Source organism: Aquarana catesbeiana, linkage group LG01, assembly GCF_042186555.1.
Source record: "Aquarana catesbeiana isolate 2022-GZ linkage group LG01, ASM4218655v1, whole genome shotgun sequence".
In the NCBI taxonomy this organism is placed as follows: domain Eukaryota; kingdom Metazoa; phylum Chordata; class Amphibia; order Anura; family Ranidae; genus Aquarana; species Aquarana catesbeiana.
Window position 1 is genome coordinate 252,639,768 of NC_133324.1, and position 144,179 is coordinate 252,783,946.

The window sequence follows — 144,179 nt, forward strand, 5'->3', positions numbered from 1 at the left end:
CATCCATAGAGCCCTTCCATTGAAAGACTCCAAGAATACCTGCCACACCCGTAAGTCCTCTCTGTGGTCCTTATTCAAACTCACGAAGTGTGTTGGTGCCCTGATCCCTGCAGTGGCGGCTGACAGCCGCCTGCAGAAAATTCGGCCCATAGGGATAATACGGCAAGCGAGGTTCAGTTTACCTAGCAGAGATTGGAGTTGGCGAAGCTGCAATTTCCTAACTCCAATAGTCCCACGAACCTCATCCTTCAACTTCTGAAGTTTTGTCCTGCGGAATCCTGCATTCCATCCTCCTCGAATCTATCTCAATTCCGAGAAATGTGATAGAAACCGTTGGACCCTCCGTTTTTTCCGGGGCTAGCGGCACCCCAAATCTGTCTGCTAAATGCTGCAAGGTCCCCAAAAGTACTGCACATATGTTAGAACCCGCTGGACCCACACATAAGAAGTCATCCAAATAATGGATGACTGAATTGATACCTGCCACGTCCCGAACTGCCCACTCCAAGAATGAACTGAACATTTCGAAAAGAGCACAGGATATCGAGCATCCCATTGGAAGACAACGGTCTACATAGTAGGCCCCTTCCCATTTACAGCCTAGCCACCTGAAACTGTCAGGATGAACTGGCAAAAGCCGAAAAGCTGATTCGATATCGGACTTGGCCATTAAAGACCCCTGTCCGTACCTCCTAACCCATGCGACCGCAGCATCAAAAGATGTGTACGTAACCGTACACTCTTCTGGGGCTATAGCATCATTCACCGACCCTCCCTTCGGGAAAGAGAGGTGGTGTATGAGTCTGAACTTGTTTGGCTCCCTTTTTGGTACCACACCCAAAGGGGAGACCACTAACCCTTGTAGTGGTCTCTCCCGAAAAGGACCCGCCATGCGTCCCAACGAAACCTCTTTTCCCAATTTTTCGGAGACCACTGCTGCATGCAGCAAGGCCGACCGTAAATTCTTGGCCTCGGGCGGCACCTCCGCCAGGGCGCAAGGTATGTGAAAACCCTCCTTAAAACCAGCCTCCAGCGTGGCGGCCGCTGCCCAGTCAGGGTACCTATTAAGGAAAGGCCGCATCCTTTCCACCTGTACCGGAGTCCTCCCTCTTACCTGAAGTATCTCCGGCGCGTCCCTTACCTTTTCTGAAACATTTTGCCACTGCATGGGCCCCCGCGCAGCCGGAACACAAATGCTTGAAACGACAGTTGGCTCCAAATCTGCAGGTTCCCTCATTAAATTGCCAGCAATATCCCCATTTTTTCTCGGCCGGTTGTCCTGGGGCTGTTGAACCTCCGACCCCCGCCTGAAAAAACTGATTAGGGGCCCTCGCTGCCGTCATCAACCTCATCCACAAGCTGATGTCCTTGTGATCCCAGCGTAGATTCGGTCGCACCGCCATCCTCTGACGAAATTGTTCATCGTAGCGCAGCCACGCCATACCCCTGTATGTTCTATGCGCCTCACTAATTGCCTCTAGGTACACAAAAAGCGCTGAACAATGTTCTGGCGCTTTCTCGCCGACCACACTCGCCAAAATGGCAAACGCTTGTAGCCAGTTTGAGAATGTTCGTGGGATCAAGCGATACCTACGCTTCTCCTCATCTTCCTTTTTTCCTTCCACCGGTTTTAACCTATCCAGATTAAATTTCTCCAGCGGCAGTAACGTGAAAATCTCCACGTATTCGCCCTTCCATATTTTTTCCTTTATCTCTGCTTTTAAATGAGCCCCCAACGGGCCCTCAAAGCAGACATATATCTCGCTCCTTGCCACATTTGCTAACCTAACTGAATCAGCTCCTTTTTCAGTTGACTTCATCTGGTCCCCCGAAGTCGTCGCCACTGCTGCGGTATGTGGGGGCCCCCCAACCGCTGGAACAGCCACCCTTGGCAAAGCCGGGACTTCTCCCGTAGGAGGCGTGGTGGTCCCCACCTGCGTGGTATTCCTCTCCGTCGTCCACGCAGACGCCGGACCCCCCCCTACCCCTGATTCCACCCGTGCTACTAGCTCTTTTAGGCCAGTTAGCAACTCCCGCAAACCCTCATTCCCTGTTTGGGGCGCTGATACTGGCAGTGGAGCCGATACGTTCCCCGCCCCCCCTTTCCTGGCTAAACCCCCCGACCGTGAACCATCCCCATGCACATTGTGCCCTAACAGATTATGTAAGAGAATAGTAACAGGGTTAGTAGAATCGCACTCACCGGGCTGCCCTGGACTGGGCCCAACAGCCGCCACTCCTGGAACCAACGATGCTTGACGTCCTTGATCGTCACCTCCGTCAGACCCGGACAGCTCTCCTTCCGACCGAGCGTCGTGCTCGTCCATCCTGTCGACTTCTTGTTGCACCCCACTTGCGGTCGCAGTGGTTGCCGAGGGCCTGCGGTGCTGGGCTCGGCCTCTCCTCCCCTGACTACCGCTAGGCCCGCTGGATGCCCCTGGTGACGGACTCCTGCGTCTGCTGCTGCGCGGGGTATGTGCTGACCGTCCTTTACCACCCTTCACGTTGGCCCTGGCGTCTCTCTCTGACCCACTGTCGCCCTGCGGCGGACTGTTAGCCGTTTCTGTCGCCCGTGCCCGTCCTCTACTGGCCGCGGTGCGTTCTCGAGCGTCCCGAGCCCTCCGTCCCTCTCCTGCTGACCTCTCCGGGGGCTGCAAGCATCTGCGCCTTGCTGGAGGGGAAGAGCCGCGTGCATTGCTGGGCACCCTTCCCCCGCTCCCTCCAACTTTTCTCCGATTCCCACGTGGCTCCCCTCGTCCGTCCCTCTGCCCGACCTGCATGGTGGGTGTCTGGTCTTCCCCCGCTGTTCTCTCGCTCGGCACCGCTCCGGATGGGCCCAGGCCAGCCTCAGGGCTGTATCTCTCCAGCGGCCGTGACCGCCGCACTCTGGGAGTTGGTGGCCCCCCCGCTCACCGTCGCCCCGCCGTCCACGATCGCCCGCAACTGTTGCTGTAGCCAGTCCACGCCGTTAGCGGCAACCGCCGCTCTTAGCTGCTCCAAAAATCCCTCCATCGCCGCCATGCTGTGTTCTAGAGGGGGAAGATGAATAGCGGTGAGGTGCGCCTCTAATCTCGTCCACCACCGCTCTTCGACTGACGTCACTTCCCTTCCTGCATCTCCTCACTTTCCTCCTGCAGCCCCTCCCTTTCTCTAAAAGGAGAACTGTCCCCTAATAATGCGTGCATATGTGCAGTCCAGCACTGTCATGCCGTCCCTGCGCTTAGGGTCCCCCTTTGGCTCCGTGACTCTCTTTCAAGCCTGAAACGTACATCATTAGTATGTAATCAGGGGCAGCACTGCTGGCCACAGATTGTTAATATTTACATGTCCCTTCATCTATACCAAACCCTTATCCTAGATGAGGGTCTGGTATAGATGTTAATGGGGGTCGCACACACAAAAAAAGAACTTGGGGTTTTCTAATAAAATATCTTTGATGAGGGTCTGGTATAGATCTCAAGGGGCAAAAAAAAAAAACAGCATAGGTTCCTGCTAAATTCCATACCAAACTGTTATGCAACGTACACATGGTCGGAAATTGATCAAACATTCCGACAACAAAATCCTAGGATTTTTTCCGACGGATGTTGGCTCAAACTTGTCTTGCATACACACAGTCACACAAAGTTGTCGGAAAATCCGATCAGTCTGAACGCGGTGACGTAAAACACGTACGTCGGGACTATAAACGTGGCAGTAGCCAATAGCTTGAGCTCTGAGCATGCGTGGCACTTTGTGCGTCGGATTTGTGTACACACGATCGAAAATTCAGACAACGGATTTTGTTGTCGCAAAATTTTATAGCCTGCTCTCAAGTTTTGTGTGTCGGAAAATCCGATGGAAAATGTGTGATGGAGCCTACACACGGTTGGAATTTCTGACAACAAGGTCCTATCACACATTTTCTGTCGGAAAAACCGAGCATGTGTATGGGGCATTAGGGTCCTGTATAAATGTTAAGGGGGAACTCCAAGCCAAGAAAAGAGGAAAAAGTCTATAGCAGACCCTTTTCCAAGCATGCTGTCTGGCTAGCCAGGAAAGGAGAGATGAATGTGTGACCCTCCTCCTGAACCATACCATAATCAATCACAATGAACGATGCTTGCCGACCTGCTGTCAAAAAATCCATCTGCTGATACAATCCACTCCTGACAACTGCTCATAAACAAAGGGATGGGATCTCTAGGGTGACATCATTGACCAAACATTCTGGTACAGGATTTGGGTGAGGCAGGCTCTACGCTTTTTTTAAATTTTTGCCCGGGGTCCCATTTGAAACCCATACCCGACCTAAAGGGCCTTGTATGAATTAATGGGGGAGACCCCATCCTGTTTTTTTTTACACTATTACCACCCATTTGTTTACATTAATCTGTCAGGTGGAAAACCCTGGCTCTTTTAGTCTGTCAGAGATTGTTGGGGGAGCCATTCAGACTGTACAAAGATTCATGTGGATAGCAAATCTTCAGAAATCAGTGCAGATACTTTCTCATCGCTAGGAGTATCTTGGCCTGGTCTTAGTCATGGGCCTATCCAAGGTTTTCCTCCTTCTAGAGAAACTCCAGTCTCCTCATCCCCATGTTTGGATACTGCAGTCCAGGAGGCAACAGGCCATATGTTTTTTGCATGAGGATATGGATCGTAAAAGAGACCCCATAAAAATGAGGTGGGGTCCCCCCCCCAATTATGCAAATCCATCATAAATCACATCATCAAGCAATACAGATCCACATCAAGCAAGACGAACAAAGGCCACCAAACAGGCAAAAAGATAAAACACGCCTACATGTCCATATCTGGTAAATTATGTCATTGGTATACATTATCCCTATTTGTATATTCTGCTGCCAGCTAGGGAGCTGTCATTCACAACAACCAGTCTTTGAGAGTGGATCATGTCAAAGGCTGTTGTGTTTTTTTTTCCTATGGTGGGGACAGTAGGTGTCATATCATAAATGACATGGATCTACATTGAAAATAAAGAAGATTTAATGATGAGTATTTTTAATTACCTTTTAAAAAGTCAGTTTTAGAAAGTAAATACATTATGAAGCTGAGTATTTTTCATTTTAACTAGAAAAAATTAACAAAAACTGTACAAAACAAATAAAGTTTAGAAATAAACAGTAGAAAAAATAAAAATAAAACATCAGCAAATAAATAAATAAATAAATAAATAAATAAATAAAAGCTATGGGAGAGGGGTAGGAACAAAATTATAGGGGATTAAATGACATATTTTAAACACTTGCAGGTTTGCTGGCACTGACATTCTATGCATATCTCATTACAATTCCTTGATAAGTACTAAAGCACTAAGCAAAATGCATTGTCTGTTGTACCACTGCAACAATTTATTTATGAATGCAGCCTATTTGTTGGCTCCACTTATACAAGAGCCAGTGCTGAAACAAAGAGATAGATCCAGATGTCAAACAGTCAGGTCCTGCAATTATATCAGGAAGAATAGGCAAAGCAGCAGGAGAGGCCCGGATTGCAATGCAGAATGCCCACACTGTAAATAAAAATTTAGAGATCTGGGCAGTGGATATAAAACAAAAGTTTGACGGCTGGCAACCTTAGTTGTGCATGGCAAACATATGATATAATCTATGATATAATCTAATCAATTATTCTAACTGTAAGAAAACTTTTAATCGCAAACTTCTCAACATTTTATAAATTTTTCTGTTGAACTTCTCTCTCTCTATCTGAAAGCAAAGCGAGTAAACGATTGAGAATAAATTGTAGCCAGGGTCGTGTTTTTAATGTGCTATCATTTGGCAAAAATGTCTGTTATTCACCAAAATAACAATGAACTGTGTGTTTTTAAAGACTTAAGACACCAAGTTTTGTTATCAGTGTTATCATCTTTTGCAAGGACTACATGATTGCAGACAAATATTTGATTTCCTTATGCAACTTGTTTCTATACAATCTAAGCATTATATGTGAGAAAACTGTGACAGATGAATTGTAAGCAGGTGCTTGTGGGGTATCATTGAATGTATTTCTGTTGTTATATTCATTCAGACAGTTACAGGCTGCCCAGGATGGGAAGGGGTTAACTATGTCTAGACTCCTTCCCAGCCTTTCTGAGTCCTGCCCCCTGCAGCAAGCCACATAAATACCAGGGGAAGTTTCAGAGCCCCTCTCTCTTCCACATGGGATTTACAAAGGAAGAATTGCTGCAACATGTAGTACTACTGGAGCACATGGCCCCCTTCTGGGTCACCCTGATGGGATTCTTCATGGACTAGGGACATACTGCTAGGCCCTGGGCTCCACTTTTAAAACCAGGTGGCCAGACGATTTTTGCAATTATTACATTGCTTTTATATTTTTCCCTTACAACTTTCAGAGTTTGTAAAAGACCCACTAAAACATATATTTTCTGAAAGCACATGATCAGTAGAATAAAAAGAAGGTGCTACTAATTTTTGTAAAGCCCTGTGATATTTGCGGAAATGTTTATCAAAACGATAATTTCAGTACAAACACACTAAAATCATTATTAGCAGATACAAACAAAGCAAATTTGACAAAATTCCTGCTAAATTCCTACTAAATATCAAAGCCTCACCTGTATTGAGTTAATAAATAACATATTTTTGTAAATTTTAAATTGCACCTTTTTGCAAAATGGTGAAAATCAAACGTACGCAAAAATGTAAATAACCAAACTTCTCAAAAAATCTGGAGGTTTTCATTTTTCACTTACAGCTTTCAGAGTTTGTAAAAGACCCCCCAAACCATAAATTTTCTAAAAGCACATGACCAGTAGAATAAAAAGAAGGTGCTACTGATTTTTAAAGCTCCACAATATTTGCACAAAAGTTTATCAAAACAATATTTTCACTACAAATACACTAAAATCATTATTAGCAGATACAAACACAAAAAATTTTACAAAATTCCTGCTAAATTTCTACTAAGTATAAAAGCTTAAAATGTATTGAGTTAATAAACAACAATTTTTTGTCAATTTTAAATTGTGATTTTTTTGCAAAATGATGAAAATTGAACGTATACAAAAATGTGCATAACCACATTTCTCGAATAATCTGGAGGCTTGCATTTTTCCCTTACAGCTTCCAGAGTTTGTAAAAGACCCTTCAAACCATATATTTTCTGAAAGCACATGGCGAGTAGGATAAAAAGAAGGTGCTACTGACTTTTTAGGCCCCGCAATATTTGCACAAATGTTTATCAAATTCCTAGTTTCACAAAAAAAAAGCCTTATTTGCACAAAAAAACACAACATAATTTTCCTACTAAATTCCTACTAAGGCCTCATTCAATAAGATGTTCTAAAGCATACACCCATGAAGGGCCGTGTTTACCCATACACGGCTGCAAAGATATTCTGTTCATTCCTGTGCAAGTAGTCCTATTCATGTCAACTGGGACGCAGCAGCTGCAAAGACAGATCTGACATCTGTGTAGGTGTAGGTGCATGGCCCCAAATGCAGACAGTGTGGACATACATCCAAAAAGATATCAAGTTGGGAGCAGTGGCTGTCTCGATGCAGCCACTGCGTACCAATTGCATAGGGATGCACAAAACACTTGTGCAGCTAAACATGGCCTCACTGTAGTATGCCCCACGTGGACGAGGCCTTAGGCCTTGTTTAGACTTGCAGTTGAGCTGCATTTTTGCTGCCTGCCCCCGTTAAGCTGCAATAGGTAGTGGACAGAGTGCTGATGCTGTGATGCTTCGAGCCTGTGGCAAAGTTGTCCCAACTTGTAGCAATACTGTCCACCGAACACACCACATTCATGTCAACAGGGAAGCACTGCAAGCGCCCCACAACCTTGCGCAATGCACGCAGTTGCAACACACATGTTGGTAAAATGGGGTTAAAGCAGGAGGTGAAGAGGCCACATTGCTTACTCACCATCTATCAGTAGCCACTGGAGCACGATTTGAACATGAATTTGGCTTCAGAGGTAAGAGAGATTCAGGCGCAGGGGGGGGGGGGGGGCTTTTGAGAGACATCAGGGCTCTAAACAGACCTCTAATGTCTCTTTTTTGAAACACAGAAATGGACTGAAGACAGTCCCTTTCTCTGCAGCCTGAGCTACACTTTATATGAATGAATAGGAGTCTGTTTTTTTTTGTTTAAAGATAAAAATCATATTATACTTACCTGCTCTGTGCAGTGGTTTTGCACAGAGCAGCCATGCTCTTCCTCTTCTCGTGTCCCTCGCTGGCTCTCCTGGAGTCTCCATCCTGCTGAGTGCCTCCACAGCAAGCAGCTTGCTATGGGGGCACCTGAGCCGAGCTGCTGCTCTGTGTGTCACATGGAGCCTTGGCATTCTATGCATTAAGGTGAAAAACCTCCTGTCATGCAGCAGCCCCCCTGAGCCCCTCTTTTACTTACCTGAGCCCTGTAATTCCTGCAACTGGAATGAGCACACCAACTCTGGCCATAGACTGATATCAGCGCAGTCATTGGCTCCCACTGCTCTCAGTCAAATCCAATGACATGGGCACCTGAGCTGAGTCCTGCTGTCTGTGTCGATAGACGCAGCAGCAGGGCTCGGGACCACGCCTGCACGGGTGTCCTGAAGGAGAGCGCTTCTCTGACAAGGCACTCAAGAAGAGGAGAAGCCACCAGCGCCGCTGGGGGACCCCAGAAGAGGAGGATCGGGCCACTCTGTGCAGAACCCACTCCACAGAGGAGGTAAGTATGATATGTTTGTTATTTAAAAAAAAAAAACAAGGGTTTAGTAACCCTTTAAGGACCCCAGCTACCGCTGGCATTAAATTACTGCAAGCTTTCACTACTAAACTACTGCATCACTTCATAAAATAGATGGAGGTTGGACCAACTGGGCTGTGGACTGGCTGTTGTGGACTGGCTGCCTTCCAGGGTACATAGTTATAGTTAGTCTGATTGAAAAAAGACACCAATCCAAAGCGAGGTTGGCATTCCAACACACAGGACATCAGCGCAGTACATGTCCCTGGCCAAGGCTTAGTGACTGATCTGATGCTGCTCTGCACTGGCTGGGTACTTACCGCCTGTGATGTACCATGTTTGTGAGCACATTATACATTTTATTTAATAAAGTGTATATTCATTATCTTACTGCACTTTGCTTGTTTGTCTTTGGTACACAGTTGGAGATGCCCCTCCTCAGTTTCAGTTACATTTTTTGGCCACATCTGATGTTTTTTGTTCTTTTTATTATTTTTTCCGTTGCCTTTTATTTGCAATGATTAGACATGAGAGTGATGAGGGAGGGATAGGCCTGAGTGAGCACTGTGGCATCTCAGCGTTTTTTTTTTAAGCAAGGGTCTTTTTGCACTATGTCTGCCTTTGTTTCTCAATAAATAACTTATCATACCTTTTTCTGCATTGTGTTTTTGTGTGGAGACAGCCATTTTGGTAGAGGGACATGACTTCCTCATGTAAAAGCTGCCCTTGGAGACTGGTGATCTGATGACTATTGTAAGAGAAATCAATAAGCTGCACAGATCCACAGAATGAATCAAGCAAAAGCAGAGAGATGCAGGCTCTGCATGTCCTCAGTACTGTTCTCCTTGACGGAGAGAAAGCACTAAGACACCACTACATGTCACTTCAACACACGTGACACTAGCAGTTACAGGCAAAGTGGATTTGGTTTACTAAAGACAAAAAGACTGTTCACTTAGCAAGGGAAATTGCACTTTGCAGAGGATTTTGCTTAGTGAATAAGGTGAAGGTCTGATGACTACCATTATCCAATAATGTGCCGGCAAAAATTCAGTTTTTTCTATTATTATTTTCTTTGCATTTGATTGGGTATTCTTTGCAAAGCGAAACTTCATTGCATTCACTAAGCTCTGGGGCAAATTCCCTTGTAAAGTGAACAGCCTATTTTCATTTTAGTAAATCAACCACGGTGTTTTAGATCCATCTATAAGGCTGTAGGCACAGCAATTGCACTGCAATCATTCAGGAAGAATTCCTAGCAAAATGTACTGTACTTTACAGGGTAAGCAAAATTTCATATTTCTTAATGTTCTTTTTAACATAGACAATCTTTACTTTTTTAGTTTATGTCCACTTTAGAGAATGAATACATGTCTAGTTGGAGAAATTGTGACAAACACACAGACCGTTGCCAAATAATTGTTACTCTTTGGTTAATATAGTTTACAATGTGTTTGCTTCATAAATATTAGCATTGCTGTTGCTTTTATACAATACAGTAAGTTGTATCAGTGAAACTGAGTGCTGTTCACTTAATAAGAAAATCTTTTTGCTCTCTGTAAAGGTTCATAAACACTGTTTGAGGTGTAACTTTTGATGAGGGTTTAAATATATATTGTTCATAAATGTCCTTATGAGTGAATGCAGCATTGTTAACTGTGATATAGTGATGTATAATTCAGCTTTTGGCCCCATAAAAAAAAGTATCACAACCCACAGAGAATCCAATTTCTCCAAGATTAATACGGTTGCTAAAACTCAATACTGTTTTCTTCTTCCAATCATGTCTAGAAATAAAATATCTGAGACACCAACTGATTGAAATGAGGATAATTTGACCCTGGTGGGAGTTGCAATTTGTGTTCCAGTTTTATGAGCCTGTAACACTTAAAGTGAAATTTAATACTTACAGTTTCAGAAAGACCTAGATTGATTATCCTCTACCGACCTTTATGGAGTTTACGGAATGGCCAAAGGATCCTATGCAGCATAATTACTTAAGAAATATGTTACTATTGCTTTTATCACTACAAATAACCTATATTAGGGTATCAATTTTTAACTGTACTGTAATTGAGGCTTTTTTTGTAACAGCTACTGAAGTTAATAGAATTTTATTGTGATATGTTTTGTTTCTTCACGTGGAAAATCTACATAACCATTAATTTTATGAGTGCAACAGGTAAGTAGAAATAATATAATGTTTATGATGCATAGGAACCAGTTCATTGTACTAAGAATGATATTTGTGTATGACTCAAATGAAAAAGCATGCAGCAAGGTCAATGCAGTAATTTGTAATTCAAATTGCCATATGGCATGTCGCTGATTTATATTTTACAAAGCAATGAAAACAATACAAGAGAAAACACTAATATCAAGCAACAAGACTTCAGCCTATGTTTATACATGGCGTGATTAGGAATAGAGGTGCTGTAGAGATGGTTTTGCAGACTAGAAGATCACCCAGAGAAACAGGACAGGTCACCTGATTATGTCACCTATAACGTCAAATGACCTACAAGCAATTGATGGGGACGGAGTCATGGCTCTCTTCTTCAGTCCTATAACTTCCCTGCTCTGCTCAGGAGAATTATCTTACAGAATCTCTAAGCTTAGTATACTATACACTAATTGCATGTTATCGCGGGGCATTGGAGGGTCCTACACTGCCCCAGTAAGGTGGACAGTTAAAAGAGAAGTGCTGGATTTTACACATGCATATATCACATTTATTCACAACACATATATCATATTCTTTTTCACTTTTACATAGTTTTATATTTTTTTCACACACATTATCATTGTTATTTTTTTATTGCAAAAAGTGTTTTTACACACATAAGCTATATAGTCAACCCACATATCTAGACATTTATAATGTATTGTATGTTTGTACATTATGATGTGTTAGAATTGTGAGTTTTTGATCTATCACTTTAGAACAAAAAAAAATCCTCCTGAAGAAGACCACGACTATATGGGTTGAAACACATTGGGATATTAATATGGATGGCAATTTTGTAATGTAACGATTTGTTCCTCTTTATGATTTTTGCCATGTATGATAGAATATGTGCTTTAAGCTTGTAACCAGAGCTCATATTTTAAACCATTTGAATTCTAAGTTGGCATAATAAAAAAGAAGATTTTATCAAATCACGAATTTTTGACCAAATTACTTTGCTGCTAAAAAAACCCTGGAGGAATCATCTCATGTTGCAATTTCTTGGGGTGTGCAGCCTCATCTTCTCTCATATATGTGTTTTTCTAATTTTAACTAAGTGCACTTCTTTGACCCACAGGAGAAGTAGGGCCAAAATAGCTTTGCTATCACGGGGGGGGGGGGTAGCAACCCCTTATGTGATAGTATTGGTCAGATGACAGGTTACGGAGATATCAAGGACGTCTATTAGACCCCTTATGCTTCCCCTGCTCTATCCAAACACAGATTGTGCTTTTTTGGTTGTGCAACCAGCTTTCTAGCTTGGGTTTCAGACAGCTATGAAATTTAGAGCTGTGCGCTTCTGGGTTCACACTACTCAGAGGTGACCAGGGAATGATTGTTCTCTGAGATGCTCCCACTCATCATTTTGATAGTATTAGTTTTGGTCCTGAGCTCCAAGGAGGAGTGGGGGAGTCCAGGAACCACAGAGACACCCAGATAACTTTAAGTCAAGAATTCCTATACCATTGCATATTATGCACACAGAGGAAAACATCTAAAAAAACGTTTTGGCTTCATCAACATTTTCATCTAATACCACTGCCTGGGGAGGAGATTTCCACATTTTCACTGCTGTAAAAGTAAGGACCCCTTTACACAATTTAAGAATTAAACCTCTTTCCTCCAATCTCAAATTGTGGCTGCATTCTACTTCAGGGACCATAGAAAAAAAACAGTTTATTACTGTTACTATAATCACATTTAATATATTTGTACATTGTGATCACATCTCATCTTAAACACCCCTTGTCCAGAGTGAATAAGTGTAGTTGTTCCTTATAGCTGAGTATCTCTCCCCCCCTATTATTTTTTTGCCCATCTCTGAATTCTTTTTAGTTAAGGGACATCCTTCTTGTGGATTTTGCTGTGAGCTGCGAAAGACCTCCATTTCTGCCCCACTATTCAGGACTGTTTCGATGCTTCTGGAGCAGTCCCCACAGTTTACTGACAACCTTAAGTGTATGATCAGCCTAAAAGTTTCTTTGTTTCTTTTTGGATACAGTGGAGAAGTATTAGAACCCTTGTTGTGATTTACTTCTATCTGGAACCTCATTAGAGAGACCAAACAAGAAGTGAAGGGAATTTTCCAGAAACAAAGACATGAAACATGTAGTAGAAAAGTTAGAACCCTTCTCAACGTCTTTATTTCTGTTTGTGTCCCTGTTGCTGGTTCATATCACTTCCTTCCTGCTAAAATAGTTTTCACCACACCAGTAGGGGGAAATCTTCCTACTGGAACCCAGCACAGCAGTAAAAAACCAACAGGGATTCTGATCCTTCATAATTCTATCCAAAATGAAAAACAAAATGTTTTGGCTTGAATGTAAAACAAAGTTCATAATAATATATTATTAATGTATAACGCACATGTTTATTTCTCTGAGGTCATCAATCTTATATCCGCTGCTACAACCCTCAAGGTATCAACATACAAAATAATACATTTTTCTTTGCAAGGTCTTTTTTATCAGTCCACTGAAAAGTACTTTCCCTATTACTTGTAATTTAAGACAACCCTGTACTATTGCTAAAATTACACTTGCATGTCATTTGATATTGCAGGGGTGTGCAAAAACCTGTGGTGTACTACTCTACAAACAAACCATAACTTATTTGGGTCAGATCTTGAATCCAGTGGCTTGGTCACACCTTTACTTAGGACATTCTGTAAAAATACCCATTCAAAGCAAAGTGATGATGTTTCTTTAAAGCCCACCCCTGACCCACCCTGTTCCTCTGTACTCCTAACCCTGTGTATCTTTTGTGTTTGATTTTGTTGAAGATTACATGCAATACGTTCTACCAGATTTATAAGCTCTGGGGTATTTGTATAAAATATTCACTGTACGAATGTGACAAAGATTTATATAGTCAAAATGAAGAATCTGCTTACTTTATGTAATATATGTAGTTCCTAAATTGTCAGCGCCATCTACTGACCACAATCAGTTTTCTTTTTCAAAAATACCTTATCATGAAAAAACTAATTATGCCCACTAGATGGCCATCTTACAGAAAATACTGGGATTTTTCATTCTGACTGTGTGGATATTTGTCACATTCATATACATTTGGTGAACATTTTATACATACTGTAGACCATTTAGCATCATTTTAAACAGGTTAACTTACAGAATAAAATGTATACCTTTTCTAAACCTTCATACTGGTCAAAAATGAAAAAAAGTGCATTTATTTAGTTTTGCTACTTTTTTTTTGCAAGCCCTCACATAAATCATATTTGCAAGACAATATCACAAAAAAAGCCTTGTCTTGCTTTGTTATCTTAACCATTTGAGTTACAAGCCTTGTTTTAAATCAGCAATGCGATAGTGGCTCTTTGTATAATGCCATATCATAATGCAATTGTAAAATAGTAGGGATCAGTAGCTTTTTGTGGATTCCAGTGGAGTATGTGTTGGACCTGGTGGCTGCCACAGACCGTGTTAAGCCCAGGAGCTGAAATGCTCAGTTCCTGGGATTCTTATGCTTTCACAGAGCATTGCATATGGAGCCTAGAATAGTATTACCAACACCCCCAAGTGACCAACCCATAACCACTTTTAAATTTATAATATTCCTAACCTGGCACAATAAGGTTCAGTATGGACATATAGTGGTCAAATGTTGGTTATGGTTATGGCCACAACTCTACATGCTTTGTTAATTGCTTTTTCAGGACTGAGGTGCTGTAAAGACCAGAGCAATAAATCGTGTATACCATACAGCATAAACATTAAAAAGTGTATCAACTCATATGCTTGAGAACATGGAGCATGGATCAATTCACAAAGCCTGTGATAGTATTACTGTCATGTAATGCTGCCCATAAAATGGTGATGCAGAGAACCCATAGAGCCCCAAAAGTTGGGAATGGCCGGAGTAAAAAAATGGAACCAGCAGAAAGCATCAAAAATCCTCAAAATAATTTGCTAGATATCATCATGGAATCGTAATCAAAATCAAAGTTAATCACCCATTAGAGCCAAATACTAACTTGCAAACAGAAGTAAATGCAACCTACCATTTTATGAAGGTGCTCACAGCAAAAATATTTTAGAGGCGATTGTCATCAAGTGTTTTATATTGTTTAGATGCTACAAATAGGTCACTGAGTCCAATTACCATCCACTGCTGTGCCCCTTCTCTGTTTATGTATATGTAGTGCTACCCCTGTGGGAGCCGCTTGAAAATGTTTGACACCGAGGATTGCCCTGACCTTGCAAGTCTCCCGACACCGCTGGCACCCTGGTTTTTGTCACCTTTAAATTATAAATGCAATTGTACAGACACCTAAGAGCAGTAGATTAATCAAGTGTTATTTTACTTATGATTCTTAAAGAGAAAGTAAACCCTAATGGGTTTTACTTTCTCCCTTTGCCCCTGCAAAGTAAAAGCATAATGTGCTAATATGGGGGCGTTTCTTCACAGTGCATGCGCCGATGACATAATTGGTGCAAAAAACAGTAAATATCTCCTACACGGCGCACGTGTAGGAGATATTTTCTGTACCTATAGGTAAGCCTTATTCTAGGCTTACTTATAGGTACAACTTCCACAGATAGGTTTACAACCTCTTTGAGACAGATAATGCAGCAATGACCTAGGCAAAATATTGTTATAAGCTTAAATTCTCACACACTGGAACAGGAATGCAATGTAAAGAGGATTGCAATAAATTTAGCAGCAGCAGTATCAGACTCTTTAAGAACCTATGAACCCAGGCATAAAAGGGAGACTAATGACCTTTCTCTCTGTCAGATAGCTCCCTTCAACTCCTGGTGTCACAAGCCCAGAACTTTTGAAAAATAAATGTCAACAATTTAACATCAGTGCTATAACCTTCAACTTCCCGAGGGAAAAGATTTCCCCTTTTTGAATATTATGCACAAAGTCCTTTGCGGTGGGGGGAGAATAAGAGAATGGTAAAGAAGTACTGATGATGTAAGAATCCGGTGTCTTCAGCTAGCTTAATAAGGGCCTAGAGAGAATCTCTGTGTACAAGTATCCAATAGTGTGAATAGAATGTGCCAAATATCTCCTAGTAAACTTTGATGCAACAGGGTGAAAATAGGTGTCTGCATGCAGTATCTTTTAAGGTGTATAGATGATGGGCTTTCGCCCGATCACCAATTCAAACGATACCAGGCTCTCAGGAATAGAGGGTCTCAGGAGAGGTCCCTACATGACTCTGTCACCAGCAAAAAAGGTTTTATGCCACACATCTTGCGTCAAGGGTGTTCCGCAGGATCTGTGTGTAGGGTGATAAAGGGGACCTCCCCTAGGATCTTGCAGCCATCAGGAAGCTGGAAATGGTGTTCTGCTGGCATAGGCAGAGTGTTCTCCACAATAGGCCATGCCACCTCTCGCAGCTCTCTGAGCATCCGAGTTCCACTCCCAGACAAAGTCGATGTCCCAAGAGAGTGGCTCCTACCCAATCCAGCCTATTTATCTCCTCTCCCAGCATTCTGTTCTTTACTTCCAGCCAGCTGGAACTTGTAGTTTGTGATGATCCACTCCCTGTCTCAACTTGGCTCCCTGGACTACATGTCCCAAGTAGGGATGAGCTCGATGTTTGAATCAAACTCAAGTTTGACTCGAACATCGGGTGCTCGCCTGTTCGCCGAAAAGCGAATATTATGGGGCGTTTGCGGGAAATTTGAGTGCAGCGGAGTGCCCCATAATGCACTGTGAGATCACAGTGCATTGCTGTATGATGATTGGGCAAAATATGCACCTGACCTGCATGCTTTGGCCAATCACAGCCCGCTCTGCTGAGAGAGCCATAATTGGCCAAAGGCAGGGTGCCTTTGGTCAATTATGGCCCAGAGGGATTAAGTCCAAGCCCCACACTGTATAAGGTTGCTTACATAGCGGCCGTGTATTGTGTTTGGATGGAGATAGATTGAGCTAGATTAGGCAGGCAGGTTAGTTTTATATATATATATATATATATATATATATATATATATATATATATATATTTATATAACACAGTGTATTGAAGTGGTTAAGGGGAACCCTGTGCCAAAATGTAAAACAAAATGGCGTGGGGGACCCCCCAAAATCCATACTAGGCCCTTATCTGAGCATGCAACCTGGCAGGCTGCAGGAAAAGGGGAGGTGAGAGATTGCCCTCCTCCTGAACCATATCAGGCCACATGCCCTCAACATGGGGAGGGTGCTTTGGGGTCCCTCCCAAAGCACCTTGTCCCCATGTTGATGGGGACAAGGGCCTCATCCCCACAATCCTTGCCCAGTGGTTGTGGGGGTCTGCGGGTGGGGGGCTTATCGGAATCTGAAAACCCCCTTTAACATTGCCCACTTATGTGAATGGGTATCGGGTATATTTAACCCCTACCCAGTCGTCAAAAAAGTGTCAAAAAAGTAAAAATGACAGGAGACAATTTTTGATGATTCCTTTATTAAAAAATGTTAAAAAAAAAAGTGTCCGGCGATGTAAATCCATCATCAATCACATAAGTAAGCCTTCCATATTCTGATAAGCCTCCCGCCCGCAGACCCCCACAACCACCGGGCACGGGTTGTGCGGATGAAGCCCTTGTCCCCATCAACATGGGGACAAGGTGCTTTAGGGGGACCCCAAAGCATCCTCCCCATGTTGAGGACATGTGGCCTGGTATGGTCCAGGAGGGGGGGTGCTCTCTCATCCCCCCTTTTTCTGCAGCCTGCCAGGATGCATGCTCAGATAAGAGTTTGGTATGGATTTTGGGGGGACCCCCACGCCATTTTGTTTTACATTTTGGCGCAGGGTTCCCCTTAAAATTTATACCAGACCTGAAGGGCCTGGTATGGAATTTGGGGGGACCTCCATGACATTTTTATTTTTTATTTTGGCGTAGGGTACCCTGTAGAGACGAAGTAGAGAGTTGAAGGTAGAGAAGAATTGACGGGGACAGGATGATAAGTTGCGAATGAGAGTGATAAAATGATTGTGGGGATTTCAGAAGAAAGAAAGTAGGGTAGCCAGGCAGAGAAGTCATCAAGAAAGGTTGCTACTGGTCCAGCTATCCTTAGAGAAACTGGAGAGAAAAGATGAATGCAGTGTGCTTCGAAAGAGGAGAGTGACAGAGAGGGAGATGGTTGAAGTACCTGGAAGGTGCTATGTGGGGCTAGAAGGATTTCGACACCTCCTCCCTTACGTTCACTGGATCTGGGGGAGTGAGTCCAGAGAAGACCACAATGGGATAGGGCAGCAGAAGACACAGTGTCAGATTCGTGGAGCCAGGTTTTGGTAATGGCAAGTAGATTAAATGAGTTGGTGATAAAGAGGTCATGGAGAGAGGTGAGTTTGTAACAGACGGAGCGGGAATTTCAAAGGGCACAAGAGAAAGGGAGTCTGGTCATGGGGAGAATAGAAATGGGAACTAAATTGTGTTGATTGCAGCTGCTGCCTGAGGGTTCAGGGTGATGGGTGCATGGAGTACAGTTAAATGATGGAGGCCCAGGGTTTGGGGATATATCTCCAGAGGTTAGGAGAGGCAGGAGGGTGAGGGAGGTAATATGGGAGTGGGATTTATAGGAAGGGACATGCCCCAGGTTCCAGGAGATTTTTTGTATGTGTGGATTTAGAATTAGCAGGAGTTGGTTGGTGCAGTAATAAGGAGAGGACAGAAGTGAGGGTGATATATATATGCTGTTGGGGGGGAGAAGAGGGGTGAATGACAGATAGTTTAAGGACAGAGCTGTCAAATGGAGTGGCAGAGAGTGCATGTTACAAGGAGAAAGAGCTAAAGGGGTAAACAATGTCACCTGATGTCTTTGCGGTGTTTTTCAAAGTATTTTCTTGTGTTCATTTGCTTTGTGCATTTGCTGAAGTGCAGTCAGAAGTGCTCCCACTTATAGAAATAGCCTCACTTTGAGAAAGAGCCCCAGTTGCAAATGTGCCCCCTGCAAATTCTTCCCCCAAAAGAAGCTTATTTTTATACTGATAGGGATGGGGGATGGATGCATTTCAATCAGCAATCAGGAGGTAATAAAGGTTGGCTGGTTAACAGGGCAAAATTCTTACTTCAGAAACAGACTAGCAAGAGGGCACTAAAGTTAACGGGCCATAATTTTGGGTAAGACAAGGGAGATAATAAAGCATTGTAATGTGGACAGGTCTACAGACAGTTAAGCAAAAATAACATACCAGCAATTATTAAATAGACATAAGCAAAGCAGATAGCAGTGTTTCAGTTTTTGGGTGGAGATGTTTCAATGGCACATACCAGCATAGTATGAAGTTATATTAAAACTTCATTGTTTAAAAGTAAAATACTGTTTAAATCCTGTGATATCATGTCTTCCACTGAATAAGAGTATCTATGGCCCAGAACCCAGAGGAGGAATAAAACAAGTGGTGCTGTTTTTAGAAAGTACAATTCTTATAGTTAAGTGGGCCCTGTGTTTCTTCTGTTTATGATAGTGGATGGGTTTGTTCAAGAGTCTGAGACCCCCAGTCCTCCAATAGGGATGAGCTGAACACCCCCCTGTTCGGTTCGCACCAGAACATGCGAACAGGAAAAAAGTTTGTTCGAACGCGCGAACACCGTAAGTCTATGGGACACGAACATGAATAATTAAAAGTGCTAGTTTTAAAGGCTTATATGCAAGTTATTGTCATAAAAAGTGTTTGGGGACCTGGGTCCTGCCCCAGGGGACATGGATCAATGCAAAAAAAAGTTTTAAAAACGGCCGTTTTTTCAGGAGCAGTGATTTTAATAATGCTTAAAGTCAAACAATAAAAGTGTAATATCCCTTTAAATTTCGTAGCTGGGGGGTGTCTATAGTATGCCTGTAAAGGGGCGCATGTTTCCCGTGTTTAGAACAGTCTTACAGCAAAATGACATTTCGAAGGAAAAAAGCCATTTAAAACTACTCGCGGCTATTGCATTGCCGACAATACACATAGAAGTTCATTGATAAAAACAGCATGGGAATTCCCCACAGGGGAACCCCGAACCAAAATTAAAAAAAAATAATGACGTGGGGGGTCCCCCTAAATTCCATATCAGGCCCTTCAGGTCTGGTATGGATATTAAGGGGAACCCCGGCCAAAATTTAAAAAAAAAATGATGTGGGGGTCCCCCTAAATTCCATACCAGACCCTTCAGGTCTGGTATGGATTTTAAGAGGAACCCCGCGCCAAAAAAAAAAAAAAAACGGCGTAGGGTCCCCCCAAAAATCCATACCAGACCCTTATCCGAGCACGCAACCTGGCAGGCCGCAGGAAAAGAGGGGGGACGAGAGTGCGGCCCCCCTCCTGAACCGTACCAGGCCACATGCCCTCAACATTGGGAGGGTGCTTAGGGGTAGCCCCCAAAACACCTTGTCCCCATGTTGATGAGGACAAGGGCCTCATCCCCACAACCCTGGCCGGTGGTTGTGGGGGTCTGCGGGCGGGGGGCTTATCGGAATCTGGAAGCCCCCTTTAACAAGGGGACCCCCTCCCACCCCCCCCCTGTGTGAAATGGTAAGGGGGTACTTACCCCTACCATTTCACTAAAAAATTGTCAAAAATGTTAAAAATGACAAGAGACAGTTTTTGACAATTCCTTTATTTAAATGCTTCTTCTTTCTTCTATCTTCCTTCATCTTCTTCTTCTGGTTCTTCTGGCTCTTCTGGTTCTTCCTCCGGCGTTCTGGTCCAGCATCTCCTCCGCGGCGTCTTCTATGTTCTTCTCCTCGGGCCGCTCCACACCCATGGCATGGGGGGAGGCTCCTGCTCTTCTCTTCTTCCTTCTTCTCTTCTTCTCTTCTTCTCTTCTTCATTTTCTTCTCCGGGCCGCTCCGCATCCATGCTGGCATGGAGGAAGGCTCCCACTGTGTGACGGCGTCTCCTCATCTGACGGTTCTGACGCACGGTGACTTGACGGGACTTTCCTGTGACATCACGGGGAATGCCACAGGGAAGTCCCGTCATGTCCCGTGCATCAGAGGGGGGCGGGGTCACCGGGTGGCCTCGGCCCCCGTTATTTAAGAACCGTCAGACGAGGAGACGCCGTCACACAGCAGGAGCCTCCCTCCATGCCAGCATGGGTGCGGAGCGGCCCGGAGAAGAAAATGAAGAAGAGAAGAAGAGAAGAAGAGAAGAAGGAAGAAGAGAACAAAACGAAGAGAAGAGCGGTAGCCTCCCCCCGTGCCATGGGTGCGGAGCGGCCCGAGGAGAAGAAGATAGAAGACGCCGCGGAGGAGATGCTGGACGAGAACGCCGGAGGAAGAACCAGAAGAACCAGAAGAAGAAGAAGATGAAGGAAGATAGAAGAAAGAAGAAGCATTTAAATAAAGGCATTGTCAAAAACTGTCTCTTGTCATTTTTAACATTTTTGACAGTTTTTTAGTGAAATGGTAGGGGTAAGTACCCCCTTACCATTTCACACAGGGGGGGGGGCCGGGATCTGGGGGTCCCCTTGTTAAAGGGGGCTTCCAGATTCCAATAAGCCCCCCGCCCGCAGACCCCCACAACCACCAGCCAAGGTTGTGGGGATGAGGCCCTTGTCCTCATCAACATGGGGAAAAGGTATTTTGGGGGGCTACCCCAAAGCACCCTCCCAATGTTGAGGGCATGTGGATTGGTACGGTTCAGGAGGGGGGGCGCACTCTCGTCCCCCCCTCTTTTCCTGCAGCCTGCCAGGTTGCATGCTCGGATAAGGGTCTGGTATGGATTTTTGGGGGACCCCACGCTGTTTTTTTTTTGGCGCGGGGTTCCCCTTAAAATCCATACCAGACCTGAAGGGTCTGGTATGGAATTTAGGGGGAACCCCACATCATTTTTTTTTTACATTTTGGCCGGGGTTCCCCTTAATATCCATACCAGACCTGAAGGGCCTGGTATGGAATTTAGGGGGACTCCCACGTCATTTTTTTTTTTTTAATTTTGGTTCGGGGTTCCCCTGTGGGGAATTCCCATGCCGTTTTTATCAATGAACTTCTATGTGTATTGTCGGCAATGCAATAGCCACGAGTAGGTTTAAATGGCTTTTTTCCTTCGAAATGTAATTTTGCTGTCAGACTGTTCTAAACATGGGAAACATGCGCCCCTTTACAGGCATACTATAGACACCCCCCAGCTACGAAATTTAAAGGAATATTACACTTTTATTGTTTGACTTTAAGCATTATTAAAATCACTGCTCCTGAAAAAACGTCCGTTTTTAAAACTTTTTTTTGCATTGATCCATGTCCCCTGGGGCAGGACCTGGGTCCCCAAACACTTTTTATGACAATAACTTGCATATAAGCCTTTAAAACTAGCACTTTTGATTTCTCCCATAGACTTTTTAAAGGGTGTTCCGCGGCATTCGAATTTGCCGCGAACACCCCAAATTATTTGCTGTTCGGGGAACTTGCGAACAGCCAATGTTCGAGTCGAACATGAGTTTGACTCGAACTCGAAGCTCATCCCTATCCTCCAACTACAGTGACCAGCAAGGTAAGTGCCGCTCACTGAAAATAGTACTATACAGAGGATGTTACGAGACCAGTGGCTGGGGTCATAGCAAGTATAGCAGCCACCAGAAAGTGGACAGACCCTTTATATGACTTCCAGTAGTGTTAAACCAATTGGGGTATCTCTGTATTTGAAAGCAGGGAGTAATTGCTCAAAGGTAAGAAATTAATTTTTTAGCAATGCAAACACTAGTCTGCCTTGAATTCAGCTTTCAAGAGATTTTGCAAGTCTCAGCTTGCTGCCAGAGGCTTTTTTGAGTTTTTTGCACATGTGCTTAAAAAATCATTTTAGTCCTGAAGATTAGGCAAAACCCCCAAACATAATATATTTTCTGAAAACAAACACCCTGGAGAATAAAATGGTGGCAGTTTCAATTTTTTTTATGTCACACAGTGTTTGTGCAACCATTTATCATGTTAATTTTAGAGCATGCAGCATAATGTATTACCCAATATTTTAGTAAAATGTTCAAGACGAAGTTTAGGTTGAGAAGGCTGAGTAAATGGATACTCAATATGTAAAGCTTTGAAATTTGCATGCACACACCAAATGATGATGAACTTCACTACTTTATATTTTCCATAGGAGATACTTTGAAAGCCCCTACAGGTCATCAATTTAAAGTTAAATATGAATAATGGGCCTAGAATTTTTACTCTCACTCCGATGTGCATGGTGATATGTAACTGTCAGAACCCAGATCTGAATCCGCAACCCCTCCTGTGTCTGGCAGTATCTCTTCTTGCTTAGCCACCTGAGATGCTTGACATCTCCCTCTAAAATTCCTTGGACAATCTTGCCTTGAACCTTGTTTCTAGTGAACCTTGAACTCTTTGCTCCTCCCATGAACTTCCTATTTAAGCTATGCCTTTGCACTTCCTGTTTGCCAGATTATTTTCCTCTTCTCTAGCCAATATCTTGCTTTTGTCACTCCTGCTTCTGTCCGTATTTCCACTACCACTTGTTACCAACCTCTGACTTATTCCTTGACTACACTTCTGCTTAATCCCTACCTGCTATATCTGCTACTGAATCCTGGTTTCTCCTAGTGGGGTGATCCTGAGGACCTTGACCTGGTACTCACATGCAGCAAAACCCATCTCCACCACCAGGAGCTCTGGTGAATACAGGTTAGTGCTTAGACCCCGCACCTTGGGTAAGCCCATGTCATGCCATGTCAGTGGGAGCCTCTCTACTTCTAAAGCTACTGGTCTCTGAGTCTGACCATTGACCGTCCCATGACATGTATCGCAAGCAATGTTTTCATACATAGGTGCCCCTGACTGGTGTGTTTACCGTAGTTCGTAGGGTTGGCTAAACAAATTTTTGGGGGGTTTAGGTGCTTGGGTGTAACTTTATTTTTTTACTTTTTTTTTTTTTACTTTCACTAAAACTGAGAGAAAGTCCTCTATGTGATATATATCTTAAATTATATCTCACCTGCCTTTCATTGAAGCCAAGTGACACCTGAAACTGGAAGTGATGTTTTGCATGTCGCTTCTGAGTTCATTCTAGCTTGGGAGGATCAGCAAACATATGTTTGCTAATCTCCCTCCTCTCCACCCAGGGACACTCACCATGAGGGTGCCATGCCCGCAAGTAGGAGGAAGCATGATGGAGGAGGGGGTTTCCATGGGCTTTCTAGCAGCTGTACAAGCACAAGATCACTTTCATTAGAAAACCAACAGTCGGATTGGGAAGTGTACACATACTCCCAGTGGCTGCTGCAGAACATATGCTCCTAGTGGCAGCTGGGAAGAAGCCTAATAGCACAGAGCTTATCCAGAAAACTTGACTATTTTGGATAGCCCCTCCCTAATTGCTACCAGAATACTCCAGTTGCCATGGGGTGGTCCTTGGATCCCTCCAGCTGTTCACCCATGTTACAAGAGCTACCTTGGACTAAACTGAGATGGATATTGTTTATAGTGATAATCACAATCAGCTGTTTGTGGTTTCTTTATGTTCTGTTTTACTGAAGTAATAATTCTATACTAGTCTCTCTCTATTATTATAGAGTCTTATTGAGACTATGCTATGTAGCCACGTGTTACCATGATCGAGCCGCAGAGACTTTGCAATCAAGTTCATGGTTTTGCGTTTTTGTTATTATCTGTTTTGTATTATTTGTCAGTGTATGCATGCTCTTTGCCATTCCAAACCTGTTTTGTGTTATGAACTATAACTTTGCACATTTTTAGTAAACATAAAGTTAAAGTTGCTTCATGTCTGGCTGAATACCTGCTCTGCTAAACATTTAGTGGCATAAAAGGATATGCTTGATGGGCAGGCAATTTAATTCCTGATTAGCTAATAAATTTATCCTGGTTTAAAGCCCATTTGTAGACACATATAGGCTCCATGCACACTGAAGCTCATAAACGGACGTGTTTTGGAGTTTGGGCATTTTTTTTTAACAGCCCATAAACTCTACTCTATGTTATCCTATGTGTCCATTTTTAGCTTTTATCAGCAGTGGAGTTTATGGGCTGTTCTCTGAATGCCATAAAATCTCGTTCAAAGTGCAGTTTTTCTGACCACAAAAAAAATGCTAAAAAACAGCAAATGCCGGTAAACGCGCATAAATGCTCATAACAGTGCAGAAAACGCACGTAAATTAGAGGTCTGCTTTCTTTTTTTTCAATGCATTGTGGGAGTTTTTCAATTGCATTGTGGGATTTTTGGAGTGTCTTTTGTGTATTTTTATTAAAAACGCCCATAAACACTAATGCCCCGTACACACGGTCGGATTTTCCGATGGAAAATGTCCGATCGGAGCGTATTGTCGGAAATTCCGACTGTGTGTGGGCTCCATCGGACATTTTCCATTGGATTTTCGGTCACACAAAGTTGGAGAGCAGGAGATAAAATTTTCCGACAACAAAGTCCGATCGCGTCAATTCCGACCGTGTGTGGCCTGTTCCAACGCACAAAGTGCCACGCATGCTCAGAAGAAATTCCGACATGGAACAGCTCGGTCTGGTAAAATTAGCGTTCGCAATGGATACAGCACTTTCGTCACGCTGCAATGTTAAAAATGGTTTAATACAGCGCACTCTCTTCTTCTTTATAATGTGACAAGAAATAAGTAGTTTTGCTGCTCATATTCACACACACTTCTCACAAACTTATTTCTTTACTATTTATCGGGATTCCCTCAATATATTTTGATTTGTCACATCTGACAACATTATTTTGTGTTTTTTTTTTTTTTTGTACTCCTGAAAATTTTTGTGTGTGTTTTTTGTGTCAAGTTACCACAACACCATTGATATGTTGTTCTATTTAATCTGTAGAAGATTGTTTGGTGGTGTTGTCCCTTGTTAATTTCACATTTTATGTTAGAAATGTACCTGAATCGTCACCAACAAACTGTCCTTTTTGGATGAAAACACACATAGGAGTGGATAATTTTCCAAAAAATTACTTTTAATAAGGGCTCACAACTAAACAAAGAGGGAGGCAACGGTGGAGAAACTGCAGAAATGGGTGAAGCCTTGGACCCCCAGGGCAGACATCAACTATTTTCAAGGAAAATTGGTGGCCTGAGGAGTCCTTATCTAAGGGAGGGCAGTCTGGTCCAGAAGTCCCAGAGATCCGGAAAGCAGCAGATGACATCTGTGTCCCCAGGCTGTGGTCATACAAGAGACTGCAGCTTTTGTCAGACCAGACTGAACCCAGGGCCATCACTCTCTGGTCTTCCTTCCACGCTTCCTTCCACGCGGTGGCTCTGGTGGTGGAGTTGTGGCAGCAGGAGGAGGATGGTCCAACTCAATCACGTCGGTCTTGGGTGTTAGTTCCCCACTCACCCCCTTACTTAGGACTTCATAAAGAAGGTCCTCACACAGCTTGCGTTGACCCTCCTGCATGCCCTGCAGTTTGGTGGCAGCCATGCAGGCAAAGTCCTCTTCAGGAGTGGGTAAGGCTCAGAGGGACGCAGAAGCCTCCTGAATGAGCACGAGCGCTGAATCCTGCATGGGAGTCATCTTCCTCGCTCTTTTATATGGAAGGCGGAGGGGAGGAACCTGCGATTCGGTCAGGCTGCGACTTGTCCCAGGTTTCTCTTGGCTGCCACTTAGCCCCGCCTCCTCCTGGCTGCCACTAATCCCCACCTCCTCCTGGCTGCCACATTCCACAACCTCCTCCTGGCTGAGGTCTTCCTGTGTATGAAAAAGGGACATAGTTTTAGTATTTTTTTCATCAATCACACACAATTTTCATCTCATGACTATTGCAAATTGAATGTTAACAAATATAACAGACTATCCTTCTGAGCCCAGCAGTTTTCTTTCTTGTCCCAATTTTGGGTGCCCACTACTGTCTATTGTTATGTAAAACAATTTTTTCAATCTGCAATTAGTGATCAATAATAACATCTAGTAAAGATCATTTCTTTATTGACCAGAAATCTGTAGAAGAATGCCTTACCTGACTCCAGCTGGGCTCCTCCACTTCTTCCTGGCTGGAAGGCCCAGGTTGGACATCGGAAGCCTCAGCTGGGGTGGAAGTAAGAGTGGAAGGAAGAGTAGAGAGGGATTCCCTGACTTCAGTGTGGTCTGACAGAAATCGCAGTCTCTCATAGTACCACAGCCTGGGGACATAAATGTCATCTGCTGCAGCTCCGGACCTCTGGGAATCTGTGACCTTCTTGCACTCCCTAAGATAAGTGCTCCTCAGGCCACCAATTTTGGCTTTTAAAAAGGGGATGGTTGCTGTGGGGACCACCGGCTTCACCAACTCCAGCAGTGTCTCCAGCGCTGCCTGCCTCTTTTGTTTATGGTTATAATGGGGATGTCTCACCTGCCACAGACAGGGCAGCTCCCTGTATTTGTCTATGAACAGGGGGAGGAAGTTGTGGTCATTGAAGCCATCCATTTTCTCTGCAAGACACAACACAAGACAAACCCTAAGGTCAGGCCAAACTCTCCTAATCTTGTTACAATATAGGCTTCTATTTTGAAGCAGTATAGGCCCAAGTTTAGATCTTACCTTCGTTATCACGATCGGCGCTTTCAATGCTCCTTCCTCCGCTCACAGATCGTGTGTAATACGCACGCGTGTTACGCTTTATACACACTGCACATGCATATAACTCCGCCTGCCCCTGACGTTCTTTCTAGTCTATTCCCCGCCCCTTTTCGTTCGGCGCAGTGGGGGAAGAGCACATGGCGGATACACAGCAGGTGCGTGCTAATTATAGCAACGAGGAGGAGGAGGAAAGCCCGGAGGCAGAAACGTCCCGATCCAGAAGGAGATTTAAGGCCTCAAATATGTCCTTTGGGGAGATGTTGGATATGGTCGACATCCTGAAGAGGGCCAACTATGAGGGGAAGTATGGACCTTACCCCAACCCCAATGGTCGAAAGGCCAAGATCATGGCGAAAGTGGTCAGGAGTCTGCACCGGCATTTCGGGGTACAACGATCGAAAGATCAGCTCAAGAAACGCTGGTTGGACCTGAAATTACGAGAACATGAGAAGTACAGAAAGATCCGGAGAGTGCTGCAAAAAAGTAAGTAGTTGTCCTGTGTTCCTATTCTTTATGTTTATTACGTTTGTGCTGCTCCATGTGCGTTTCTTACAAGTCTACATTTTTACATGGCAAATTTCATGTTCATGGGTACATTATTCGTTCGTATCAAACATTTTTCTTTCGGCCTATAAAACACCATTGTTTAGGCCATATGCATTTGGCCACAATTTTTACGCCCTACTTGTCATAAACTATTTTGGTTGTGTAGATGGCTTTGTTACTAGAATGAAATGCAAAATAGATTCTGTGTAAGGAGAGGACACTCAGCAGCTGTTTTCACATCTGGACACTGGAGCACTAGTGTGGGACACAAGAACACCATTTTTATTAGGGGGGCCACACAGGTGATCCAGTGTATACTATAGGGGGGGGCTACATCTGTGAAGCTTGTACCAAACAGGTCAAGTATTGAAGCTTGACAAAGGACACTGAAAATGCCACATTTTGGAACTCTGCCAAAATAGACAATTGTACCCCACTTCCAAGCAATGTTTCCTATTTATAGTTCTGCCATCAAATCACTGTGTGCTAAGTATAGCATTTTTTTTTTACATAGGGGAGAAAAGACTCGGAGGACACCCCTCATCCGAGGAGAACACAGACCCCCCACCTCTGGAAGAAGGGGAAATCCCACCATCCCGAGAAGAATAGGAGGAGGAAGAAGACGTGGTGGAACTAGTCACCACAACAGGTGAGTGTCTGCGACCACAGGCTCAGGTAAGAGATGTATGACGGCATATTTTTGATACCTTTTTTTTTTGTTTTTCTCTCTTTTCAGGTGATCGTGATGTTGTGGCTCCAGATCCTTTTACATCAGAAAGTGCCCAGATCCTGATCGGGGAGATCATGGGGTGTAATTTAGAATTGGAAAACCTCAATAAAAACATCAATGATGTTATTCAAAAAAATAAAATCATCATTGATGTTTTGGGGCGAATTTAAAACCCCTCACAATCCCTTTGTTTTTTTGTGTGCTCCAATGTTCACAATGTTTGAAAGATTTTTCGAAAAGCCTAATTTGGAGGATGCACACAGTGTGCCAACATGTGCTATCTGCCATCACGGGAGATCAATGGACGTGTTTTGGGAGTGCAACCCCTTCCTCAATAATAAAGTAGCTGAGAGGAAGGGGTTGTTCCCCAAAACACGTCCATTGATCCCCCGTGATGGCAGCTAGCACATGTTGACATTGTGAAATTTGTGTGCATCTTCCAAATTAGGCTTTTCCTGGGGTGACTTCACCCCATCTGAACGCAATATTAAACACAGTTCCTAAATACTCATGTCTGATATTGCCTTCAAGTTCAAAAAAATGTGAACTTTGTAAGTTCAAGATTTGTGTCTTTCTTGTTGGTTTTACACATGCCTGTTTTATCTTAAATGGACATTTATCTTTTTTATAATGCTACCACAAAAATTGTTATACAACAAACATGTTGGTTTGTTTTAAAAACCTTTTCTAAATGCACATGTGATTGTGCAAGTATTAAAAAGATTGTTCATCAAGAATGTGTGGATTATTGTGTTAACGCTACAACACTTTGTTTGTTGGTGATGTCATTGCTGTTTTCTGTGAAAATGGGTGTTATTTCCTAAGGGCAAATCCTCTTTGCACTACAAGTGCAGTTTCAGTGCAGTTTCAGTGCACTTGTAGTGCAAATTGTCTTTGCCTTTAGTAAATAACACCCAACAGTGCTTTGTATAAGGTTACACAATCACGCCATTTTCGGGACTCAACACATTTCTGTCAGGGTCAGCTAAAACAAACACAAGCAGTAAATGTCCACAAAGATTTTTTTTTTTTGCTTTTTTATTTGATAAAGGCTTCACAAATTGTCTGGCATATTGATGGCCCCCCTACCCGCAAAGAACTCCAGGTATCGTAACCGTACATCACGGGCACTCAGGGAGGGCAAGCCAGGATGGCCACTTTCAAGCGCCGTCAGTGTTGTTTCATGGATCATTCCGGCCTCAGGCCCAACTGAGCCAGCATAGTTGGCGGAATGTTTGCGTAAAAAGTTATGGAGAATACAGCACGCCAGGATTATATGATTAGGTTTATACTCCGCCATATGGATGGGTGTCAGAAATAGGCGGAACCGGCTGGCCAGGATTCCAAATGTGTTCTCCACCACTCTTCGGGCTCTGGCCAGCCGGTAATTAAAAACCCTCTGTTCCGGGGTGAGGGTCCTCATAGGGAATGGCCGCATAAGATGGTCCCCCAGCGCAAACGCTTCATCAGCAACGAACACAAATGGGAGTCCTTCCACATTGTCCTCTGGAGGTGGCAAGTCCAAGCTGCCATTCTGGAGACGCCTGTAGAACTCCGTCTGGGCGATGACTCCACCATCGGACATCCGGCCATTTTTCCCCACGTCCACATACAAAAAGTCGTAATTAGCCGACACCACCGCCAACATCACAATACTATTGAACCCCTTATAGTTGAAATAGTACGACCCCGAGTTGGGTGGTGGGACGATGTGGACGTGTTTCCCATCAATTGCCCCTCCACAGTTAGGAAAGTCCCATCGCTCGGCAAAGTGGGAGGCCACAGTCTGCCATTTCTGTGGCGTGGACGGAAACTGTTGAGGAAAACAAAAATAAATTAATATTTTTGCACATAAACATGGCAAGCAGATTAGACACAAACATTCTTGGCCAACCTCCAGATAGCATTTATTAAGGGAAATTTAACAACACCAAAGTATAAGGTACACCTATCATATCCCCCCCCCCTCATGGGCCATTTCTAACATTATGGGGGGTGGGGAAATCTTGGACAGGTAACCCTCTCCACTTCATTGAGAGATGAATGCCTAAATACAGGGTATTACTTGGAACAGCCCCTCCTTAGTTACACTATTGGCAGCCCACTGGACAGGTAAGAAGTGTCATAATACAAAGATATAAATACATACTGTACACATTTGAGCACATTTGGACATTCTGCTATTACCTATCAAGATAATAATAGGATCTAACAAGTTTAAACAGTACCATTTGAAAGTATACAGGCAGGCCCTTGCACTACATGCTTTGGGTAATTCATCCATAAATCTGAGCACAAAAGAGATGGGTATAGTGTGTATGGGTTTGGCAAAGTCAGCAGATAGATTGAGGATAGATAAAGAATTGGGATCAGCTGACTTAGCAGATGGGGGAGGGAGGGTTACTAAAAATGATTTGGGTACAGCACAAAAAAAGGCCTCTGGCACTCTGCCTGAATTTAAAGCACAAATCACATTTCAAAACATTTTAGTGGGTGTTTGGGGTAAAGCACTACTATGGAGCTGATAAAATACATTGTTAAGTGACTACATGAGGTGAATATAGGGCCCGTAGAGCATGCTGGGGAGGTTAGTGAAGGACAATCTGTATGAATGACCTAAAAAATTAATTGCATAAAAATCCAGCATGCATGAGAACAAAGGGGACATTCACAGCATATTACAATCATGGTAATTAGGGAATGAGGAAAGAAATACAAGATATTATCAAACATTCAATACAATAAAATGTGATATTAAAGGATAAAAATCTTACCTTCATATACTCCTTCTGCAGGACCTGGATGATGGCAGAACAGGTCTCTGGGATAATGATCCCCAGAGCCTGGGGGAAGATGCCTGTCGAGAACTTCAAGTCCTGCAGACTTCTCCCTGTCTCCAAGTACCGCAGAGTAGCGACGAGCCTCTGTTCCGGAGTGATGGCTTGCCTCATGCAGGTATCCTGCCTGCTAATATAAGGGGTGAGCGAAGCCAGCAGACGGTGAAATACGGGGTCCGTCATCCTGAGAAAGTTCCTGAAATCATCAGGATTATTCTCGCGGATCTCACGGAGCAAAGGCATATGAGAGAACTGGTCACGCTGAAGCAACCAATTCTTGGTCCATGAACTCCTCCCCACCCTGTTCATGGACTGGACTTGTGTCAAGGTCAGGACCCCAACACCAAGCACAGCACAAACTCTACGAGGAGTACGCATACGCAACATGGCTAGAAAACGGTCAGCTGCTCAGAACGAAGTAACAGAACGCACTGAAGAACAATAAGGCCTGTGAAGAGCGACCTGAAAAACAGTAACGAACGCACAAGAACACACTAACAAGTCAATGGTACTTGCTTGCACGCACTGAAGAGCAGATACAAACCCACAAGCACAAACTGAACGGCAGAAAACGATCTGAAAGCCACGAGTCTGAAAAAGCGCGAATCGTCTCTCACCAAACTTTTACTAACATGAAATTAGCAAAAGGAGCACAAAGGGTGCAGCGCTTGGTTCTGAACTGGCCTTTTCTTGTCTCGTCATACGTGGTGTACGTGACCGCGTAGTTGGCGATCGGAAATTCTGACAACTTTGTACGACCGTGTGTACGCAAAACAAGTTTGAGCCAACATCCATCAGAAAAAATCCTAGGATTTTGTTGTCGGAATGTCCGAACAAAGTCCGACCGTGTGTACGGGGCATAACGCTAAAAAACGCGCATAAACGCTAGTACAAAACGCTGTTAAAAGCGCATTTTTCAACCAGCATTTTTTGCCAGCAATCTGGCGACCAGAAGAAGCTTTTTTGAACTCCAGTGTGCATGGAGCCATAAACCTCCTAAATACTTTTTCACCTCCTCCCCATCCATTTACAAATGTTTTGCATTTTTACATTATTTTCTAGAACCTTTGTTAAAAATCTAATTGTTATCATTGCAACATTTTGTATGTCTCATCTTTTAACCATGTGCATTGTTTTATTTTAAAATGTATTCTATATCTGTTGAATCACATTCTTTGTAACAGAAAAAAATAAATAAAAACACTTTTAGCTTACTTGTATCTGTGGTTGTGTAACCCTAGCTGGCATCTAACCCAGTGATCCAGGATCATAGTCTATGCCTGCTACTAGCCAGTCTCTTAGTCATGATGTCATCAGGCCATGCTGTGTTTTGGAGCCTAAGAGTCACTGGATAGCCAATGATAGGTGTCCATTCACATAGGCAGCATTGTGGGCATCCAAAAAGTAACTTCCCATTGTGCAGTCAGCCAAACAGTAGAACACTAGGAACATGGAACATCACATGCTCATGAATTTAGATGAATATCTGGGGTATTTATATATATATTTTTGCAGCTGTGTTTACTTAAATGAGGTGAGATATACAATATATTGTATGTGTGCATGTGGGGGGGGGGATTTCTGGAGCAGGGCTTTGAAATAATTATTGTACAGTACCATCAAGATTGTAATTCTCAGTTTCTCCAACCTGTGAAACCATCACATCTGGCTGCATATATTCCACTTTACACATCAAACACATTTTACTCTTCAGTCTTTTTCATTACAAGCCTAAGTAACTGATATACTCTGCCTTCACCTTCACCTTAGAAGAGTATCTGTATTATAATTGGTCCCTTTGAACTGATGTGTGTTTTTTGTTTTGATACAAGTTGTAAGCAGGACTGTTTTTAGTTATTTCTTCATTTTGTTTTGCTTTTTGTATACATAGCTAAAAACAGGCGTTTCCAATACTCTGACATAGACAACACACTTTAACCAATAAAAGTAACTATAAGTAAATCTCACTTTATGTTTAGGAAAAAATCTTATCTTAGACATAAGAATGCACGGGAAGATATTGCTAAATTAGAAACTCAAGATAAATTAAATATATAACATTTTTAATTAAAATGAATTAATAACATCATCAGTAATTACATAACATTGGGTTGTGTGCAATGGAAATGTATTTATTTTTAATTACAGTCATCCTTTATGCTGCCACCAGCTTTATCTAAGCAAAATCTGTCCCAGATGTGAACGTACCTGAATCATTTGATCATGGCTTGTAGGAATCTTTGGAGCCTCTGGCTAAAATCTTCTGCCACCTGGCCACTCCTGAGCCATAAAAGTTCATAGACTTTTATGGGAATGTCTCCGGAGCAGCTACTGTATCGGTATATGCAGAAATCTATAGGGTTCCACTGTGCATGTGCAGCTAGGCAGAGGATTCCTGTGGGCCACAGTCATTGTTTTCATGTAACTATAAACCTGAATTTGGGGGTGGGATGATTTTAGGTTAGTGGAGAGAATAACTGTACTTTTTCTGACGTGATGTTTCCCTAACTTCCTACCTATGTTACACAAGGACAAAAAATAGGGAAATCAGTGGCACAGGGACAGGAAAGCAGCAATAATAAACTGAGAGTTCTAATGCCCTGTACACACTTTTGGACTTTCCGACGGAATATATCCGATCAGAGCTTGTTGTCGGAAATTCCAACCGTGTGTGGGCTCCATCCGACTTTTTCCATCAGAATTCCCGACACACAAAGTTTGAGAGCATGATATAAAATTTTCCGACAACAAAATCTAATCCTTTAAATTCTGATCGTGTGTAGACAAATCCGACGGACAAAGTGCCACGCATGCTCAGATTAAATTAAGAGATGAAAGCAATTGGCTATTGCCCCATTTATAGTCCCGACGTACGTGTTTTACGTCACCGCGTTCAGAGCGATCAGATTTTCCGACAACTTTGTGCGACCGTGTGTATGCAAGACAAGTTTGAGCCAACATCCGTCGGAAAAAATCCATGGATTTTGTTGTCGGAAAGTCCGATCAATGTCCGACCGTGTGTACAGGGCATTACTCTTTTTCTAACACTGCAAAAAAAAAAAAGTTATTGCTGTCGTTTTCCCTTTTGGAGAAATTTCTCACCACTTCAGGTCCATCTGACACACTGTCATTGAGGCAGAAAATAAGGGAACATCTCCCCAATGGAAGATTCATAAAGACAGCCACAATCCAACTGGGAGACCGATCATCTCCGGTAGAGGGTCCATCAGTGAAAACGCAAGCCGTTTAATTTATTAACATCTCAAACCTCACGTCACAAGTTTACGATCTTTTGTGAAAGATACCATACATTTTCTCAAAATTATTGAAAATCTTATAATACCAGAAAATGCATATCTGGTAACAATTGACGTTGAGGCCTTATACAGCTCCATTCCCCATGCTGGGGGGCTGAGAGCTGTTAAGAAGGCTATATACCAGAGACGGGATGGAGACTGGGCCTATAATGAGTTTATCCTACAGTTGTTGGAATATATCCTGTATCATAATATTTTTACTTTTGATGGTTCCCACTTCCTCCAGGTACAGGGTGTGGCGATGGGGACTTGCTGTGCCCCATCATACGCGAACCTGTACCTGGGGGAGTGGGAAACCACATTCCTCAGTGATGAAAACTTGTCGATGTATATGAACCACTTTTTATTATGGTTCAGATACATCTACGACATTTTCACCATCTGGGACGGTCCCATAGAGCTCTTGCAGTCATGCCTAGAGAGCATGAACAAGAATTGCTTCAATTTGAATTTTACCATGTCATCAAGTCGCAGTGAGATTGCATTTCTGGATGTCATGGTCTATAGGGGTCAGGATGGTGGACTCAGCAGTGGCCTCTATCGTAAGGCCACTGCTGGGAACACCATCTTACATGCCTCCAGTTTCCATCCACCTAGTCTCATTAGGTCTATACCATGCAGCCAGTACCTAAGGGTGCGCAGAAATTGCACTGACGAGGCGACCTTTAAAACTGAAGCAAATAAGTTGCGTTCAAGACTCCTTGAGAGAGGTTATTCACATACCTCCCTCAAAAAGGCCTTTAGGCGGGCCACCACACATACTAGACAGGCTTTGATTTACTCGCAAAAGAACAAAAAACAGGATAACCATCTGCGCATTATTACCAAATACTGCAATCAACATGCTGAAGTTAAAAGAATTGTGTCCAAGTTCTGGCACATTCTTACCATGGACCCAAATTTGAATAGACTCCTCCCCGAGAGTCCGCTCTTTACTTTCAGGAGGGCTACTTCCTTATCCTCCAGATTGGTGAGGAGCGAATTCAAAGATGAACATTTTGCCCAGCACTGTAAATATAGGGGCACATTTATGTGTGGGGCCTGTGGGTACTGTAAGTATATGTATACTACCAAAAATCCCACCTTACCCGATGGCAGTACCTTCAGGCCAAAACACTTTGCAAATTGCAAGACTAAGGGAGTGGTGTACATGCTATGGTGTGATTGCGGATGCTTTTATGTTGGGAAAACCAAGTTGGAATTCTGGCATAGGGCATACTGCCACATCAGAAGCATGCAGACCTGTGACCACGATCTACCACTGGGGAGACACACTGCCCTGGTACATCAGGGACTGTTTCCAAGAATCAAATTTTTGATTTTGGATCGAGTCCACCCAAGTTCGAGGGGGGGAGATTGGAATAAGGATCTCCTCCAGCTCGAACTGAGGTGGATCTACAACTTGCGGGCGACTAGGCCCCCCGGACTTAATGACACTACATGTTTCAAACCGTTCCTGGAGGGCTTTGACTCCGGGGGTATGGAGAGGTAGTGTTACCTCTCAGTACCTTCCGGTGAGCACCCCAGGTGACACTGTCGATTGTAGGAGGCTCATACTTAATTCTGGCTCCCATATCTATCCCTGTGGCTCAGTGGTAGAATTTTCGTCTGTCATGCGGGAGGCCTGGGTTCGTTTCCCGGCCAATGCACCTTTACCTGCCCCTTTATTTTTTGAATTTTTGTTCCTGCTGGTACATTAGATATCATGCAGGACACTAATACAAGGTTTATATAATTTCTAAGGGGCCAGTTGAAATCTTATGCCTCTGCATCCAATGGGGACTGTGGCATCTATGGGATCAGACTCCAGGATTGGGATTTGAGCATGTTTTAAAACTCATTTGTGCATTTTGTGGCTGCTATACAGTTTTTTCCTCTCCGTGTGACAGCTTCATAATAGTCTCCCATGCAGTGATTGCATTTGCCCTTAATTCATATGCCATTCTGACTGAATGGTGCTTGATGCAAGAATAATGCATTACACTGTTACTGTTTTCCCATCGCGGACTGTCATTACATTTTTTCCTTTTTTTTTTTTTTTCCCTTTTCATTATGAATGGCATGGAGTCCCTGAGTCTGTTGGTTGCTGTTTCTGTAGTGCGCGGACCCGGCACGGCAAGGATGTCCCCTTTGTGGGACATACTGAGGGGATCATCCTCGGATGCTCCTCCATCCCTGATCTGGTTCAGCATGGCTGTTTCCAGCTCAGGCTTGCCGTGCCAGTGGGGGTGGACGGTGGCGCGCAGCTCCGGGGCGCGGCTGTGATGTCCGCCGCTATCCTGCGTTCCAGCTTGGCTGGCGCACGTGGGCGGTACAGACTCGGGGCCGGCGCTTGCGGGGAGGCGTGGCGCGGTCCACGCCCAGGGGGCCCATCGACAGGACTTGACGTAGGGTGTATCCCTTCAGGCTGACAATGAGTCAGCTGTTGGGAGGTGGGAGGAATTAACATAGGGGAATTAACAAATTGACGTAGGGTGTATCCCTTCAGGTTGACAATGAGTCAGCTGGTGGGAGGAATTAACATAGGGGATGGATCTTGGCTTCAGCTGTTCGGCATTGTAATCAGCCGACAGCGTGAGGTGTGTGTTATAAATACCGAGTTCATTCACTCTGATCTTGTGATCGGAGGAGGATGCCTCGTTGATACTATGCTGTTGGACTGATTATACAGGTAACCTCAGCAACCTGGATTGCTGTTATCTCCACTTTTTTGCATACCTTAAGTGGTGTCTGGTCTTTACCATTTAAATATGTTTACCCATATTAGAACCTTGTTTCCCTTTTTTTAATTAGATCCCTCTCTCTCCTTTACTATCTGCAGCTTTATGGTTGTCAGCCCGGACCCCGAGTCCTCCTCCTTCCCCCTACATCACAACCTGTAGGTCTCCCCCGTTTGGATCTAGCTTACAGGTATGTTTCCTGTGGCTAGTCCCCACATCTGCTCATGTTTTTTACACACCCTGGGATTTGATATATTTTCAATCCCAGGAGATATGATTGTCTATATTGATTATCAAAATCATCATTTTTTATGGGGTCTTGTCCTTGTTTTCAGGTCCGGTTAATTTTTGGACCCCAGCCCGCGGGGATTGCATTATATGCACCAGTCATTACAATTTCACTCTACATGGTCTGCGATCTGGCTCTCTTTGTATGCACATGGCCTGGGAGACCGTTGTGAAGCTGATTTTATGCCTTGGATACTTCTATAGCACATGTATTTTGGAAGTGAGTATGACTCTCACACATACCTTCACTGGATGTGGGGGGAATGTTATCTGTTTTTTGTGTGTGATGTTAATGTTTCTTTTTAATTTTGTAATTTCTTAGATGGTAACTCTCACTTAATGAACCCTGATGAAGGATTCCCCGAAACGCGTCGGTTCAGTGAGACTTATTACATTTCCACTTTTGGTTTTCCTCTCAATGTGATGCAGTTGTGTCCAAATTACATGTCCTTGCTTTTTGATGTATCCCATTGTATATATTGTTTGTGTTTGATTTGTATTTTTGTATATATTTTTTGTTGTACTTTTGAATTTTGTAATAAAATTATATATTTTTTACTTACATTGCATCATTGATGGTAGTGCCTCAAAAGTCCCACCCTAGGGGAATGTTTTGGTCTTTTCCGACGGAATATATCCGATCAGAGCTTGTTGTCGGAAATTCCGACCGTGTGTGGGCTCCATCCGACTTTTTCCATCAGAATTTCCGACACACAAAGTTTGAGAGCATGATATAAAATTTTCCGACAACAAAATCTGATCCTTTAAATTCTGATCGTGTGCAGACAAATCCGACGGACAAAGTGCCACGCATGCTCAGATTAAATTAAGAGATGAAAGCAATTGGCTATTGCCCCATTTATAGTCCCGACGTACGTGTTTTACGTCACTGCGTTCAGAGCGATCGGATTTTCCGACAACTTTGTGCGACCGTGTGTATGCAAGACAAGTTTGAGCCAACATCCGTCGGAAAAAATCCATGGATTTTGTTGTCGGAAAGTCCGATCAATGTCCGACCGTGTGTACAGGGCATTACTCTTTTTCTAACACTGCAAAAAAAAAAAAAGTTATTGCTGTCGTTTTCCCTTTTGGAGAAATTTCTCACCACTTCAGGTCCATCTGACACACTGTCATTGAGGCAGAAAATAAGGGAACATCTCCCCAATGGAAGCACAGCAAAAAAAAAAAAAAAAAAAACTCACCAAATTTCCATCCCTTCTCTATTCTATCCAAAACTAAAGATTTTTTTTTTCTGGAGTTGGACTTCAAACCAAAAATTTAGATATAGATAAACAGCCATATCTTATTTTTGTCAATTGTTTGTGTTTTGCCTGTGTATCCCTTTTAACCACTTCACCTTTGGAATATTTTTTACTTTCTGCTCTAAAACACATCCAAAAAGAAAATGTAAAAAATCTAATTTCTTCATCAATTTAGGCCAATTCTGCTACATATTTTTTGGTAAAGAAAAAACCCAATAAGCATATATTGATTGGGTTTGTACAAACGTTATAGTGTAAACAAAGTGTGGGATATACAGTACCTCACAAAATAGAGTACACCCCTCACATTTTTGTAAATATTTTATTATATCTTTTCATGTGACAACACTGGAGAAATTACACTTTGCTACAATGTAAAGTAGTGAGTGTACAGCTTGTATAACAGTGTAAATTTGCTGTCCCCTCAAAATAACTCAACACACAGCCATTAATGTCTAAACCGTTGGCAACAAAAGTGAGTACACCCCTAAGTGAAAATGTCCACTTGGGCCCAATTAGCCATTTTCCCTCCCCGGTGTCAGGTGACTCGTTAGTGTTACAAGGTCTCAGGTGTGAATGGGGAGCAGGTATGATAAATTTGGTGTTATCGCTCTCACTCTCTCATACCGGTCACTGGAATTCAACATGATACTTCATCACAAAGAACACTCACTACTTTACATTGTAGCAAAGTGTCATTTCTTCAGTATTGTCAAATTAAAAGGTATAATAAGGGGTGTACTCAGTATTGTGAGATACTGTATATATATATTTTTTTTTTACTAGTAATGGCAGCAATCAGCAACTTATAGCAGGACAGCAATTATTGTAGTGGACATTTGGACACCTAACTGACACTTTTGACACTTTTTTGGGAACCAGTGACAATAATACAGTGATCAGTGCTAAAAATATGCACTGTCACTGTACTAATGACACTGGCAGGGAAGGGGTTAACATCAGGGGTGTTCAAAGGGTTAAATGTGTGCCTTGCTAATGTTTCAGTGGGTGTAGTGGGGGAGGTGCTTTTACTACTGGAAGGCATTGATCCATGTTCCTGATTTTCAGAAACACAGGGACCACGCCTTCTGTACTGACAGAATGGCAATTTGCCTTGTTTACATAGGTAGACCGTTGTTCCATCTGTGTACAGAACGATCAGCAGGTGCCAGCGGACATCGGGACCACTGATCAGCTCCGACTGTGTAAAATCACAGTGAGAGCGAGCCGCCGGCAGCGTGCCGATAACTAGGAACGCACAGAATAACATATATATATATATATGTGATCCTGCGCAGAGCAGCTGCCCTGTAGCAGTAAATCTGCTATGGGGCAGTCGGCAAGTGGTTAAATACCTTTGGAAAGCATAAATGTTACTCAAACCTAATATAGTGTATGTCTTTCAATCTATCTTAATACATAATACTATATTGACTTGATAAAATAATACTTTATAATATGGCCAAATAAATCATTTCTCTCTTTCAAACACATTCTGATACAGTAAGTTAAGGGCCTCCAATAGTACAGAGATGTTAATAAGATATTAAGGTGTATGCTGCTTCAATTTTTACTATTCTAGCGAGACTGTCCATTAAGTGGGAACATTCTGAGAGTAGTTCTGTAAAGATCATTTTCACTAACCTTTAATAGAATCCAATCAATTAGTAAAAATAGAGAAATCATTAAATGTGGAATCATAGCTATGATAAGTCACACTTACAACCAGAAAGGTCATATGCTCATGCTAATTAGAGTACTTAAACAGTTTTATGTCCCTAGGTAGCAAAGTAACAGCTTTGTCACTGTAGGACTTCATCTGTCCTCATTTGACACTTGGATCTTCTATGTTTTTTGTGACATCAAATGAAAAACTTTGATCTCATGGAAAACAGTTGTTGAATTGAAATAATAAAAGCTTTAATGACAGTATGTGTAAGCAGCATGCACATATCACAAAGGACATTTTACCCATCGGCATTTGTGCTTGTCACACTTCTCTATAAAAAACATAGCTGTACACTTTTCAGGGTTTGCATGATCCACAGAATTATTTGAGCTCATACTTATTCTTTCTACTAAGTGCATATTATAATATTGATAACAATAATAATAATGATAATACAGTATGTGACTTTAGGTTTATGTTGACCCTGCAAGAAATCTGCTAAGGTAAAAAATTCCCACCTATCACTGTTCACTCGGTCTCTGCTGCTTGTTATCACCATGTTCCAAGCTTTTTCGTGGACTACAGAACACCTTCTCTTCTCCTCACCTCCAAAACATACAATAGGTTGGAGATGTTCTGCAGTGTACAGTTAACAGTTAGCATTAGTCCTTAAACATGTCCTTAAACATGACCTATCCTAGGGTGACAATTGCCAAACCCTATTAAAATCAATGGAAGATGAATCTGTAAAATGAAATAAAATATAATGGGGGTGGGCACTGCCCTGGGGAACATGTACCAACAATAAATTTTAAAAACTCAATTTGGCAGTGATTTTATAAATGAAATAGGAAGAATATCCAATTCCTTTAAAGAGTAAAAAAACATTCTCCTCTGGGTGTTTAATGTACATTACAGGGATTTTAACAAACTTTGTTGCAGATTCCTACCTTTTTTTTCTAAAGAAATCCCTGTGTGATTGTCTGTGTCCATGTGGTAAGTGAATCTAATGGGAGTGGTTTTATAATTATCAGTCAGCTGCTGCACTTGCAGGGCACTAATGAGGAAAGCTGCTGGGCCTGCATCCCATTAGATATGATTTCCTGTTGGGAGTATCTCACCAAAAATTAATTTTTTATTGCAGAAGATGCCTGAATTCTTAGTGCAGACTTCTGGGAAAATCACACAAGCAGAAAATTGTGTTTCTGGGGGTGTCCTGTACACATTCTGTGTACAGAACTCCTCCAGGCAGCCATATTGCATTGCATTTTACAGAAAATGACAGAGCTGCAGATTGAAAAGGAAAGGTCATTTTTAATAACATTCAATTACAATATGACTTGCATCACAATTGTATACACTATATTATTTTTTTCTGTGTTTGCTATTTTTTCCCCCCCAAAAGTGGCGTTACCCTTTAAATAGCATGCCTGTTATTTTAAAGGTGCTAAAATAACAATAATATTTAATAATAATAATAATTGACAGCTTCTTTTAAAACAGCCCACTAATATGCAATGTACAGTATACTGGGGGACCTTTGGCGGAGTCTGTGTGTTGTTTTTTTTTTTCTAAAAAATTGGCTGGTAATGACCTGTATCATTGTCACTTTTGCTGTAGCACATCCTACAGCAAGAATAAAAAAAATAAATAAATTGCGCACTACCACTTGGATTAAAACTGAAAAATTAAGATAAGTTGACCAGTGATACCAATGGTAAAATAAATGTTGTGCCTGAAGCTAAGCATGCATTAGTGCAGAGATAACCATGATTTTTACATTGCAAGTTTTGGAATGTTCACCCAGCATTCACTCTGGCATATGTTCATCACTAATGTTCACCCAGCATACACTGACCATATACGGTGTATGCACAATGGGTAAGAGAGAGAGATTAAACTGACTGGCCAGTTATTCCTAACATTATATGCATAGATTGGAACATCAATGATTACTGCTACAGGAAAAATTCTAATATTAAATAATCTTACCCTGCTGTATTTATATCCAAATCTCCTGCCAGATGTCAGTGGCTCTGTTCGCTTGTACTGTTTTCTCTGAGTATAGAAATAGGAAAATGATTGGAGAGACTTTGAGACATTCAACTGCACTGTTTTAGAGGGAAATGCTAATGGCTCATACAGTTGATAGTTCCCCTCTGCTTTACACATGATTGTTCATGATTAGAGGGGAGTGAGAGAGTGTGTAAAGAGAAATCCTAACAGCTGTTCTTCTTTTGCAACATGCTCTTTTAAGTGCAAATGTTGTTCCAATGTGGAGCAGGTTTTTGATTGCCTTACCTTCTAACATTTGTAATATGCTGTTGTGAAGCCTAAATTATAATGACAGGGTTCCTAAGTATACTAGCAGAAAAGAATGACGGAACACCTTGAGGCTGTATAAACAATGACTGCAAAGATACCTAGATTACCTGTCACTTGCAAACAGCATCATTTATGTCTATTGATTGTGTTTCTGGTATTGCAATAGTTACAAATTGCAGAAAATTTAAGGTTAGCTTACCCAAACTTAAAAGTAGATTCCAGCCACAAACTAATGTGAAAAAAAATAGGAAAATAAAGATAAATTACAGACAGAAAATATATTTTGTTTTGCACAGAATAAGATAAGGTTAGAGCCCCTGGCAGTTTTTTTTTTTTTTTTTTTTTATTATTATTGCCGGTGTCTACATTGGGCGTGATTTGCCATCTATTCCTGCCAGGACAGGAGGTGATTGGAAATCTTTTCAACAGGGATACTGCTGAAAATAATGAGGAATAATGTATGGTGAAGTTACAAGCTAGATCACCGTAAAAGGATTTTTTTCTCTGTGTTGGAAAGTACACCTTAATATACCTTAATATATATGTGTATATTTGTATTTTTTTCCAAATCTTCTGCCACATGCTGATAATACAGGAGGAGCAGTAACTTTTTGTTAGGAAAATTTAAGAACTGGCTAAGGTGCAAGGTCTAAGAAATTACCCAGTGTTCACCAGAGCACCCTGCAAAATATGATGGACTTGAAGGCAGAAATGAAGCTAGGTACAAAACAAGCAGGCAGGTGAATAAAAAAGATTGTCAAGAAACAGGCAAAAGATCAGGAAAGAAGGCCTACATTTTGTTCTACATTTTTCTTCCTTGCACCTTCTCGAAACCCACCCAGCTGAGTTTCAAAGTTTCAAGATTTTTACATTGACTATTCACCATTCCTTCAAAGGAGATAGTTATGAACACTGAGTACAAATGACTTGTTCAGAAGTTTCTCACTATGTACGGGGATAAGGTATAAAATCCTGGTGATCACCTGCAGGCAATATGTGAAGTTGGCACCACCTTGACAGCAGAGAGATGCATAAAACCTTTACACATGTTGCTACTAGATACCTAGCTGTCCATGACATGCCAAGTGGTTTGGATCCCTGGATACACAACTGAGGAGTTGAGTTGCTGTTTCTGCGGTAAAGGAGTGACCAAGAACTACAGCTTGTCAGGGCTGGGCTCAGCCCTTGATTCTCAGAGCTGGCCACTTAGCTGTAGGCTAATTGCTCCTATCTTTCCACAGTTACTCAGCTGTTGATGATCTCCTGCTCCTCTGTCCTGCCTACTTAAGCTGTCCAGTCCAGAGGATCTCTGCCTTCGCCTTGGTCAACATCATAGTGGCTATTGCCTGCATTCCTGTTAAAAGACTTGCTTGGCTGACATTCCTTCTGGCTCCAGATCCTGCTTGCTGTTTTACTACACTCATCTCCAGCTCCCTGACGTTTGGCTTGTCTGACTATCCGTTCCTGAACTCTGGCTATGTTTTGACTAGGTTTGTTCTATTTACTTTTATTATTATACAAGTGTGATTTAACTGTACTTCTGTCTCGGTCTGATTTCATGGTTTCTGACACAGCTACACTTTGGGGATGAGTGATACACTAGTGATCAAATAGGGAATATGGCAGATATAACTAACATCTCCTAACTACAGTGCATGGTCAAGTGTAGTGCTAAGGACTATGGCTGCAAGTTTGCCTAGCTGTTGGAGGATTTTATAAATATAGTGGATAAAAAAAAATATAAACAAAAAGTTGTGACATTAAGAGGATGTTTGTGAATATTTGGGATTGTCTAAATCCTTTAGGTCCACTAAGAGTTTTCTGGTTTAAGTCCATAGGTTTAGTAGCTGCACGACCACCTGGAGCTGTGGTTGCAATCATGCTGTGATTTAAGAGAAGCCAGGTTGGCTGGAGTTTGCATATTAATGCATTGTGAAGGTCCCCAATTGTCAGTATCAGAAGTAAATCTTGACATAGGAACTAAGCATCCTGGGAGGAGGTAATGATGTTCATTATTCTTTCTCATTGTACAGAGTTGTACTTAATCATGATCTGAAATCGTTTATTGTCTCCAAGCAAGTTACTGTACTGTATATGCTACAATTATGCCTGTACAGTTCAGAATTGGCTGTAGCACAAGTGGTACCTGACAAATGTTAATATCTTATAAAGCTTCAATGGGTAAGAAATAAAAATTCTTAGGACCAGTAATTTTTTTTTACATCAGGTTGTCTGTATGTGAGAGACAGCCTCTTGTACATCAGCCTGATATACTGGTGTAGCTCCCTCCACTATTTAGACTAAATTTAGTTTTTTCTTCCCTGTAGTGAGTGAAGCAGTGATCTCTTGGTTTTGTCTGTTATGGGTTTCCTGAGCTGGGTATTTGATTTCTCACACCTGCTTCTGGAAGAAGCTTCCATAATAAAGGGCAGGGAGATTCAAATAGGCAGCATTAATATTCGTCATGCTCCAGACAATCCCTGGAAGAAGTCATCCAGATAGTGGCTGGAGAGGTGATAAATGAATGGGAGTCTGGAGTAGAGTATTCTTTCTTCTCCAGGGAGGGTTCCAGTTCTCTTGAGGCTGCTGCCCCTAGAAGAGCTATTGAGACAATAAATTGCAGTCTGGGCCTCAGCAGGAACTGGACTGAGGAACTGGACAAGGTTGCTAATGGATTTTTCTGGAGGGCACTGCCCTAAAGTCCTGGTGTGGAGAAAGATCTTTTACTTCCCTCATTAGGGTTTTACTTGTGGATGCTGGGTGGCAGACAGTTCCTGGGACAATGTGAGTAAGACCTGATTTTTTACTAGTATGTGTACCTGTTCCTGAAAGGATTTTCCATTAAAGGAGAAGTATAGCCAAAGCTCGTTTGGCTGTACGTCTCCTATGGATCAAAGGAGTGCAATTTGTTTTGCCCCCCTGTGACCCATTTTCAGTAGAGAGCGGACTGAAGTACTCACTTTGGATGCCTCCAGTTGCCATTGTGCTCTTGCTTGGTGTCCATTGTGTCCATGTGCCTTTAAGGAGTGGGCTCCTTCCAGGCAAACCTTCCCCTAATTTATCCACTGCACTGCTCCAATTTGGAGAATCTCAAAAATATAATGTGAAGACATATAGACAGTATACAGAGGAGCTTTGACATGGACACTGCAGCTTCCACATATATTTGCAAATGTGTGCAATGAAACCTGTTTTTAATGTGAATTGTTAGGGTCAATTTGGTTTGTTTGCAGGCTAGCTGCTAAGTGTGCTGGCAATTCTTTGTTTGTTTGTAATAAAAATGTGTACCTAATTGTTCCCTGTAACCAATACCTCCACTTTGGCATAAGTTCTCAGGAAATAGCACCAATACATTTATAATAACCTTACAAGACAGTTGAGGTATATCTCATTATGTTCCTCTGATTCCATGTTTGCTGTGAATGATTACATAATATTTAATGTATCTGTGTAGTGCTACCCCCTGCAAGAGCCGCTGGTTACTGGCTCCCCACGCAACACACATTTCCAACGTACAGTCCATGGGCACGTTTTTGTTGTTTTATTGGGGAAAACAACTTAGATAGGATATAGGGATTATGTGATGCCCAACTTGACTTGAAGAAACATCAGATGAGGACATCTTCCTTCTCTATGTGCAAAAAATAAGATCCTGGACTGTACTTCCACAGGATTAAATGCAGTCTCCGTGACTAGATCCTTTATGGACCAGGAGCTCTTGGTCCCCTTCAGTGAAATAGCACAAAGTTGCAAACTGTATGCAGAAGTATCTTGTCTTTTCTGTAGAACTTGCAGATACTACCAGACCACTCGGCTGCTTGACTATCAGTCCACCTGGCTGCTCTTAAGAACACCCCAGGACAAAGGATCAGGATTTAGGACAACACTGTCCTTAGAAAGTATGCTAAATCTGCCAGTCTTTCCCCTTGTATGCTCCTGGGTGTGCTGAGGTACTCACACTGTCCTTTGTTCCCTGCTGCACTGAGCAAGACTCCTGTTAAGGCCTCCAACTGATTAGATCTTCTCTCTTAGGCTTCCTCTCCTTCCTTTACTCAGCTACATCCTGGAGGAACAGCCCCCAGCTCGGAGTCCCCTCCCAGGTCACATGAAAACAACTTCAGTACTCCATCTTTCACCCGACTCCACTGCTGGCCAGGCTCCACCATATTTAAAGGCTGACCCAGCCACCCTGCCAGGCCCTCTGCCTGGGGATTGGCTAGATTCCCTCAAGTATGCCTCTGCCCACTAACTTCCAGAAGCTTCTCCAAGCTTCTAGATCCAAGAGTAGAGCCATGCAGCCTGACCTGCAGTAACTGACCTAATTACAGACTCAGACAGCTACCATGAGTCATACTAAATAAATGTACCTACAATAGTTGTACACTAGAGTGTGCTACATCTGAAACAGAAATTATGTTACTTCACATGCAGGGAAGGACTAGCATTGGTGGCATAATAGGAAGGGATATATAGCTGATCTCTATGGCAGTAACCAAGCATTGCATTTTCATATTTACAGTATGAATACCCTGTGTTCATGCCTGGGACTTCCTAGTACCTGGGCTCTGGACATATTACAGTTAGGGATGAGCTTCGAGTTCGAGTCAAACTCATATTCGACTCAAACATTGGCTGTTCGCCCGTTCGCCGAACAGCGAACAATTTGGGATGTTCGCGGCAAATTCAAAAGCCGCGGAACACCCTTTAAAAGTCTATGAGAGAATTTAAAAGTGCTAATTTTAAAGGCTTATATGCATGGTATTGTCATAAAAAGTGTTTGGGGACCTGGGTCCTGCCCCAGGGGACAAGGATCAATGTAAAAATAGTTTTAAAAACATCCGTTTTTTCAGGAGCAGCGATTTTAATAATGCTTAAAGTGAAACAATAAAAGTGTAATATTCCTTTAAATTTCGTACCTGGGGGGTGTCTATAGTATGCCTGTAAAGGGGCACATGTTTCTCGTGTTTAGAACAGTCTGATAGCAAAATGACATTTCAAAGGAAAAAAGTAATTTGAAAATACTATTGCCAGTCCAACAATACACATAACAGTTCAGTGATAAAAACAGCATGGGAATTCCCCACAGGGGAACCCCTAACCAAAATAAAAGAAAAAATGACGTGAGGGGTCCCCCTAAATTCCATACCAGGCCCTTCAGGTCTGGTATGGATATTAAGGGGAACCCCGGCCAAAACTTTAAAAAAAAATGGCGTGGGGTCCCCCTCAAAATCAATGACAAACCCTTCAGGTCTGGTATGGATTTTAAGGGGAACCTCGCACCAAAATTTAAAAAAAAATGGCGTGGAGTCCCCCCAAAAATCCATACCAGACCCTTATCCGAGCATGCAACCTGGCATGTCGCAGGAAAAGAGGGGGGACGAGAGAGCGCCCCCCTCCTGAACTGTACCAGGCCACATGCCCTCAACATTGGGAGGGTGCTTTGGGATAGCCCCCCAAAACACCTTGTCCCCATGTTGATGGGGACAAGGGCCTCATCCCCACAACCCTTGCCTGGTGGTTGTGAGGGTCTGCGGGTGGGGGAGCTTATCGGAATCTGGAAGCCCCCTTTAACAAGGGGACCCCCAGATCCCAGCCCTCCCCCCTGTGTGAAATGGTAAGGGGGTACAAAAGTATCCCCAACCATTTCACAAAAAAACTGTCAAAATGTTAAAAATGACAAGAGACAGTTTTTGACAATTCCTTTATTTAAATGCTTCTTCTTTCTTCTATCTTCTGTCTTCTATCTTCTATCTCCCTTCAGTTTCTTCCTCCATCTTCTTCTTCTGGTTCTTCTGGTTCTTCCTCCGCGGCATCCTCTTCCCTTCTTGATTGCCTTGACTGAAATATGCGGTATATTGTTTAAAGACAATCTGCTTATAAACTGTGTGAAAAAGTGATTTCTACACTGAAATATGTTTAAAAGTCTGAGAAGAAATAAATTCCCTGTCTCTGTACAACTAGGTGCCAATACAACTGAGCTTGCTCAGACCTGCAAATAGCTCTTATTTTAGCTCCAATGTCTTTTTCACAGGGCGCTATAGTAAATACCAAAATGAGCACTGTGTTAAAGAATGTTTTTTGGGAGTGAAAATATGCGCTATTTTAGTCCATTGCAAGTTTTAGCCATTGATTCTAATGGTAAAATTGTAACTTCCCCAAATAATCCTTTCTCTGAAATAAATTTTCCTTGCAACATTGTTGCTTCTGCTTAATCTATTTTGTTTTTAAGAATGCTAGAATGTGGAATGGTTTGATGTTTTGGTAAAATATATTTTTCTCTGTCACCTTCACTTGTTACTCTCCATCTCACAACAATCTTTACCCAAACTCACACAGGTGTCTTTACAAACCACAAACAATACCATTGCTGATGCAAATGTAAAACGAGTCACAATATTTTGTGCTTTTTATCATTCCCAAATAATCACAATTTGAGCCCAAAAAATGTGATATGTGTACCAAAATCAGAAATCAAAATGTAATTCCCAAAAATTTGAGTGTAATATCACTATTCTACACTCACCCACAAAGAACCACCTAATATCACAGAATAAATCAAGATGAATATCTCTTGAGTAATGTAATTCCACCAACTGTATGTCCAAAAAAATGCAATATTTATGTGTATTTATGTGTAGGAGGTTTTCACATGTGGCAGCTCTGTGACCTAGAGGTTAGAACTTTTGCTTAGCATCCCTGAGCGCCTGGGTTTGAATCCCAAACATGCCGCTTCATGTAGAGAAGTTGTCTCATCTCCCAGGTCCTAAAACTGTGACTAAACATAGTATTTGTGTGTAGGAGGGTTCCACCACTATTGTAAATCTTACCAGATACACTATCTAGCTAAAAGTATTTGGACGACTGCCTTTACACACACATGAACTTTAATTGCAGCCCAGTCTTAGTCCATAGGGTTAACATTTGATTTGGCCCACCCTTTGCAGCTAGAACAGCTTCTGGGAAGGCTGGAAAGGCTGTCCACAAGGTTTAGTGTTTCTATGGAAATGATTGACCATTATTCCAGAAGTGCATTTGTGAGGCCAGGCACTGATGTTGGATGAGAAGGTCTGGCTCGCAGTCTCTGCTCTAATTCAGCCAAAATGTGTTCTATCTGGTTGAGGTCAGGACTCTGTGCAAAATTACAAAATTACAAAAAGAAGGTGCAGCGCTAAATAAATAAATAAAACTCCCAGGGACAAGATACGAAGATAGCAATATAACATAACATATAGTCCTTCTGTAAAAAAGTAAAAAAGAGCAGTAATAATTTCCAAGCTATTCTGTGAGGATTCCACCAAACGTGACAGCATGCCAGTAAAAGTGATTGATGAGTGTGCCCTTCACCGATAAACTGAGTGGCCTCTCACCTGATGGCCAGGACCCTTTGTTACAGAGGGTCAGTAAAGCATTCCCATAAGGGTCAAACAAATGAAGGTCCAATTCAGATGTCATGAATTCCGTCAGATAGCACTGGGCTGTAGGTCAGGATAACTCTCATATGGCATATGCAATAGAAGAGGGACAAATATAGTGCTCTCCGTATGATCCAAATTTTAATAAAAGATAAAAATTGCACTTACATATAAGGCACTTCACAAGTGCCAGGACGAAAACAACACAAGATGTGATACAAGATGCAGCCGTGTATGAACACGGGATGGAGCATGCGCGGTAGCAGCGGGTGACGTCACGCCATTACGTTCTGGACGCGTTGCGTCCCAGTGGGTGGGGACTTCTTCAGCAGAAGGCCAGTCAAGTTCCTCCAACCCAAACTCACTCATCCATGTCTTTATCGACCTTGTTTTGTGCACTGGTGTGCAGTCATGTTGGAACAGGAAGGGGCCATCCCCAAACTGTTCCCACAAAGTTGGGAGCATAAAATTGTCCAAAATGTCTTCAAATGCTGATGCTTTAAGAGTTCCCTTCACTGGAACTAAGAGGCCAGGCCCAACCCCTGAAAAACAACCCCACATCCTAATACCCCCCTCCACCAAATGATTTGGACCAGTGCACAAAGCAATGTCCATAAAGAAATGGATGAGTGAGTTTGGGGGGATGAATTCGAGCGGAGACTGTAAGCCAGGCCTTCTCATCCAACATCAGTGTCTGACCTCACAAATGCACTTATGGAAGAATGGTCAAACATTCCCATAGACACACTCTGAAACCTTGGGGACAGCCTTCCCAGAAGAGTTGAAGCTGTTATATCTGCAAAGGGTGGGCCAAATAAATTTTGAACCCTACGGACTAAGACTGGGATGCCATTACAGTTCATGTGCGTATAAAGGCAGGCGTCCCAGTACTTAGGACAATATATTGTATATTGCTTGTGACACTGAGCGTGGCTATAGACTTAGGGCTGGTTCACACCACAGAGATGCGGACAACATTTGTGAGGCTAAATGTTTAGCAATTCCGTCTAGCAGCACTGGGGTTGGGGTCAATTCCCCAACATCCTAATGCTTGTGTTGAAGTTTATATGTTCTCCCTCTGTGGGTTTCTTACCACAATCCAAAGACATGCTGGCATTTTATTTGTCTCCTATCAAAATAGTCTCTAATGTAAGAAAGTTTTTGACTTTAAATTGGAAGCTCATTGCACCCATGAACTGATGTTAATGTTTGTTAGCACTAATCATGCCCAGGGACTTGGCCTTTTAAAATTGTAGGGTTTACACTGCACAGGTACATATGCTTAGAAAACTGTTGCTTTGTTTATGTGCATGCAAATGGACTACGATCTTTGGCCTGTAGTTGGAGATTTGATGCACATAGCCAAGGGCTAACAGTTGCAAATAGTATTATGTGTTCCCGTTCATTAGGTGCAATCACTTTAGACATACATGAAGAGGCAGATTGAAAGATACTGGTGGGCGTGTACTTCTATTGGGTGTGTGTCAGTGTGCTAATAATACAACTTATATCTTGTATAAAGAACTGCAGTAGGGGGGGGGGGTTCGTTTGGCCTGTGCAGAGGCCAAGTTTTTTGCTGTAATTTGTGGGGGAGAAGGAATGATATTGTGAATATTGAGAAACATCCAACTAGGGCTGTTTGCTGAAATTCTTGTCCATTTTTTCCATCAAAAGTGGGTTTATGTTGCCATGCTGTCAATGTTGTATGTGTATTGTTCCTGTCTGACCATGCTTTCATGGTTTGGGAGCATCTGCTGACCTTCTACTCTTTGATCTCATTGCTTAAACATGTATGCAGAAATGCAGCTTCCAGCAGAACATACTCACCAATGTATGTATGTGTGTGGATTGTGGGGTGGTGGGTGTTATAGTTTAAATATGAGCCTTTTTAAATATTATGTTGGAGGGGGGCGTGTCCGGACACACAGCAGAGAAGATGTGTTTGTGCTGAGCTCTGCACATCCAGCAATCATCCATCACCATCCTCCCTTTGTTCCACCTTGGTGAACACCCAAATCTTCGGCATACCTTTCAGGACATTGTGCCCTTCAACCACAGCTGCGGATCTGCCCGGTGGAGTGTATCACAGCCTAGCTTTCTGATTCCTGCACCCGATGCCCGCCGCCATCTTGAGGCCTGCGGGCCCCTCTCTCCTGCACACCGTGATCCAGGGGCTCGGCGAACGTCTCATTCCTGCCCGCTGACTACTCATCCCTGAGGGATAGTACACAGACCTGCAGCGGAGGTGGGACGCCTAACGATTCCCTGGCCATGCACTCCAACATCGCGCCGCTGGCCACCATTCTAAAGCCTCCAGCCTACTGTTCCGGCTCTGTCCTCCTCCTCCTGCGGCCACAGTGAGTAAAGGGCCATCTGCCCCTTCCCCCACATAGACAGTATCCCTACCGGGGACTACTCGTTACCACGCCGATAGACTTTAGTGGGAGATTCCTGGGCCTAAGCGAGGTGGGAGCTACGCAGCCGGCAGCTGCTCTTAGGAAAGTCCGCGGTTGTGGCCTACACACGGAAGTCGCGGCCATCTTGGGACTCCAGCTACACCCGGCCTGTGATCCAAGCTTACATCCACTGAACGGGGTACATCACTGGGATTTGTTATCCCCGTTCACCACAACTCAATTGCTTAACATTACAACAGGCAGAGGTAATTACATGAAAGCCACTTCACCAAGTCTCTTAAGTGAGCTTGGAATCTCGCCTGCTACCCGAGACCTCCGTCATGCTTTCTTAACCACTAATAGCTACGGAGGTAAGCATGACCATCAATCATACTCCCTGATCATCTCATGGGCAAAGTTGGCCAGCAACAACAAAATTATAAACCGCTGTTTAGGTCACGTGAGGACTCTAGCATGGAACGTTACATTACCAGGCCTCAACCTATGACCTCAAACTATTCCTCAGACCCTCATGCGGCAATGGATACTTCCACAAGAATGGAGAATGCTACGATCACTTCACCCATTATCACTCAAGGTTCGGAACCTGCTTCATCCTCTCTCCATGAGATCCTCACCCCAGATATATTAAATGCCAAGTTAGATGCTACGCTTCAGCTTTTACTTCAACAAATAACGAACAACGTTTCAACAGAGGTGAGCAAGCTAGCTGCAGAACTGAGAGGTGAAATAGACCAAATTGGAGAACGTACAGATACCCTTGAAAACAAATTTGATGAAATGGTAAACTATGTACAGGCAATTGAAGAAGATAACCATAACCTACGCCTTTCAAGCTCCCACTACAATTACAGCAGGAGGACTTGGAAAATAGAGAAAGGAGGCAGAACTTACGCTTCAGAGGTATTCCCGAAACTGTGGGAGACCCTGACTTACGTGTTTATCTTCTGGGTCTCTTCAACACCTTGGCTCCTTCGGTGGTGGATATTGACTGGCGCCTAAATAGGGCACACCGTTCTCTTGGCCCCAAACCTCCGGCTGGAGCTAGACCCATAGATGTCATAGTGAGGTTCCATTTCTTTGAAAGCAAGGAAGCACTCATTGTAGCCACACGAAACAAATCTCAACTTGTGTATAAGGGGTCAAAACTCCAGATCTTTAGTGATCTTTCCCCCATTACCCTTGCTAAACGTAGAAATCTCACCCAATCACCTCATACCGGCAACATCACAAGATTCCATACTATTGGGGTTTTCCCTTCCGCCTCACTGTTTCCAAAGATGGAGTACAACACACTCTACATGAATTAATAGAAAGTGAGGCATTCCTAAAAAGTCTTGGTCTACCTCCTATCCCAGAAGAAGATTTGATTCCTCCCAACAATCAGATTCGTCCACCTCCACACACGCCCAGCCGTATCTGGACCCCCGTGAGAGACAAATCCAGGAAACGTTTCTCTAGGACCCATTCAGGCATTACTGCTTAAAATAATTTCTGACTCTCCATGATTTGAGAGAAATGTAAATTGCTGTTCTGGTCTTAAATATCTTTTTTCCACATCCCATGAGACCAACAGGCCTCAGTTGATAGTTTGTCCTTAATTATTTGTTGACGTTTTCTTTTTTATTGTTAACTGTCCTTCTATTGATGGTTCTATTTTAGCCGATATCGAGCTCATAAGGCGAGCAGCCGGTGCTTCCTGGCTCATTACCCTGAGTCTCCTAATGGAAGTCCATACACACCCCTACCTGGCCTTGGAGTATTACCTGGGCCTTCTGAGATGCGGGCGCCTCTCAGGTCTTCAAAAATTTCAGTTTTTCTTTTTTCTTTTTTTTAAGATGTTTTTTGTTTTTTGCTATGTCCATGGACATCACTCAGCTCTGTAGGTTGATAATGTTCTTTTTGTATTTTTCTAACCAAATGCAATTTTATTATAAGATATATTTACTACTGTTTCGGTACTATGAGATTGCGGTTGTGGTCATTGTATATCATTCTATCTGCATTTCTTTTGTTTTCTATGTTTTATTATTCTTTGGATTCATTGCCTTTACACAAGCCTATTTGGATGATCTACACACATGGCTTTAAAGATCATGTCATACAACGTGAAGGGTCTTGGCTCCATTCACAAGCGCTAGATGGCCCTGAAGGACTTCAGGGCCTCAGGAGCAGATGTGGTGTTGATCCAGGACACTCACTTTAGGTCAGAGGGCATGTTTAAATTTGCCTCGAGGTTCTTTCCCACCTCCTTCCTTGCCTCGGACTCCTCGGGCAAGGCGGAAGTTGCGATTCTGATTAAGAAGAAGTGCCCTATTAAGGTTAAAAAATCTCATGCGGACCCACACGGCAGGTTTCTCATTTTAGACTGTGAATATTTGACCTCCTCTTTCACTCTCTATGCCCCTAATACAGGCCATATTGATTTTCTTAACAAACTCTTTGACTCCCCTAAGTATTCCTGACAACCTTTTATGGTCATTGGAGGGGATTTTTATTTGGTAATGTCACCCACTAGAGATAGACAAACTCTCCTTAATAATACACCCTCTAAAAAGATTATATCCCAAGCCAATTCCTTTCGCAAATGTATAAGGTCTCATCAACTCTTCGACTCATGGAGGATCAAACATCCCTCCACTAATCAGTTCACTTTTTACTCTTCGGCTCATAATCATTTTTTTTTTCGTCTAGTTCATTTTTTAATTTCAGCTCCACTCATCCCATATGTGATAGAGTCCGACATATCGCCTATTACATGGGCTGATCATGCTCCCATCATGATAGACCTTATGCTCTCTCGAGCTTACACTAAATCTTGTCACTGGCGTTTAAATTATCACCTCCTACAATCTGAAGTCTCACGTACTATCTTAGCAAAGAATCTAGAAGAGTATTTTCAATAGAACCTCGGGTCTGTCTCTGACTTTTCTACGCTGTGGGAGGCACACAAGACTGTTTTCCGAGGTGCTTGCATAGCTGAAAGCTCTCGCTTAAAAAAAGATAGAAATGGACTTATATGGTCTCTTACATCCGCTTTGGTTACTGAGGAGCAAAGGCTACTGTGTGGCCCCACAGTGTCGAAACTACATAAGGTCATCTCTCTCAGAGAACAAATCAAACTAGTACACCTTGGCAAGGCAGCTGGGTCTTTACTGTGGACAAAACAAAAATTCTACGAATACTTGAATAAACCCCATAGAATACTGGTCAACAAATTACACCCACGCCCATTTAATTCATTCCCTGATTTCCTCCAACAGGCAGATGGTTCTAGAACACACTGTCCCTGTGCAATGTCAAGTATTTTTGGCAAATTTTATCATAATTTGTACAACTGTCTAACCCCAGAGAAACATTTCAAATTCACTCAGGAGAAATTTTTCTTCTGAGAAAAATTCTTCAGAAGACTTAGTCTTAGTCTGAATATAGCTATTACAGCTGGGGAACTCTTGGCCATAGTTAAGAAACTTCCACTACATAAATCACCTGGTCCTAACAGGCTGCCCTATTTCTACTACCAATCCTTCTTTCACATTCTGTCACCACATATGCTGACTCTTTACTATACCCTGCTTAAGGGTAAGTCTCCTCACTCACAATTCTCCCACTCTTACATATCTGTCATCCCAAAACCTGGCAAGGACCCCTCTATCCCAGATAATTACAGACCTATAACTCTTTTAAATTCAGACTATAAAATATTTACTAAAATCCTGGCAACTAGACTATCTAAACTTATCCCCAAACTGATTCACAGAAACCAGGTGGGTTTTGTCCCTGGTAGGCATGCAGGGGACAATACTCTTCGTACAATTGACTTAATAAACCTTTTGGACAGAACTTCTCGGCAGGCATTGATGTTAAGTTTGGATGCACAAAAGGCCTTTGATAGATTGAGTTGGCCTTACGTGTTCACTGTTTTAAAGACGTATGGTTTTAGGGATCCTTTTCTAAAAGCTATAGAAGCTCTTTACTCAACAGTTACAGCCCAAGTGCAAATGCCATCCTTCCTGTTGCCTAGCTTCTCCATGACAAATGGAACTCGACAGGGATGTCCTCTAGCACCATTACTTTTTATTTTATGTCTAGAACCCCTGGCCGAGTCCATCCATAATCACCCGGATATTTGTGAGGTGGTGATGCGACAGGGGGAATACAAATTGTCACTTTTTGCAGATGATATCTTGCTCACTATAACTAATCCATTGATATCTCTCCCCTCACTACATAAAATTCTGACTTCTTTTGGGGCCATCTCAGGTTATAAGGTTAACACTTCTAAAACCGAAGCCCTACCCATACACATCCCATTACCCTTATTATCACAACTCAAGGAATCATATCCTTATAGGTGGTGCGAATCCTCCCTCAAATACCTAGGTGTTCTTCTTACCCATAATGTATATACAATATTTCTGCGCTACCTAAAGGGAGGAATAGAAAGCAGCTAACACAACCAACAAGTGTAGAAAACAGACAAGAAAACAAAATAAGTGTAGCGCTAAGGTAGGGGATAAGAAATATGGCCTAAGAACTGGCAGTTCAAAGTTCAAATGCTGACAAGAACATCCTTGGAGGGAAGATGGAATATAAAGTCCTCTGGAACAAATTTCAACCACGGTATAGATCCTCTGTAGAGGGAGCCCACACACCACCAATGATAATAAAGAGGCTTACCAGACTTGGTGGACCCAACAGGGCGTACGCCAGGTGGGGTCAATCAGGCTTAGGTGGTGCTGGGCTGGAACAAGTGCAGAAGAGCAGGGATGGTGGAATGACTTCCCCGTGGCTGTGTTCCTACGATGTGGTCCGGCTCAGAGGTCGTGTCACTCGAATCCGTGTTGGAATGAATGGAGGAAAAGAAGGAGGGGCCAAATAGTGTAAATCCGTTTAAATGAAAATTTATTAAAATATAATATACACTCACATGGAAAGTGTCTAAAAAACAGCGCTGTGCAAAGAAGTGGTGACAGTGGGGTCCTACACGACGAGTTTCGTCTGCATGGACGTCATCCCCCCAGATGACGTCTATGCAGACGAAACGCATCGGGTAGGACCCCACTGTCGCCACTTCTTCACACAGCGCTGTTTTTTAGACACTTTCCATGTGAGTGTATATTATATTTTAATAAATTTTCATTTAAACGGATTTACACTATTTGGCCCCTCCTTCTTTTCCTCCATTCATTCCAACACGGATTCGAGTGACACGACCTCTGAGCCGGACCACATCGTAGGAACACAGCCACGGGGAAGTCATTCCACCATCCCTGCTCTTCTGCACTTGTTCCAGCCCAGCACCACCTAAGCCTGATTGACCCCACCTGGCGTACGCCCTGTTGGGTCCACCAAGTCTGGTAAGCCTCTTTATTATCATTGGTGGTGTGTGGGCTCCCTCTACAGAGGATCTATACCGTGGTTGAAATTTGTTCCAGAGGACTTTATATTCCATCTTCCCTCCAAGGATGTTCTTGTCAGCATTTGAACTTTGAACTGCCAGTTCTTAGGCCATATTTCTTATCCCCTACCTTAGCGCTACACTTATTTTGTTTTCTTGTCTGTTCTTCTTACCCATGCCTACTCTTCTCTCTAATCAGCTAACTTCCCGCCTCTAGTTACAGACATCAATAGATCTCTATCAGCTTGAACAAAATATCCCCTAACTCTGTTGGGCAGGTTTAATGTTTTAAAAATGTCCATTCTACCTAAACTATTATATCACTTTGAAACATTACCAATTGCTATACCCTCCTCTCAGTTAAAAGCACTCCAGAGAAGTTTTCTTCAGTTCATATGGTTTTTGCAAGATCTGTGGTTTTTGCTCCAAGATCCAGGGGGTGTTTGGGAGCTCTGGACATTCTTAAATACTACTATGCTTCACATTTGAGGGTTATTGCTTTATGGTCTTCTTTGTTCGCACCAAATCAGTGGGCAGCCATTGAAAAGGGAGTGTTGTACCCGGTTCATCCGAATTCCCTGTTTGGGACACCCCCCAATCCTTAGACTCCACTCTCACACGTCAATGTACTGCTCCAATGATTTTCACCTTATCCATTTGGCGTAAATGCCTCAGGGATTACCACCTTGCTTCACCTTGCTCTCCCCTGGTAAATATATTGTTCAAGCCACTCATACCAGATAGTAGGGTTCTCCCATGGCTCAATATCCCCCTTTTCCAACTCTGAAATCTAGTACATCCCATCACACGAAAACTACATACCTCTGATACCTTACGTGAGAAATTTGATATTCCCCCTCAACTCTTCCACTTCTATCTGCAGGTTAGACATTTCTTCCACTCCAAATCCCCAACCTTAACTCTTGACAAACCATCCTCCTTTGAATACCTTTGTGCTCAAGGACCTCATCAATTGCATTTAATATCCTCCATTCATCGCAACCTCCATGAGTCGACACCCCTTACCGAGACCACACACCACTATATGAAGAGGTTGTCTGATTTAATAGGTAGACCTATTTCGGTCCAAGTGTGGGATAAGATTTGGTCCTCTATCTCCAAATCCTCCAAATGTGTAACCCAAAGGGAGACGTCTGTGAAAATCCTCATATTTTGGTATAAAACCCCTGATGTAATTTTCAAATATGATCCCTCAGTCTCACCATGTTGTTGGCATTGCGGGATAGACACGGGCTCCTTGTTTCATATTTTCTGGCAATGTTCAATGATCCAAACTTTTTGGCATGAGGTTTGGCTCCTAATGCAGAAAGTGATGGATGTATCCCTTCCGCTCGATTCCTTGAACTATTTAGTTGGTCTCCCTTTCCCTGGCATAACCAAAAAAGCCAATAAGCTTCTTTCTTATAGTCTACTGGCTGCTAAAAGGCTTATCCCTATGTGTTGGCTTTCCGACACACCTCCTCCTTGGTCCAAATTTCTGCATCTAGTGGCTGAAATTCGGTGGATGGAATATCTAACAGCCTCAGTACATGATGCTATCCCCCAATTTGATAAATTGTGGGAACCTTGGGATTGGTCGGAATTTGGGACCACTATGTCAACTATCACATCTTAAATTATATTGCTACTGTGTTACACGTCCTGCAGGATACCTCTGTCTCTTCTCCCATATGATTGTTCTCTGATTCTGAATCTTAAATTACCTACCTATGAGCTGTTTAACTCGTGTTTTCTTGACTTGATGTACAGAACACCCCTGTGCTCTGCACCCATGGACTTTGTTTGTCTGTTCCTTATGCTTAATTGTTTTTGTTCTTTTCTGACACCAACGTATTTTCAATATCTATGTAATATACATTATGCAACAATTCTGTATTTGTTTGCTTAAAAAATATAAAAGTTTAATAAAAACATAATTTTGCAAAAAAAAAAAAAAATTATTACGTTGGAATGCTTTGTAAGAATAATGACTGTTAACCACTTCAGCCCCGGAAGGATTTACCCCCTTCCTGACCAGAGCACTTTTTACAATTCGGCACTGCGTCACTTTAACTGCTAATTGCGCGGTCATGCAATGCTGTACCCAAACGAAATTTGCGTCCTTTTCTTCCCACAAATAGAGCTCTCTTTTGATGGTATTTAATCACCTCTGCTATTTTTATTTTTTGCGCTATAAATGGAAAAAGACCGAAAATTTTGAAAAAAAATGATATTTTCTACTTTTTGTTATAAAAAATCCAATAAACTCAGTCATACATTTAGGCCAAAATGTATTCGGCCACATGTCTTTGGTAAAAAAAATGTCAATAAGCGTATATTTATTGGTTTGCGCAAAAGTTATAGCGTCTACAAACTAGGGTACATTTTCTGGAATTTACACAGCTTTTAGTTTATGACTGCCTATGTAATTTCTTGAGGTGCTAAAATGACAGGGCAGTACAAAACCCCCCCAAATGACCCCATTTTGGAAAGTAGACACCCCAAGGAAATTGCTGAGAGGCATGTTGAGCCCATTGAATATTTTTTTTTTTTGTCCCAAGTGATTGAATAATGACAAAAAAAAAAATTTACAAAAAGTTGTCACTAAATGATATATTGCTCACACAGGCCATGGGCATATGTGGAATTGCACCCCAAAATACATTCGGCTGCTTCTCCTGAGTACGGGGATACCACATGTGTGGGACTTTTTGGGAGCCTAGCCGCGTACGGGGCCCCGAAAACCAAGCACCGCCTTCAGGATTTCTAAGGGCATAAATTTTTGATTTCACTCCTCACTACCTATCACAGTTTTGAAGGCCATAAAATGCCAAGATGGCACAAACCCCCCCCCAAATGACCCCATTTTGGAAAGTAGACACCCCAAGCTATTTGCTGAGAGGCATGGTGAGTATTTTGCAGCTCTCATTTGTTTTTGAAAATGAAGAAAGTCGAGGGGGGCAGGAGGCGGAGCCTAGTGGAGCAGACATGCATTGTTAGAGCTCCACACCGCTGAGGAGAGAAGAGAAGGACAAAGTGGAGCCTGCAGGCTCAAAAGGTATCCATTTGAACCTTTTTGCCCCAGGGAACAAACTGTGAAAGTTTGGCCAGGAAATATGGTACTGGGAGGAAACCGTGGCAGAAATAAAAATCACCTCACAAAGAGCTCACAGGCACTCACTGCAGCTGAAGCAGCTCCAGTCACCTCACAAGATACAGCATCAGGGCGCTCTCACAGACAGAAAATGTCACAGCAAGACTCTCCATTTGAGTCAGATACAGAACAAATCCTCTCACAAACTTCTCCACAAGCCTCCTCAGTATCCCCAGTAATATTATTACAATTTGAAAAGATGCTTCATAAGGCTTTAAAACAAACCTCAGACCAAATAACAAAAAGCCTAACCAAAGAAATAAGAGAGCTGGGAAACCGCACCGCAGCCTTAGAAATAAAAATGGATGAAATTTAAATGACAACCCAAGAAAATATAACAGAATTGGAACAATTAAAAAAAGAGAATTTAATACTTCAAACTAAGCTAGAAGATTACGAAAATAGAGCCAGACGTTCAAACTTGCGCATAAGGGGAATACCTGAAACTGTGACAGACCTGCAATCTACTATTACTGCTCTATTACAAGAACTAAAGCCAGATATCCCTATTGAACGTTTAGAACTGGACAGAGTACACAGAGCCCTCACAGCCAAAAAGAAAGATGGACCCCCACGTGATATAATCACAAAATGTCATTATTACAGAACGAAAGAACAAATACTAATTGCTGCAAGAGAAAAAAAGGAACTTAATTTTCAAGGACACAATTATCAAATTTTTGCTGACCTATCCCAACTTACTATTACTAAAAGACGATCCATGAAACCCCAACTAATGGAACTGCAACGCCACAACATTATGTATCAATGGTGCTTCCCCTTTTCAGTCAGATTTAACTACCAAGGTACAATTTACAGAAGCAGATCAGCAGATGAACTACAACAAACCCTTTTAAAATTAAATCTGACAGAACCCACAAGCAGCAACACTCCCAAACGCAGAAGAATGGCATCATCTTCACCTTCAGGCAGCACCCAGAAAATTTCAGAACAAAATGGGAATCATCATTCTCACAAAAGAGGCCGTTATGCCACATCATCCATGGACCAAGAAGATTCAATGGACTGACATCCTAATTCCTGATATCTCTTCATTTATTATACTAAGAGATGGTTCTCTATAAAAAACCTATATTTATAACTGAATGTAACTGCATTCTGATAGTCACACACTGTGTGGGATCATGTTACATTCCAGTTATATTTCTTATTACTTCTGATTCATATAGCCTTAGAATATATAAGTGAAATAAGGAAATTCTTGTTCAGTTATATATTATCAGGTAATAACAATAGATTTATTACTTTTTAGGACAAATATGTTCAATAATCTAGAAGTAATGGAAGCTTTTTCTTTCTTTTCTTAAAACAAATATATTATTACCTAACTAGTTCCTAGAATTATGTTTTTGTTTATTCTAATCTGAAGCAATACAACCTCAATTTTATGAGTTAACATATCTAAACAGTTACATATGAATAAAATATTTAATTGTTTACTCTAAAAGGGTTAAAATCCCAAAATGATTCAAACTATCTTCATCAATACCAAAGTTATTAACAGTACCTTTCTAACTGAATTATTTAGCCTAGGGCAAGACTAACCATATACAACCACCCTGGAATAAATAATTTCAACAAAAACTATATTCTGCACTCCAATTAATGAAACATCATTTTGATGTCTTTTGACATAGCACTTCTCTCCTGTAAGCGGAAGATCCGTGTACCCCCATTAGCCCTCCTCATTCTCCCAACCATATTATGTGGGAGTGTGACGAAGGCACTTATTCCCCTGAGAGAGATATTTATTCTCTTTCACGGGTAAATTGTGATTACTTGCAAAAAATAATTTATACAATGTATCATCTAATCTCATATGTTTTTTGTTTACTCTTTACTCCAGAATTCACTGGTTTCTTTTCTATCTATTCATCTCTTCAGTCCACACAGGTTGATCTGCGCAGTCAGCTCTGCATAACAAAAAGTAAGTCAAAACTATTTGATCTATTGCCATGGCACCACTGAATATACTTTCCCTGAATGTTCAGGGAATAAATGTCCCTCAAAAAAGGACCAAAGCCTTCCGTACTTTCCATAACAAGAAGGCTCACATAGTATGCCTCCAAGAAACACACTTCACCAAAGATTCTACTCCAAAATATATTTCTCCTTTTTATCAACAAATTTACACGGCTTCTGCCTGTACCAAGCAAAGGGGAACTCTAATTGCATTTCACCGATCCACACCATTCACCTTATCATCAGAAATTAAAGACCCAGAAGGTAGATACCTGATACTCATGGGTTATATAATGGATACAGCAATCACGGTGATTTCCCACTACGCTCCTAACAAACAACCTACACCAATCCTCTCACATATATTACAAGTGATTAATACACACAAAATAGGAACAGTGATAATGTGCGGGGATTCGAACCAGGTCCTCCTCCCATTTCTAGATAAATCACCTTTTACACCATCCAAAATAACCTCTAGATTACCTTTTTCTCAACTTCTTTCCAAATACAATCTGGTAGATTTGTGGAGAGAAAGTAACCCAATGAAAAAGAAATTCACTTATTTCTCGCACCCTCATCAAACCTTCACCAGAATAGATCATATTTTTCTAACAATAGGAATGATACCAGAAATTATTGCATCAGATATAATTCCGATTCCGTGGTCTGACCATAATGCAGTATACACTACTATAGCCTCAGCCATACCAAAAGCACATGACCCAACGTGGTACTTACCGGACATAATGCTCAAACACCCACTACATCAGATGGCCATTGAACAAGCTTTAAAGGAATACATATCAATTAATAATACAACAGACATCTCCCCAATAACACTGTGGGAAGCTCATAAGCCTGTCTTGCGTGGTACAATACAAAGACAAATGGCACTATTTAAACGGGAACGCAAAAATCTAGCAAAAAAACTAGAACTCAATTTTAATGCAGCCTACATATCATTTCAAGATAATCCATCTCAGAGTACAAAATCTCATCTGGAAAAATCTAGATTGGAATACGATCTATTTCTCACTGAGTCAGTTGATAAATCCCTCAAACGCTCCAAACACAATTTCTACATGAATACAAACAAACCAGGTACATATTTGGCTCAGGCATTAAATTCAACTAACAAATCTTTTAAACCAATACGTTTGAAATTATCAAAAAATGTTTACACTTGTAATCCAGTTAAAATAGTCCATAAATTTCACTCACATCTCGCAACTTTATACAAGACAAACAATGAATTTAATCCTACAGAGGCTGAATCCTTCTTCTCAAAAATAACCTTACCTGAGTTATCTCAGAATCAAAAAAGCAGTTTGGATGAGCCTATAACTATAGATGAAGTTGCTAACGCCATAAAAGACCTAAAACTTAACAAAAGACCAGGCCCAGACGGCTACTCGGCTTTATACTATAAAACATTCTCAGAAATACTCTCTCCCATTCTCACTGAAACTTTTAACAAACTTCTAGATGGACATTCTTTTCGGCAAGAAACACTAATGGCAATTGTTTGTATGATCCCAAAACCCTTTTCTGATGATACTTCCTGTGTGAATTATCGGCCTATCTCTCTGTTAAACCTCGATATTAAATTATTAGCAAAAATATTAGCAAAACGCCTCAATAGCATTATAGGAAAATTAATACATAGAGATCAAGTAGGCTTCATGCCAAATAGACAGGCAGGCGATAATATACGCAGGGCAGTGTTATTGGCACATATTGCTAAAAAACGGAAAATCCCTTTATGTTTTCTATCTCTCGATATTAAGAGGGCATTTGACACAGTATCCTGGCAATATATGCAATATTCATTACAAAAATGGGGTTTTGGACCCCACTTTTTAACATGGATCAAAGCATTATATAATAAACCCAAAGCCTATATAAAATATGCTGGATACAAATCTGAAGCCTTTAATATTGAAAGAGGTACCCGACAGGGTTGCCCATTATCTCCCTTATTATTTGCCCTTATACTCGAACCCATGGCCCAATACATCAGAACAAACCAAACTATAACTGGCATTGAAGTAGGAGGTATTACACACAAATTATGTATATTTGCAGATGATATATTACTTTTTCTATCATCACCACAGGTCTCTGGTCCTAACTTAATACCAGCTCTTGATGAATTTGCAGCCCTATCCGGCCTTATGATTAATCCTAAGAAATGCCTAGTGCTTAATATTTCACTCACAAACATGGAATTGTTCCCGGCTAGGGCTGCACTCCCATTCACATGGGCAGAAAAATCAATCCCATATCTTGGAATTCATTTAACAGCATCTCATTCTGACTTATTCTCAAACAATTATCCTCCTGTATTAAGACAGATCACAAATCTAATAAAACAATGGTCGCAACTTCCTTTATCCTGGATAGGGAAGATTAATGCAATCAAAATGACTATTCTACCCAAATTGCTTTATCTATTCAGAGTCCTCCCTATTCCAATTCCTTCCCATTTTTTGAGAATAGTACAAAAAAGAGCAACTTCGTTTATATGGGGCTCTTCTAAACCACGTATACCTATACACACACTACATCTTCCCAAAAATAAAGGAGGCCTGGGATACCCTAATTTTACTAACTACTACAGAGCAGCACATTTGGCCAGTCTGTCCAAATACCATGCAAAACAGAAAATCCCATTATGGGTATTTATAGAGGATTCAGAAAATGACCCTCTATTAATATCAAATTTATTATGGCTTGATCCTAAAGACCGCTTTAAAATTCATAATCCCATAACTAAACACTTCCTATCTCTCTGGGATAAACTAAAAACCAAATATCAGTTACAATCTCCACACAATCCTCTCCTTTCTTTTATCAGAAATCCGGCCTTTTATCCGGCATGGATCTACCCAAATTCTTTTAAAGCTTGGACAACATCAGGCATTCAGACACTAAATGACTTCAAAGCATCTAAATCATTCCTTTCATTCCCATCGCTTAGAGAAAAATATGATCTACCAAACTCTGAGATATTTAGATATCTCCAAATCAAAAATTTCTATACACCATTCCTAAAGGGGGATACACCATTATCCCAATTATCCATTTTTGAATCAATCTGTACAAAAGATCCATTTGCTAAAGGTACAATTTCATCACTTTATAATCAATTATATGGAGTAGCAAATCTTAATAGACCCTCTTACGTTCAGCGGTGGGAGGAGGACCTGGGACGAACTTTAGAAGACACGGACTGGTCTAACATATGGCTCACATCTAAGTCATCTTCACCCAACATCTTAGCACTGGAGACAAATTATAAAGTCCTAACTCGCTGGTACCTTGTACCCGCTAGAGTGGCAAAATATTCACCTAATACCTCAGCTCTTTGTTTTCGAGGATGCCCAGAAATAGGCACATATTTACACATATGGTGGACGTGCCCAGTAATCCAAACCTTCTGGAAGGAAGTCTTCGTGATTGCATCTAAAATATTTAAAAAAATAATACAACCAGATCCATATTTAACTTTACTTAATCTAAAACCAGAATGGTTAACACTCTCTCAATTCAAACTTATGATCCAACTAATAACAGCTGCAAAACAAACAGTGGCCAAGGCATGGAAATCTCCTACATTGGTACTAGCAGAAACAATTCACAGAATGAATAATACAATGTCCCATGCTAAGATGGTAGCCATCGATCAAAATCAAATTCCAAAATTTGAAAAACTTTGGCATCCTTGGATAAAACAACAGTTCCTGTCAAACTTCAATGACTCTGTCCTGTTGCCATGGTAACAGATTAAATGACTTACAGAGACACCCATTCTAAGGCTTCAAAGAGAACTAAAAAGAATAATAAACCGACGAGCGGGACAACCTTGTGGACCATACCTCTACCTTTCAACCCTTTTTCTTCTTTCTCTTTCCTTTCCTCCACCTTACGATTAAAGCTCATTATCAGAATTTATTTGACCTATATACACTCTACTTGTAAACAATATGTATAGTAGGTATAAATCATTTAAATACCTACAAAAGTAACTAAGGAAATGATATATATCTTTAATTTAGGTTTACGTGAACCCAATGTTTAATATTTGAAATTTCATGATATTTACCTATATAAACCCTACTGTAAAACAATGAGCTTACTTTATAGATCCTTGTAAACTTGCTTTATGTATCTTTATAACATTGTATACTCAATAAACTTCTTTTGACAAGGAAAATGAAGAAAGTCCAGAAAATTTTTTTTTTCTTTTTTCAATTTTCAAAACTTTGTGACAAAAAGTGAGGTCTGCAAAATACTCACTATACCTCTCAGCAAATAGCTTGGGGTGTCTACTTTCCAAAATGGGGTCATTTGGGGGGGTTCTGTGCCACCTGGGCATTTCATGGCCTCCGAAACTGTGATAGGCAGTGAAGAGTGAAATCAAAAATTTACGCCCTTAGAAAGCCTGAAGGCGGTGCTTGGTTTTCGGGGTCCTGTGCGCGGCTAGGCTCCCAAAAAGTCCCACACATGTGGTATTCCCATACTCAGGAGAAGCAACAGAATGTATTTTGGGGTGTAATTTCACATATTCCCATGGCATGTTTGAGCAATATATCATTTAGTGACAACTTTGTGCAAAAAAAAAAAAAAAATGTCTCTTTCCCGCAACTTGTGTCACAATATAAAATATTCCATGGACTCGATATGCCTCTCAGCAAATAAGTTGGGGTGTCTACTTTCCAAAATGGGGTCATTTGGGGGGGTCTTGGCATTTTATGCACAACATTTAGAAGCTTATGTCACACATCACCCACTCTTCTAACCACTTGAAGACAAAGCCCTTTCTGACACTTTTTGATTACATGAAAAAATTATTTTTTTTGGCAAGAAAATTACTTTGAACCCCCAAACATTATATATTTTTTTAAAGCAAATGCCCTACAGATTAAAATGGTGGGTGTTTCATTTTTTTTTTTCACACAGTATTTGCGCAGCGATTTTTCAAACGCATTTTTTGTGGAAAAAACACACTTTTTTAAATTTTAATGCACTAAAACACACTACATTGCCCAAATGTTTGATGAAATAAAAAAGATGATCTTAGGCCGAGTACATGGATACCAAACATGACATGCTTTAAAATTGCGCACAAACGTGCAGTGGCAACAAAATTAATACATTTTTAAAAGCCTTTACATGTTACCACTTTAGATTTACAGAGGAGGTCTACTGCTAAAATTACTGCCCTCGATCTGACCTTCGTGTTGATACCTCACATGCATGGTGCAATTGCTGTTTACATTTGACGCCAGACCGACGCTTGCGCGAGAGCAGGGGGGACAGGGGTGCTTTTTTTTTTTTTTTTTTTTTATTATTTTTTTGCTTTTTTATCTTATTTTTAAACTGTTCCTTTCATTTTTTTTCACACAGTATTTGCGCAATTTTTGTTTCAGCTGGCAAAATAAAAGTACATTATTGAGCTTGTTTATTGTTTGTTTCTCTTTTCTTTCTTCTTTTTAATTAGCTTTGGGGGTGGTGGTTTTGGGGAAGTGCAATATCTTTCTTTTATATCGTATAATTTCTATATGTATTTGTGCACCAAAAAAACAAATCTCTTAAGCACACCTGCAAGTAAATGATAAAGGTGGAATCTTTATATATACACACAGCCTTTATTGTCTAAACCACTGGCAACAAAAGTGATTACACCCTAAGTGAAAATGTCCAAATTGGGCCCAAAGTGTCAATATTTTGTGTGGCCACCATTATTTTCCAGCACTACCATAAACCTCTTGGGCATTGAGTTCACCAGAGCTTCACAGGTTGCCACTGGAGTGCTCTTTCACTCCTCTATGATGACATCACAGAGCTGGTGGATGTTAGACACCATCCACCTTCCATTTGAGGATGCCCCACAGACGCTCAATAAGGTTTAGGTCTGGAAACATACATGCCCAGTCCATCGCCTTTACCCTCAGCTTCTTTAGCAAGGCAGTGGTCGTCTTGGAGGTGTGTTTATGGTCATTAACATGTTGGAACACTACCCTGCAGCCCAGTCTCCAAAGGGAGGGGATCATGCTCAGCTTCAGTATGCCACAGTACATGTTGGCATTCATGGTTCCCTCAATGAATGTAAGCTCCCCAGTGCCGGCAGCACTCATGCAGCCCCAGACCATGACACTCCCACCACCATGCTTGACCGTAGGCAAGACACACTTGTCTTTGTACTCCTCACCTGGTTGCTGCCACACAAGCTTGACACGACCTGAACCAAATAAGTTTAGCATCAGACCACAGGCCATGGTTCCAGTAATCCATGTCCTTAGTCTGCTTGTCTTCAGCAAACTGTTTGCGGGATTTCTTGTGCATCATCTTTAGAAGAGGCTTCCTTCTGGGATGACAGCCATGCAGACCAATTTGATGCAGTGTGCGGCGTATGGTCTGAGCGCTGACAGGCTGACCCCCCACCCCCTCAACCTCTGCAGCAATGCTGGCAGCACTCATACGTCTATTTCCCCAAAGACAACCTCTGAATATGACGCTGAGCAAGTGCACTCAACTTCTTTGGTCGACTATGGCAAGGTCTGTTCTGAGTGGAACCTGTCCTGTCAAACTGCTGTATGGTCTTGGCCACCGTGCTGCAGCTCAGTTTCAGGGTCTTGGCAATCTTCTTATAGCCTAGGCCATCTTTATGTAGAGCAACAATTCTTTTTTCAGATCCTCAGAGAGTTCTTCGCCATGAGGTGCCATGCTGAGCTTCCAGTGACCAATATGAGAGAGTGAGAGCAATAACACCCAATTTAACATATCTGCTCCCCATTAACACCTGAGACCTTGTAACACTAATGAGTCACATGACACTAGGGAGGGAAAATGGCTAATTGGGCCCAATTTGGTCATTTTCACTTAGGAGTGTACTCACTTTTGTTGCCAGCGGTTTAGACGTTAATAGCTGTGTGTTGAGTTGTTTTGAAAGGACAGCATATTTACACTGTTATACAAGCTGTACACTCACTACTTTACATTGTAGCAAAGTGTCATTTCTTCAGTGTTGTCACATGAAAAGATATAATAAAATATTTACAAAATGTGAGGGGTGTACTCACTTTTGTGAGATACTGTATAACAGCTTTGGAGAATTGCAGGTATTGAATTCAGCTGGTGGATAGGTAGTGTTGTATATGTCAGCCCTTTTTCACATTGGTGTGATTTGATATGCCAAATCGGTGGCAATTGCACTGTTATAATCAGTGTGGTGCTGCATTTCCAAAAGTAGTTTCTGTACTACTTTTTGGTGACTTCAGGGTGCAATTTTTATTGACATCAGTGCAGAAACCTGCACAGATGTCTCTGAAATCCCTCCCACAGTTGGGACTGACATGTGGGAATGAAATCGTGTGAGCTCAGCTGAACTCGCACAATTTCGACCCGCTGTCAGTGTGAACCAGGGCTCAAACAGGGCTTTTGTCTTTGTAATTCACCTGCTACTATCGAACTCCCTTAAGTTTACCTTCAAATATCATTATATATAGAAATACAGATTTGCATATCTGAAAATAAATGAAAATAAAAAAAATTCTAATTGTGGTTGTGAAAAAGAGCGTGGTTTCACCTTCTGACCTGGAAATGAGTCATTGTAACCACCTGGAAGTTCCTGTGCTGGTCAGGATCTCCATCTAGGTGGACATGGCGAGGTCCATCTTTAGCAAAGAGGAGGTGCTGCTCATTTGCCGGGTAAGTGTAGGATATGTACTTGTGCTTACTCAGTGTGGGGATGGATGTGGTAGTTAGATTTGGTGTGGTTCATTGATTTGTTTGGCATCACCACACATTTGCTTCTGGCCCATGAGTACACATCACTTCCTGCATTTGTTCTGCTGATGGAAATCAGTAAGGACTAGGGATGAGCTGCTTGTTCGAGTCGAACCCATGTTCGTGTCGTTCGTGTGTTCAGCCATTCACCGAATTGCGAACGATATGGACAGTTCGTGCCAAATTCGAGTGGCGCGTCACGGCCCATAATTCACTGCGGCATCGCAGTGCATTGCTGGCTGATGATTGGCCAAGCATGCACTATGACCCGCATGCTTGGCCAATCACAGCGCCGTCTGTACAGACAGCTGAAATTGGTCAAAGCCAGGGTGGCTTTGGCCAATTATGGCTCAGGGGGTTTAGTACACGCCCCATACTATATAAGGCTGCCTGCACATCGGCCCTGTGTAGTGTGTTCCAGCGTTGAGAGACAGAGACAGAGAGACAGACAGTGTCATTTGATTTAAGTTAGGTAGATTAGGTGGGACAGCCAGTCAGTTAGCTGCACTTACAGTGTATTGTGTATATATATGCATCCCAGGTGTTGTATATATATATATATACACTGTATTCAGTTTAGCTAGATCCGTTCCTGTTATTATCTTCCTACTGACAGGCAGACAGGTGTTGTTACAGTATTTACAGCTACCTGAAGAAAATTGCTGGTGTTCTTCTGATCCTATTAGTACCACAGTCAGGCAGCTACAGTATTTACAGTTAGTGCAGTGCGACCTCTGCACAGTGTTCAGCTAAAGCTACAAGTTAGTGTAGTGCGACCTCTGCACAGTGTTCAGCTAAAGCTACAAGTTAGTGTAGTGCGACCTCTGCACAGTGTTCAGCTAAAGCTACAAGTTAGTGTAGTGCGACCTCTGCACAGTGTTCAGCTAAAGCTACCTGTAGAAGGTTGGTGGTGTTTTCCTGATCCTATCACTACCGCAGGCAGCTACATTATTTAAACGTTAGTGTAGTGCATCCTCTGCACAGTGTTCAGCTAAAGCTACAAGTTACTGTAGTGCGACCTCTGCACAGTGTTCAGCTAAAGCTACAAGTTAGTGTAGTGTGACCTCTGCACAGTGTTCAGCTAAAGCTACCTGTAGAAGGTTGGTGTTGTTTTCCTGATCCTATCACTACTGCAGGCAGCTACATTATTTACACGTTAGTGTAGTGCGACCTCTGCAGAGTGTTCAGCTAAAGCTACCTGTAGAAGGTTGGTGGTGTTTTCCTGATCCTATCACTACCGCAGGCAGCTACATTATTTACACGTTAGTGTAGTGCGACCTCTGCCTAGTGTTCAGCTAAAGCTACATGTAGAAGGTTGGTGTTGTTTTCCTGATCCTATCACTACCGCGGGCAGCTACATTATTTAAACGTTAGTGTAGTGCGTCCTCTGCACAGTGTTCAGCTAAAGCTACAAGTTAGTGTAGTGCGACCTCTGCACAGTGTTTAGCTAAAGCTACCTGTAGAAGGTTTGTGTTGTTTTCCTGATCCTATCACTAACGCAGGCAGCTACATTATTTACACGTTAGTGTAGTGCGACTTCTGCACAGTGTTCAGCTAAAGCTACCTGTAGAAGGTTGGTGTTGTTTTCCTGATCCTATCACTACCGCAGTCAGCTACATTATTTACACGTTAGTGTAGTGCGAACTCTGCACAGTGTTCAGCTAAAGCTATCTGTAGAAGGTTGATGTTGTTTTCCTGATCCTATCACTACCGCAGGCAGCTACATTATTTACACGTTAGTGTAGTGCGACCTCTGCACAGTGTTCAGCTAAAGCTACCTGTAGAAGGTTGGTGTTGTTTTTCTGATTCTATCACTACTGCAGGTAGCTACATTATTTACACGTTAGTGTAGTGAGACCTCTACCCAGTGTTCAGCTAAAGCTACATGTAGAAGGTTGGTGGTGTTTTCCTGATCCTATCACAACCGCAGGCAGCTACATTATTTAAACGTTAGTGTAGTGCATCCTCTGCACAGTGTTCAGCTAAAGCTACAAGTTGGTGTAGTGCAACCTCTGCACAGTGTTCAGCGAAAGCTACCTGTAGAAGATTGGTGGTGTTCTCATACTAATGCTACTACAGGCAGGCAGTTGATTTTGCTAGCTGCAGTATCAGTATATATATATATATCCCAGCTTAGTGCAGCTACATCTCACTGCAGGACATTAGTATGTCTGGACGGCCAACAAGGAGAGGCAGACAGTCATAAGCCAATAAAAGAGGGCAAGCAGGCTCTGTGTCTAGAGGCAACAGTGCTGTCTCGTGGACATGGTGCATCCTCATCAGCACGTGGCCGTGGGACACGCTTGGTCTTTTTTTCGGCAGCTGGCCGTGTGGAGCCACAACATGTGGAAGGCTTCGAGTGCATGACCAAGCCGTCCTCATCCTCCTCATCCTCTCTCACCCATCCTCAGGGTACTTTGTCTGGCAAAGCAGCTGCCAACACGGCCTCTTCCCTCGGCTCAATGGCATCAGTGACTCCTTCCCTACCTTCCCTACCCTTCCCCACCATGTCCTCCTGAGGAGTCCTCGAACTGTTTGACCACAGTGTTGGGTACATGCTCCAGGAGGATGCCCAGCGTTTAGAAGGCTCTGATGATGATACTGAGCTAGATGAAGCCAGTAACGTGAGCACGGACAGAGAGGGTGCCCAAGAAGGACAGCAATCTGGCAGTCATGTTCCCCCTGCTGCAGCATACTGCCAGGTTTGCTCCAGTGATGAGGAGAGAGGGAATGATGAGGTCACTGACTCAATGTGGGTGCCTGATAGGAGAGAGGAGGAGGAGGCACATCACCAACGAGGCAGGATGCCCTCCAGGGGCCAGCCTAAGGGCAGCACACTGACTGCATCACACCTCAGAGCTCCGCATGTGCAGGGTGCTGCTTTCTCTGCGTATTATTCCAAAAGTTCTTTGGTGTGGGCCTTTTTTGAGTGCATCAGATGGCACCGCTGCTATTTTCAACATATGTCTCAAGCGTATCTCGCGTGGCCAAAACATCTCCCGCTTGGGCACCACATGCTTGACCAGACATATGTTGACCTGTCATGCAGTTCGTTGGCAAGTGTACCTAAAAGATCCACACCAAAAAACAAAGAGGACCTCTCCTTACTCCTCATCAGTAACCCAGAGGACTCCGGACCGAATGCCTGAGCAAACCTATGCTGCATGGCCTCCCTGATCCTGCAAAGCCAGCGGAAGGATCCTCGTATTCGTGGTATCAAGGAGAAGAAACAATACTGGCTGGCAACCCTCCTTCATCCATGTTACAAGGGTAAGGTTGCGGACCTTATCTTGCCGCTGCAGAGGGAGCAGACATCTTCGGGAGGCCTTACAGAAAGGTCTGTGCAGCGCGTTCCCAGAGACTGGGAGGTTGCAAACTCTGGACAACGTGTTGCTGAGGCTTCGGTCAGTCAAGAGTGGTGGAGAAGGTGGCCATCTGACTGATGCGTTCAGACAAATTTTTAATCAGCAGCCCCAGGGTATGATCGGTTCCAGCAACCATCGCCAGCGTCTGTTTTACATGGTGCAGGAATATCTAGGGGCAAGATCTGACTTGGACACCTTTCCCACTGAAAATCCTCTGGGTTACTGGGTCTTGAGGATGGTTCACTGGCCAGCGCTTGCACAGTATGCAATTGAGCTACTGGCCTGTCCTGCATCCAGCATTCTTTCGGAACGCACATTCAGTGCTGCTGGAGGCTTTGTAACCGATCACAGGGTGCGCCTGTCTACCGACTCGGTTGATCGACTGACCTTCATAAAAATGAATTATATCATGTGGGATATGTCGACACCCGTCTCATAACTTATGTGATAAAGCATATATAAAAATGTGTAACTTAATACATTGATATAACTCTAATGTATTCCAAGTGTGGGGTGTGAAACTGAAACAATATAACTCTAAAATTAGTGAGCAATTAAGTGGAAAAATTAAATAATATGTGATACAATATAACTCTGAAATTAGTAAAATAAAATGTATCTATTAGCACCAACAAAACATAAGTCTCATGGATAATAGTCCCAATTTATAGTTGGAAAAAAAACAGTCACAGATCTTCAACACTTGAAAAAACGTATCAATGTTCTTCCTGCTTAAGCATATATATATAAAAGGGCCGCTTACCGGATATGTTGGATCTCAAATTATAGAGATCGTATACGCCTGATGCCTTAGCCTGCCAGCAGCGCTGGTTCCCACTCACACTCTGATCCAAGGGGAGACATATCCTCATCCGATCCCCGACCAGAAAGTGAATGTTCTTTAACTCAGCAAGTTGGATCCACAGGTGAAGGAAATATGTTGCCTTCAATTAAGGTTTTTTCTTTCCACAGACCTTCTTGGAGTTAACCCCTCAGTAAAATAAGAAGGGAGGGAGACTTCATAGTGCAGATATGTTTCCAAAAGTTTTATTAAAAAAATGTCACTTCTTAATTCACAGCAATAAATCACAGCAACTTTATCAAATCACGCTGAACAAACTGTAAACTGCACACTTAAAAATCCAAACCACACGGCAAATGTATAGGGAAAAGGTAGCGGATAAAAAACTAGCACACAGCCAGCTTCCCACAGCACAGGATCGAACCAGATGAATGCACAGGAAAAGAAGGTAAAAAACGTGATGGCGTCACAGCCACTTGCTCCAACCGACGCTTTTACCCTCAATAGGCTTCGACTGGGAACGGAGGCGCTATATATTGGGACTATTATCCATGAGACTTATGTTTTGTTGGTGCTAATAGATACATTTTAATTTACTAATTTCAGAGTTATATTGTATCACATATTGTTTCATTTTTCCACTTAATTGCTCACTAATTTTAGAGTTATATTGTTTCAATTTCACACCCCACACTTGGAATACATTAGAGTTATATCAATGTATTAAGTTACACATTTTTATATATGCTTTATCACATAAGTTATGAGATGGGTGTCGACATATCCCACATGATCTAATATATTTTTGTGAATTTTTTGATAACACCTTCTTCATATTTAATAATTTTTAATACATGTAGAAATCCACTGTGGATGCGCGCTTGTTTGAATTTATGACACATTTGGGTCTTTGGTATTTTTGGGCTTACACGAGCAGCTGCACCCCCTTTTTCATTTCTGTGTATGGTTAGCGCAATACACTTTTATCTTTTTTATTTCATAAAAATGAATCAGTCTTGGATCACCACCAGCTACCAAGCACCTGATGCTGATGTAACCGAATAACTTTTTTTGAAATGTCAGATCCCTTCAAAGACTGCCTATGCTGATGCTGAGTGACTATTCTGTTATGCTGAGTAATTGTCCTCTTCCTCCTCAATGATCATGTTGATAGCTTGTAAGAACATTTTTGGTTCTGGGCGCCGCCACCAGTACCTAAGGCCCAATTTTTCAGCCCCTGTTTAACAGGGGCATGTAATTACAATTTTTGATGCAATTCTTTGCAGCAGGGCTAGTCCCTGCGCTCCAACTAGAGGATCTGTGAGGGGTTGCAGTGTTGTGGCACCAGCACCAGTGCCTAAGGCCCAATTTTTCAGCCCCTGTTCAACAGGGACATGTAATTAGAATTCTTGATCTAATATTTCGCAGCAGGGCCCGTTTCTGCGCCCACCAAGAGTAACTGTGAGGACTTACAGTGTTGTGGCACCACCACCACCACCACCACCACCAAAGGCCTGATTTTTCTACCCCTGTTCAATAGGGGCATGTAATTACAATTCTTGATCTAATATTTCACAGCAGGGCCCTGTGAGGGCTTACAGTGTTGTGGTCACAACAACACCTAAGGCCCAAATTTATGCTGAATATATAGGGCAGGCCCCTACTTTCAAACATCCAACTTACAAACGACTCCTACTTGCAAACGGAAGGAGACAACAGGAAGTGAGATGAAATCCCCCCCTAGGAAGGGAAATTCTCTCCTGTAAAAGTTAATATGGGAAAAACTTTTCTCCTTTACACTGATGGTTTATCACCAATCCTTGTTTCACTAAAAACCGCAAATTTTAAAAAAACATTTGTCATTGGGACAAAATGTGAGGTGAAATCTTCTGAAGAGGAGCAAAGACAGCAAAACAAATGTCACAGGGGTGATAACCCTTCCCTATGTTTTCCAAAAAGCTTAAAATAGATTTTTTACCTGGAGCTAAACACATTAAAAATGTACCAGTTCAAAATTACAAACAGATTTTACTTAACAAAAAAACCTACAGTCCCTGTCTTGTTTGCACCGCCTGTATACTGCTGTACAGAGTATATATGGCCTGGGGTCCCCACACCTTTCCTTTTTTGATTTGGGTGCGGGGTTCCCCTTAATACCCATACAAGACCCAAAGGGCCTGGTAATGGACTGGGGTGTACCCATGCCGTTTGTCTCACTGATTTTCATCCATATTGCCAGGACCCGACATTACATTAAAGCCGCAAGCAGTTTTAGATGACTTTTATTCTTTTAAAAATTTCATTTTGTGCAGGGACTGTTCTAAACACGCTCCACTTTACAGGCATGCTATAGACACCCCCCAGGTACGATATTTAAAGGAATATTTCACTTTTTTTTACTTTAAGCATCATTAAAATCACTGCTCCCGAAAAAAACGGCCGTTTTTAAAAGTTTTTTTTGCAATAATACATGTCCCATGGGGCAGGACCCGGGTCCCCTTTTTAGGACAATACCATGCAAATTTGCCTTTAAAATGAGCACTTTTGATTTTGAATGTTTGAGTCCCATAGACGTCAATGGGGTTCTAACGTTCGTGCGAATTTTCAGTCCGTTCGCAGGTTCTGGTGCGAACCGGGGGGGTGTTCGGCTCATCCCTAGTAAGGACTATGCAAATATAAATGAGAGCTCCTTTCTATTAAAATATATATGACTTGGGTGACTTTTCCAGCAAATTTTGACTTCCGAGTTGCATGACAAGTTGTACCCCATGATTCTCAATGATAACAATTCATATCTGTGCTACTTCAAGTTCAAAACAACTTCAAAATAGTCCCTGTACTACTTTGTTGTGACTTTCATGTGACTTGAGGTACATAGGGCGCAATATTTCACAGGCATTCCCAGAAGTTGGGGCCAAGTTGCAGCAGCAAAGTGGCAGCAAAATAGTTTGGTTTTCAGGTCACAGCAGTGTGAATGATATTCCTGGATAATACCTTTTGAATTAGGCCCTAGTCTCACTTGTGCATCCTGCAAGTGGGTCAAATTCGTCCCTGCACTACGTTGGTTAGTTTGGTTGGTTTGGGACTAATTCAAAGGTATTATCAATGAATCTCATTAGGTTCCTTTCACACTTGGCCGACTTACACTTGGCCGACTTTCCATACAACTTGATGTCCATAATGCCGCATACACACGACTGGACTTCATGGCATACTTGGTTCGGCGGACCGGAGTCCGTCAGACAATTTGATCATGTGTGGGCTCCAGCGGACTTTTTTCCCCAGAAGTTCGATGGACCTAGAAATTAAACATGTTTCAAATCTTTTTGACTGACTCGAGTCCGGTCGAAAAGTCCGCTCTTCTGTATGCTAGTCCGACGGACAAAAACCAACGCTAGGGCAGCTATTGGCTACTGGCTATGAACTTCCTTGTTTTAGTTTGGTTGTACGTCATCACGTACAAATCCGTCGCACTTTGGTTGATCCTGTGTAGGGCAAGCCCGTTCATTCGGAAAGTCCATCGTAAGGTCTGTCGAAAAGTCCGCAGGACAAAGTCTGCCGTAAAGTCCGCTCGTGTGTATGCGGCATTAGGCCCTTTTCACACTTGTTCGACTTGAAAGTCCCGTGATTTTGCAGCACTTTTTGCTGCAAATTTGATGTGATTTGAAACAATGCCAGTGTAATCTTGAGGTCTATGGACGCAGGAGTCGCAGGACAAGTTGCACAAGTATGAAAGGGGCCTTAGGGCCGGTTCACATTGCTGTGCTGTCCGACATCGGATGTGATTTGCCCCGCACTGCAAATCACATGTGATGTCTGTGTGAAGCAAACTCAGTCATACAGATTGTATGGTTGAATTTGCATCGCATTCGAACCAAACTCACACAGGACCCTTTTTTTGGTCTGCAGCAGAATCGGATCGCATGGGTGTTGTCTGAATTTGCAGTTCGCTCTGCGACCCAGGTCCCCATACACTTTTTATGGCAATAACTTAATTGCATATAAACTGAGCACTTTTGATTATTCATGTTCTGTCCCATAGACTTTAACAGTGTTCGTGTTTTTGCACAAATTTTTTGCCTTTTCGCAAGTTCTGGTGTGAACCAAACCGGGGGTGTTCGGCTCATTCCTACCCAATAGTCAATGGCACATGAGCATGGTTGGTACCATAATATTATGCCTCAAATGCAAAACATTATTGTATAGAATGAAAAGAATCAAACATTAATAATAGTATTTTCTATGTATGATTGTGCTGGGTTTGAATCCCACCAATGGCATCAACTCCTAAAAACATACATTATACTCAGCAGCATAATTAGCAAATTCACATCTGTAAGGTTTATTCCATCATTTTAACTCTTCAAATGCATGCAATGCTATGTAATTATTCAATAATATTATAGTGTGGAATTCCAAAAATCCAGCTATTCAAAAATCAAGAAAAAAAATGGCGTAGGGTCCCCCCCAGTGAATACCAGGCCCTTTGGATCCGGTATGGACTTCAAGGGGAACCCCACGCCAAAATTAAAAAAAATTGACATGGGGTCTCTCCAAAATCCATACCAGGCCCTTCATGTCTGGTATGGATTTTAAGAGGAGCCCCGCATCAAAATGTAAAAAAAAAATGGCGCAGGAGTCCCCCTAAATCCATTCCAGACCCTTATCCAAGCAAGCAGCCATGGCAGGCCAGGAAAGGGGGGATGAGTGAGCGGCCCCCCTCATGAACCATACCAGGCCGCTTGCCCTCAACATGGGGAGGGTGCTTTGGGGTTCCCCCAAAGCACCTTGTCCCCATGTTGATGGGGACAAGGGTCTCATCCCACAAACCTTGCCCGGTGGTTGTGGGGGTTTACAAAGGGGCCCCCAGATCCCACCCCACCATGTGAATGGGTAGGGGTACAATGTACCCCTACCCATTCACCCAAAAAAAAGCTGTGAAATGTGACAAAAGACAATAGCCAGTTTTTGACAATTCCTTTATTAAAAATGTCTTCTTCTTTCCCCCGCTTCTTCCTCTGGTCTTCCTTTGGTCTTCTCCTTCTTCCTCCGGCTTCTTCTTTCCTCCGCTTCTTCCTCCATCTTCCTCCGGTCTTCTCCATCTTCCTCTGGCTTCTTCTTTCCCTGCTTCATCCTCCAGTCTTTCTCTTCCGCCACTCCTGCCACGACCCGCTGAACATGAAAACAATGAACCTCCTCTGACGCTGCGGACAGCTGATCTCTTCGCTTGCATAGTGCACATTTCACATATAACTATGGGGTGTGGCTGCCGAGTGACATTAGCCGAGACCCCACCCCCTTTTGACATCATTGACCCATCATGCCCCGGGTGGTGAAGTCACAAGGGGTGGGGTCTTGGAGTGACATCATCCGTGCATCGCAGCATCAGAGGAGGTTAATTTTTTGAATGTTCAGCAGGAGCAGCAGCAGGAGTGGCGGTGGCAGTGGAGAGAGACCGGAGGACAAGGCGGGGGAAGAAGAAGCTGGATGAAGATGGAGAAGACCAGAGGAAGAAGCGGAGGAAGAAGCGAGGGAAGAAGAAGGAGAAAACCGAAGGAAGACCGGAGGATGATAGAGGAAGAAGCAGGGGAAAAATAAGACATTTTTAATAAAGGAATTGTCAAAAACTGGCTATTGTCTTTTGTCACATTTTACTGCTTTTTTTGGTGAATGGGTAGGGGTACAATGTACCTGATACCCATTCGCATGGGGGGCGGGATCTGGGGGCCCCCTTGTTAAAGGGCACTTCTAGTTTCTGATAAGGTTTGTGGGGATGAGGCCGATAATGGTTGTGGGGATAAGGCCCTTGTCCCGATCAACATGGGGACAAGGTGCTTTGGGGGACCATGTTGAGAGCATGTGGCCTGGTATGGTTCAGGGCGGGCGCTCACTCATCCCCCGCCTGCCAGGTTGCATACTCGGATAAGGGTCTGGTATAGATTTTGGGGGGACCCGCATGCAATTATTTTTTTCAATTTTGGCGTGGAGTTCCCCTTAATATCCATACCAGACTCAAAGGACCTGGTATGGACTGGACCTACGCTGTTTTTTTCTTAGATTTTTACTCTATATTGCCGGGAAGCACCAATACATTACAACTGCGAACAATTTTAAATTACATTTTTTCCTTTAGAAATGTCATTTTGCTGCGGTACAGTAATAAACACAGGAAAGATGCGCTACTTTACAGGCATACTAAGGACACCCCCAGGCACGATATTTTTCATTTTTATTGTTTCACTTTAAGCATTATTAAAATCACTGCTCCTGAAACACGGCCATTTTAAAAACATTTTTTCCAATTAATACATGTCCCCTGAGGCAGGGCCCAGGTCCCCATACACTTTTTTTGGCAAAGAACTTGCATAAAAGCCTTCAGTGAGAACATTGGATTTTGCAGGTTCGAGCCCCATTAACTTCCACTATTCCCACATATGTGATCTGACTGGCATGTTTGCCGGCAATAGCTCTGTTGATACCTAACATGTCACACTAAAATTGTGCGGGCTTGTGGAATTGCGACAAACTGCGGTACTTAAAAATCTCCATAGTCGATGTAGTGGTATAACCAAAGCAATGTGACTCCATCTTGCCCTCAGAGGGTCATATAGCTTTAATTTAGTCTCAGACTTAATATTCTAGCCTATTCTGTCATTCCAGCTTTTAACTGCATTTTGCAAGAACACACAACAAAACCACTTGCCCAAGCATTCAAAGTCTATATATAATTGTGGTCTAGTCTGGCTTTCCTGTTCCTTGTTCTTTAGGCCATGGGACAGGATGCATGACTTATGACTCATGGCCAGATGGCCTATTCACTTTTTGTAACCTTATGTTGACTATGTTTTTAGGGGTTATAAACCTGTATAACCATATATTGCTGACTTGTTTATTAAATACATGATATTAATATATTCCTTTACTACCCACTCCCCCCTCCCCTATTGTGATTGGTAAGCTGAACCAAATACAAGGTGTATACATGCCCAATAAAGTAGGCATTTTCTTTGAACTTACTCCTTGTATCTTGTGTTCATTGAAGTGTCTCACGGTACCGGGGATCTTCGGTAGTCTGCAATATTAACCCTTGGGTGGTCTGTCACGTACCTTAAGTACATAAAACCCCTTACAATGGAGGCGCTGCTGAGATAAGGTGATCAACTGTGGTAAATCATTTTTTGTCTTATTTTGAGGAGTTGTTTTCTTGCCACAGCTCTGATAAAACCTTAGTCTCTTAAATTTAGTTAAGAAGGGAGACAGACCATGCCTTATAAGTGGCCTTAGGGAGGCCCGTCCTTTGGTAGGACTGTTAAGAAGTTTTAATAAGTAGTACTACACTCCTTTTGGGAAGGAGAAGTGTTGGTGTTAATATTGGCACATCGTGTTAATAAGGCAATTACCACTGGGCCAGAAAACTCTGTGTTGCTCTATCTTGCTTTTCTTGTCTATCGCATTGCATAGAGTATAAGATTATCTGTTGTGTGAAACACGGACTGTAAGGTAAGGCAGTTCAACTTTCACTGTGATAATGGGTCAGTCACAGGGAAAGTTTCCTCCTCCCCCTAATCTTGGAGATTATTGTAGAGATTATGTGGCCAGAGTATGCGGAACTCATTATGAGTTTGTGAATCCCTAGGTGTCTAGTTTTGCTGGATGGACAGAGAATATGTACAGTAGCGATCAATTCCCTCGGGAGGGGGATAATAGTGAATTTCACATGGACATGGTGAAGGGTTTGTGTCTGGGTGATAAGAAAGCTTTCCCATGGTATTGCGATGACCCTCAGTGGGACATGGAGTATATGAGGAAGGGAGGTGAGATTTGGTTGAAATATGCCCTTATTGGTTTCAAAGAAATAATAAGAAATAGAAGAAATCCATCACTAAACCAAGTGATGAGGATACTAGAAGAAAACATAAGGCTGAGGCAGATAAAAAGAGATCAGATCCAACCGCTCTTCCCTTCCTGTTTAACACTAATCCTCCACCTTATGCTACACAGATCAATCTGAGTCTTACAATGGAAGGTATAGATCTGTTGGCAGGGCACCATGACACACATCGAGGACAAGCACAGGCATTTGCTTCAGAGCCACGGGCTGTGCAGGCTGCTGCTTCACAGGCAGTGCAGGCTCCTGTCCATCAACAAGCACAAGTACATCGGGGGGAACTGATTCCCAGGTGGCTATGGGACATTGTACCTCTAGTGCACTGGACATATCTGATGCAGGGGATGAGGACTGTGAGACCAAGGCTTTGGGGGAAGTACCCACACCTGCTCGTACAAGAAAAAGAGCCCAACATAAATAAAAAAAAGAGAAATCCGTTAAGGAAATTAAAACTCCTGATGTGAGCACCCCACCCCGTACCAAGAGCGGAACAATATATAACAAACCACAGAAAGCTCCGGAAACACAAGCAGCCCCCACTATAGCAAAATCGGTAGCAGAGTCATCCCCTCATTGTTCGTCTGATGAATCTGACACAGAGACGGGTGAACGGTGGGCCTTTGAGGAGGTCCTCCTCACACCCACAGAATTTGACAGCAGATGAAGGAGGCTAGGAAATTATACCAGAAATCTAAACAGATTGTTACTGTGCTTGTTAAAACTCCACGTAGTGCGAGTTTCACTTTCATGACCATAGAAGATGATATGTTAAAGAAACCGATAGACATAGACGAGATGAAAAAAATAATTAAACATTGCCCCAAACCAGGTGTTTCAATCGGAGGCACATTAGCATACTTGAAAAAGGATTGTAAAGGCAGGAATTACACACAAGAGGACATTAATTAATTAATTAATTAATTATTGACATCATAGTGGGACACACTACAGCATGGGATTGGGCTAAGGTATCCTCCATTGCAATAATTTCTGCCTTGAATGTAAAGTCTGGTGAGTAAAAACCCTTAAACAAGGAAGATGGAAGAGAAAAAATGTGGGCAGAAGTTGAAGCTGAGGTAAAAAGGGTTTTTCAAAATAAATCTTCCCTCCCCACTGCAATAGCATGTAAGCAAAAGTCAAGTGAGTCAGCGTTGGAGTTTTGGAAGAGGTTCATCGAGGTTTGGACACAGAAGGCAGGACTGTCGCTTCGGGATGATATGATAATTTTGATGATTCAGACTTACTTATCCAACCTTAAGCCACAGATGGGTCTAATGGTTAAACAGATGATCTCTGATTGACCTACTAGCACCCTGGAGGAGTTTCAGAGAAAATTAACAGAGAAAGATGCAGCAGGTTGTTTTGAAGTGAAAGAGAAAGTAGTAAGTGTTCATTTCCAAGGGGGGCCACAAGATGGCCCGCCCCAGAAGAATGATAGACAGTGGGGAGGAAGGGGACTAAGGAGAGGATGGGGAAGAGCTAGGGGTAAGGGCAGATGTTTCGCACATTTCCCCCCGGCAACCTCATTAGAGGTCTCGCACATTTCCCCCCAGGTAACATCAGATCTCACTGTTTCAATTGTGGAGCAGAGGATCATTGGAGAAACCAATGTCCCTATGAGTCGAAGGGCCAACCCTACCAGCCCTTACCATCCACACAAAATAGCTTCCAACAGCAATCAAACCAGCCAGCACAAGGACCTAAATACCCCATTCACTGGCCAAGCCAACAGCAGCAATGAAACTGCCCTAAAGGTGGTATCCTGGCATTCCCTCTTATCTCTCATTCCTATGAGGAACAACTGATCATGACATTATATGTCCGCGAGAAATTGATTCCATTCTTACCTGATAGTGGTGCTACAAAGTTTACCTTGAGTGAGGATTTTTATAGGGAGAAATGACGAATGTTGAGCCTTCGGTGGGAATTAACGGGATGGTCACTAAAACTTTAAAAACCTTGCCGATCTCAGTGTACCAAGATGCTGATGGATGGATACTGTGCCGCCATGAGTTTTGGATAATTCCAAACTGCCCTGTGAATCTCCTTGGAAGGGACTTAATGGGAAGATTAGGCATTAAACTAGAAATGACAAAAGAGGGGGGCTTTATTGCATATTCAAAGAAGTTCCCAATCTGCCCTGTAATGCTAAATATAGAAGTTGAAGTAGATCTTGAGAGAGTGTGGTCAGAAAGCACACTCGATGTGGGACTCATCTCCTGCACCCCCTACAAAGCCACTCTAAAAGAGGGGACAAAGCCTGTCTATCACAAACAATATCCCCTGTCAAAAGAGAAAGAGAAAGGAATTTCACCGATGGTGGAGCACTTTCTTAAAAAGGGAATTCTGAAAGAGACAGTCTCGCTCTTTAACACAACTATAAATCTAGTGAAAAAGCCAGATGGCAGTTATGGGTTTGTACAGGATCTTAGGGCTGTAAAAAACTTGCTTGTGCTCATTGCACCTATAGTGCCTGATGTGCCATCATTCCTAACCTCCATTCCATCCAATGCTGAATATTTTTGTGTGATTGATTTAACGAATGCATATTTTTCTGTCCTGGTGGACCAGGATACACAGCCACTACTCGCATTTTGTTTTAGAAATCGCCAAATGACATGGTGTAGATTGCCCCAGGGTTATGTGGACTCCCCAGTAGTCTACTCGGTGGTCCTCCAGGAAACCTTGCGGTCCTGGACTCCCCACTAGGGATGGGCCGAACACCCTCCCATTTGGTTCGCACCAGAACATGTGAACAGGCAAAAAATTTGTTTGAACACACGGACACCGTTAAAGTCTACAGGACACGAACATGAAAAATCAAAAGTGCTAATTTTAAAGGCTTATATGCATGGTATTATCTTAAAAAGTGTTTGGGGACCTGGGTCCTGCCCCAGGGGACATGTATCAATGCAAAAAAAAGTTTTAAAAACAGCCATTTTTTCGGGAGCAGTGATTTTAATAATGCCTAAAGTGAAACAATAAAAGTGTAATATTCCTTTAAATTTCATACCTGGGAGGTGTCTGTAGTATGCCTGTAAAGTGGCGCATGTTTCTCGTATTTAGAACAGTCTGACAGCAAAATGACATTTCTAAAGGAAAAAAAAGTTCATTTAAAAGTACTCGCGGCTATAATCAATTGTCGGACTGGCAATACGCATAAAGGTTCATTGATAAAAACATCATGAGGGGGGCGTTGTCACCCATTTATGTAAATGGGTGACCCCGCCCCCCTCTGAAACCAGGGGGAAAGCCATAGAGAAGTCGCCGTGCGTCAGAGGGGGCGGGGTCACCGGGTGTCACCTGAACAGAAGCGTCACACAGCAGGAGACTCCCATTGAGGCGGATCATCCGGAGGATGAAGCGGAGAAGAAGCCGCCGGAGGAAGATGCTGGACAAGAAGACCAGAGGAAGATACAGAGGAAGATAGAGGAAGAAGCGGGGGAAGAACAAGATGGAGGAAGAAAAAGAACACCGAAGGAAGACCAGAAGAAGATGGAAGAAGAAGTGGGGAAAGAAGAAGACATTAATAAAGGAATTGTCAGAAACTGTCTATTTTCTTTTTAAAACATTTTTGACACTTTTTTTGTGAAATGGTAGGGGTACATTTGTACCCCATTACCAATTCACACGGTGGGGGGGCCGGGATCTGGGAGTCCCCTTGTTAAAGGGGCCTTCCAGATTCCGATAAGCCCCGTGCCCGCAGACCCCCACAACCACCGCAAAGGATGTGGGGATGAGGCCCTTCTCCCCATCAACATGTGGACAAGGTGCTTTGGGGGCTACCCAAAGTTGAGGGCATGTGGCCTGGTACGGTTCAGGAAGGGGGGGGCGCTCTCTCATCCCCCCTCTTTTCCTGCGGCCTGCCAGGTTGCATGCTCTGATAAGGGTCTTGTATGGATTTTGAGGGGGACCCTGACGCCATTTTTAAAAAAATTTTGGCGCGGGGTTCCCCTTAATATCCATAACAGACTTGAAGGGCCTGGTATGGAATTTGGGGTGACCTCCACGCATTTGAGGGGGAATCCCATGCCATTTTTATCAATGAACTTTAGATGTATTGCCGTGACCGTCAATTCATTATAGCCGCGAGTAGCTTTAAATAACTTTTTTTCCTTTAGAAATGTCATTTTGCTGTCAGACTGTTCTAAACATGTGAAACATGCGCCACTTTACAGGCATACTATAGACACCCCCCAGGTATGAAATGTAAAGGAATATTAGACTTTTATTGTTTCACTTTAAGCATTATTAAAATCACTGCTCCCGAAAAAACGGCCCTTTTTAAAACTTTTTTTTGCATTGATACATGTCCCCTGGGGCAGGGCCCAGGTCCCCAAACACTTTTTTGACAATAACTTGCATATTAACCTTTAAAATTAGCACTTTTGATTTTTAAAGACTTTTAAAGGGTGTTCTGCAGCTTTCTAATTTGCCGCAAACACCCTAAAATGTTCGCTATTCGGCGAACGGGCAAACAACCAATGTTCGAGTCAAACTCATGTTCGACCCGAACATAAAGCCCATCCCTACTCCCCACCATGGTTCAGTCTTGTTACAGTGAGTTGATGATTTATTATTGTGTAGTCCAAGCCAGGTTGCATGCAAAGAGAATGGTGTAGATCTGTTACATTGGTTAGCAGATAATGGTCACAAGGTCTCTAAGAAAGCTACAATGGTGTCAGGAAACTGTAGAGTACCTTGGCTTTGTGCTCACCAAAGGAGAGAGGAAAATTAGTCACAAGAGAGCTACGGCTCTAGTGGGTCTGCCCCGCCCACTTACTAAGAAAGATATGTTGTTTTTTCTTGGTATGATTGGTTACTTCTGCCAATGGATATCTGATTGTTCCTAGTATGGTAACCTCCTGAGACAAGCCACAAATGTTGACATGCCAGACTGTATAAAATGGAATGATGAAATGTGTAATGCTTTTGTGTACCTTAAAACTGCAATGGTTACTGCCCCTGGACTTGGATTACCTGAGTATGGAAAAATGTTTCATTTATTTGCAAGAGACAATTGTAAAATAATGGCAGGAGTCCTAGCGCAAGAGCATGGGGGTAAACTTCACCTTATTGCATTTTTCGCAAGGGTTGTGCCTATGCTGGTACAGGGCATACCGGCGTCCTGTGCAATGGTTATGGAAATGGCTACTTCATTCACTCTAGGTCATGCAACTACATTACACACTACCCACAATGTTTCCATTCTACTAAAGAATATTCACACTCAACACATGTCAGCTCAAAGGCTGAGCGGCTATGAGGTGATTTTGTTGTCCAACCCAAAACTTGAGATAAAATATGAATCACCCAACTCCGGTCCCGCTCCTATCCTGAATGCCTTACTAGGGCTGAAAGGTGAAGAGGATGAGGTAGTGCCTCAGCATGAGTGCATGAACCTCATACACCAAGACACATCTCCCAGATCTGACGTCTTCAATCGCTCTCCCTAACACACAAGATGTATTTGTAGACGGTTCTTGTTCAAGATCAAATGATACCACATATCATGCAGGCTATGCAGTAGTTCAGCTGCCCGATGTAATATTAGAAGCAAACCCAGTTCCTTTTCAGTCAGCCCAAGCAGCAGAACTGATCGCGCTCACAAGAGCTTGTCAGCTCTCTGCAGAACGAGATGTGAACATATTCACTGATTCCAAATATGCATTCGGTGCTGCACACAATTTTATTACAAGTTTTTTGGCAAAGGAGGGGTTACATAGCAGCCGATGGTAAATCCATCTCACATTCTACATTGGTTACAGGTCTTTTAGAGGCAATACAACTTCTAAAATCAATAGCCATCCTACATTGCAGAGCACACACAGGACAGCAGGATGACATTGCAAGGGGAAATGCACTGGCAGATAAAATAGCTAAGGAAGTAGCTAACAGGCAGGTAGCCACAATACAGATGCCCTCCCTGGCTCCAGAGATGCCCCTTCCAGACCAAACCTTATCTGACCTCCAGGTACATGCCACCCCACAGGACATTAAACAATGGAACATATCATGAGTGCAGAAGAGCCCTGAATAAGGACTCATCTGCCATGAGGGGAAGCCATGCATACCTGTAGCTAGCGCACCTTTATTTATCTTACAATATCATGGGGTGGGACACAGAGGCTGGCAGATGACATGTGAATTACTAGACAAAGTTTTTTTCATTCCAGGACCTCCTTCATTAGTGAAATCATTTGTTTCAAGGTGCATTACATGCTTTAGGAATAATCCATAGAATCCACACAAAGTGAAACATGAACACCTCATTTACCCGTCCACACCGTTCACTCATCTTCAGATTGATTTTACATACATGCCCAAACTAGGCAAGAGACAGGAAAATGTACTTGTGATAGTAGACATGTTCTCACGATGGCCGGAATTATTAGTTACCGCAAGATGTACAGACAGTGGTCAGAATCCTTGCACAAGAGGTAATCCCAAAGTGGAGTTGCCTTCTGCGAATGAAGTCAGACAATGGTCCTGCCTTCATAGCCAAAGTGTGTCAAGATTTAGTGAAAACACTGAAGATTGACTGAAAGTTTCACATCCCATACCACCCCCAGAGTTCAGGCATAGTAGAAAGAATGAATAGGACTCTAATGCCATGTACACACGGGCGGACTTTTCGTCCAGACTGGTCCGATGGACCGAATCTGGCGGACAATCCGACCGTGTGTGGGCTCCATCGGACCTGCAGCGGACTTTTTTGGTCAAAAATCTGACGGACTGTAGATTTGAAACATGTTTCAGATCTTTCCGACGGACTCGAGTCCAGTCGAAAAATCTGCTCGCCTGTATGCTAGACCGACAGATGAAAACCCATGCTAGGGCAGCTATTGGCTACCGGCTATCAACTTCCTTATTTTAGTCTGGTCGTACGTCATCACATACGAATCCATCGGACTTTGGTGTGATCATGTGTAGGCAAGTCCGTTCATTCAAAAGTCCGTCAGAAGTCCATCAAAAGTCCGTCGCACCAGTCCGATCAAAAAGTCTGCCCGTGTGTACGCGGCATTAAAGATAAAATCAGGAAGGCCACAGGGGGAACTTTCAATGAATGGAAAAAGGTACTGCCTGCAGTCCTTGCAGAGGTAAGAATGACTCCCTGTAGAGCCAGGGGTTTCTATCTATTTGAAGTCTTGATGAGTAGGCCTTTCCCCATCCCATGGGCCAGACAGCACCTAATGTTAGAAAGAGGGGATCTTGATCTCATACAGGAAGAGTGTGTTAAGAAATTGATCGAAACCTTGGACAGAGTTGAAAAACATGTCGCTCACATCTCTCCTTTTTCTTCACAGGAACAAACTCACCCGTTCCAGGTGGGAGACATCGTGGTGGTCCAGTCCTTGAATCATACCAAGGAGCAAGAGTACCCGTTTGGACCTCCAACTACAGTGATCGCTGTGACCCAAACAGCCATCTTGGTAGAGGGACAGCAGGCTTGGATCCATGCCAGTCATGTGAAGAAGGTGAACCAAACACCTAAGAAGCAAGACAAAGTACAGAGAGGCGAAGCAAGTGATACAAGTCCTCGAATAGTGAGTGAAGCAGGTGATCGAGTCTAAAAATATGACCTTGCTTATTTCACCACAGACTTCTGGGAAGGTCTTGGGCCTCCTGGTCATACTGACTTTAATGGTGTTCCTACCAACATGGATCATAACTCACTGTATTTATCATCCTGAATATCTGGGGGCCCTTAAGGTCATATGTGGCCCACCCAATAACACCACTAATAACACACGCTAGACATAGAAGGAATGTGTATTCAGAGTCTGAGGGAACTAAAACTGATAATCTCACAGAAGACATATCGTTACTTAAATTTAAATATAGCTATGCTCAGAAATCAGGATGTGACAAATGTTGGATATGTAGTAAACTGCAGCCTAGTACAGCCCGTATTGCCCTTATGGCCGCACCCCTGAATATTACCCCTTATCTAAACGGAACACCCCCCTTTACTGTCACCAGAGTGCAGATTTCACTAAGAAACAGTCCTGTCACCTTCCAAGCAATGGGAAGGAGTCATTTCCCTGATTGGTGTTTTAGATTGGGTAACTCATCAAAAGGTAGGGGAGCATGCAATCACACTAGAATCAACTTCTCTATGTCCTCAGATCACTCCACAGTTTTTGACACCTCAGATTGTGCCCTAAATCACAACATATATACCCTCATAAGTACCTCTGAACCCCATACTGAGATTGCAAACCTACTCTCACAGCTTGCCTTTGCAGGATTCTCTGAAGGTACCCAACAAGTCTTTAGCAGACAGCCACTAGCCTTGGGCAACAGCACATACACTTCTTGCTGAAGGACATGCCATCCATGGATTCCTAGTGATCCCCAGGGATGGTGTTACTTAGCCTCATTAGTTCCGATAATGGGAATTCTCGGAGACAATGAGGGAAGTCACTTGTTCAAGGCTGGTGTTCATCCTAGATACCCCCTTGAACACCGTTATGCCAGGTCTTAGTTTTTGGAAAAGGACATGGCCTGGGCATGGTTCCCCTCGGGAACCGGATGGGGTATTGACATGATAAAAAGCCTAAATAATTACTCTGGGATTTTGGATGAGATGCTAGATAAAAATTCTGCTGACATTACCAACCTTAACTTAGAAACTAGGGCAATGAGAAAGCAGCTAGAGCTTCATAACTTGGCCATTGAAAGCATGAGCGCTGCACTTACAGGGTTATGTGAGGTAATAAAGGATTATGAGTGTTGCACCTGGATACACAATACCAGTATGGGGGTGCCCGATTATTTTGACATAATTGCTCAGCACAGGAAGGAGGCTGACAAATTACAGGTTGAAGCAAGGGACCTTGCTAAGACTTGGAGCCCCCTGGGTAACGTGGGAGGGTTTGGTTTCAGTGGAGTTTTTTCCTGGATCAAAGATATTGCTATGTTTGTTGTACTGATTCTGCTTATGGCATTACTTCTGTATGCCTGCTTCAATTTGTTGTGTGCATGATTTCCAGAGGTACTCGACCTCCCAACCCAGCTGCTGCTAATACGATGTACCAAAACTCTTATTATGGTCACCAAAATGATATTTTTATACTGGTCCTAAATTTTTTTAATCACTTTTATTCCTATTACAAGGAATGTTACCTTGTAATAGAAATAAAGATGCCATGTCCTCTTTGTGAAGAGATCTTTATGGAGAGATCTGCGGTCAAAAAGACCCCAAATCTCTCCTTTACCTTTAAAAGCAAAAAATCAAAAAATGAAGTCACTCCAGTCCTCCAAGGCTAAAGAGGCAATCACAAATGATCTAGTCTCTCATTTCTTCTGTGACGAGCCGGCCGCACCATCAGATCATTTATCGGGCACACCTGTGAAAACGTCCAAGAAACACCGGCGAGCGGCGGGAGGTTTTTTTTCGGAAAGCGATCCTGTGGCTAATGAGCCAATCAGATTGCTTTCATGAGAAAGCCAGCTGCCATTTGAAGAAAAAGAAACCGGGGTTATGGCTGATGACATAATCCCAGGAAAACCACTTGCAAACCGCAATGTATATATACGTATTGACTTGACCTTATGGATATGGGTTGGTGGTCTGCATAGATTTTCTCTTCTTGCTTTCTCTGTCTATAATAACAAGTCACTTTGCAAAAGGTGTTAGATAAAGGAGATCTACAAACATCATTTGCAATCTGCAGCATGTAAACTAAGCTTTAATTATGAAATATAAACCCTGTCAACATAGAAGACAAGTGCAGACACAACCGTTAGATGCCAAAAGCAATGTGTTTAATCAAGTTGCCAACACAGAACTAACAATTGTTTTAGCATTGTTTGCATGTCACATTAAGCTTGCAGGAATAAGAAGGCATCTTTAGTTATCTAAGCTGTTTTTGTTTTTCAGCTGTATGCTTTAAAGTACTGCTGTGGCATATTGCATGACTAGGTGATGCTATGAGTACTCAACAACATTATTGCAAATTTCTCTGAAGGAAATGTATGCATTCAGTTTTAAAATTGATAATTAGTAGGTGCATTTAAATGATTTATGAAAAACTTGCATTTTAACTGATTCAGCAAATAAAGTTTACCTCTTAAATTACTCTAATTTTCATCCTGTAATTCATCTTCTATATCTGGATGCCCAGCAATCTAATCTCCATGGCTGCTGCTAACCTTTCCTAGATAGCTTGAATCTGAATCTAAAAAAATGCAGCCCAATGTGTTTTCTGGTTCTGAGAAGTTGTTTTCAGGTAGGGAATTTGATGTCCACCCTGATACCCTGACACATTAAATGTGGCTGCATTAAAACCCTGAGTGAGCTTTTCAATTGTAACATAGCTGCGGTGTTTCCTTGGCAGAAATAACAGTGGACTACTTGGTTTTATTTGGTTTTCATGCCTGAATTTCAGAAGGTTAACACACGACTCTAGGCAGAGAAAAACCAAATAGCTCAATCATATATAACTTTAAAATCATTCAGCCTGGGTTCACACTTGTGCGGTGCGAATTGAAGCTCAGGTTTCACTGAGAACATAAAAATTAGTTGTTCAAAGGCTTCTCTGCATTGTAGCTGCGGATCAGTGAGCAGGGAGACTGGGGGGGGGGTGTAGTGAGGAGAAGGAGAAAATCCTTGTGCAGAACGCAATGCATCTGCGAATCAGATGACTTCTCATAGGAGATAATGCTCTAGTAATTCGCACCGCAATGCCCAAAACTGTACCAGGCCATATGCCCTCAACATGGGGAGGATGCTTTGGGGTCCCCTCCAAAACACCTTGTCCCCATGTTGATGGGGACAAGGGCCTCATCCCCACAACCTTTGACTGGTGGTTATGGGGGTCTGCGGGCGAGGGGTTATCGGAATCTGAAAGCCCCCTTTAACAAGGGGACCCCCAGATCCCACCCCCCCATGTGAATGGGTATCAAATGTACCCGATTTTTCATTTTGCTGTGGCACTATTATAAACATGGAAAAAATGTGCTACTTTGCAGGCATACTAAGGACACCCCCAGGCACGATATTTAAAGGAATTTTTCATTATTACTGTTTCACTTTAACCGATTGCTGATCAGCCGCCGTCATTTTACTGCGGCAGGGTGGCACTATCCCACGAGCCTTCATAGCTATACGTCGACTTGCGGGATCGAGATAGCAGGCGCGCACGTGCCCACTGCAATGCGGAGGTGCTGATGCTCATGGCCAACGGTCGCGATAACCGCCGGCCATGAGCAATCGCGGGCATGAGAGGCAGAACAGGGATGTGTGTAAACACACACATCCCTGTTCTGTGAGGAGTGACAGATCGTGAGTTCCTAATAGCTAGGAACCACGGTCTGTCATTTCCTCTAGGCCAGTCCCCTCCCCCTACAGTTAGAAACATACACAGGTAACACAGTTAACCCCTTGATCGCCCCCTAGTGTTAACCCCTTCCCTGCCAGTGACATTTTTACAGTAATCAGTGCATTTTTCTAGCACTGATTGCTGTATAAATGCCAATGGTCCAAAAAAAGTGCCAAAGTTGTCTGCCATAATGTCGCAGTCCCGATAAAAATCGCAGATCACCACTATTACCAGTAAAAAAAATAATAATAATAAAAATGCTATAAATCTATCCCCCATTTTGTAGATGCTATAACTTTTGCACAAACCAATCAATATACGCTTATTGCAATTTTTTTACCAAAAATATGTAGAAGAATGCATATTGGTAGGGATGAGCTTCGAGTTCGAGTCGAACTCATGTTCGACTCGAACATTGGCTGTTCGCAAGTTCGCCGAACAGCGAACAATTTGGGGTGTTCGCGGCAAATTTGAATGCCGCAGAACACCCTTTAAAAGTCTATGGGAGAAATCAAAAGTGCTAATTTTAAAGGCTTATATGCAAGTTATTGTCATAAAAAGTGTTTGGGGATCTGGGTCCTGCCCCAGGGGACATGGATCAATGCAAAAAAAAGTTTTAAAAATGGCCGTTTTTTCAGGAGCAGTGATTTTAATAATGCTTAAAGTCAAACAATAAAAGTGTAATATCCCTTTAAATTTCGTAGCTGGGAGGTGTCTATATTATGCCTGAAAAGGGGCGCATGTTTCCCATGGTTAGAACAGTCTGACAGCAAAATGACATTTCAAAGGAAAAAAGCCATTTAAAACTACTCGCGGCTATTGCATTGCCAGTCCGACAATACACATAGAAGTTCATTGATAAAAACGGCATGGGAATTCCCCACAAGGGGAACCCCGAACCAAAATTAAAAAAAAAAAAAATTACGTGGGGGTCCCCCTAAATTCCATACCAGGCCCTTCAGGTCTGGTATGGATTTTAAGGGGAACCCCGCGCCAAAAAAAAAAAAAACGGCATGGGGTCCCCCCAAAAATCCATACCAGACCCTTATCCAAGCACGCAACCTGGCAGGCTGCAGGAAAAGAGGGGGGGGACGAGAGAGCGCCCCCCCTCCTGAACCGTACCAGGCCACATGCCCTCAACATTGGGAGGGTGCTTTGGGGTAGCCCCCCAAAACACCTTGTCCCCATGTTGATGAGGACAAGGGTCTCATCCCCACAAACGGTTCTTAAATAATGGGGGCGAGGGCCACCCGGTGACCCTGCCCCCCTCTGACACATGGGACATGACGGGACTTCCCTGTGGCATTCCCCGTGACATTACAGGGAAGTCCCGTCAAGTCACCGTGCGTCAGAGGGGGGCGGGGTCACCGGGTGGCCCCGCCCCCCTCTGACGCACGGGACATGACGGGACTTCCCTGTGGCATTCCCCGTGACATTACAGGGAAGTCCCGTCAAGTCACTGTGCGTCAGAGGGGGGCGGGGTCACCGGGTGGCCCCACCCCCTGTTATTTAAGAACCGTCAGACGAGGAGACGCCGTCACACAGCGGGAGCCTCCCTCCATGCCAGCATGGATGCGGAGCGGCCTGGAGAAGAAAATGAAGAAGAGAAGAAGAGAAGAAGATGAAGCAGAGAAGAAGATGAAGAAGAAGATGAAGAAGAGAAGAAGATGAAGAGAAGAGCGGGAGCCTCCCCCCATGCCATGGGTGCGGAGCGTCCCAAGGAGAAGAAGATAGAAGACGATGCGGAGGAGATGCTGGATGAGAACGCTGGATGAAGAACCAGAAGAGCCAGAAGAACCAGAAGAAGAAGAAGAAGATGAAGGAAGATAGAAGAAAGAAGAAGAAGCATTTAAATAAAGGAATTGTCAAAAAGTGTCTCTTTTCATTTTTAACATTTTTGACAATTTTTTAGTGAAATGGTAGGGGTAAAGTACCCCCTTACCATTTCACACAGGGGGGGGCGGGATCTGGGGGTCCCCTTGTTAAAGGGGGCTTCCAGATTCCGATAAGCCCTCTGCCCGCAGACCCCCACAACCACCGGCCAGGGTTGTGGGGATGAGGCCCTTGTCCTCATCAACATGGGGACAAGGTGTTTTGGGGGGCTACCCCAAAGCACCCTCCCAATGTTGAGGGCATGTGGCCTGGTACGGTTCAGGAGGGGGGGCTCTCTCGTCCCCCCCTCTTTTCCTGCGGCCTGCCAGGTTGCGTGTTCGGATAAGGGTCTGGTATGGATTTTTGGGGGGACCCCACGCTGTTTTTTTTTTGGCGCGAGGTTCCCCTTAAAATTCATACCAGACCTGAAGGGTCTGGTATGGAATTTAGGGGGACCCCACATCATTTTTTTTTTATATTTTGGCCGGGGTTCCCCTTAATATCTATACCAGACCTGAAGGGCCTGGTATGAAATTTAGGGGGACCCCCACGTCATTTTTTTTTTAAATTTTGGTTCGGGGTTCCCTTGTGGGGAATTCCCATGCCATTTTTATCAATGAACTTCTATGTGTATTGTCGGACCGGCAATGCAATAGCCGCGAGTAGTTTTAAATGGCTTTTTTCCTATGAAATGTCATTTTGCTGTCAGACTGTTCTAAACACGGGAAACATGCGCCCCTTTACAGGCATACTATAGACACCCCCCAGCTACAAAATTTAAAGGGATATTACACTTTTATTGTTTGACTTTAAGCATTATTAAAATCACTGCTCCTGAAAAAAACATGCATTTTTAAAAGTTTTTTTTGCATTGATCCATGTCCCCTGGGGCAGGACTTTTTTCCTGTTCGCATGTTCTAGTGGGAACCGAACAGGGGGGTGTTCGGCTCATCCCTACATATCGGCCTAAACTGAGAAAACAAAAAAATGGGGATATTTATTATAGCAAAAAGTACAAAATATTGTGTTTTTTTCAAAATTGTCACTATGTTTTGTTTATAGCGCAAAAAATAAAAACTGCAGAGGTGATCAAATACCACCAAAAGAAAGCTCTATTTGTGGGAAAAAAGGACATCAATTTTGCTTGGGTGCAGCGTTGCATTACCGTGCAATTGTCAGTAAAAGCGACGCAGTGCCGAATCGCAAAAAATGGCCCAGTCATTCGGCAGTCAAATCTTCCAGGGCTGAAGTGGTTAAGCATTATTAAAATCACTACTCCCGAAAAAACAGCAGTCTTAAAAACATTTTTTCCAATTGATACATGTCCCCTGGGGCAGTACCCGGGTCCCCAAACACTTTTTATGGCAATAACTTGCAAATAAGCCTTTAACATTTTTCATGTTCATGTCCCATAGACTTTAACGGTGTTCGAGTGTTCATACAAATTTTTTGCCTGTTCATAAGTTCTGGTGTGAACCGTGTTCGGCTCATCCCTACTATTGATATACACATTGTTACATGGGAATCTGAACAAAAAGGAGCCACCCTAAAACAGGAAACCTGGTGCAGCAGTCATGGCATCAGCTTAAATAGGAATATAGGCAAGGATTAAAAGATACATTACTTTCAGCAATATTCAGCAAGTGATTAAATCAGCCGCTGAAAGTGCATAAAAACTGAGGGTTTAATATCAGTGGAACTATTTATTTTTCAATTAATAAGGCAGCATAGACAACAGTGGAAATGTGCAGTCCAGTAATGGATGTGTAAAACCCTTTGCAACTAATCAGATTTCTTCTTCTACTGAAGTCAAATTGATAAAATACATTCTTATTTGTTTCTTCAAGTTTATGCACATTACATATTGGACCTTAACTTATTAGCTAAAACGCTTGAGTCATATATGGTATAACTAATCCTGGCAACTTTTGGTATAACAATATTATCTAATAATTCTTGGCATTTCCACAAATTTTTTTATAAACTAATAAAATAAGTATAATAAATATAGATCTGTATAAAGACTCTTCATTAGAATAAAAGGTAAAGAACACATTGTTTACGCCCTTTATACCCACACCCGTGATGGCACCCAATGACAGTAGCAGACAGCTCTGAGGAAGAGGGTATACCCTTGAAATGTGTTACATAGGTGCTATCTGTGTCTGCACAGGGCCACAGGCTGTGGCTACGATTGAAATTCCTTCTGTTTTATGTTATGAGCCTAGCACTCAGCTGTGTTTGTGAGTATATTGGTCTGATACTTTTAATAATAAATGGTGCCATTGGTAATGCACTAGGCTGGTGTGCCCTTTTTGCATTTTCTGATTTAGTGTTCTGGATTTCACTGTCTGAAGAGAGCTGCAAGGCCTAGGAAGCCCCATGTGACCTGTGAAAACCTAAGCCAATTGGAGGACCACATATGAATATTAGAGCATGACTTACATCCACCTTTTCCACAACACCTGAGTGCAGAAAAGGTTTTTGGCTTATATCCGACTTAAGTCATACATTCTCTAAATAGTCAAAGGTATTGGGGTAAAAACCCTTGAGTTACTACCAAGCATATGCCATGCCATCCTAGGAAAATTCTGGTCATCCTAAACCATACCTTCATACCACTTGGGGCACAAAAGAGGCATTCACAATATAAACCCACACACAGTCAAATACAATCTTTGCAGAACACATTTCATTTGATATTTTTTTGAGATTTTGATCACATAGGAAAACTTGCTTAACCCCCATGCACACCAGTAACTAAACACATTTTGTTCTACAATAAACTAACTGAGCTGTGTATTGCTAACCTTAGACCCCTTTCACACCAAGGCGCTTCAAAAACGCCCTTAAACGCTTTAGCGTTATTACAGAGTTTTAGGGGCGTTAGTGTTAAAATTAACGCAACGCTGAACGCGTTTTAACAGCGTTTTTCAAGCGTTATTGAAGCATGTGTTATTGATGCTATCTTTCTGCTTGCATGTTTATCCTTTGTGATATCATGTAAAATAAGCAGTGTCTTGTAAAGTAACAAGCAGTGTCTTGTTTTACTTCAAATCTTCATTTTTCTGGGATTAATTCTTTTTTTATGGCACTTTAATTTTGTTTTTTTGGCACTTTGATGGTCTGTTTATTCATTCTGACCTTCCCACAAGTTCATTCCTGTTGTTGTAGATGCTCTCTTTTCTGCTTGCATGTTTAGGCCCCTTTCAAACTGGGGCGGTGGGGGCGTCGGCGGTAAAACGGTGCTATTTTTAGCGCCGCTTTACCGTCGTTTTAGCGGCGGTATTTGGCTGCTAGTGGTGCGGTTTTAACCCCTGCTGGCGACCGAAAAAGGGTTAAAACCGCTCGCATAGCGCCACTACAGCGGCGGTATAGCCGCGGTATAGCCACGCTGCCCCATTGATTTCAGGAACGGCTCCAAAGTTGCTGTTTGCAGGAGTTTTTTTTTCTCTCCTGCCAGCGCACCGCTGCAGTGTGAAAGCCCTCAGGCTTTCACACTGGAAAAACAGTAGCGGCAGTTTTAGGTCGGTTTGCAGGCGCTATTTTTAGCGCAATAACGCCTGCAAACTGCCCCAGTGTGAAAGGGGCCTTATAGTGTGACATGGAACATTAACATTTTATTGTAACCCAAAAATATTGTAATTCATTTGTTAAAGAGTCTTATTTAAATCCATGTTTCTATTCAATTAAGGAAACAAAAATGCCTTAAATGCTCATAAGGCAAGCTCTGGCGTGTTGTTTAAAGATCTTTTTAAGTGATACTTTGCTTTTCTTTTAAACAAATGCAGTCAGAAAACAACAAACCTTGTTTCCCTTAAACAGCACAAATGGATCAAGGCATAAATAATTTAAAAGCTAATTAATGGAAATAGAAGTATTTTAATTACCAGTTACACAGTTTAAGAAAAAAAATACAAAAAAAATACTTGGCTCTTTTTAAAAAAAACAGCTGGTAGAAAAATTCAATGTTAATCAGTACGTGTCTCACAATTTTAAAACTACTTGGAAAAATATACCATCAAACTGCTTTGAAGTTCAATTTTAATTTACATGCAAAGTATCTAAAAGCATGATGGTATAAAAAAGCTTCTGGCGCCTGATAATTGCAATGCAACAGTGTTGTCAGATTTGATTAGAATGTCATTTCAGTCACTTGTTTTCAGACATTCTAGCTCAGAACTCGCAAGCTTTCAAACTCCCCCTTACTGGGAATTTATAAATACATAGAGATTTGACTTATTGAAATTATTATTTCCTTATGTAACATTGGTCATACAGTACATCAACAAATTGGTTATCCAAGTATAGATGGTACACATGTTAAACTGTATTTCTTTTATTGATTTCCATTATTGTTTCTATTTTTCCTATGAGATAATACATAATATAAGTAAAGCAATGTTGCTAATTTTAATTATGGGTGGATGCTTGTGGACAACCAATATCTTATTATATATCTCAAGTAATGCAGCAAAGATATGTCTAATCTAATGAAACATATGTGTATTTGACCGCCTCGTGGTAATATTTTCTGGTAAGCCCCCAAATTGCTTTACAGGTAGGCATGCTTTCCTGTTTGGGATATCTGGATGGGTCTGAATTTTTACTATGTTTATGTTTACAGCTAGTAGTTCATGCTGCACGTTCATGCTGCACATTTAAGGAAATGTCTGCAATAGAGATTGAAAAAAGCACAATCCACAGCATTTCAGAAAATTCCAAACATTATCTTGAAACATATACAATTGCAATTTATCTTATCAGTTCCTGTCCTCGCCCCTCCAATAGCAAAAAAGACACAAAAGGAAAAAGGTAGAGAAAAAAAAAGAAAAAGAAGAAAAAAAAGAGGGAAAAAAAGAAAAAGAAGGGGGAGGTTGAGGGGACCTATGACAAATGTAAATATAGAACTATCGGGGAGGTACAGAAACTATAAGGTTAATCAATATTAATAAGTCATACTCTAAATTACCATCAGGGTCTGATATTATTTTATAATATAGTTTAGTTTCCTTAAATTCAAACCATTTGCCCATGTCTTATTATATTTCCTGGTCAGCCCTTTATTTCTACAGGTTATTTCTTCCATTAGATGGAGCTTGTCAACCCTTCGTAGCCACTGTGAGATAGTAGGTATTAAACTTTTTCCCCAGTATAGTGGAATCAAAGATTTACAAGCATTTAACAAATATGAGGTCATAGACATCTTGCATTGCTTTGTTTTTTAGTTCGTACAATGAAGTAAAAACGTTAATGGCTCAGGTTTAATTGACCTTGCGATCATATTTTCTGGTAAGCCCCCAAATTGCTTCACAGGGTGGCATGCTTTCCTATTTGGGATATCTGGATGGGTTTGAATTTTTCCTTTTGGCACTTCTATACTGAGAGACTTTTTTCCTATATAATATACATTTAAGCATATTGCCTCAAGAGACTCATCATTTCTTGCATTAATTAATTAATTTTTATTTGCATATTTACTTATCTGTCACTTTACAGTTATTTGTGTTTTTACCCACTTAATATTACAATTGATATATTTATGTTTACAGCTAGTATTGCATGCTGCATGTTTGTATCATTTAAATGTCTGCAATAGAGATTGAAACAAGCACAACCCACACTGATATCGAGCTTAGAGTAGATGTAAACGCAGTTACTAAAATATAACACTTAAACATCTAAATGCAATTTTAAAAAGCTGTTAAATCTACATCTCTCATTAAAGCCTAATTAAACTTACAGTTTAAATTAGGTAAACAAATTCCAAGTGCATCAGAACAAAACACGTTAAAAGTTTTACTGTTGGTTTTCTTCAAAAAGTAGACACTGTCTGAATAGAAATTCCTGTCCCTTGCATACTGAAGGACCCTTTCTCTCTGAATGGAAGCAGTGGTCTATTTGCAGAGGTCCAACAAGAGGATAGATAGATAGATAGATAGATAGATAGATAGATAGATAGATAGATAGATAGATAGATAGATAGATAGATAGATAGATAGATAGATAGATAGATAGATAGATAGATAGATAGATAGATAGATTTAAAGAAAGATTTTTTTTATGTAATTTACTCATCTTTAGAGCCATCTTTAGATTTAATTTGGAAACATTAAATTGACTGCCAAAGGGGCATGTTGCAGATTTTCCCTTATATCTTGTCTGGTGGAACTGTTGCCATGGGAACATTAAAGCACACTTGTTATCCAGGCTATGTAAATTAATTATTTTGTCAAAAAAGCAATAAAACAATCACTCACTGACTTCTGTAGCTGTAGATACTCCAGAGAAATGAATCTTCAAAGTTTACAACAGAGGCATTGAAATCTCATCTCCTCTTGCCTTTTTTTTTGGTTTCTTAGGACTTGGAGGCTTGCTGGCATTCTAATATAAACAAACATGTAAACTGTTAGAAAATTACTTAAATTCAACTTCAGAGTCTCTCTAGTGATCTCTAGTGAACATTCACTTGAGGGTCAATCTCTCTGATATAGTCATGGAGTAAAATCTCAACAGTGGTTCTAATCCTACCCACACTTAACAAAGCTTAAAAGTTCTAATTGGAGTTACACTTTAACCCCTTCGGTCTATTGTAAAATGATGGCCTGGCAGGAGCCCTCCTATTCTGGTAGGACTTCTTATGATGTCCCGCATGATCTGTCACCCACTGTGTCCACTGACAGATCAGTGTACCAGCCGCGGACCCATCTTGTTCATGGAATCAACCAGATGAGGGAGGGAGGAGCCTGGTAATGGCTCTGTGCATGGCGTGAGGATCCTGAGAACCCTCTCCCTGCAGCTGAGAGGAATGATCGGCCTGATGAGAAGGTGTAGGTAGCTTCCCTCCCCGCCCCCCCTGCTCATCACTCACTGAGCTGTCTTGTGGTGTAAGCCAGAGGAAGTTTGTACCTGCGTCTGACTGCATCCCCCCCCCACCCCTCCGGAGTCGGATGGGCTAGAAGGCTCATCGAGGACGGGGGGTTAGGAGAACTGGAAAACCGCGGAGATCGGAGCGCTTCGGAAGCGACGGCAGCAGGGAACACGGTGCGCTGCTGGGGGCTGTTTCAAGTCCCCAGCGGTGTTGCCGGCCGCGGAGAGCGGAGGAACCAGCTGAAGTGCACCGGGGAATTTCGGAGGAGAGAGCCAGGAAGGTGGGTGAGTGGAGCAAGGAGCAGCGGCAGCGGACACTGAAGAGCTGAGAGCAGAGAACAGCTGAGACTTCAGCGGGTCAGACAGACCTGGGCAGATTGATAACATCAGAGACAGCACCTGAACGTTCGCAGCATCAGAGAGCAGCAACAAGCAGTAGTGAGCGTCCTTTTTGTCCCAACTTCAACAACAACTAAAAGATAAGTACCGTATTTTTTTTTTTTTTTCCCTCTTTTGGCTTTTTTCTATTGCAATTGTCTTGAAGTGAACAGGCAAAGGAAAAGTAATAGAACAAAAGAAAGGGAAAGGGAAAGAACACATTGAAATAAAATGAAATAAAATGGAATGAAAAGCGAAAGTAAATGAAAGTAAATGAAGGCGAAAGAGCTGAAAAAGTAGAATCAAGTGAGCTAAGAAATACAATAAAAACAGGGGGGGGAACAGGGGAGAAGGAGAAGGTGAAAGAGAGACAAGCCAGCGGAAGAGTTGTCTCCCAGCTCCCACCTGCTTGCTGCTGCTGCTGCTGCAGTATCTCCCTTTCTTGTGATTTTTTTTTTTTTTTTTTGTCTTTTTTTGTTTTTGTTTTTTGCAAATGGTATTAACTATAGGCTCGATAGTACAAACTATAGAATAAGAAGAAATTTCATAGTAACAAAATGTGGAACATATAAGCTCATACTGGAACTATACGGCTGAATATATAAATCATCTTGCTGAATACTTGAATTAGATTGCATTATATCGCTAAAACATTTGAATTATTTTGCTGAGCACCTGGGCCCTCATGCACATGGGCTGTTGGGAGAACGTTGTGAAAACGCCAGTGTCTTTGCAGTGACTTTTTTTTTTTTTTTTTTTTAACTTTTTTCAGCGTTTTTGCAATAGCGTTTTTGAGCGTTTTTGAGCGTTTTTTTTTTTTTCTCCTCTTTTAGCTCTTTTCTATTGCAATTGTCTTGAAGTGAACAAGCAAAGGAAAAGTAATAGAACAAAAGAAAGGGAAAGGGAAAGATCACATTGAAATAAAATGAAATAAATGGAATGAAAAGTGAAAGTAAATGAAAGTAAATGAAGGCGAAAGAGCTGAAAAAGTAGAATCAAGTGAGCTAAGAAAAACAATAAAAACAGGGGGGGGGAACAGGGGAGAAGAGAAGGAGAAGGTGAAAGAAAGACAAGCCAACGGAAGAGTTGTCTCCCAGCCCCCACCTGCTTGCTGCTGCTGCTGCTGCAGTATCTCCCTTTCTTGTGAATTTTTTTTTTTTTGCAAATGGTACTAACTATAGGCTTGATAGTACAAACTATAGAATAAGAAGAAATTTCATAGTAACAAAAATGTGGAACATATAAGCTCATATTGGAACTATACTGCTGAATATATAAATCATCTTGCTGAATACTTGAATTAGATTGCATTATATCGCTAAAACATTTGAATTATTTTGCTGAGCACCTGGGCCCTCATGCACACGGGCTGTTAGAAAAGCGCTGTGAAGACGCCGGTGTCTTTGCAGTGACTTTTTTTAACTTTTTTTCAGCTTTTTTCAGCATTTTTGCAATAGCGTTTTTGAGCGTTTTTTTTTTTTTTTTGCAGCTTAGGAACGCCTATGCCACTTGCGGCTCAGAGACGCCTAGGTGGGCGTGAGGCCATGGACTGACATAGACAGGCCTTTTTGAGCTGCAGAAAGGGCTCAGAAAAGCAGCTGTGGAGACGTCCGTGTGCATGGGGACTTAATACTATGGTTTAAACAATTGAACAGCACCAAGGAATGCTTAATGTACTTAAGGTAGTAACATAACTTCTGGAAAACGGGGACTACTCATATCTCATTAATTTTTTCTATTATTGGATTGTGGGGAGGATGCCGGGTAGGAGAACGGAACAAAAGAAATATTAGTAAAAATAAGTCAATTTAAGAAGGCTGGGAGATTTTTTTCATCATTAAGAGACCCCAATCAAGGGGTATTCTGGAAGGCAGCTTCGAAGATCTTATAAATCCAGCCATAGAAACAAACATGAAGGGGAAAACAACAAGAAGTGCGGGAGCAATACCGAAATCACCTAGGACCAGCCTAGGCCCAAGTCCAGGCCCTATGAACAGGTATATACAGCAAGGAATCGGAGAAGGAGAGAAACAAGTGGGTTCAAAGGGCAGACAAATAGATACAAAAGAGAAGGACAACAAGGATAAAAAAGGCCAGTATAAAGTACAAACAGAAACCAGCCACCTCTCAGAACCCAGAATGGAGCCAGAAATGGGAGAGGAAGACAGAGGAAAGGAGGAAGGACAACAAGGGCCACAGTTGCCAACAAAACAGGATATGGAAAAAATGTTCGCGACACTAGAGAATTCCCTAAAAGCAGAGATGTCAACACTCCATAAAGATATGGGATATATGTTAAACAGAGTGGAAGAAGTAGAGATCAAAGTAGACCTACATCAAAAAAACATAAAGGAACTGGAGGACGAAATAAAGAAATTAAAACGGGAACAACAGGAACAATCATATAAAATAGAAGAGCAAGAAAATAGAGATAAAAAGAAAAACTTGAGAATACGTGGGTTACCGGAAATAGAACAAGCAGAAAATCTAATAGAAAAAATGAACAATCTCTTCAACCAAATCTTGGGAAAGGAAACAACTAACACAATAGGAATAGAAAGTGTCTTTCGAGTAAAAAAACCTCAAAGGTTCGCAAGAAAAACACCTAGAGATGTAATCGTACGCTTTGAAAAATGGGAAGAAAAAAAACAGATCTGGATAAACCTAAAGAGGAAAACACAAATAGAGTTTGCGGGAGGTAAATTACAAATATTTCAAGATTTATCTCAAGAAACGTTGAAAAGACGACGGATACTAAAGCCATTATTAGAAATCCTCCGGGAGCAAGAAATTCAATACAACTGGGGTTTTCCAGCATGTCTAATAGCAAGGAAAAATGGAATAAGTGCGAGGCTAAGACATGTGGAGGAGATTCCGGACTTTTGCAACAAACTAGAAATCCCCTCCCCAGAACTGGAAAAATACGCAAATAGTCAGGAGCGAATAACGGCAGGAGATGACCTGCAGTGGCAAGTAAATTCAAGGATCAGACATCAAGATGTGGACTCTCGAGGAAATTAATATCTGAGAAAATACCACACAACAGTGCAAGGGGCCTTAGAGTGGAAAGGGGGGGGGGGGGGCTGGGGTTGATGGGATGGGAAAAAAGGAAAGTGAAAGGATTGGTAAAACACAACAAAAATGCAGGGAGAGGGAAACAGGGACTCACGGAGTGGACAGGGGGTCGCCCTATTAGTGCTTAGGCAGGGGGGGAATAGGGTGTCTTACAGAGCTCCGCCTCACAATAAATAGAGCAGAGGGGGCAGAGCGTGCCCCACAAAACAAAGTTAAACGCTCTCAGCTCTAGAGAATATGGGGGTAAAAAACCCATATCAGAAAAAAGGGAGGGGGAGGGTGGGAGGAAGGAAAAGGGAGGGAAGGAGGGTGGGGAGGGAAAGGTCTGAGTCACATGAGTGGTTACATAGGCGCACCTATTTTGAGACAAGAGATGAGGAGACCCCGTGCGTCCGCGGGGTGTCCCCTCCATCCGGTCACCTAGGGGGACCGCGTGGGGGGGAGGGCCGGAGGACGGGCGGGGAAGAAAAGGCACAAGAATGGAAAATGTAAACAGCATAAAAATAATCTCTTACAATGTCCGAGGACTAAATTCCCCAGGGAAGAGAAACATCATTCTCCGAGAACTAGAAAAAAGTAAAGCAGAAATAATTTTCCTACAGGAGACGCATATAACCCAAAACTCAAATGCCAAAATTTATTCAAGAAACATACCAACATGGTATCAAGGAGACTCGCCAATAAGAAGGGCCAAAGGAGTAGCCATCGGTATAGGGAAAAATGTACGTTTTCTAATAGATCAAAGGAAAATAGACCCGGAGGGTCGATATCTATTTATTACAGGAACTATACACGGGGTAAAATATACATTGGCCAATGTCTACTGTCCTAATAAGAACCCTAAAAAATATTTGATAGATATAATTAAAATACTAATGGAATTTAAGCAAGGAAAATTAATACTAGCTGGAGACTTCAACTTCAGCATGGATAATAAAATGGACAGTACCTCAAGAGTAAGGGACAAAGAGGTAAATCAACTAAAGAAATTAAAAAGAACATTATATGAACAGCAACTAATAGACCCTTGGAGAATTCAGCACCCCAGCACAAAGGACTACACATTCTACTCAACAGTACACAAAATTTACTCCAGATTGGATTACATCATGGTCGAACATAGAAACTTGGAAGAAATAGAAGAAACAAAAATAGGCATAATAACCGCCTCAAATCACAGCCCAGTAACCTTGAGAATGAAAATAAAAGGAGAAGTCCTTGAAAGGGGTCCATGGAGAATCAACGAAACTTTATTAGAAGACAGTGAGACCGAAAAAAGCATCATAGAAGAAATTAAAAGATATTTTGAGGAAAACGATACACCAGAGGTATCGAAAGCAACAATATGGGAGGCGCATAAATCTGTTATTAGGGGCAAGTTAATAGCCATAGGGGCAAGAAAAAAACAGGAAAGGAAAACAAACATGCAACAAATAATTAAAGAAATTTATGAATTGGAACGAAAACATAAAAATCAAGTAAACAACAAAATCTTCGGCCTACTATCTCAAAAGAGAGAGCAATTAAAAGACTGGATGGAACAAGAAGAAAGGAAGGACTACAACAGAGTAGTACAAGAAAAATATAAATGGGGTAATAAACCAGGAAAATACCTAGCAAATCTGGTAAAAAAAAAGAAGTCTTTGAATTACATTGAGAAGATCAAAAATGAAAAAGGAGAAGTGGTAAATAAAACTACAGATATAGCGATAACATTTCAAAAATACTTCAGCTCCCTTTATGCAATAAAAGGACAGGAAAGTTGGAAAGAAGCGAATACAAGAACAAAGAAGATACAAGAATATTTAAAAAAAGCAAACTTACCAAAACTAAAAACAGACCAACTAGAAGAATTGGAAAAAAATATTACGCATGAAGAGGTAAAACTGGCATTAAAGGAAACTCCCGTAGGAAAAAGCCCAGGACCAGACGGGTTTACGGTCAAATACTATAAAAAATTTGAAGAACAGCTGACTCCAAAACTATTAGAATATATGAATTCCTTAGGGGAAGATGAAGAAATAAGAAGTGAATCGTTATTAGCTCATATTACAATACTACCAAAAGAAGGGAAAGACAAAGTTAACTGCTCAAGCTACAGGCCAATAGCCCTATTGAACGCCGATACGAAGCTGTACTCCAAGATCCTGGCCACTAGGATAAAAAAACTAATCCCACTGTGGATCAACCCGGACCAAACTGGTTTTGTCCCGGGGAGAGAGGGGCGGGACAAAAGCCTAAAATCATTATTGATGTTGCACAAGAAGGTACAGAATGAGACCCCAGTTCTATTCCTGTCATTGGATGCAGAAAAAGCATTTGACAGGGTAGACTGGGGTTTCATGATGGATACATTGCGGCATTTGAGTATCGGGACAAAAATGATGAAGTGGATAACAAATTTGTATAATGGCCCGACAGCAGTCGTAAAAGTAAACGGTAGACTCTCTCCAAAAATTAAGATGCAGAATGGAACATGGCAAGGCTGTCCACTGTCTCCACTATTATATGTATTGGCTTTAGAACCACTATTAGCAACACTCCGCAATAACAAAGAGGTAGAAGGAGCGAAACTAGGAGGAAAAGAGCATAAGATCGCTGCTTACGCGGACGACATCTTGATGTACGTATCCAACCCAAGAGTGTCACTCCCAAACATACTGAAAGAAATTAAAAAATACGGAGAACTGTCAAACTTCAAAATTAATCCAATAAAAACGGAAATATTAAACATAGGTCTAGAGAAAAAGGAAGTTCAGTTTTTACAAAAAGAATTCCCATTCACTTGGGTAAAGGAACTAAATTACCTTGGAATTAAAATAACTCCTAGAGTCGAAAAAATTTATCAGGCAAACTTTATTCCACTGATCAATGAGGTCAAAGAAGAAATGAAAAAGTTAAGAATACAGCCACTTTCATGGATTGGAAGAATAAATATGTTTAAGATGACGATATTACCTAAAATAAACTACAGATTACAGATGTTACCAGTAAAAATCCCGCAGAGCTTTTTTAAAATAATTAAAACAATCCTGCTAAAATACATATGGCTTAATAAAAAACCAAGAATTAATTACACGCTGATCACAAGGAAAAAGGAGCATGGAGGTCTTGCCGCTCCAGATATAAGTAGGTACTATAAAGCCATAGTTTTAAAACGAATGTTAGAGTGGACAAATGAGAAAAATGAAAAAAAATGGGTGGAAATGGAAAACACAATAAGTGGAGCCACACTACATAAGAATATTTGGATTCCACGGAAATATAGAATATTGGACACCGACACGCACGAAATAACAAAAAATGTATTTAAAATTTGGGACACCATCCACTTAAAGAATGAATGGAAATATAATTCACCACTATTAGCACTCACAGGATCAAATCTCTTCACCCCTGGGAGGGAAATATTTGAAATCCAAGGAATAGGTAACCCACAACTGAAAGATATCACTAGAAACGGTAAAATAAGAACACGAGTAGAAATAGAGGAAAGGAATGGATGGAAGATGAATGAATGGAAGTATACTCAACTAAGGCACCTAGTAAGCACAATACCACACCCACTGAGAGATGAAACAAAATTAACTGCACTGGAAAAGCTATGTAGCAATGAAACACCATTAAAAAACGGAACATCAAAAATGTATAGTATACTGACAGATTTGGAAGCACAAGAAAGACCAGAATATATAAATCAATGGGAAAAAGAAATGAATTTAAAAATAGATAACCAAAAAGTGGAAAAAATGATAGAAATGGGATATAATAAGGCTTGGGACATGAAGACTATAGAAATGAATTATAAACTAGTATCAAGATGGTATATGACCCCAGTAAGAATACACAGATTCCATCAAGATAGAACCTCCTTGTGTTGGAGAAAATGTGGCCAAATAGCAACGATCACACACATATGGTGGGAATGCCCAATAATAATGGAGTACTGGAAGGAAGTGTTAAATAACATAAAAGAAATAACTGGAGAAGAAATAGAACAAAATATTTGGACTTGCCTCTTCCATATCTACAATAAACCTAAGAAACAATATAGAAAATCAATAATACCTAACCTCCTGAATGCGGCCAAGGCCTTAATTCCCAAGAATTGGCTAAAAAGTGGAAAACCAGACATTAGAAACTGGCTAAAGGAAATAGATTATCACTACAAAATGGAAGGAGGAGAGAAAGGGGATAATAGTAGATGGGAAAGTTGGAAAAACTACAAAGTCTCGGATATTTATTTAGATAGGATAAAAGAAAGAATAGGTGCAGAGCCAAGTGGATAAATAAACAACATAAAGGAACGGACCAGACACAGGGGAGGGGGAGGGAGGGGGGGCGGGGGGAAATAAGAGGGACTGAGAGAGATTAAGATAATAATAGGGTTTATAATTATAGAAGGCGTTTTGTCGTCGGTTGTTAAAATTATTTAAGAATATCCTAGAAGGGAAAAATAATAAAGATGTGACGGAAACAATCCACAATGATGTGAAAAAGGAGAAGAGATAAAGTTTGACACATAAAGTTGAAATAATGTCTCTCGGAAAACTTTCGCTGAAGTGGATAAAAAAAAAAAAAAAAAAAAAAAAGATCAGTGTACCAGCCCACTGCCGGAGCCATGTGATCTCTGTGACCAGTCACAGCAGATCACTTGACAATTGAAGACAATGAATGGCTGTGATTGTGTACTATTGTGTTGATCAGTGTGGTTGGCCACAGTGATCACATGGTACAGACAGGGCCAATCACAGCCCGCCTGTACCATGTGATTTTCTGTGGTCAATCATATCTAATCACAACAATACACACTGAATTAGTCTATTTATCATAGTGTAGTATAGTGTTACTATGGTAACAATGTATTGCTCTGGTCACAGTATGTAAAAAAAAAAAGTGAAAAAAATGTAATAAAAAAGAAAATAAAATGTTCTAGCTTGTATTACCTTTTTTTTTTTTTTTTTTTTTTTTTTTAACATACTGTCACCTGTCAGTGTTTCTGATCACCGCCACACCAGCTATATGATGACGTTGTACTATAGTGGTGACAGTATGTAAAAAAAAAATTTAATGTGAAAAAAAATTATATTTTTTAATTGCTTCATTTTCCAAAAAATTGTGACAAAAAAAAGCTTCAAAAAGCTTGCCATGCCTCTATATAAATACCTTGGACTGTCTACTTTCCAAAAAGGGGTCATTTGGAAGATATTTGTACTGTTCTGGCATGTTCGGGATTCAAGAAATAAGATTGAGGCTGTTAGTACATTAACCACTTGAGCCCCGGACCATTATGCTGCCTAAGGACCAGAGGTCTTTTTCCAATTTGGCACTGCGTCGATTTAACTGCTAATTGCGCGGTTATGCAATGCTGTACCCAAACGAAATTTGCGTCCTTTTCTTCCCACAAATAGAGCTTTCTTTTGATGGTATTTGATCACCTCTGCAGTTTTTATTTTTTGCGCTATAAACGGAAAAAGACCGAAAATTTTGAAAAAAAATTATATTTTCTACTTTTTGTTATAAAAAAAATCCAATAAACTCAATTTTAGTCATACATTTAGGCCAAAATGTATTCGGCCACATGTCTTTGGTAAAAAAAATGTCAATAAGCGTATATTTATTGGTTTGCGCAAAAGTTATAGCGTCTACAAACTAGGGTACATTTTCTGGAATTTACACAGCTTTTAGTTTATGATTGCCTATGTCATTTCTTGAGGTGCTAAAATATCAGGGCAGTACAAAACCCCCCCAAATGACCCCATTTTGGAAAGTAGACACCCCAAGGAAATTGCTGATAGGCATGTTGAACCCATTGAATATTTATTTTTTTTGTCCCAAGTGATTGAATAATGACAAAAAAAAAAAAAATATTTACAAAAAGTTGTCACTAAATGATATATTGCTCACACAGGCCATGGGCCTATGTGGAATTGCACCCCAAAATACATTCAGCTACTTCTCCTGAGTACGGGGATACCACATGTGTGGGACTTTTTGGGAGCCTAGCCGCGTACGGGACCCCGAAAACCAATCACCGCCTTCAGGATTTCTAAGGGTGTAAATTTTTGATTTCACTCTTCACTGCCTATCACAGTTTCGGAGGCCATGGAATGCCCAGGTGGCACAACCCCCCCCAAATGACCCCATTTTGGAAAGTAGACACCCCAAGCTATTTGCTGAGAGGCATATTGAGTCCATGGAATATTTTATATTTTGACACAAGTTGCGGGAATGTGACACTTTTTTTTTTTTTTTTTTTGCACAAAGTTGTCACTAAATGATATATTGCTCACACAGACCATGGTCCTATGTGGAATTGCACCCCAAAATACATTTAGCTGCTTCTCCTGAGTATGGGGATACCACATGTGTGGGACTTTTTGGGAGCCTAGCCGCGTACGGGGCCCCGAAAACCAATCACCGCCTTCAGCGTTTTTAAGGGCGTGAATTTTTGATTTTACTCTTCACTGCCTATCACCGTTTCGGAGGCCATGGAATGCCCAGGTGGCACAAAACCCCCCCAAATGACCCCATTTTGGAAAGTAGACACCCCAAGCTATTTGCTGAGAGGCATGGTGAGTATTTTGCAGCTCTCATTTGTTTTTGAAAATGAAGAAAGACAAGAAAAAACTTTTTTTTTTTTTCTTTTTTCAAATTTCAAAACTTTGTGACAAAAAGTGAGGTCTGCAAAATACTCACTATACCTCTTAGCAAATAGCTTGGGGTGTCTACTTTCCAAAATGGGGTCATTTGGGGGGGTTTTGTGCCACCTGGGCATTCCATTGCCTCCGAAACTGTGATAGGCAGTGAAGAGTGAAATCAAAAATTCACGCCCTTAGAAAGCCTGAAGGCGGTGCTTGGTTTTCGGGGTCCCGTACGCGGCTAGGCTCCCAAAAAGTCTCACACATGTGGTATCCCCGTACTCAGGAGAAGCAGCAGAATGTATTTTGGGGTGTAATTTCACATATTCCCATGGCATGTTTGAGCAATATATCATTTAGTGACAACTTTGTGCAAAAAAAAAAAAAAAAAAATTTGTCTCTTTCCCGCAACTTGTGTCGCAATATAAAATATTCCATGGACTCAACATGCCTCTCAGCAAATAGCTTGGGGTGTCTACTTTCCAAAATGGGGTCATTTGGGGGGTTTTTAACTGTCCTGGCATTTTATGCACAACATTTAGAAGCTTATGTCACATTACCCACTCTTCTAACCACTTGAAGACAAAGCCCTTTCTGACACTTATTGTTTACATGAAAAAGTTATTTTTTTTTGCAAGAAAATTACTTTGAACCCCCAAACATTATATATTTTTTTAAAGCAAATACCCTACAGATTAAAATGGTGGGTGTTTCATTTTTTTTTTTCACACAGTATTTGCGCAGCGATTTTTCAAACGCATTTTTTGGGGAAAAAACACACTTTTTTAAATTTTAATGCACTAAAACACACTATATTGCCCAAATGTTTGATGAAATAAAAAAGATGATCTTAGGCCGAGTACATGGATACCAAACATGACATGCTTTACAATTGCGCACAAACGTGCAGTGGCAACAAAATAAATACATTTTTAAAAGCCTTTAAAAGCCTTTACAGGTTACCACTTTAGATTTGCAGAGGAGGTCTACTGCTAAAATTACTGCCCTCGATCTGACCTTCGCGGTGATACCTCACATGCATGGTGCAATTGCTGTTTACGTTTGACGACAGACCGCCGCTTGCGTTCGCCTTAGCGCAAGAGCAGGGGGCGACAGGGGTGCTTTTTTTTTTTTTTTTTTTTCTTTATTATTTTTTTACTTTTTTATCTTATTTTTAAACTGTTCCTTTCATTTTTTTTTTTTTTAAATCATTTTTATTGTTATCTCGGGGAATGTAAATATCCCCTATGATAGCAATAGGTAGTGACAGGTACTCTTTTTTGAAAAAATTGGGGTCTATTAGACCCTAGATCTCTCCTCTGCCCTCAAAGCATCTGACCACACCAAGATCGTTGTGATAAAATGCTTCCCCAATTTCCCAATGGCGCTATTTACATCCGGCGAAATCTAAGTCATAAAATGCTCGTAGCTTCCGGTTTCTTAGGCCATAGAGATGTTTGGAGCCACTCTTGTCTCTGATCAGCTCTATGGTCAGCTGGCTGAATCACCGGCTGCATTCTCAGGTTCACTGTTGAGACAGGAGAGCCAGAGAAAAACACGGAAGACGGTGGGGGAGGGGGCATTCCCTCCCACTGCTTGTAAAGGCAGTCTAGAGGCTAATTAGCTGCTAGGATTGCTTTTACATGAAAGCCGACCCCTGGCTGAAAAGAATGATACCAAGATGATACCTAAACCTGCAGGCATCATTCTGGTATAACCACTCAAAGTCGTGAATGGCGTACCTGAAGACAAAAAAATGGTTAACAATGGTTAACAATAAAGCACAGTAAACAGTAAAGTATAAATAATTACATACCTGAAAAACAAACATGATAAAACATAATAACAATAACAATAACAATAAAACATTGCAGAATAGAATACAGTAAAAAAAGAGCAGAACAATAGAGAGAGAGAATAGAGAGAGAGAACAATAAAACGACAACTATTTTTTTTTATTTTATATATATATTTTTTTTTTTTTACACTTTTTTTGTAACTAACTTTTATAACTGTAACCGGTTCCAGGTTCGGGTCTCTCAAAATGCGATGGCATCTTGGGAGACCCTGTGAAAGTGTGCCTAGTCTGTGCAATGCTGTACCCTACGCTAATACTCAACTAGTGCATGGTAGCGTTCAAAACATTCACCAATGCAAAGACCAGGATTGTCAGGACAGGAGGGACAATAATAGCGGGTGTCACGCCTATATCCGCGCTTGCTGCAGACACGACATCTTTTTGGGGGGGTTCGTTGGGTAGGGGTACTCGGGAGGACATAAAAATGCCTCTCATGCAGCCGACTGCATTTGGTTGGGGATGTGAATGGGGGAAGTACGGGCGCTGCAGAAGCGGTGTGTTCCCAATTAGGATTGGCGAATGCAGCAGGAAGGGCACTATGGGCACGACGGGCCTGTGTTTGTCTTTTTGGTGGCAGCGGGACACTACTTGTGCTTGCCACCTCACCAGCTTGAACTGCACTTATGGGACTCGCCACGTCACCAAGTGTTACTGCAGCGCTGGTTTGACTACGACCGGGGTGTACTAGGCCACTGGTGCTTGCCAGTTCAATAAAAAGCTTCCAAAAAAACTGTTAGCGATCGCAGGGATCAGGCCTGACTCTGCGAATGCTGCAGTTATGCGTTTAGTGTTTTGTAAGTGACAGTGATCGATCGATACTGCACTTGGGTGGGCTGGGCTGGGCCGGGCGGAGGGGCAAAACGCAGGTGCTAGCAGGTATCTGGGCTGATCCCGCTAACACTGCGTTTTTAGGAACCCTAAACTGCTGGGGACGCTAGTATAGATGAGATCGGATCAGATATTGATCCGTTCAGATACTATACCACTAAGGGAGGTGTATGCTGCGTGCGTGGGTGTTAGTGGTACTGGCGCTACCCTGACGCTGCCTGGGGCCGGTGCTTGCTAGTTCACCAAAATGCTACCAAAAAAACGGTTAGCGATCGCAGGGATCAGGCCTGACTCTGCGAACGCTGCAGTTATGCGTTTAGTGCCTTGTAAGTGACAGTGATCGATAGATACTGCACTTGGGTGGGCTGGGCCGGGCGGAGGGGCACAACGCAGGTGCTAGCAGGTATCTGGGCTGATCCCGCTAACACTGCGTTTTTGGGAACCCTAAACTGCTGGGGACGCCAGTATAGATCTGATCGGATCAGATCAGATATTGATCCGTTCAGATACTATACCACTAAGGGAGCTGTACGGTGCGTGCGTGGGTGTTAGCGGTACTGGCGCTAACCTGACGCTGCCTGGGGCTGGTGCTTACCAGCTCACCAAAATGCTACCAAAAAAACTGTTAGCAATCGCAGGGATCAGGCCTGACTCTGCGAACGCTGCAGTTATGCGTTTAGTGTTTTGTAAGTGACAGTGATCGATCGATACTGCACTTGGGCTGGGCCGGGCGGAGGGACAAAACGCAGGTGCTAGCAGATATCTGGGCTGATCCCGCTAACACTGCGTTTTTGGGAACCCTAAACTGCTGGGGACGCTAGTATAGATCTGATCGGATCAGATATTGATCCGTACAGATACTATACCACTAAGGGAGGCGTTTGCTGCGTGCGTGGGTGTTAGCGGTACTGGCGCTAATCTGACGCTGCCTGGGGCGACGCATATCACCGCCGGGTGATCAGGGGGCTAAACCTTTATTCGGTAATAAACGGCGGGTGCCCTGACACTATAAAAAATAAACGAACTAACCAGCGTCACCCGTAACGGTTATACGGGGATCAGTGGTGAAAGGGTTAACTAGGGGGCAATCAAGGGGTTAAAACATTTATTAGGTAGTATATGGGGGTCCCTGTCGCTATAAAACGCTGACGGCGAACCTAAATATTTACCTCACTAACTAGCGTCACCAGCGACACTAATACAGCGATCAGAAAAATGATTGCTTAGCGACACTGGTGACAGGGGGTGATCAAGGGGTTAAAACTTTATTAGGGGGGGTTAGGGGGGTATCCCAGACCTAAAGGGGGGTAATACTCACTGTCCCAACACTGTAACTGTCACAAACTGACACCAATGCAGTAATCAGAAAAAAAAAAAAAAAAAAAAACTGCTGGTGTCAGTTTGTGACAGGGAGGGGGGGGGGGGTGATTGGGGGGGGATCGGGGGGCGATCGGGGGGGGGGATTGGGGTGTTTTGTGTGCCTGGCATGTTCTACTGTGTTGTGTAGTGTTGGTGCACTCACATACCTGTCTTCTCTCCTCGGCGCTGCAACGGAATACCGAGCCGAGGAGAGATGACATCATTTCCTTTGCTGCTGTTTAGCATACAGCAGCAAAGGAAGTGATCTGATTGGCCGGCGGTGATCGCGAGGGGGGGGCCACGAACGGATGGCCTCCCCCTCATCTCCGATCGCCGGAGGACAAAACGGGACCGCCTCGGGCACCGGGGGGGGTCCGATCGGACCCCCCACCCGCGGGAGGCAAATCACGTACACTACCGTTCAAAAGTTTGAACAAACAATTTTGTGTTTTCCATGAAAAGTCACACTTATTCACCACCATACGTTGTGAAATGAATAGAAAATAGAGTCAAGACATTGACAAGGTTAGAAATAATGATTTTTACATCAAACTTTGCTTTCATCAAAGAATCCTCCTTTTGCAGCAATTACAGCATTGCACACCTTTGGCATCCGTCCACAACACTTTTTTCCAGTCTTCCTCTGTCCAATGTCTGTGTTCTTTTGCCCATCTTAATCTTTTTCTTTTATTGGCCAGTCTCAGATATGGCTTTTTCTTTGCCACTCTGCCCTGAAGCCCAAAATCCCGCAGCCGCCTCTTCACTGTAGATGTTGACACTGGTGTTTTGCAGGTACTATTTAATGAAGATGCCAGTTGGGGACCTGTGAGGCGTCTGTTTCTCAAACTAGAGACTCTAATGTGCTTATCTTCTTGCTTAGTTGTGCAACGCGGCCTCCCACTTCTTTTTCTACTCTGGTTAGAGCCTGTTTGTGCTGTCCTCTGAAGGGAGTAGTACACACCGTTGTAGGAAATCTTCAATTTCTTTGCAATTTCTCGCATGGAATAGCCTTCATTTCTAAGAACAAGAATAGACTGTCGAGTTTCAGATGAAAGTTCTCTTTTTCTGGCCATTTTGAGCGTTTAATTGACCCCACAAATGTGATGCTCCAGAAACTCAATCTGCTCACAGGAAGGTCAGTTTTGTAGCTTCTGGAAGGAGCTAGACTGTTTTTAGATGTGTGAACATGATTGCACAAGGGTTTGCTAATCATCAATTAGCCTTCTGAGCCAATGAGCAAACACATTGTACCCTTAGAACACTGGAGTGATAGTTGCTGGAAATGGGCCTCTATACACCTATGTAGATATTGCACCAAAAACTAGACATTTGCAGTTAGAATGGTCATTTACCACATTAGCAATGTATAGAGTATATTTGTTTAAAGTTAGGACTAGTTTAAAGTTAGCTTCATTTAAAAGTACAGTGCTTTTCCTTCAAAAATAAGGACATTTCAATGTGACCCCAAACTTTTGAACGGTAGTGTACATGTACGTGATTTTGCCTGCCCGTGCCGCCTTGCCGACGTACATCAGCGTGAGGCGGTCCTTAAGTGGTTAAGATTGATCGATTTTCATATATATACAGTGGGGACGGAAAGTATTCAGACCCCTGTAAATTTTTCACTCTTTGTTATATTGCAGCCATTTGCTAAAATCATTTAAGTTCATTTTTTTCCTCATCAATGTACACACAGCACCCCATATTGACAGAAAAACACAGAATTGTTGACATTTTTGCAGATTTATTAAAAAAGAAAAACTGAAATATCACATGGTCCTAAGTATTCAGACCCTTTGCTGTGACACTCATATATTTAACTCAGGTGCTGTCCATTTCTTCTGATTATCCTTGAGATGGTTCTACACCATGGATATGCAATTAGCGGACCTCCAGCTGTTGCAGAACTACAAGTCCCATGAGGCATAGCAAGACTCTAACAGCCACAAGCATGACACCTAGAGGCAGATGCATGATGGGTAATTTTGCAACAGCTGGAGGTCCGCTAATTGCATATCCCTGTTCTACACCTTCATTTGAGTCCAGCTGTGTTTGATTATACTGCTTGGACTTGATTAGGAAAGCCACACACCTGAATACTTTCCATCCCCACTGTATATTCCATAGTTTGTGGACTCTATAACTTTCCTACAGACTAAATAGTATACATTGGTTGGGGTTGTTTTCGCCAAAGAAATGTAGCAGTATACATTTTGGCCTACATTTATGAAGATTATTTATATGTAAAATGTTATAACATAAATTAAGGAAATCCTTTTTTTTTTCAACATTTTCAGTCTTTTTTCATTTATTTTGCAAGAAAATTAAAAACCCAGCTGTGATTAAATACCACCAAAAGAAATTTTTATTTGTGTGAAAAAAATAATAAAAATATGGGTACAGTGTTGCATGACTGCGCAATTGTTATTCAAAGTGCAACAGTGCTGAAAGCTGAAAATTGGCCTGGGCAGGAAGGGGGTAAAAGTGTCCAGTATTGAGGTGGTTAAAAAGTAGTAAATGATCTTTAAAGTAATACCTCACTGATCTCTGTAGCTACAGGAACTGTGAAGCAATTCATCCTCATGGCAGTAAAGCCACTCAAGCCATTCTCTCAGCAATCTGACATATTGCGTATAATTGCTTCATTGCCTAAAATACTTGTTCATGCATGATTACATTAAGGCTAAAGAGCCCTATTCTATTCTATTCTATCCTATAAACATTCTATTTCTGTGCGGCTTTATTGTCTCTATACTCTGTAGCGTGTTGCTTCTATTGCCAAGTCAAATGTAAGCCTTTGCTACCTACTAATTATTAGGACGCCTTGCACAGCTATACTGAATTTTTATGACTCATGTAATATGTGGTTTGAATAAGATATCACTTATGCAATCAAAATAAATGAGCAAGTTTAGATTGCAATTAACTAAGACAATCATATAATTAATGACTGCAGTACGTAAATGAGTAGTTACTGCTAAGGGACTAATAATATGGCAGTACTTTCATTACAACCATAATAATGTGAAATTTATTTTTATAGACTTAGTGATCTTATAGAGGTAAATTACAATGCAAGTTTCTTTCTTGTGTGCTGTTCCGCGAAAGCTCTCTGCATTGCTGGTTTTTTATTCTTTCAAGGCCTGATATACAAATATACTGCATATTATACCTATATTTGTGACTGATCAGTTATGGGCATTTCGAAGAGCTAAATCCAATTGAAATAAGCATTATTTGAGAAGAGCAGCCATGCTTACGAGGGAATAGTCTGCAGTTTATTTAGTGCTATTAGAAATGTCACACTTAGTTGAGCAGTAAAGCTTATATTACAAAAGAGCAAATACACATTCACAATTAAAGTATCATGTGGTCTTGCATGATCAGTCTGGACATGTGATATTTGCAGGACCAAATTAACCCAGTGTGGTGTTAAAATGTACCTATATGAAAAAAAAAGTAGGGAATGGTTAGACACCAGTGGCGGCTGGTGCTCAATTTTTTTTGGGGGGGGCAGCAAACAAACCTGACCCCCTCACTCCTCTCCCCCATCACTCGATCGATCACCTGCTAGCCCATCCACCCGCCAGGCCACCCACCAGTTTCGTGCTACCCCTATCCAGGTCATGGCTTCGGCGGCTTCCCTCCTGCATCTCCTCCTAAGTCCTGGCGGTCGCTTTTCCTCCCAGGCCAATCAGGTCTTAGGACTCCTGGCCAATCGGGTCTTAGGACTCCCAGCCAATTGGGTCTCAGGACCCGCTTCCTGATTGGGAGGAGAAGCAGGAAGACATTAGCCAATATTAATTTGCTAATGTCACACAAGTGGGCTCAGGGCACAGTGCTCTGTGCCCCGAACCCACCCTTTTTGAAACCAACTAGAGCCTCAGGCTCTAACCATGTGCTTCAATAAAAAAAAAAATACCTACATTAAAATCCATGCATCCAGCGCCCTGCTTGGAGAAAAGGGGTCGGGCGTGTGGATTGGGGGGGGCAGCGCCTCTTCGCTCCTTACGCGCGGCCGCCACTGTTAGACACCCACTAATTTAAAATGTATGCAGCTTAATAAGGCATATCAGGTCAAGCGGTTACATATCCTTTCCAAAACCAAAATAGCAGTACAATAATTCAAAGAAGAAACAGCGTATAAGTAATTTCTTGAGGTGACCTCAGAACTTGTTAGAATATACACCCCTAAAAAATCATCCTCTCAATCTAACAAATAAAATAGACAATGATGTCATGTACCTAAAGAGCACACAATAACAGAGCAACCATTTCAACCTAATCTAGACTCATAGTTGAGAATTAGCCTGCAATTAAATGTGCAACATGAGCAGCAAATAAGTCCTCCAAATTTTGCCCCTTTTATGAGAGATGGGAGTCCATGTGGGCCCACTACTTAAAGTATATCTGTATAGAGACCTGTCAGCAGTTGGATGTCAGCTAATTTCTGTAGCTTGCATATGAAGCTTCTCAGTTACCAAAGTCCATGGTAAAGTATTACTGTAAACCCAGTCAAGCGGACTATATGAGATCAATATGTCAAGCAAACTGTTGTATAGAATTCCAAGCATGTATCGCAATGTACTGTAAGTTCTCAATAAATGTCTTTTAATTGTGCAATAGAGCTATTATCCTTTTAGTTGAGATGGAAGATGTCATATATTTTGCATTCACAAAAACTCAAAATGACAGCCATAGTGGGCCAATGTGAAAAAAGGGTTTATTTCACTTTACTTAAACACTATTTATTAAAAAAACAAACAAAAAACAATTAATGGTTTTATGATCTGTTTCTTTTTTATCTTTTCACAACTAGAAAGGGATACATTTTTGGGAACTTGGCAGTAGTTCTAAGCGAATCTGTTTATTTATTTAATAGGGTGAATCTTGTTTGAAATTCAGCATACCTGAACTTAGTGGCACATCCCTTTGAAGTCTAAAGGGATATCCTGTTAGTAAATGCTAGTCCCTTTTTATGAAAAAGATATAGGAAGATGGGCACTGCCATGAGATGACATGTACCGATGTAAAAATGGATTCCACAAAGTGTCAGTTAGTGTCAGATTGTCTGCCCCAATATTGCAGTCCCGCCATAAGTCGCTGATTTCGGCCATTACTAGTATAAAATAAATAAAATTTCCAGTATATAGTACACAAATCCTATAAATATTATTCTTCAGGGATGCCTTAAAGCTGTATGTGGTATTACAACAGTACAAGTTTGAGCAACATAGTATATTGGCAGCACATATTTGGTTGTGGAGTTGACATTTTTTGGTGGTTTTAGCAGTGACACACAGAAATCACAGGCAGATGGATATCAGATTGGCCAGTAGCTTGCTGAGTATGTCCTCATTCTCACTAATAAAAAACTGTCCTTCAGCTGGCCAATTTCTTTCAAACTCTTATTGGCAATTAAGAGGCCTCATTCATGTTTATGTTATAGTCGTTTAATAAAGAAGGTGGAAAATTAACCAATTTGTGTTATTTGAGTATATATTAAAGCGGAGTTCCACACAAAAATGGAACTGCCGCTTTTCAGAATCCTCTCCCCCTCCGGTGTCACATTTGGCACCTTTCAGGGGGGAGGGGGGGAGCACATACCTGTCTAATACAGGTATTTTGCTCCCACTTCCAGTCATAGATACCCGTGCCGCCCACGGGTATCTACACCACTTCCCATCCCCCCCACTGTCTTCTGGGAAACACACGGGTCCCAGGAGACAGCAGGGACCAGTGGGAACGCGCGAGTCGCGCATGCACAGTAGGGAACCAGGAAGTCAAGCCGCAAGGTCTCACTTCTCTACACTGAAACTATATGAGCTGTCCCTACTCTACACTAATGTATGTATAAATGACATGGTCTCACTACACTACAGTGAAACTATCTGGGTTGTCCCTACTCTAGCTGTACACTATGCAAAGCTGAATGATGGTCCTCCTCACTACACTCACACTATCCCTAGACTGACACTAAACTAATATTTAAACTGACAATTAAAGCAAAATAGCACAGTATAGCACATTAACTAACTAATAGTACTGAACAGAGCCCTGTTCTATTTCTCTCCACGCCAAAATCACACTGAAAATGGCTGCCATCGGAAGAATACTTTTATACTGAGGAATGAGCAATGATTGGATAAAGTCATGATGAGAGTGTCCAGTCATGACTCTGACAGTGCTCTGTGCCCTGATTGGCTGAAGCTTTCACTGCTTCAGCCAATCAGGGCTTGCAATGCACTGTTTAACGCCGCAATGCATTGTGGTCAGTTCGGGGGGGGGTGAACAAACGGTCCAATGGCCCGTTTGTTCGGATGTTCGCCGAATGATTGAACAATCAAAGTTCGGCCCGAACTTATGCTCAGGCCGAACTGTTCGCCCATCCCTAAGCACTTGGGGACCGGGCCTCTTTTTTACACTTGTTTACAAGTTAAAATCATTTTTTTTGCTAGAAAGTTACTTAGAACCCCCAAACATTATATATATTTTTTTTTCCAATGCCCTAGAGAATAAAATGATGGTCAATACTTTTTGTCACATCGTATTTGCGCAGCGGTCTTACAAGCGCACTATTTTTGGAAAAAAGACACTTTTTTGAATTTTAAAATAAGACAACAGTAACGTTAGCCCAATTTTTTTATATTGTGAAAGATAATGTTATGCTGAGTAAATTGATACCCAACATGTCATGCTTCAAAATTGCGCCTGCTCGTGGAATGGCGACAAACTTTTACCCTTAAAAATCTCCATAGGCGCTGTTTAAAAATTTCTACAGGTTACCAGTTTTGAGTTACAGAGGAGGTCTAGGGCTAGAATTATTGCTCTTGCTCTAACGATCGCGACAATACCTCACATGTGTGGTTTGAACACCGTTTTCATATGCGCGTGCTACTTGCGTATGTGTTCGCTTCTGCGCGTGAGCTCGTCGGGATGGGGCGCTTTAAAAAAAAAAATTTCTTATTTATTTTACTTTTAGTTTTTCATTTTGACACAGTTTTTTTTTTTTTTAAATTGGTCACATTTATTCCTATTACAATTAATGTAAACATCCCTTGTAATAGAAAAAAAGCATGACAGGACCTCTTAATTATTAGATCTGGAGTCAAAAAGACCTCAGAGCTCATATTTACACTAAAATTCAATAAAAAAAAAATTATTGGAAAAAAAAATTCTCCTTTAAGAGCTAAAGTCACGTTTCACGTCACTTCCACCCTCCCATGCCATGGAGCTGAGCAGGGGCCATCTTCCCCTCAGTCGGCAGCCAGGCATCCAAGGGAAAGGACGCGATCATCTCCGCTGCTACCAGCGGGTCGACCGGAGCATGGCGGAAGGGGGGGCACCTCTCCCGCCACCGATAAAAGTGATCTCGTGACGAGATCACAAAGAGAAATGCACATTCTCGAAAATACCGGGGTTATGGCAGCTATCTGCTGCCATGAACCCGGTATTTAGCGTCAAAGTACCAATGTATGGGTATGGCGATTTGCGTGAAGTGGTTAATAAACAGCATGACCAGTATTGTTAGGTGTTTATTTGATAAAGCTTTCTAGTAGGTACAGTACGTAAGAAGTTTTTATTGCAGAAGAGGCATACAAGAGTTAATTTGCTAAGAGGCTGTTCATTTTGCAAGATAATTTGCAAGGGAATTGCATCCAGAGTTTAGTAAATGAAGTGAAGTTTCACTTTGCAAAGACACCTTATCATGTTGAAGAAAAAAAAATAAAAAAACGTGTAGCGTTGGTAGATTTACAATCTACTGCAGGTTAGGTAAATTTAGTAAATTGTGCGTTAGGAAGGTTAAAAGTTCCCCTCTGTTCCAGCTTGGCTGACGTTGTGTGTGCTTCCGTGCTGACCAGTGGGTGTCGCTGTTACCACTAGTCAGTGTTGGAAAGGCAACGTGTCGAAGTGTATAGATGCTCCTCTGCCTTGGAGGCAAGCTTGTGGAGGTGGCCCTCCGAGTTGCATTCTGGGAAGAGGGTATTTATGGGACAGACGCCATGTTCTAGGGTTTATTTACAGCCACCTGCTGGCTCTCCTGGCTGACAGGTATGCATTAAGGAGCTACCTCGTGGTCCTCCGATCGGGAGGCCCACGATGCTGCGGCGCAGGGGTGGGTCCAGAGGCTTGTCTGGCGCCTACCACCGTGGCCGAGGAATGGTCCTGAGCTGTCGGTCCTGTGTGACGAAGCTGGGCTGCCAAGGAGATCCCAGGGGAAGACCCGTCTTGGAGAGATCATGCAGCTTGCTGGTCTATAGAGGGGCCTGGTGACTCGGTCGAAGGACGTATCCAAAAGAAGTAACTATACAGCATAGTGTTGCCGGTTCGGCTTAAAGGTTCAAGCACTGTGACTGACTTTCACTGCAGAGAAAATCTGATACATCCTGTGGCAGAGGATAGTACGGATTTACCCCCCAAGCGAGTCTGTGGCAGAGACTTTTGATTCGTGCTGCGTACTGGCTGCTAGACCGGTGAGAGAGGCCTATCCAGACCAGCAAGGAGTGTGTCCCACAAGGGGAGCTCATTCCACCTAATTACCTTAATTCTACCAGGACATTTGTCGCTAAGATTCTATAAGAAGATATTTGAGTTTCTCCTGAAAGTTTCCTTTTCCGTCTCTTTCCTGCTACTTCCTAAAGTTTGTTTGTTCAATAAAGCATTGAAAACGTGTCGTCCAGAAGTAAACTCAACGGAACCCCTAGACCCGGTGCCGGTAAAACCAAGGGAAGCAAGGTGAATGTAACAGACCCGCTTAAACCAGCAGCTCCGCCGTGAGTTAGTGCTACAAATGTATTTATTCTTGCACATCTAGGATTATGGAAGTCAGCAGAGCTTCACCTCATTTACTAAGCTCTGGGGCAAATTCCCTTGCAAAAAGCAACTTCTTTTGAAAAGTGAGCAGTTTATTTGCCTTTAGTAAATCAAACCACACAGTTTTTTATGAAATATAAACCCACCTGCCAGCATTTCTTTATTTTTTAAGACTATAGTACCACATAAATATAAAAGCTGTGTTTATAGATTTTTATCCATTAAACTAAACTATGCAAATGTTCTGCTTATTACTTCATCTGCTTTTCTGTGTTGTCATTCTAAATCTGGTCTTCTTCCAGGTTTGAGATCCTCAACAATCTTGATTGGCCGAGCCAGCCATCTTGGCTCACCCCTGCACCAGGGCATGCCGAGAATGAACACAAAAAAGCCTGACTATTTGTAATTTTTTAATTCTATACTGGAACATACATTATCTGAATGTTGCTGAAGAACTTAGTAAACAAATGTCTTAAAGTGTGACTAAAGGCAAAACGTTTTTTTATAGTTTTGGGTAGTGAGAAGAGTGAATAGAACACCTGTCAGTTTATTGCTGTCTGTGTCCTTGAGAATCACCCTCTCTATTTGTCCTGTTTTCTGTTATCATCAAGAGTGAAAATAAAATAAAATCCAAATTTTGGTTTGACAGAAGAGTAAGGGGAAATCTTCCAGTGGGGACACTGGTGACATGCTGGGATTCCCTCACTTGTGAGGGATTTATTCTCACTTCCTTCACTATGGGACACAGATTGCAAAAACACTGACAGGGGTTATAACCCTCCCTTACTCTGTCCACAATAAAAAATAAGTTTTGCCTTTACTTAACTTTTAACCTCTTGCGGACCACCTCAGGTACATTTACTGCAGCAGGGCGGCCGCTCTGTGCCAGATCACGTACTGATACATGATCTGACACTTCTGGGTCTGGGGCGCAGATTGGACAGAGCGGGAGTCTGCCGGGACCCGATGACTGCAGGGACCCGCTGATCATTCGGTTCACATTTGTTTTTTTTTGTTTTTTTTTAAATAAGGCAGACTGCCATTCTGGCAGAAGAGAAAGTACTGATCCTGTGTTTCTGCTAAGCAGGAACATGGATCTTTGCTTTCCCCTAGTCAAACCACCTATGCCACAGTTAGTAAGCACAACTTAGGCATACATTTAACCCTTTAATCACCCCTGATGTTCCCTGCCAGTGCAATTAGTACAGTGACAGTGGTCCCTAAAAAGTGTCAAAAGTGTCAGTTAGGTGTCCAATCTGTCCACTGCAAAATCACAGCCCCGCTATAAGTCGCTGATCGCCGCTATTGCTAGTAAAAAATAAAAATAAAAAATTTAAATAAAAAAAAATCCCATAGTTTACACTATACCTTTTGTGCAAATCAATCAATATACGTTTATTGGGATTTTCTTTACCAAAAACATGTAGCAGAATACATATTGGCCTAAATTTTTTACATTTTTTTATTTAAAAGGTTTTATAGCAGAAAGTAAAAAAATATATTTTTTAAAATCTCTTTTTTTTTGTTTATGGCGCAAAAAATAAAAATCACAGAAGTTATCAAATACCATTTAAAGAAAGTGCTATTTGTGGGGAAAAAAGGACAAAAAGTACAGCGTTGCACGATTGACAGTTAAAGTAATGCAGTGCAATATAGCAAAAAATGACCTGCTCATGAAGGGGGGTAAACGTTCTAGAGCTAAAGTAGTTAACTGAAAGCTGGGAGCTAGCTCCTGAAAGGTCAGTGTGGAGTAGGGATGAACTTCGAGTTTGAGTCAAACGTAAGTTCGACTCAAACATCGGGTGTTCACCCGTTCGTCGAACAGCCAATTTTATGGGGCGTTCTCGGCAAATTGCAGATTGCCTTTGGCCAATCATGGCTCAGGGGGACTAAGTCCACGCCCCACACTATATAAGGCTGCCTACACGGCAGCCCTGTGTAGTGTTGTTGGTGTGAACAGAGAGATAGCTTGATTTAGATTAAGCAGGCAGGTTATTCAGTTGGTGGCAGTGTATTTGATATATATATATATATATATATATATATATACAGTCAGTCTAGTATATATACATTAATTATATATATATATATATACTTATACTCTGCATCTAGTGTAGCCTAAATCTACAGTGCATTTCATGGTGTACTATTTCTAATATACTTCAGGCGGTGTATTTATATATATATATATATATATATATATATATATATATATATATATATATATATTTACTCTGCATCCAGTGCAGCCTACATCTACAGTGCATTCCGTGGTGTACTGTTTCTACTACACTTCTGGTGCTGTACACAGTACAGTGCAGCTGTAGTGCAGTTGCTACTACTTTTCTGGTGGTGTAAACAGTACACAATACAGTGCAGCTGTAGCGTAGTTGCTACTACTTTTCTGGTGGTGTACACAGTACACAATACAATGCAACCATTGTGCAGTTGTTACTACTTTTCTGGTGGTGTACACAGTACACAATACAGTGTAGTGTGGTGTTGCAAAACAAAATATACATCATGTCCGGAAGGCCACCAAGGAGAGGCAGACGCTCACAGGCCACTAAAAGAGGGCAAGCAGCCTCTGTGTCTACAGTCAACAGTGCTGGTCATGGACATGGTGCATCCTCTGCAAGTGGCCGTGGGGCACGATTGTCCTTTTTTCTGCTGCTGGCCATGTTATTGAGCCAGAACATGCAGAAGAGTTGGTGGCGTGGATAACAAAGCCGTCCTCATCCTCTGTCACCCAGGTTCAGAGTAGTTTGCCTTTGTATGCAGCTGCCAAAGCGGCCTATTCCACCAGCTCCTTGTCCACAGTCACTCCTTCTGTAGCCCACCATCATGCACGGAGGAGTCCCCCGAACTATTCGACCACAGTGACGGGTACATGCTGCTGGGGGCTCACATTCATAAAAAGGAATCAGTTTTGGATCAGAAGCTATCAAGCACCTGATGCTGATGTAACTGATTGATTTTTCTATAGATGTGGGATCCCTTGAAGACTGCCTATGCTGAGCGACTATCCTATTCCTCCTCAATCTTGATGATGCTAGCTTCCAACAATATTTTTGGTTTAGGGCACCACCACCAGCACCCAAGGCCCAATTTTTTGCCCCTGTTTAGCAATTTTTTAACAAATATTTCACAGCAGGGCCCGTTTCTGTGCCCTCCAAGAGTAACTTTGAGGGCTTACAGTGTTGTGACACCACCACCACCACCACCAAAGGCCCAATTTTTCTGCCCCTGTTTAACAGGGGCATGTATTTACAATTTTTGATCAAATATTTCACAGCAGGGCCTGTTCCTGCACCCAACAAGAGTATCTGTGAGGGGGTACAATGTTGTGGCACCACCACCCAAGACCCAATTTTTCTGCCCCTGTTTAACAGGGGCATGTAATTACAATTTTTGATCAAATATTTCACAGCAGGGCCCTTTCCTGCATTTACCAAGAGTAACTGTGAGGGCTTACAGTGTTCTAGTACCACCAACACCTAAGGCCCAATTTTCTGCAGAGTATATAAGGCGGGCCGTATAGTATATATACTTCTGTCCAGAGTAAATAGTGCCTGGGGGCCCCCCACGCCATTGTTTTTTAAAATTTGGGTGCAGGGTTCCCCTTAATATCCATACCAGACCCATGCTGTTTTTCTCAATGATTTTCATCTATGTTGCTGGGACCCGACAATACATTACAGCCGCAAGCATTGTTAAATGACTTTTTTCCTTTAGAAATGTAATTTTGCTGTGGTATTGTTCTAAACACGGAAAACTGCGCCACTTTACAGGCATACTATAGACACCCCCCAGGCACGATATTTAAAGGAATATTTCATTTTTATTGTGTCACCTTAAGCATTCTGAAAATCACTGCTCCCGAAAAAACGTCTGTTTTAAAACTTTTTTCGCATTGATACATGTCCCCTGGGACAGGACCTGGGTCCCCAAACACTTTTTATGGCAATAACTTGCATATAAGTCTTTAAAATTAGCACTTTTGATTTTTCACATTCGTGTCCCATAGACTTTAACGGTGTTCACGTGTTTGAAAAAATTTTTTGCATGTTCACATGTTCTTCTGTGAACCGAACCAGGGGGTGTTCGGCTCATCCCTAGTGTGGAGCAGTGGCACTTCCTCTAGAGGACTGTGCTTTGTATGTCAGTTCTGATGTATGTAAGGCACCTTAGAATGTGAGTGCACCTTTTTTTTATATTAATAGCATTTCTTTTATGGTTGTATGTGATGAGTCCCCATTTCCTGTCATTTCTGCATATGCTTTGAGTCTGCATGATGGTGTGGAGGAGAGGAGGTGAAGTGGAGACTGACGTTCTTCTTTGTGTATTAAACATATGCGCTGTGGACTTTTTTAACCCATAGGTCCTACTGATGAATGAAACCAATCCAGAGGGGGTGAGCGCAAGAGTCCAAGAGGGTCTTTACCACTGTGGATGGAATACTGTTGAATTTCCAATTTTGGGTAGAGCACAGTAAAATTTGGAATTTTGATTGAACACTTACTCATCTCAACATCATTTTTTTGCACTTTATGCTTGTAACACTTTATAAAAAGTGGGATGAACTTTGCACACATTTTCTTTCAGCACTTTAAAGATATTTGCACAATTTGGCATATTTTATGTATTGTTGATACATAAAATTGTATATAAGTTTTGGTTTTATTAATCACACCGAAATAGATCTATGGTTTTCACTTTGCACTTTATTCAGAATGTTGTTACATAAAGTCATAAAGTGATTATGGTACTTTTCTTGCACTTTAATATCTATTGAATTGAGTAGTGCTGCCCATTCCCATAATCTATGTCTAAATAGTGTAATCTTACACTGATAGGCAGATGCTTTTGATACTGGGAGGTTCCTGTGGTGCAGGTGTCTTTCAATTAGTACATACTTACCTACTTGCTGCTGCATCAGTCCAGTGCTGCCAGCTGCCCCTGATGACTTCAAGCCCAAGAATTGAGCAATCACATGACTGCTGATTGCTCAGTTCTCAGATTTCACTGAACAGAGAGTGGTGAATATCAATCACCGGCTTTGTGTTCTGCCCCTCCAGTGCTCACTGGCGCACTGGGCTGTGGAGAGGACAAGAGCAGTTCATTCAGCATGCTGAGAAGCTGAGCCAGCTGCCTATAAAGCATCTGGGTGGATTCCGACATTATTTTCAGGCGGGGACATGCAGTCAGGGGAGGCAGGTGAGGCAGGTGGTCTCACCCCAGAGGGTCGTAGCTCGGCGACATGGGGTCCCAAGTTTGTGGGGTATGTAGCCTAAGTCCTACCCCACCACTGGTAAAAATTTGGGGCTCCTACGACCCATGGTTCCAGAGATTTGGGGCTCCTTGCGCAAGCCTGTCAGAAGCTAAATACAGAGCGGCCACTTTAAATACAAGCTGACACACTCTGTTTGCAGCAGACTGAGAGGTTGAGCTCACAGTGCCTCTCACTTCTTGTGAGAGGCACTGAGCTCAATGAACAGCTTGGAGTCCTGGACCAATGGTAAAGTACCATTGGTCCCAGCTGTCCAATAAAAATGCTGCAGTGGAGGCACGCCTTTCACTGCAGTGTCATAGAAGGGGCATGTGTCTAAAAGACAAATGCTCCCTTTCAGCCCAGCCCTCCTAAGGCCCCTTTCACACTGGAGCGGTTTGCAGGCGCTATTGCGCTAATAATAGCGCCTGCAAACCGACCCGAAACAGCCGCTGCTGTCTCTCCAGTGTGAAAGCCCGAGGGCTTTCACACTGGAGCGGTGCGCTAGCAGGACAGGAAAAAAAGTCCTGCTAAAAGCATCTTCGGAGCGGTGAAGGAGAGGTTTATACACCGCTCCTTCAACGCTCCTGCCCATTGAAATTAATGGGCCAGCGTGGCTATACCGCTGGCAAAGCGAATCTGCAGAGGTGCTTTGAGGTGGTTTTTAACCCTTTCTCGGCTGCTAGCGGGGGGTAAAACCGCCCCACTAGCGGCCGAATACCATCGGTAAAGCGCTGCTAACAATAGCGGTGCTTTAACACCGACGCCGCCCCAGTGTGAAAGGGGCCTAACTACAAGGAAAAAACATGTGTTTATGGGTATTATTATTATTATACAGGATTTATATAGCGCCAACAGTTTACGCAGCGCTTTACAACATGAGGGCAGACAGTACACTTACAATACAAATCAATACAGGAGGGATCAGAGGGCCCTGCTCGTTAGAGCTTACAATCTAGAATAGTATAAGATTTACCCAAAATCCTATGTTTTCTCACACAGTTAAGAGGGAGAAACTGATTCTGTTGAAAAGGTACTGTTATATTCAAGCTAAATCATATATTTATATGCTATATGTTATAACATGGTATATCGTAAAAAATCTGCGCTAACCCCAAAATTGTTATATTATTTAAAACGTGATGAGGGTTCAAAAGTGAACAGCAGAATATTTCCACACAATTCTGCACATATAAAGTGAAATTATTTTCTTTAAATTACAAAAAACTATATAAATAAATAAACAATAAACTATCCAGTGGGGGGAAATGAGACAAATGACAAAAAGTGCTGCAACCTTAAAAAAAACTGAATTTTCAGTTTTAGCAATATGGTAACTATATTCAGGTGCGCTACTAATGTCACAAACAAACGGACTGAGGGAACTCCCTCAGCCTGGATGTGTATGTGAATTAGAGCAACAATAGTAAATAAAAAATTGTGACAACACAAATGCTGGGTATTGCACCTTCCAGTGAGGTAATATGTGAATGATTACAATGTAAAAAAAGTCCACTGAAGGAATAGATAGTTGAAGGAAGGCAAGGAAAGTCCTGCAATATAAATATATGTGTATGCTTCCTGGGTAAATTAATCCTTTCTCTGTGAACCAGACCCTTGTGACAGAATGAGAAAAGGTGGCCGCCTACCAGATCCGTTTGGACCCCTGTCACGGGGGTTCTTATGGGCTCATAGAGTATCCAGGAACAGCTGATAAGATCCTCTTACTCAGTCATCCATCCACCCGGGATCCTCCACTGGCATCAAGGTAGCGACGTAAAGAAATCCCATACACTGGAGCAGCTGATCAGATGGAACAGCTGATCAGATCACACAGACTCACTCCTTCACAGGCGCTGTTAGTTCTATGCAGCCGGACTGTCTTCAATAGTGACTCTCGCCGTATGTGAATTAAAAAAACAGGAGAAACTCCATAGTGTAATAGGTAAAAACTTCTTTAATAAAGCAAGAACATGGCTGGCATCCAAAATGTTAGCAGAAAGTCAAAAAATACGGAAAGTTTTAGCGACACTGCTGCATTCAGGCTAGTCAGCTGCTATGTGGTGACGTCAGGTTTCTTGGCTCCGCCTATGCTGCCTCTTATGGATAAACGCAGCGTAGGGGGAGCCAAGCTAAAACTTTCCATATTTTTTTGACTGATAGGGGTCCCACGGATCTGGTAAGCGGCCACCTTTTCTCATTCTATCACAAGAGTCTGGTTCACAGAGAAAGGATTAATTTACCCAGGAAGCATACACATATATTTATATTGCAGGACTTTCCTTGCCTTCCTTCAACTATCTATTCCTTCAGTGGCCTTTTTTCACATTGTAATCATTCACATATTACCTCACTGGAAGGTGCAATACCCAACATTTGTGTTGTTACAATTTTTTGTTATTTACTATTGTTGCTCTAAGGTATAATTCACATACACATCCAGGCTGAGGGAGTTTCCTCAGTCCGTTTGTTTGTGACATTAATAGCGCACCTGAATATAGTTACCATATGTTATAACATAATGATGTATTATTTATCTACTTACTGTGAAATTACTGGTTGGAAATTATAACTCCAAACTTAAAGAAAGAAGGAAGGTGGGACTTTATATGAGGCATGCACCCCGGGAGATAACACGATAACAATGAATATGGCGTGTATCTAAAATAGTAGAACTAAAAACGTTGCATGAAAGCATTACATAGCATCAATTGGCATTTAATTATTTAATTGTATATAAAATATGACATTAATAATTACATAATATAATAGCATAGTTAATTCATAATATAGACATTATAAAAAAAAAATTCATTAAGGCATGTCTCCATAATAAATAACTGTAACCCTGGTTGATTGGTAAAATCCAATTGATATATAAGGTAATAATGGAAGAATAAAAATAAGGGGGCAACTATTGGCTCATAATCCCATAATATAATAACATAATTAGTTCATATTGTAAACATTATAAATGACTAAATTCATTAAAGTGTGTCTCCATTATAAATAGCTGTAACCCTAATTGGTTAGTACAATCCAATTGGTATGTAAAGTAGTAAATGGTAATAATGCAGTATAGGCGAAAGGGCATCTATTGCCTTGACGCATTTCGTGGCGAATGCCACTCTTCAGGAGAAAGTATGAGGTAGGTGTCTATAAATATTGAAACATATATATTAAAAGAGAAATTGTATAATAGGTCTATGTAGAGGGAGAGGAGGGGGGAAAAAACGATTTTCCTAACTTACAGATATTCCTATGAGTCTGGGCATAGGTGTGGAGGGCTGGAGGCTGACCGAAGAAACATCAGCCCCCGGGAGCTGAGGTAGACTAGCCCAGATGTACAACGATGGAAATCCAGTAAGAGACAATAGTCCTCAGGGATGAACCCCCACTGATTTCAAAATTGGTGTGATCCACGTAATTATAGCCATCTATAAAAAGAGAGCGGTATGTGGTAAAATATAAATGCAAAACGTGGAAATATATAATGGGTGACTGATAAGGAAAAGTGTACTGGTGCAGGGACCAATCAGTGGTAGGGAGGTGAAACAAAATGTAGGGTAAACGCAGAGTAGTAAGGATGACAGCGTATACCACAAAAAAGAAAGGGTTTGGGGGAACCAGAAAGATTACCTGAAAATCGGTGTGGACAATGGAGGTCCGGTGGTGCACAGTGACCACAGGAGTACCAGCCGTGTGGGGGCTAGGAATCAACTGGAGGGAGTATAAATACTCCAATGTGGTTGTGGGTGTCCACCAATGACACGTTGGCAGCCAATGGGAGGAGACGGTGCCAAACAGCTGAGCAGCAAGAGCTGCTCACCATCCAATGCCAGTCACCTGTTATCTCCAGGGGTGCATGCCTCATATAAAGTCCCACCTTCCTTCTTTCTTGTTCAATTATTAGGGATGGAGGCGCTGGGCTCTACATACCTTGCACCTCATATAAAGTCCCACCTTGCTGCTCTGTTTTTATCTTTATCAACTTCAAACTTCAGTAATTTGTCCGTTAAGCCACCTGCTTGAATACAGATTTTGAAAATATAGTAAATGACCTTAAAAACTATCAAATAAGGGGAGTTGGGACTTTATCATCCCGGATTCAGTAGAACAAAAAGGGAATGTGGGACTTTAAATGAGGTGGTAGACTTGGTGTAGAAAACGTGGTCAATTTTATTGGAATAAAAATTATATAAAAAATATAATGCATATAGATGATAAACATCATATGGAAAAGCATAATGAAATATTCTCATAGTGTACATATGCATACTCGATTCAAATTGCTAAGTAATAGTAAATTTCATATACAGAGATCAATAACTAAGTAACATCGTAATAAACGTATGCATAGAGTAATAACATCATATGGGTAAATGTATACATGAAAAACACTAGGTGCATATAAATAGCATAATCAATTAGCCTGACAGCTGGCAGCCAAAGGAATAATAGAAAAATTATGTGTAACATATCTTGATACGGAGTTGATAGGCATGTAACTACATCCTTAATGCCCGACGCGTTTCTGTGTGAGATACACTTCTTCAGGGGCGGATGTGGTGGGGTATCTACAAAAATTGTATAAATTATAAAAATTAATTCTAATGTAGGTAAGTACAGCGGGTAAAAAACTGATAGTGTGGTATGCTCTGGGTACTTACATGCCCGTGCGTAGCGACGGTATGCAGAATAGGCAAAACCGGAGCCGTGGGAATAGTCCGTCCCGGGAGCTGAGGTGATGGAACACCCCATGTCCAAGGATTAGCACATGCAGAAACCCCCAGAGACACAGGCCTCTTGTGATGAAGGTATGAACAGTGATGGAATCCAAGAATGTGAATGAGACCTAGTAATAAAATGAAAATATATATAAGGAGGTGACCAATGGTGGTAGTGGTGAAAAACTAAAGAATATGTGTATGTGTGATATGTAAGGCCGGTGGTGGTATGGACCACTGCATCACCAAAGATGGGTGACTAGTGAAAAACAGGAAAGGAGGGAAACGGAAACAACGTGTGCTAGGAGGTGCTGTCCATGGGACACCTCTGTGTTTACCTAATGTGCGAATGCTAATGGGAAAGGCTTCCAAAAAGTGAGCGTGCTGCCTGTGTATGAAAGGAGGAGACCTGCGGCGGGGAAAGACTATATGCGCGTCTGAGGAGGGGGGGCCATCACCAGCGTCACGCGCACGACAGGAAGAAAGAGGTGGGAGCCTGGGCACGCATGGCACATCGTCGCACGTACCCTGACGCCGAGAACCCCACTGTCGGCCAGATGGAAACAACAGGCTGCTCCACTGTGGCGCCAAAAAATGATGACACCTCACACGTGAGGCCGCTGGGCGTGGCGCCGATGCGCTGTGGACGCCCGCCCACCACCCCTTTAGGGGGGGAGGGCGAGCGTGCAGAGCGCATCGCAGCTCCCGGGAACAAGACAAAAAACCCGGCCCGGATTGGCAGTATCTGCACAATCCGCCGTGAACTAAGGCATGATAAGGTACTGGCGCCAACTAAAAAGCATGGATAGATGTTGTCTCGCCACGTGTACAACATCTACACGTGGATGGCAGGGGAACACTGCCAACCAAAGTCAAACACCTCCATCCCTATTTCAAAAACAATCAAATAAGGGGAGTTGGGACTTTATCATCCCGGATTCAGTAGAACAAAAAGGGAATGTGGGACTTTAAATGAGGTGGTAGACTTGGTGTAGAAAACGTGGTCAATTTTATTGGAATAAAAATTATATAAAAAATATAATGCATATAGATGATAAACATCATATGGAAAAGCATAATGAAGTATTCTCATAGTGTACATATGCATACTCGATTCAAATTGCTAAGTAATAGTAAATTTCATATACAGAGATCAATAACTAAGTAACATCGTAATAAACGTCGTAATAAACGTATGCATAGAGTAATAACATCATATGGGTAAATGTATACATGAAAAACACTAGGTGCATATAAATAGCATAATCAATTAGCCTGACAGCTGGCAGCCAAAGGAATAATAGAAAAATTATGTGTAACATATCTTGATACGGAGTTGATAGGCATGTAACTACATCCTTAATGCCCGACGCGTTTCTGTGTGAGATACACTTCTTCAGGGGCGGATGTGGTGGGGTATCTACAAAAATTGTATAAATTATAAAAATTAATTCTAATGTAGGTAAGTACAGCGGGTAAAAAACTGATAGTGTGGTATGCCCTGGGTACTTACATGCCCGTGCGTAGCGCCAGCGCCACGCCCAGCGGCCTCACGTGTGAGGTGTCATCATTTTTTGGCGCCACAGTGGAGCAGCCCGTTGTTTCCATCTGGCCGACAGTGGGGTTCTCGGCGTCAGGGTACGTGCGACGATGTGCCATGCGTGCCCAGGCTCCCACCTCTTTCTTCCTGTCGTGCGCGTGACGCTGGTGATGGCCCCCCTCCTCGGACGCGCATATAGTCTTTCCCCGCCGCAGGTCTCCTTCTTTCATACACAGGCAGCACGCTCACTTTTTGGAAGCCTTTCCCATTAGCACTCGCACATTAGGTAAACACAGAGGTGTCCCATGGACAGCACCTCTTAGCACACGTTGTTTCCGTTTCCCTCCTTTCCTGTTTTTCACTAGTCACCCATCTTTGGTGATGCGGTGGTCCATACCACCACCGGCCTTACATATCACACATACACATATTCTTTAGTTTTTCACCACTACCACCATTGGTCACCTCCTTATATATATTTTCATTTTATTACTAGGTCTCATTCACATTCTTGGATTCCATCACTGTTCATACCTTCATCACAAGAGGCCTGTGTTTCTGGGGGTTTCTGCATGTGCTAATCCTTGGACATGGGGTGTTCCATCACCTCAGCTCCCGGGACGGACCATTCCCACGGCTCCGGTTTTGCCTATTCTGCATACCGTCGCTACGCACGGGCATGTAAGTACCCAGGGCATACCACACTATCAGTTTTTTACCCACTGTACTTACCTACATTCGAATTAATTTTTATAATTTATACAATTTTTGTAGATACCCCACCACATCCGCCCCTGAAGAAGTGTATCTCACACAGAAACGCGTCGGGCATTAAGGATGTAGTTACATGCCTATCAACTCCGTATCAAGATATGTTACACATAATTTTTCTATTATTCCTTTGGCTGCCAGCTGTCAGGCTAATTGATTATGCTATTTATATGCACCTAGTGTTTTTCATGTATACATTTAACCATATGATGTTATTACTCTATGCATACGTTTATTACGATGTTACTTAGTTATTGATCTCTGTATATGAAATTTACTATTACTTAGCAATTTGAATCGAGTATGCATATGTACACTATGAGAATACTTCATTATGCTTTTCCATATGATGTTTATCATCTATATGCATTATATTTTTTATATAATTTTTATTCCAATAAAATTGACCACGTTTTCTACACCAAGTCTACCACCTCATTTAAAGTCCCACATTCCCTTTTTGACCTTAAAAACTATATTTATATATAATAATTATTTGTATATTACTTACTTATTGTAATTTACCCCATTGCCACCCAGGCCAATTCTGACACTTCTCTCCTACATGTAAAAATCATACTTTTTTTTGCTAGAAAATTGCTCAGAAACCCCAAACATTATATATATTGTTTTAGCATACACCCTAGGGAATGAAATGGGGGTTGTTGCAACTTTTTGTGTCACATGGTATTTGCGCACCAATTTTTTTAAACACTTTTTTTGGGGGAAAAAAACTGTTTCATGAATAAAAAAATAAAAAAAAAAACACTAGCGTTAGCCCGATTTTTTTGTATAATGTGAAAGATGATGTTACACTAAGTGAATAGATATCTAACATGTCACACTCGTGAAATTGCGACGAACTTCAGTACTTATGAATCTCCATCGGTGACGCTTTAAAATTGTTTACAGGTTACATGTTTGGAGTTACAGAGGAGGTCTAGTGCTAGAATTATTGCTCTAGTTCTAATGATCACGTCCTATGTAAGCTGTGTGTATCTGGCTCTGATACTAGCCAGTGCCTCACCAGCCACTGACCTCACTGCACGTCCATGTTGTCAGGAGCCTGGAGCGAGTCTGTGATGTTAGCCAACAGCAGGTTAAATTTTGGGTCACAGGAAAGCACAAGTAGGTGCACTCCTGTGACCCACATGAGAAGTATGTGTCATGGCTTGGCTCAGCCCTTCCTTCTCAAAGCTGGCCGCTCAGCTGTCGGCTAAATGCCAGCTGCTTTCTCTCCACAGTTACTCACCTGTTGATGATATCCTGCTCGTCAGTCCTGCCTACTTAAGCCATCCAGCCCAGATCATCTCTGCCTTCCCCTTGGTCACATCTCTAGAGACGCTATCCTGTGTTCCTGTTAAAGACTTGCTTGGCTGACATTCCTTCTTGCTCCAGATCCTAATTGCTGTTCTACTACGCTCATCTCTGGCTCCCTGATGTATTGGCTTGTCTGACTATCCATTCCAGTTTCTGAATTCTGGCTATGTTTTGACCACGTTCACTCTGTTTACCTTTTTATTATTATTATTATTATTAAACAAGTGTTATTTAACTGTACTTCTGACTCGGTCTGATTCCTGGTTTCTGTCAGTATAGCCAAAAGAGCTTTGGCTATACTTCTCTTTTAAGAGAACAAACTAAATAAATACAAGGGAGTAGCATATATAGTTGTATAACCTGTCAAACAATTTTTACTATGTTTAGTCACTTCTGACAAGGCAACTTTGATCCAGGAAACTCTGGCAGAAAGCATAGCCAGATTTCACTCTGCAGATCACTGTACTTAAGCAATACAGTCTGATTCAGAACTAACCCCAGCATGTGACTAGGTAATGAAGGAGCAGCATCCCCATGGTGAAAATGTCACAGAATTTAGACTGAAGAAACTGTGAAAAGCAGAATTTAGACCCTCCCTCTCCCATTATACACCGTGTGCACAATTATTAGGCAAGTTGTATTTTTGAAGATTAATTTCATTATTGAACAACTACAGTGCTCTCGGTCAATCCAAAATGTTAATAAACATCAAACCTGAATATTTAGGAAAGTAAAAGTGAGGTTTTGGCTTTCTTAGGAGAATATCTGTTTGTGCACAATTATTGGGCAACTATTATGCCCTGTACACACGATCGGACATTGATCGGACATTCCGACAACAAAATCCTAGGATTTTTTCCGACGGATGTTGGCTCAAACTTGTCTTGCATACACATGGTCGCACAAAGTTGTCGGAATTTCCGATCGCCAAGAACGTGGTGACGTACACCACGTACGACGAGACTAGAAAAGGGCAGTTCTAAACCAAGCGTGGCACCCTTTGGGCTCCTTTTGCTAATCTCGTGTTAGTAAAAGTTTGGTGAGAGACGATTCGTGCTTTTTCAGACTCATGGTTTTCAGATCGTTTTTTGCTGTTCAGTTTGTGCTTGTGGGTTTGTATCTGCTCTTCAGTGCGTGCATTCAGTTCGTATTGGATTATTCAGTGCGTTCTTGTCCGCTCGTTGCTGTTTTTCAGGTCGCTTTTCACAGGCCTTGCTGTTCTTCAGTGCATTCTGTTACTTCGTTCTGAGCAGCTGACCATTTTCTAGCCATTTTGTGTATATGTACTCCTCGTAGAGTTTGTGCTGTGCTGGGGCTTGGTGTTGGGGTCCTTACCTTGACACAAGTCCAGTCCATGAACCGGGTGGGGAGGAGTTCATGGACCAAGAATTGGTTGCTCCAGCATGACCTGTTCTGTCACATGCCTTTGCTCCGTGAGATCCGTGAGAATAATCCTGATGATTTCAGGAACTTTCTCCGGATGACGGACCCCGTATTTCACCGTTTGTTGGCTTTGCTGACCCCCTATATCAGCAGGCAGGATACCTGCATGAGGCAAGCCATCACTCAGGAGCAGAGGCTAGTCCCCACCCTGCGGCACTTGGCAACGGGGAGAAGCCTGCAGGACCTCAAGTTCTCGACAGGCATCTCCCGCCAGGCTCTGGGGATCATTATCCCAAAGACCTGTTCTGCCATCATCCAGGTCCTGCAGAAGGAGTATATTAAGGTAAGATTTTTATCCTTTAATCTCTAATTTTATTGTATTTAATGTTTGTTAATATATTGTATTTCTTTCCTCATTCCCTAATTTCCATGATTGTAATATGCTGTGAATGTCCCCTTTGTCCTCATGCATGCTGGATTTTTATGTAATTTTTTTTTTGTCATTCATGCATATTTGCCTTCACTTGCCTCCCCAGCATGCTCTCCTGGCCCTATATTCACCTCATGTAGTCACTTAACAATGTATTTTGTCAGCTCCATAGCAGTGCTTTAGACTAAAACCCCCTAAAATGTTTAAAAATGTGATTTGTGCTTTAAAATCAGGCAGAGTGCCAGAGGCTTTTTTTGGGTCCCAAAATCATTTGGAACACTCCTTTCCACCAACTGCTAAGTCAGCTGATACCAATTCTCTATCTATCCTCAATCATCTATCTGCTGACTTTGCCAAACCCATACACACTATACCCATCTCTTTTGTGGTCATATTTATGGATGAATTCCCCAAAGCATGTAGTGCAAGGGCCTGCCTGTAAACTTTCAAATGGTACTGTTTAAAGTTTTTGTATACTATTATTATCTTGATAGGTAATAGCAGAATGTCCAAATGTGCTAAAATGTGTACAATGTGTATTTATATCTTTGTATTATGACACCTCTTACCTGTCCAGTGGGCTGTCAATAGTGTAACTAAGGAGGGGCTGGCCAACGTAATACACATTATTTAGGCATTCATCTCTCAATGAAGTGGAGAGGGTTACCTGTCCAAAAAGATCTCCCCCCCAAAATGTTAGAAATGGCCCATGAGAGGGGGGAGGGGGAATCTGATAGGTGGACCTTATACCTTGGTCTTTCAAAACTCCCTAAAATAAATGTTATACTGATGTTGGCCAAGAATATTTGTGTCTAATCTGCTTTCCCTGTTTAGGTGCAAAATGATTAATTTTTTTTTCTTGTTTGACTCAACAGTTTCCTTCCAACCCACAGGAATGGCAGACTGTGGCCTCCCACTTTGCCCAGCGGTGGGACTTTCCTAACTGTGGAGGGGCAATTGATGGGAAACACGTCCACATTGTCCCACCACCCAACTCGGGGTCATACTATTACAACTACAAGGGGTTCAATAGTATTGTGATGTTGGCGGTGATGTCGGCTACTTATGAGTTCCTGTATGTGGACGTGGGGAAGAATGGCCGGATGTCCGATGGTCCAGTCATCACCCAGACGGAGTTCTACAGGCGTCTCCAGAATGGCAGCTTGGACTTGCCACTTCCAGAAGACAATGTGGAAGAACTCCCATTCGTCTTCGTTGTGGATGAAGCATTTGCACTGGGGGACCATCTTATGCGGCCATTCCCTATGAGGACCCTCACCCCAGACCAGAGGGTTTTTAATTACCGGCTGGCCAGAGCCAGAAGAGTGGTGGAGAACACATTTGGAATCATGGCCAGCCGATTCCGCCTATTTCTTACACCCATACACATGGCGGAGTACAAACTGAATCATATCATCCTGGCGTGCTGTGTTCTACACAACTTTTTAAGGCAAAATTCTGCCAACTATGCTGCCTCAGTTGGACCTGAGGCCAGAATTCTTAATGAACCAACCCTGACGGCGCTTGAAAGTGGCCGTCCTGGCTTGCCCCCCCTGAGTGCCCGTGAGGTCCGTCTTAGATACCTTGATTACTTTGTGGGTGGGGGGCCATCAATATGCCAGACAATGTCTGAAACATTTTTAAAATAAAAAAATCATTTTAACTACTAAAATCTTTGGTGACATTTACTGCTTGTGTTTTTTTTAACTGACCCTGACAGAAATGTGGTGAGTCCTGAAAATGGCGTGATTGTGTAACATTACAAAGCACTGTTGGGTGTTATTTACTAAAGGCAAAGACACTTTGCACTACAAGTGCACTTGAAATTGCACTGAAACTGCACTTGTAGTGCAAAGTGGATTTTCCCTTAGGAAATAACCTTCATTGTCACAGAAAACACCAATTTGAGCACAACAAAAGTTTGGGAGCGTTGAAACAATAATCCACACATTTTTGATTATCAATCTTTTTAAGAGCAGCACAATCACATGTGCATTTATCAAAGGTTTTTAAAACAAACCAACATGTTTGTTGTATAACAATTTTTTGGGTCACATTACTAAAAGTAGAAATGTCCATTTAAGGTAAAACAGGCATGTTTAAAACCAACAAGAAATACACAAATCTGGAACTTACAAAGTTCAACTTTTAAAGAAATTGAAGGCAATATCAGACCTGAGTATTTATTAACTGTGTTTGATATTGCGTTCAGATGGGGTGAAGTCACCCCAGGAAAAGCCAAATTTTGAAGATGCACACAAATTGACGAATGTTAACATGTGCTACCTGCCATCACGGGGGATCAAGGGACGTGTTTTGGGGGTGCAACCCCTTCCTCCCAGCTACTTTATTATTGAGGAAGGAGTTGCACCCCCAAAACGCATAAATTGAT